This window comes from Lemur catta, chromosome 10, assembly GCF_020740605.2.
Source record: "Lemur catta isolate mLemCat1 chromosome 10, mLemCat1.pri, whole genome shotgun sequence".
In the NCBI taxonomy this organism is placed as follows: domain Eukaryota; kingdom Metazoa; phylum Chordata; class Mammalia; order Primates; family Lemuridae; genus Lemur; species Lemur catta.
The window spans coordinates 1,005,708-1,136,502 of NC_059137.1; the positions used below are offsets into that span (position 1 = coordinate 1,005,708).

The 130,795-nt window shown below is 60.6% G+C and overlaps 12 protein-coding genes, 1 long non-coding RNA gene and 1 pseudogene across 22 annotated transcripts in view; 10 read left to right on the top strand and 4 right to left on the bottom strand.

Moving 5' to 3' along the window:
• Nucleotides 1-1,591: 1,591 nt before the first annotated feature.
• On the top strand, nucleotides 1,592-3,662 carry TMEM210 (transmembrane protein 210). The gene is made up of 4 exons (XM_045561987.1): nucleotides 1,592-2,398; nucleotides 2,565-2,700; nucleotides 2,903-2,932; nucleotides 3,092-3,662. The coding sequence occupies exons 1-4, from the start codon at nucleotides 2,311-2,313 to the stop codon at nucleotides 3,267-3,269; spliced, it is 432 nt and encodes a 143-aa protein (XP_045417943.1). The 5' UTR covers nucleotides 1,592-2,310; the 3' UTR covers nucleotides 3,270-3,662.
• Nucleotides 3,663-3,673: 11 nt separating this feature from the next.
• Nucleotides 3,674-5,508, top strand: LRRC26 (leucine rich repeat containing 26). The gene is made up of 3 exons (XM_045561982.1): nucleotides 3,674-3,888; nucleotides 4,234-4,997; nucleotides 5,083-5,508. Exons 2-3 carry the CDS (start codon nucleotides 4,319-4,321, stop codon nucleotides 5,409-5,411), a joined length of 1,008 nt encoding a protein of 335 aa, XP_045417938.1. The 5' UTR covers nucleotides 3,674-3,888; nucleotides 4,234-4,318; the 3' UTR covers nucleotides 5,412-5,508.
• Nucleotides 5,509-5,518: 10 nt separating this feature from the next.
• Nucleotides 5,519-28,602, bottom strand: GRIN1 (glutamate ionotropic receptor NMDA type subunit 1). The gene is made up of 21 exons (XM_045561986.1): nucleotides 28,345-28,602; nucleotides 25,922-26,056; nucleotides 23,716-23,892; nucleotides 21,817-21,879; nucleotides 20,953-21,053; nucleotides 16,566-16,687; nucleotides 16,320-16,494; nucleotides 14,990-15,134; nucleotides 14,809-14,892; nucleotides 12,771-12,912; nucleotides 12,566-12,693; nucleotides 11,816-11,980; nucleotides 11,629-11,747; nucleotides 11,413-11,525; nucleotides 11,195-11,343; nucleotides 10,934-11,091; nucleotides 10,553-10,714; nucleotides 10,261-10,370; nucleotides 10,033-10,178; nucleotides 8,643-8,753; nucleotides 5,519-6,736 (listed from the first exon to the last, which is right to left on the bottom strand). Exons 1-21 carry the CDS (start codon nucleotides 28,600-28,602, stop codon nucleotides 6,620-6,622), a joined length of 2,880 nt encoding a protein of 959 aa, XP_045417942.1. The 3' UTR covers nucleotides 5,519-6,619.
• LOC123645580 (ATP synthase subunit ATP5MJ, mitochondrial-like) lies at nucleotides 23,755-31,935 on the top strand. Of its 2 annotated transcripts, XM_045561983.1 has the most exons (3): nucleotides 23,755-23,883; nucleotides 24,753-24,834; nucleotides 31,179-31,935. In XM_045561983.1, the coding sequence occupies exon 3, from the start codon at nucleotides 31,610-31,612 to the stop codon at nucleotides 31,886-31,888; it is 279 nt and encodes a 92-aa protein (XP_045417939.1). In that variant the 5' UTR covers nucleotides 23,755-23,883; nucleotides 24,753-24,834; nucleotides 31,179-31,609; the 3' UTR covers nucleotides 31,889-31,935. The 2 variants fall into 2 exon arrangements, with proteins under 2 accessions (XP_045417939.1, XP_045417941.1); XM_045561985.1 differs by lacking the exons at nucleotides 23,755-23,883; nucleotides 24,753-24,834 and adding an exon at nucleotides 29,311-29,482.
• A 4,752-nt stretch (nucleotides 31,936-36,687) lies between these two features.
• Nucleotides 36,688-59,159, top strand: MAN1B1 (mannosidase alpha class 1B member 1). Its single transcript, XM_045561990.1, is given in 14 exon segments — nucleotides 36,688-36,750; nucleotides 36,753-36,908; nucleotides 37,586-37,694; nucleotides 38,381-38,517; nucleotides 45,054-45,208; nucleotides 46,634-46,743; nucleotides 48,123-48,308; nucleotides 49,011-49,159; nucleotides 49,519-49,707; nucleotides 56,150-56,340; nucleotides 56,649-56,769; nucleotides 57,273-57,470; nucleotides 57,555-57,686; nucleotides 58,356-59,159. Coding segments are annotated over 14 exon segments (2,085 nt in total). The 5' UTR covers nucleotides 36,688-36,702; the 3' UTR covers nucleotides 58,560-59,159.
• Nucleotides 59,160-60,310: 1,151 nt separating this feature from the next.
• DPP7 (dipeptidyl peptidase 7) lies at nucleotides 60,311-66,247 on the bottom strand. Of its 2 annotated transcripts, XM_045561989.1 has the most exons (14): nucleotides 66,140-66,245; nucleotides 63,862-64,859; nucleotides 63,668-63,781; nucleotides 63,447-63,586; nucleotides 63,195-63,358; nucleotides 62,617-62,752; nucleotides 62,465-62,546; nucleotides 62,221-62,387; nucleotides 62,018-62,078; nucleotides 61,458-61,576; nucleotides 61,221-61,377; nucleotides 61,074-61,138; nucleotides 60,682-60,752; nucleotides 60,311-60,595 (listed from the first exon to the last, which is right to left on the bottom strand). In XM_045561989.1, the coding sequence occupies exons 2-14, from the start codon at nucleotides 64,136-64,138 to the stop codon at nucleotides 60,466-60,468; spliced, it is 1,683 nt and encodes a 560-aa protein (XP_045417945.1). In that variant the 5' UTR covers nucleotides 64,139-64,859; nucleotides 66,140-66,245; the 3' UTR covers nucleotides 60,311-60,465. The 2 variants fall into 2 exon arrangements, with proteins under 2 accessions (XP_045417945.1, XP_045417944.1); XM_045561988.1 differs by having other exon boundaries at nucleotides 61,458-62,078; nucleotides 66,140-66,247.
• Nucleotides 66,248-73,903: 7,656 nt separating this feature from the next.
• Nucleotides 73,904-80,350, bottom strand: UAP1L1 (UDP-N-acetylglucosamine pyrophosphorylase 1 like 1). Of its 3 annotated transcripts, none has more exons than XM_045561992.1 (9): nucleotides 80,055-80,343; nucleotides 79,670-79,874; nucleotides 79,304-79,479; nucleotides 78,865-79,037; nucleotides 78,423-78,616; nucleotides 77,768-77,908; nucleotides 77,029-77,214; nucleotides 76,373-76,439; nucleotides 73,904-75,313 (listed from the first exon to the last, which is right to left on the bottom strand). In XM_045561992.1, exons 1-9 carry the CDS (start codon nucleotides 80,341-80,343, stop codon nucleotides 75,119-75,121), a joined length of 1,626 nt encoding a protein of 541 aa, XP_045417948.1. In that variant the 3' UTR covers nucleotides 73,904-75,118. The 3 variants fall into 3 exon arrangements, with proteins under 3 accessions (XP_045417948.1, XP_045417949.1, XP_045417947.1); XM_045561993.1 differs by having other exon boundaries at nucleotides 75,220-75,842; nucleotides 80,055-80,350; XM_045561991.1 differs by lacking the exons at nucleotides 73,904-75,313; nucleotides 76,373-76,439 and having other exon boundaries at nucleotides 77,107-77,908.
• A 2,337-nt stretch (nucleotides 80,351-82,687) lies between these two features.
• On the bottom strand, nucleotides 82,688-100,880 carry LOC123645590. Its single transcript, XR_006737681.1, has 2 exons — nucleotides 100,606-100,880; nucleotides 82,688-83,550 (listed from the first exon to the last, which is right to left on the bottom strand). It is a non-coding gene; the product is annotated as an uncharacterized LOC123645590 (long non-coding RNA).
• SAPCD2 (suppressor APC domain containing 2) lies at nucleotides 84,000-90,886 on the top strand. The gene is made up of 6 exons (XM_045561997.1): nucleotides 84,000-84,647; nucleotides 86,738-86,850; nucleotides 87,432-87,578; nucleotides 87,850-87,957; nucleotides 88,056-88,178; nucleotides 88,246-90,886. Exons 1-6 carry the CDS (start codon nucleotides 84,077-84,079, stop codon nucleotides 88,372-88,374), a joined length of 1,191 nt encoding a protein of 396 aa, XP_045417953.1. The 5' UTR covers nucleotides 84,000-84,076; the 3' UTR covers nucleotides 88,375-90,886.
• LOC123645589 lies at nucleotides 99,000-99,482 on the top strand (annotated as a pseudogene).
• Nucleotides 100,881-103,797: 2,917 nt separating the features above from the next.
• ENTPD2 (ectonucleoside triphosphate diphosphohydrolase 2) lies at nucleotides 103,798-109,019 on the top strand. Of its 3 annotated transcripts, none has more exons than XM_045561994.1 (9): nucleotides 103,798-103,983; nucleotides 105,420-105,537; nucleotides 106,104-106,254; nucleotides 106,440-106,599; nucleotides 106,678-106,905; nucleotides 107,294-107,548; nucleotides 107,626-107,745; nucleotides 108,557-108,691; nucleotides 108,776-109,019. In XM_045561994.1, the coding sequence occupies exons 1-9, from the start codon at nucleotides 103,867-103,869 to the stop codon at nucleotides 108,977-108,979; spliced, it is 1,488 nt and encodes a 495-aa protein (XP_045417950.1). In that variant the 5' UTR covers nucleotides 103,798-103,866; the 3' UTR covers nucleotides 108,980-109,019. The 3 variants fall into 3 exon arrangements, with proteins under 3 accessions (XP_045417950.1, XP_045417951.1, XP_045417952.1); XM_045561995.1 differs by lacking the exon at nucleotides 103,798-103,983 and adding an exon at nucleotides 104,158-105,009; XM_045561996.1 differs by lacking the exon at nucleotides 103,798-103,983 and having other exon boundaries at nucleotides 105,456-105,537; nucleotides 106,175-106,254.
• Nucleotides 109,020-111,133: 2,114 nt separating this feature from the next.
• On the top strand, nucleotides 111,134-117,253 carry NPDC1 (neural proliferation, differentiation and control 1). Of its 3 annotated transcripts, none has more exons than XM_045562000.1 (9): nucleotides 111,134-111,457; nucleotides 114,292-114,438; nucleotides 115,624-115,758; nucleotides 115,831-116,004; nucleotides 116,078-116,144; nucleotides 116,253-116,343; nucleotides 116,419-116,498; nucleotides 116,658-116,751; nucleotides 116,874-117,253. In XM_045562000.1, exons 1-9 carry the CDS (start codon nucleotides 111,340-111,342, stop codon nucleotides 116,961-116,963), a joined length of 996 nt encoding a protein of 331 aa, XP_045417956.1. In that variant the 5' UTR covers nucleotides 111,134-111,339; the 3' UTR covers nucleotides 116,964-117,253. The 3 variants fall into 3 exon arrangements, with proteins under 3 accessions (XP_045417956.1, XP_045417957.1, XP_045417958.1); XM_045562001.1 differs by having other exon boundaries at nucleotides 115,834-116,004; XM_045562002.1 differs by lacking the exon at nucleotides 111,134-111,457 and adding an exon at nucleotides 111,658-112,410.
• A 4,498-nt stretch (nucleotides 117,254-121,751) lies between these two features.
• On the top strand, nucleotides 121,752-123,449 carry FUT7 (fucosyltransferase 7). 2 transcript variants are annotated; one of them, XM_045561998.1, is made up of 2 exons: nucleotides 121,752-121,893; nucleotides 121,993-123,449. In XM_045561998.1, the coding sequence occupies exons 1-2, from the start codon at nucleotides 121,881-121,883 to the stop codon at nucleotides 123,006-123,008; spliced, it is 1,029 nt and encodes a 342-aa protein (XP_045417954.1). In that variant the 5' UTR covers nucleotides 121,752-121,880; the 3' UTR covers nucleotides 123,009-123,449. The 2 variants fall into 2 exon arrangements, with proteins under 2 accessions (XP_045417954.1, XP_045417955.1); XM_045561999.1 differs by having other exon boundaries at nucleotides 122,157-123,449.
• A 1,601-nt stretch (nucleotides 123,450-125,050) lies between these two features.
• The window catches only part of ABCA2 (ATP binding cassette subfamily A member 2), an 18,833-nt gene continuing 13,088 nt past the window's right edge, over nucleotides 125,051-130,795 (top strand). The window contains exons 1-7 of the mRNA XM_045562003.1: nucleotides 125,051-125,211; nucleotides 128,453-128,546; nucleotides 128,884-128,886; nucleotides 129,641-129,752; nucleotides 129,832-129,995; nucleotides 130,171-130,298; nucleotides 130,491-130,601. Of these exons, the coding sequence (XP_045417959.1) occupies nucleotides 125,077-125,211; nucleotides 128,453-128,546; nucleotides 128,884-128,886; nucleotides 129,641-129,752; nucleotides 129,832-129,995; nucleotides 130,171-130,298; nucleotides 130,491-130,601 (747 nt within the window). The 5' untranslated portion in view covers nucleotides 125,051-125,076. The remainder of the gene's footprint in view (nucleotides 125,212-128,452; nucleotides 128,547-128,883; nucleotides 128,887-129,640; nucleotides 129,753-129,831; nucleotides 129,996-130,170; nucleotides 130,299-130,490; nucleotides 130,602-130,795) is intronic.

The window sequence follows — 130,795 nt, forward strand, 5'->3', positions numbered from 1 at the left end:
TTGAACCAGGGCCGGGTGCCTGGCGCATGCCTGTAGTCCTAGTGCTTTGGGAGCTGAGGCAGGAGGATGCTTGAGCTCAGGAGGTGGAGGCTGCAGTGAGCTGTGACGACGCCACTGCACTCCAGCCTGGGTGACAGAGTGAGACTGTCTTAGGAAAAAAAAAGAAGAACCAGGCGCTCCCAGGCTGGGCTCTGGGCTCGCAGTTGCTGAGCCCTGGGCCTCTGTCCTAAAAGTCCCACTTCCAGGCAGGACTTGATCCAGCCTGACTGCACTGTCCTCACTGGGGACAGAGGCTTCCAGTGTCCTGCTCCTGCCCGGGGTGCCTTCCCAGGCCGTGAGCCACACCCAGCCTCAGTGCCCCCACCGTCCCCAGATGCCCTTCCTGGTGTCCACTGTGCTGCCCTGGTCCCTGGGGCCACCGCCCAGGTCCCGTCCTGCTCCAGCTTTGGCCTGTTGGAGGGGTGGTCCTGTGGCAAGGACTTCACCCTCTTCTTGCTCTAGAAGATTGTTTACCTCAGGGTTTGAAGGAGGAAGTGGCAGGTATTAGCAGGTGTCAGGTGTGTACCTTTAGAATTCTCTGTGGTTTCTTTTTTTTTGGGCGGGGGGGAGACAGTCTCACTCTGTTGCCTGGGCTAGAGTGAGTGCCGTGGCGTCAGCCTAGCTCACAGCAACCTCAAACTCCTGGGCTCAAGTGATCCTCCTGCCTCAGCCTCCCGAGTAGCTGGGACTACAGGCATGTGCCACCATGCCCGGCTAATTTTTTCTATATATATTTTTAGTTGTCCATATAATTTCTTTCTATTTTTAGTAAAGACGGGGTCTCGCTCTTGCTCAGGCTGGTCTCGAACTCCTGACCTCGATCCACCCGCCACGGCCTCCCAGAGTGCTGGGATTACAGGTGTGACCACTGTGCCCAGCCTATCTGTTGTTTCTGACCAGGCAAGGAGGGTTTGTCTCACTCACCCAGGTCACTCTCCCCACCAGCTCTTCTTCACTCTAGGGCTGTCTTTGTGCTGTTGTCACAGAAGGAGGGACCTCCCTCTGCTCTGAGCTCTGTGTTAGCCCTGGCCAGGGCTCTGACTGCTCTGGCGCCCGCCAGGCCCTCCAGGCAGTGGCTTTGTCTGGATCTCGCTGTCCGTAGCCACCACCTGGTCCTGGCTGTGTGCACCATTGTCCTAATCAGGATGTAAACCTGCTGGGCTGGCCCGTCAGGGTGGTGGTGCCAGCCTTGGCCCTGGGCACACCCTTTGTTCTGTGTTCCTTCGGGTTCCATCTCCGGACATGTCCTAAAGCCCAGGGTACGTCTTGCATCACAGCATCACTCAGTAAGTAGAAAGGCTGTGCCCAGGGCTGTTGGTTGGTCCCAGAGGACCCCAGCAGGAGGGTACCAGTGTTGACGGGGTCCCTGGTGACCAGGGCTGGTGGGGCCCAAGCTGGCAGGAGGCCTGGCCCCGGTCAGCTATGGAGTGGGCGTTTCCTCCTGCTACCCTTGGAGGCGAGGACATTGCAGGGGCCCAGCCTGGAACAGCAGGTTCAGGGAGGAGGCTGAGGTTAACCCCCACCATGCCAGCCTGTGGTTGACCTCCGTGGGCAGTGCTTGCCTGGTCTGCAGAAGGAATAGACACTGGGGGAAGCGGGTTCTGACTTTAATGACAGGTTTAGGCTGCAGTTTTGGATGGTGCCTGCAGGTATTTCTTAGCCACCTGCTCCCTGAGGGGGCTGCCCCAGGGAAGCCATGGCCTGTGGTCCTGCTCAGGCAGGTGGCCAGTAGGCCCTGACTGTCCCTGGGTGGTCTGGGATCCCTTGGGGTGCCAGTTGGGGTGCCAACAGCCCTCCCGACCTGAGGCTTGCTGGGAGTGTGAGCCAGACCCTCCCCAAAGCACTCAGTGAGGGCAACTGGGCACAAGCCCACCGCTTGGCCCTCCTTGGTCCCTTCCTGCCCCAGCCCTGGGTGGGGCAGTGACCCGCAGTCAGCTGGAGCACAGACCCCACCCTGAGCCGCTGCACTCTTCGCTGAGAGAGGGAACACCAGGCCAGTCTCCGCCACACCAGGGGCTGGAACGTGGCCCCACCCCTCACAAGGCTGGGCCAGCCCCACCACTGCCCCCAGCTCAGATATGGGCAGGCACCTGCCCGCCTACCTGCCCCATACCCAGGGCTCCTCGAGTCCCAGCACCCAAGGGTGGGTGAAGCTCACGCTGGCCTCCGGCCCTCTGCAGCCCTGCCCCCCTCCCCACCTAACAGCCTACTGTGAGGTCAGTGCCTTCCCACAGTTCCGTCAGAGGCGTGTGGTGCGGCCAGGGGCTGGACATGGCCCCCTGTCCCCAGCCTGTCCCCTGCCTGCTTGGAAGCCCCCTGGGCCTCATATGTTTGTCCCTTTTGCTCACCCCCACTGCAGGTGCCTCCTCCTACCCCCATGCTCCTGTCCCCAGCCAGGGGCCCTCCCTTTCCTAGGCCAGGTGGGGGTGTCCATGGCCTTCTGGTGGCCAACAGGGCAGGGGTGGACCCGGGGTCCTCCACAGGCAGGTGATGCCCCTGGGGCCACATGGGCCCTGTCTCTGCAGCTGGAACCTACTGCGAGTGCAGCCTTGGCCTCAGCCGTGAGGCTCTGATTGCCCTGCTCGTGGTGCTGGCAGGGGTCAGTGCCAGCTGCTTCTGCGCCCTGGTCATCGTGGCAATTGGCATCTTGCGAGCCAAAGGGTGCGTGAGCCACAGGGCCAGGTGTGGTGGGAGTGAGACCATGCTGCCTGTTCTGGGCCCCTGGTCCTGCTATGAGGGGACTCTGCCCCTTAGGTGGGTTGTCACTTGGGACTGGGAAGGGCAGTTCCCAGGTGGTGTTGGGGAGAGGTACATGGGGACCCCAGCATTGTTCCAGGACTCATGCCTGCCTCTGTCCCTTCAGTGAAACCTGCCCCGGAAACATGGACAGCAGGTGAGTGTGGCAGAGGGCCCCAAGGGTGAGCCGGGTCCCCACTGCCCCCTCACTGGAAGTGCAATTCACAGTGGAGTGGAGAGTCCTGTCCCCACGGGCTGGCCTGCCCTGGTGGTCAAGGCCCCGCCAGCCGGTGCTGACCTGGCCCTTGTTGTGCAGGTTGGTGGGGCACTTTGGGGTCCAGGAGGATCACATGGACCTGCGTGAGGTGCACGTGGAGTCCCACCTCGTGGACTCCGACCTGGAGGCCTCCATGATGCTGCCCCTGGAGGACCACATCCCCACGGAGGCTTCTCTCGAGGAGCCACCGCCCCCACTGCCACCTGAGGAGGGATGAGGGTGGCTGGGGGGGAATTAAACAGTATTTGGTGGCTGTGGCTGTGTCCCTCGCTGGCTTCCCACAGTCTACCTGAGGCTGCATCATGGGAGGTGCGTGGCGCATAGGGCCTTGATCATCAGTGGAGGGAGGGGAGCCCAGGCCCCTGCTGTCCCCTAGCCCCGGGGCAGGGGAACACCCCCCTGGTGTCTCCCCTGCCTCTTGCCACAGCCACTCAGCCCAGCCTCTCCCTGCACTTTCCTGCCATTTTGTCCCATGAAGCCGTGAGTGATCCTGGGCCCCTGCACACCCACCCTCACCTTGGGAAAACCCCAGGACAGGACCTGAAATTGGCAGCTCCAAAGGGGGTGGCATCTGACAGGAGGACTGGGGCTGCTGCCCAGTCCTCACTGCACTCACACCCTCCCTTTTTTGGTTTCTGGAAAGCCTTTGGGGGGAGGGGAGGGCAGGCAGTGCCTTCCCTGCCTGTGTGTGCAGTGTCTCCTCCACCCCAATGCCTCCCTCTGGAGCTCGGGCCCCCACCAGTCATCCACCGTTGGAATGGGACCGTCCCTGCACAGGCGCCACTCCGTATGTGTGTGCCGGGGTCACTTTGCTGAGCCCGAGTCGGCCAGGCTGGGTGAGGAGCAGGGCGGACAGGGTGCGGGGTGTGTGTGTGTGTGTGTGTGTGTGTGTGTGTGTGTGTGTGTGTGTGTGTTGCATCCGCGAGTTCGGTGGGTGCGGGCAGGTGTGGCCCTGCTGCTCAGGCCTCAGCGGCGCCAGGTTGTGGACGAGGCGGGCTGGGGTTGGGGTGGTCTTGATTGATAGTCCCGCTGCTGGCGCTGAGCCGACAGGAGCCCAGAGCTCCGGGACAGGTGGAAGGCAGTGCCGGGCGTTGGCTGTGTGCCCGGCCCCCGCCCCAGGCGCGGGACCAGCTGTGGGACAGGAACTGCCTGCGCTCGGGCCAGAGTTAATATTTATGCAGGCGCCGCAGGAACGGGCTCGAGGACTCACGGGCTCCGCGGACGCACGGCAGCAGGCCTCCCGCCGCGGGTTCCAGAGCTGCCCCTATGCAGAGCCCCTTTTCCTCGAGGCCTCCGCCGTTACTGCTGCTGGTGCTGCTGGTGTTGCTGTCGCCTTGGCCTGTCTGGGCCCAAGCACCAGCCACAACCTTCCCCTCAGGGACCCGGGGCGACCCGGACTGCCCCGAGGCATGCGCGTGCGCGCCGGGCGGCCAGGCCAACTGCTCGGCCCTCGCGCTGCCCGCTGTGCCCGCCGGCCTGAGCCGGCGCGTGAGCGCGCTGCTGCTGGACCACAACTGCTTGAGCGCGCTGCCGCCCGGTGCCTTCGCGGGCGCGGACGCGCTACTGCGCCTGGACCTGCGCGAGAACGGGCTGCGCTCCGTGCACATGCGGGCCTTCTGGGGCCTGGGCGCGTTGCAGCAGCTTGACCTGAGCGCCAACCAGCTGGAAGTGCTGGCGCCCGGCACCTTTGCGCCGCTCCGCGCGCTGCGCACCCTTTCACTGGCTGGCAATCGGCTGGCGCGCCTAGAGCCCGCGGCGCTGAGCGCGCTCCCGCTGCTGCGCGCACTCAACCTGCAGGACAACGCGCTGACGGCGCTCACGCCTGGCCTGCTGGCCGGCCTGCCCGCCCTCGACTCGCTGCGCCTGCGCGGCAACCGCTGGGCCTGCAGCTGCGCGCTGCGCCCGCTGTGCACCTGGCTGCGCCGGCACCCGCCGCCAGCGGCAGGTGAGCGGTCGGGGACGCGGGCCGGGGCCTGCCGGGCGGGGCTGTCGTCGTCGCCGCCGCCTGACGCCGTGCCCGTGTCCCACAGAGGCCGAGACGCTGCTCTGCACGTCGCCGAGGCGCCTGAGGCTCAGCCGCCTGACTGCCTTCCCCGACGCCGCCTTCAGCCACTGCGCGCAGCCGCTCGCCCCGCGGGACCTGGCCGTGGTCTACGTGCTCGGGCCTGCGTCTTTCCTCGCCAGCCTGGCCGCCTGCCTGGTGCTGGGTTCGGTCATCACCGCCTGCCGTGCGCGCCGCCGCCGCCGCACCGCTGCCCGCCGGCCGCCAAGGAGACCGCCGGACCCCGACCCCGACCTCGACGGTTCTGCCTCTCCCGCGGACCCCGCGAGTCCTGCCGCCGCCGCTGCCCAAGCCTGAGCAGGTTGCGGCTGCCCGCGGCGCCCGAAACTTCCCCCATCCCTTGGGCTTCCCTTCCAACTCCCTGCCAGCGTCAACAGGCTACACAGACCCAAAATCTTGTGACATTCCTTTAGGCATCACCACTGCACACACCGGGTTGGGGGCGGGGGCGGAGCGCGGCCGCGCGCGGGCGGCACGGGGGAAGGCTGGTCCTGTACAAGGTGGGGGACGGCGGGCGGTGGCGCTCTCCCGTGCCCAAGATGCAAGGCAGGGTTGAAGACAGTCCCGAGCCAGGGTCTGGGGAAGCCCGTCCTGGGCTGCAGGCCGGACGGAGGAGAAGAGAAGGGCTTAGCCCTCTCGAGTCTGGGGGAGGAGGCCCGAGGCAGCTGGGAGCCCGAGCGCGCCTCTGGGCAGCGCTGCCAGCTGGGGAGTCAGGGACGGCCATGGGAGAAGGGCAGGGCCAGCCCCGGCGCGGGGTCCAGGGGGAGGTGGGGCGTGGGTGGGGTGCAGCAGGAAGAGGAGAGGGTGGAGCTCAGGCTGCCGAGGAGCGAGCAGGTGCTGGAAGAGGGCGACCCGGCCAGCTGGGGCCATGGCCTAGGCGGGGCTGCCGTCTCTGCTCCAAGCCCCTGCGCTGGGCCGGTCAGGCCCTCTCCCCACTGCTCAGAGACCCCAGGGCCCTGCCTCTGCCGGAGCGCCCTGCGGCCCTGCCCAGCCGGCTCAGCTCTGACCCGTCCTCAGCCGCTCCGGTCCGCACCTCGGTCCGGCAGGAGCTGCCCGCCAGGCAGTAGGGCGGGTGGGCGGACAGCCCGGAGGCCCGTGGTGGGCAGTCTCTGGGGCGGGTGGGCATCCCTCAGGCCTTCCCGAGCAGCAGGACCCATCAGTGTCCTTGGCCGGGCTAACTGGGCAGGTGGGCGCCTCCGGGGGCCTCACACCACGGTGCTGACCGAGGGATCTGAGAGGTTGAGCGGGCCCGAGATATCAGAGGGATGGTACTGCTGCAAAATAGAAATACACAGACAAGGCGCCCGTCAGCCCCGCGCCGGGGGCTCGCGCGGGCGGGACGGGGTGGGCCGGCCGGCGGCGGGTGGGCGGGCGCGGCCTGGGGGAGGCTGGGGGTGCTCCTCCCCCGACCCCGTGGTGCTCCGGGGCTCTGCGTGGGCCGGGCCGCTGTCCCGTCCGTCTGTCTGTCTGTCTGCGGGGGAGGGGCAGAGGGCGGGCGGGGCGTCTCAGCTCTCCCTATGACGGGAACACAGCTGCAGCTGGCCCTCCTCCCTCTCAATAGCGCGTCGCGGCAGCACTGTGTCTTTTTGGTTTTGCAAAGCGCCGCGTCCACCCCCGGTGCTCTATAAATAAGAACCAACAATCAATACCCGCCGGCCCCGCCGGCCGCCAGGGACCCCAGCCCTCAGCGCCCAGTGTGGCCCTGGCCCAAAAGGGCCACAGGACAGGGGCAGAGGATCTCAGCAGCCAGACCGACCCCACCCTGCCCGAAGGAGCCCCCCACCCAGGCCTCCCTCTGAGCAGGCGCCCGGCCCCTGAGACAGGGTGGGAGCTGGGCTGCCCTCCCCCGTCCAGTCCCCAGCTGCCAGTGCCCTGCAGTCAGCCCTACGGGGCGGTCGGCCCCAGATGCCGGGCGGTGCCCAGGGAAGCTCAGGCGGAGATTCTGCTGGGAATGCATCCCCGGAAGGGCGCCGCGAGGTGTCTGAGCTGCACCCGCACCAGCTGCAGCCTCTGAAAGTGGCCTATCACCTGCACACACTGGGCTGCCTGCTCCCCGGTGGCTCTCTCCTGTCTGCGGGGGACCAGCCTCTTCCCCGCCTGCCGATCCCACAGTCCTCTGGGGCTGAGCTATCCTCCCTCCCTCTTTCTTGGGACTGAGGGGCCCTGGGGACTGTGCTTCTGCCTGCTCCTTGAGCCTCCAGTTGCTCCCAGCCCCACAGACACTCACTCTCCACGGCCCTCCCTGTGCCATGTCCCTCCCCAGGAAGCAGAGCAGCCAGACCCTTGGGCTTCACTTTGGGCTTGGGTGGCTCTGTGCCAAGTCCTGTCTGTGCCCTGGAGTTCTGCCCCTCTTCCCAAGCACGGGGGGGCAGGACTGCAAATCCCTTCCTTCCTGGGCAGGAGCCCCTGTGGGCTGCAGGGGAGCTACTGGCTGAGGCCTGTGCTGGCTCTCTGGGCAGCCCCTCCCCACCATGCTAGCTGGGACCACGGTGCCTCTGGCAGGCTGGGTCCATTCTGGGGGCCTTTGGTCCAAATGTGCACATCTGGTGCCATGACAAGCTGCCCGAGGCAGGAGGTGGGGTGGGGAGGGATTCTAGGCTCAAAAGGGTAGTCGGCCTGGCTCTGATACCCCCTGGGGGCAGTGGGTCAGGAACCGAGGTGTGGTCTTCTCCTCGGAGGCCTCCCCTTCCTGGGCCTCTGTCTGGGGACCTCAGAGTTGCCTGGGCTCTGCAGGCCAGGGTTGGCAGGGCTGCCCCTGCCTGTCCTCAGACCCTCGGGGAACTGCCACCACACCTCCTGCGGGGCCCCTGCTCAGCCTGGAGTGGGAGCCACCCCTCTGGTCCCACCCTATTCCCTGGCTGACAGCCCCCTGTGGCCAGGGGCCAGTTCCAACTCCAGGCCCCAGCCATCCACCCAGATGGACCCAGGCCCAGCCCCCAGCCCCCGGCCCACACAGAGACCACATGGAAGATGCAACACGCATGGCTCTGGTGAGACAGGTGAGACAGGTGTCTGGGGGGCGGGGCCGGCGGCCAGACAGACGGACGGGATGGGACATCACAGCCACCCCCTCCAGGGCCATCGCAGGGAGGGAGTGAGGGCGGCGGGCCCCTCTGGGAGAGGCAAGAGAAACAGGGACGTAACAGAGAGGTGGTGTGGCCTCCCAGCAGGTAAGGAGCCGGGACAGGGCCGCTCTGGGCTCCCAGGGCCCCAGATGTGGCCCAGAGAGGCAGTGAGGCTGACTGACTGACCAACGACATGACAGGCTTCAAGATGGCGTGTGGGTCATGGCAGGGGGAGGCGGGGGAGGGCAGACTAACGGAGACACACGGGAAAGCTGAGGACCCAGTGGGGGTCGGGGAGGCTGGAGATTCGTGTGGCAGCAGCTGCCTGGGTGGAGATGCAGGGTGGGGCCTCGGGGGTCCGAGGTGGGTGAGGGTGGGATGGGGGGGAGTGGGAGACAGACACGGAGGGCGGGGGAGCGAGGGAGGAGTCGGAGACGTGGGACTGGGGTGCTCTCCCCCTTACCGTGTCTTTGGAGGACCTACGTCTCTTGAAGCTGGAAGCCAGGGTGGAGGTGATAGCCCTAAATGTGGCTTTCTTTTTAGGGTCAGGCTCTGCTCTACCACTCTTTCTATCCTAAAATGAATATGTATAAGTGATTAGACGGCTAAGGGTGGCGGCCACACCTGCCCTCGCCTGCTCCTCGGTGGGCTGCTGCCCGGCCTGGCCGGCCACTTAGGCCCTCGCTCCTGCCTGCCTCCCTGTGCTGGACAGATGGGCCGACAGCTGGACATTCGAGGGTGGCCTCTTCTGCCCAGGGCCTTGGGCCTGACTGTGCTTGTGCTGGGGCTGGGTGTGGGGGTCCCAGCCGGCTCTCTTCCTGGGAGGTCCGCCTGGCTCCCTGGCTCCGGGGTGGCCCTGGATTACAGACGTCCGAGGAGGAGGAGCCCTCCGAGGACTGGAGGAGTTTCCCCTCAGGCCACACCAGCCATTCTTCGAGGAGGCCACTGTCCCCCAAGGGGGCACACACCAAGATTCAGGAAGGGGCCGAGGGGCCGAAGGAAGGCAGGTGTCGAGATGGAGTTGGAGCGACAGACAGGCAGCTCCCAGGACTCTGGCCTCAGGTCTGCTGGCCAGGACAGCCTGGGCCCACCAGTGGCAGCAGCAGCCAGGTCCCCAGGGGACCTGTGGGGCCAAGAGCAAGAATGGGCAGATGAGAGGTGTGTGGGCTCCAGCAACCTGGCCCCCCCACCTCGCTGCAGTGCCAGCTTCCTCTCAGGACACAGGCTCCAGGAGCGCACCCAGAGAAAGAGAAGAGATGGAGTGAACCGGAGCTCAACCGTGGGCCACAAGCCCTCAGGCCTGTGCAGGCCCCACAACCCACCCTATCCCAGGTGGGCTGAGGCTGCCCCTGCTGGCGACAAATTCCCATGGACACAGCCTGGGGCACCAGGTAGGGCTGGGCCTGGCCCAATTCAGATTGGAATCACGGAGCACAAGGACATAGCAGGAAAGAGGTGTCCACCACAGGGTGTCCAGGGGGCTTGGGGCGGCGGAGGGCAAAAGGCATCTTGGACTCACGTGCTACACACAAGTGGCCTGTCTCACCCTGCCTGCTTGCCTTCCTATGGAATGGGTACCACTGGGCGACTCTGGAGACAGAGGGGCCGGGGGAGGCTTGGAGCAGGGTGCGTGGCCTCCCTCGGCCCGGCTTTGCAGTGGGCGGCCACCTGCAGGCAGCCCCCCGCCAACGCTGCCCCTGTGCCCTGGGAGCACTCACCACTGCCCCGGCCCTGGCTCCTAGCTCCAGTCCTGCCCATGGGAGCCAGAGCCAGTGCCACGGCCTTCAGGGATGGAGGAGGGCTGTGGCCAGGCCGGGCCCTGGGCACCAGGCCTCGGAGGTGGCCTGCCCTACCTGCAGGTTCTTCCTCCACACGTTCACCGCCGCGAAGGCCAGCTGCATCTGCTTCCGGCGGGCGTCCTTGTGCCGCTTGTAGGCAATCTCAATGAAAATCAGGAAGATCCCAGCCACAATGCCCCCAGCCACCAGCATGAAGACCCCTGTGTGTCAGGACCCAGAGCCTCAGCTACTGGCCAGAGGGGCTGCAGCCCACTGATAACCACCCATGTCAGTGGGCCGCACCTGCCATGTTCTCGAAAGTGAGGGTCGCAGGGGCGTTGCTGCGTGAGTCACATTCCTGGTACCGAACCCACGTCTTGTCCAGGTCTTCCATGAAGCCATTCTCATGGGACCTGTGGGTGCAGGAGCATGGGAGACTGAGGTGGGGCGGGGCCTGCAGGGGGTGCCTGGCCTGGGCTGGGGCATCCATGTGCTGCCTTGGTGGGGTCAGGCACGGGGGAGGGTGTCCACCTCCAGTGGAGAGGCTCTTGGAGATGGGTGGCCAAGGGAGATGAGGACGCAGGGGCATGCTCACTTGAGGATGGACAGGGAGACGTTCTGCTTCCAGGGGCTGTCCTTGCGCATGCCTATGCCGAAGCCCGAGCGAAAGAACAGCTCGCCTGTAGTCACCAGGTCACACTTCTGCGAGGCCTCGAACTCCAGCACCGCCGAGTCCCAGATGAAGGCATGCAGCTTGCTGCCGGCAGAGTTGGGGGTTGGGAAGCCTGCACAGTCGGGGGCTACCCTTGCTCCCCCAGCCTACATACTGTCCTCTGTCCTGCCAGTCTATTGCCTGCCCGTGGTCCCCAGCCTGGGTGCTCCCCACGCCTACTTTTCCTGTGTGGTGGAGGCCACCCTTTTCCCTACCCCCTCAATCGTCCTGCCCAGCCGAGATGGCCTCCTGCATGCCCCTCACTTGTCCCTCACGGCCTGGATGGCCTCCGCTGCGCTCTCATAGTTGTGTTTCTCCATGTGCCGGTACATGGTGCTCAGCTCCACCTGCCGCCGGAAGTAGATGTCCACAGAGCTCTGCTTCACAGTTGCGTAGATGAATTTGTCCGAGGGGTTCCTCAGCTGCAGGGGCAGAGGGCGGGCTCACAGCAGCTCTTCCAGCCCCTACCCAAGCAACATGTCAGCAAACCTCATGACCCCCTCCTCCAGCCCGGCCAGGCCTCACCCGCGGGTCGTTGATGCCCGTAATGCGCTCCTCTGGACGGTCCAGCACCAGGAAGGCTGCCAGGTTGGCAGTGTAGGAGGCCACGATGATCATGGCAAAGCCAGCCCACACCATGCCCAGGATGCGTGCTGAGAAGCTTCGGGGAGCACCTGTGGGCAGAGGCTCCGTCAGCTCCCCTACAGCAGGGCGGAACAGGACGGGACTGGGTGTGGCCTTACCTTCCCCAATGCCAGAGTTGAGCAGGACGCCCCAGGAGAACCACATGGCCGAAGAGAGGGTGAGTGCGTCCTCCTCCTCCTCCTCGCTGTTCACCTTGAACCGACCAAAGGGGCTGCGGGGCACAGAGGGCAGGTGGAAGAGAGGGCAGGAGAGGTGACTCTGCCTGGCCCCGCCCACCCTGCAGGTGAGGTGTCTGGACCCCAGGTCGCGCTCACCTGAAGCGGTCCAGCAGGTACAGCATCACGGCCACCACGTGCACTGACAGTCCCACCAGCAGCCACAGGGTGCTCTGGAAGGGCTGCATGAACGAGTCCAGAGTGCTCCGGGGGATCTCCTGCAGGGGACAGGCGGTCAGGGCCGCCTGGGCCTCCAGGACTCCACCCCACTCCGGGCCCTGCACACCTTCTTGACCAGAATGGTCAGGCCCTGGTACTTGAAGGGCTTGGAGAACTCGATGTACTGCGCCCGCTCGTTGTTAATCGTCAGCGGCGCCACGATCATGTCCGCCTGTCCGCTGAGCAGCTCGCCCATCATCCCGTTCCACTCCTTCTTGTTGCTGTTGTTCACCTGCGGGGCGACAGACCCGGTGCGCATGCGGAGAGCGTCCGCCCCCCCTGCAACAGGTCCCAGCCCAGCAAAACTAGCTCATCCCAGGGGTCTTCTGCTGCGGGCCCCCCGCCCGCCCGGGCCCCGCCCGCCCGGGCCCCCCGCCCGCCCGGGCCCCGCCCCAGCCCACAAACCCCGCCCCACGACCCCGCCCCAGCGCACAGGCCCCGCCCCACCATGGGCCCGCCCCAGGCCACAAACCCCACCTCAGCCCACAGACCCCGCCCACTCAGGGCCCCGCCCCAGCCCAAGCCCCCGCCCCAGCTGCAGGCCCCGCCCTCAGACCCCTCCCACCCTGGGCCTCACCCACCCCGGGCCCCGCCTCAGCCCGCAGGCCCCGCCCACTCAGGGCGCCGCCACAGCCCAAGGCCCCAGAGGCCCCGCCCACAGACTCCTCCCACTCTGGGCCCCACCCCCCCGGGCCAGGCACAGTCCGCAGGCCCCTCCCCACAGACCCCGCCCACCTCGGGCCCCGCCCTATCCTCAGGCCCCGCCCCGGGCCACCGCCCCACCCCCCACCCCGGCCGGCAGGTGTCCACCACGCACCCGCTCCTGCGTGCCGAACTTGCCATCGGCCACCAGGTGCACCTCGTAGGTGAAGTTCATGGTGCGCGCCAGCTTGATGAGCAGGTCGATGCAGAAGCCGTAGCAGCACTGCGGCACCGTGTGGCGCGCTGGGGAGGGGGCGGTGACAGCTGGGCTCCCGGGCGCCCCGCCCCGCGGCCCCGCCCCGCCCGCGCCCGGCACTCACGGCTGCCCGGCGACGTGTCGTTGGGCCCGGTGCAGATCACTTTCTTGACCGGGTCGCCGTTGACCGTGAACTCCTCCCTGCACGTCCCGTCGCTCAGCGTGGGCTTGACGTACACGAAGGGCTCCTGGTGGATCGTCACAATCTGCGGGGTGGGGGGGAGACCGGCCTGGACCCGGGACCCTCGGCTCCCCGGGGCCTGGCCTCTCGGCGCCCACGCTGGCGCAGCGCGACTGCGGAACCCTCTGGGCCACTCTCCCGGCGTGGCTTGCACGTGAGTTTCTCCGCAGGGCGTGAGCGGCACTTCTCTGCCCTCTCGGGGCGAGGAGCCCCCGTCCCTGCCCCCACTGTGCGGCGAGGACAGGGACATGTCCGTGGAAGCCCACGGACCGGCCTCTCCTGGCCCGCTGCCCCGCAGCCGCAGTCTTGTCTGTGGTCCTGTTCTTTCCCTGAGCCAAGCTGTCCCCCTCCTCCCCACGGCAGCCTGTCCCTCCTGTCTTTCAGGGGACCGCAGCCCGGGCAGGGGACAGATACAGGGCAAGGGCATGCTCAGGAGGGGTCCTGGGGGAGCTCCCTGATGGGGTGGCAGGAGCCGAGCGTCATTCAGCCAGGCAGGACTGTGGTGGGCGGTGGGCTCTTGGGAACAGGGCAGCATTTGGCTTTTATCCCTGGGGCAATCGGGAGTCCTTTTTTTTTGGAGACAGAGTCTCGCTCTGTTGCCCGGGCTAGAGTGCTGTGGTGTCAGCCTAGCTCACAGCAACCTCAAACTCCTGGGCTCAAGAGATCCTCCTGCCTCAGCCTCCTGAGTAGCTGGGACTACAGGAATGTGCCACCAGGCCCAGCTAATTTTTTCTATATATATTTTTAGTTGTTCAGCTAATTTCTTTCTATTTTTAGTACAGAGGTGGTCTTGCTCTTGCTCAGGCTGGTCTTGAACTCCTGACCTTGAGCTATCCTGCCTCCGCCTCCCAGAGTGCTAGGATTACAGGCATGAGCCACCGTGCCCAGCTGGATTGGGAGTCCTTAAAGGAGCTTATTTTCTTTTTAAAATGCTCCCTATGTTTTCTATTATTTCTGTTAGTACTTTTTAAAAAATCAGTGAGGCCAGAAACAAAGTTGTTAAAAGCCATCTACAACTCTCAACCTAGATGGGGCCTTCTGGCCACTGGCGTTTTGACTGTCACTTTCAAACTTTTCCATGAGAGGTGTCTGAGCTGCAGGGAGATGCCACACTGGTGCTGGCAAAGCCCACCCTGTCTGCAGGGAAGGGCAGGAGTGGACAAAGCAGTCTGGTGGGAGGGTACGCGGTGCCCTGCTGTAGGGTTCGGAGAAAGCAGACAGGGCTGAGAGACATGTGAGGACCAGGAGGGGGCTGGCTGGCACACTGCCTGTGAGGTCCTTGCCTTTGGTGGTGTGTGGTACTGGCCGGGCTGGTGTGGGTGTGGGGGGGTGTGCAGTGAGTGGTTCAGCAGGGGGGGGAGGGGCCCCTGAATGAGTGCAAAGGAACGCACGAGTCAGGCCGAGGAAAAGACATTGTGAGGAGGAAGCCAGCAGGGGACGGGCTCCTAGAGGCCCAGGGAGAGCCACGAAGGGGATGCTCCACCACAGGGGAATGCTGCAGGGAGGCCGGGGGTGGGGGGGGAGAGGACACTCTGACCTAGTCACACCAGGAGGCCGTGGGGCTGGCCATGGGGCTGCAGGCTGTGGAAGGCCAGGACTCAGAACACAAGTGCAAAGCTGAGGTCTGCACCAGGACACAGAATGACCATCCCTTTGTCCCACTGTCCCCCATCAGTTCTTCCCCAAGGGAGTCCTGTCCCAGACGACTTCCCCAGACTTAAGTAGGGTTGGGTCAGCAGGGGGCGAGAGAGAGCCGGTGGGGTGGAGGCAGGGGCTCCTCCCTGCTGCCTGTGCGTGGCAGGTGCAGCAGGCCCTGTCCCAGGTTCCTCCAGTTGCTTTCCTTGACCTCACTGCCCCCACCCTCAGGCCTGGCGGGCTGGGTGGGTGACTGGGCTGGGGATGGTGCTGGTCGGGCTCCCACCTTGAGTCTGGTGGACATCTGGTACCCCCGAGGCTTCTCCGTCTCACCACCTGGCCAGATGATCTTCCTGTCATTAGGGATGACCTGGGGGTGGGAGTATGAGATGGAGGGTGGCCACGCAGGGGTCTTGGCCCCAGGACCCTAAGGCCCCAGCCCCCACCCCCTCATGACCCCCACCTACGTGGGTGCCGTTGTAGATGCCCACTTGCACCAGCTTTCGGTTCTGCAGGTTCATGATGCTGTAGTTGGCAAACTTCCGGTCCCCATCCTCATTGAACTCCACGCGGCCGGTCACCCCGTCTGCATACTTGGAAGACATCAGCACTCTGTGGGGGAGCACCATGGTGTAGACGTGTCAGGGTGCTCGCTCTCCCTGGCCTCCCGAGCAACCCGGGCTTCCTTTCTCCCCGGTCCCAAGAATGGAAAGATCAGCAGACTCTCGCTGTGAGTCTGAGGGATGGCACCGGTGTGTGCCTGCACCAGGTGGGCACAGCACAGCCAGCGACAGCTGGAGCAGAGTGTGTCCCCACACCAGGTGGACAGCACAACTAGTGATGGCTGAGTGGCTTCTGGGTGCCAGACATTGTTTTGAGGGATCTCCAGGGGTAAGGATGTTTGGTCCTCACGGCCACCATCCTAGCTTTACAGAGAAGGAAGCAAAGCCCGGGAGGATGCCTGACCCACATGCCAGCGAGGGCGGGAGGCAGGCTGAGCCTGGCATCCGGCTGTAATCACCAGGCTGTCCTGTCTGGGTGCATGTGCAACTGTGTGCTGTGCCCACTGGGTGATATCAGTGAACCTGGGTGCACACGTGACCCTATGTGGGGTGCACTCCCACGCAGTCCTTGTGGCAGGTGTGTGTTCCGTGCCTCTAAGTCTGTGTGAACACATGGTTCTGTGCACGTGTGTACATATGTGTGCCCGTGTGCTGCCTACACCTGCACTTACATGTGTGCCCCTGTTTTGGGCGAGGTGGACAGTGGTTCTGCACGGGCTACTCAGTGGCTGGGGCCTCCCCCCCGACCCCGGGCGGTGTGGTGCCTCGGGGTGCTGAGAGTTAGCTCCTGCCCTGCTGCAGCTGTTCGCCTGGGTCTGCCGGACTCGGCCAGGCCTGGCTCTCTGCATGTTTGGCTGCCGCCCTCAGGCTGTCTGACCTCCTGGGTCCTTGGAAGCTCCCAGACCCCACCTGCATCAGGAGCCTCCTCCCAAGGCTGCCAGCCACTGTGGGGGCAGGTGCTGTCTCAGGGTGGGCTGCGGAGTGGAAAGGTCAGGCCGGAGCCCTGGAGGCAGTTATGACTTTACTGAGAGTGGAGGTACTGGTGTCAGTGTTGCAAATAGAGGTGGTGGCCCTGGGGAGGTGTGGGGAGAGGAGAGAAGTGGGGACAGTGTCCATAGGATGTCAGCAGCAGGCCCCACTGCACCATGCCAACCTCGCAGGCGGCCCCACCTGTGGCAGAGCAGTCCCCCTAACTCCTTGCAGGCCGCCCCCCACCCCTCGCAGGCGGCCCCACCTCTTGAAGAGCGGCCCGGTCTTCCAGATGTTGGTGTTGCCCACGCAGCCGCGCGGGGGGTCGGTGATGTTCTCCTTCTCCAGGAGCTCGTGCACCGCCTGCGCCACCACGCCCACGGCGTCGCTGATGTGCGCCGACTCGTTCTTGCCGTTGATGAGCTGCAGCCCGATGATGCCTGCGAGGGGAGGAGGGGGCGGCTCAGAGCGCGCGGGACCCTCCCCCCGCCCGCGGCGGCCCCGCACTCACCGTCCGGGGCGTAGCGCAGGGCGTTCCCCGAGATCTCGCGCTCCCCAACCAGCCACACGTACCCCGAGCCCGTCATGTTCAGCATCGCGGCTGCGCGGTACACGGTGGCAGCGTCGTCCTCGCTGTGGGGCAGACGGGGCTGAAGGGCCCGGACTCCCCCGCCCTCCCGCCGCCCGGTCCTCCGCCTCCGAGCGCAGGCCGCCCCCGGACCCTCCCGGAGCGAGGCCTGCAGACCCCAAAGCGGGGTCTGGCCCAGCCTGCGCCCCGCCTGCACCTGGGCCAGGAGACCCCAGGAGCCTCCCGGACCTCTGTGGCTGGCCCCCTGCCTTTGGGGGCAGGTTAGATACCTGGTTCACGGGACTGACTTCCTGCCTGTCCCCTCTGCCTGTGCTCCCGGGGCCCCTCCTTCTCCTCAGGAAGACCCCTGGCGGTGACCCAGGACCGTGATGGGTCATCACTTACTCATCACTTGCCAGATACCAGGCAGTGTTCTAAGTGCTTTATGTGGATTATCCGATTCAAACCTCACAGCATACCTAGGGGGCTGGAAGCAGTACTACCTCTGTGTCAGGAGGGGAAACTGAGGCACATGCGCTTGCAAGTGTTGGTAAGTGACAGAGTCAGTTCTGTGCCTAGACAGTCCACCCCAGCGCCCAAACTCCTGCAACCTCCTGGGCAAACTGCACCCCTCTGGTCCTCCGTGTCCAGATGTGTCTGGGCTAGTGAGATGCTGTGGAGGGACCCAGCGCCCCGGCAGCTGCCAGAGAGACCAGGGCTGCTCTCCCTCCTGGAGTCTGCACTGCAGCTGCTCCCCTGTGCCACCGGGCCAGGGTCACCAGGAGGACAGAGCTCAAGCAAGCCTCACCTTGTAGGCACCTTGAGGTCTTAGGGTGTCCTCCTGGCTGAGCCTGTGGACAATGAAGCAGGGGACGGGATCCCCTGGGGCCGGAGCTTCCCTGGTCATGACAGGGGCCTGGGGGCCGGTGGGGCTCTGGGGCCACTGGGGATCCTCCCCCTCCCCCTCAGGGCCTGACCTGGCTCTGGGTGGGCCTGGACCACCACTGGCGCTTTGCCTCTGCAGTGCATGGCCACCGTGGGTTGGGCGGATTGCCCGAGGGTTGGGTTGACTCTGGAAACCAAGGTGGCCCTCAGTTTCCTAAGGGGTCCGCTCCCAGTGTTCTCAAGGGTTAGCCCACGAAGAAATGCAAACCTTCAGTGTTTGCTCTTCATGGCAATGCTATTGGTGGACGTAAGCAACACAAAATAGAGGTGCGCCAGGCAGCACCAGCCCAGCCACCCAAGTGAGAGCCTCTGGCAGAGGCTCTGCACACGGAACACGGCAACGCTAGCCCGGTGAGACCCAGGCCGTGCAGGTCCAGGCACAGAGCACCCGCTGTCGGCTGTGCCCTCCAAGACCTGACAGAGAAGCGCATCTTCTTGACACAGTTGGGGTCTGTGACATAAACGTGGTGGAATGATTATGATCAACAAAACAGTTGTAAACAAAAGCCTGATCCATCCATCAAAACTTATCAGATTGTTCTATGGAAATGGCTGGTACCAACAAAGACAATTTCAGGAAAATAAAAATGAAAGTTTGGGAAACAAATTCTTCGCACTCTATAGAAAATTGGCTAAAATTAAGATTGGCTTAATGAAGTCTCTTGGCAAAACACCCTCAACAGCCTTCACTGAGGAGGAGCCCATGTGACAGGTGGAAGCTCTGGGGTTGGAGGCCTGTGTCTGCCGCTGCACCCTCTGCTCCCAGGGGTGGGCACGCTGGGGGGCTGCCTGCCCTCTGCTCCCAGGGGTGGGCATGCTGGGGGGCTGCCTGCCCTCTGCTCCCAGGGGTGGGCACGCTGGGGGCTGCCTGCCCTCTGCTCCCAGGGGCTCAGCGTTTGAGAGGATGGGGTTCTTTCCAGCCCTGACATATGTGCATGGAGTCCTGAGTGTGAGTGTGTGGTTGATATATATGCTGTATGCAGTGTATGCATATGCATGGCTGTGACATGTACATAGCATGTGGTGTGTACATGCTGTGTACACATGCACAAGTACATGTATATGTGCATGTGTGGTATATATATGTACATGCATGTAGGTGGGTGGCTGTGTCTTAGTGTGTATGTGGTGTATATGATGGTGTGCATGTGTGTGCCTGTGAGGTATGTGTGTCTGTGCAGTGTGTGTATATATACATGCATGTCTTGTGTGGATGTGTCTATGGTATGTACATGGTACATGTGTGTGTGTGTGGGTGTGTGAGTGGTGTGAATACAGTGTGTGCACACATTTGTGCACGTGTGGTGTGTGCATGTATGTGCACATGTGGTATTATGTGGTATGTGCTCGTGTGCATGGTGTATGGTGTTGCACATGGTGCATGTGCATGTTCGTGCATCTGCCTGCTGTGACCACATCCCCTTCCCTGGGTTGACATTTTACTTAGAGCCATGTCTGACAAACTTGTCTTTGATACTGAGGGCTGGCAATACAAGGTGGCCCCTCAGCCGGCGAGGGGAGTCCCTAAGGCTGCAGAGTGTGGCCTAAGGGCTCATTAGTCAGAGAGAAAACAGCGGGGAAGGGGCACTCGCCTCTCTGCGGGGACCTGGGCATGGTGAGGTCCCGTGGATTGGTTCTACATGTGGTATTCTGGCCTGTGTCCTGTTGGTCACTCTGATAGTAATGTACGGGACCGGCAGGTCTGGGTTGGTGAGACCTTGTCCATGGCAAAAGTGTGTCCACCCACCCATCCATCTTTTATCCCACCACAGCCTCTGAATCCACCCCCAGTCCTCTGATGAGTGAGGGAAGTGTAAACGCATCAGAAAACAAGAGCGTGATCCCAGCACTTTGGGAGGCTGAGGCTGGAGGATTGCTTGAGACCAGGAGTTCAAGACCGACCTGGGCAATACAGTGAGACTTCATCTTCACAAAAAAATTTAAAAATAAATAAATTAATTACTTAAAAAAAGAAAAATAAGACCCTGGGTGGGGCTTGTGCAGTCTCGACCTTGCCTGAGCACATCTTTAATCCTTTCTCTCAAAGCCTTGGGCCCCTCCCGTAGAGCCCGCCATTGGGTGGGCGAGTGGACCGGTGACCCGTGACTCTGCAGTGGGGCTCGCCACTGTCCAGTGGGGGAGGGTGTGGTGGGGAGGATCTGCGCTTTCTTGCGTGGCCCCAGCCCTGTCCAGCCATGGAGACGCCTGCCTTCCAGCCTGAGGGGCCGGCCCCACCCTGTACTGTGCCCCAGGGGGCGGGGAGGTGCACCTGGCTCTGTGCCCCAGGGTTTGTTGACTGGCTGTGCAAATGGCCCCTGCCCTGACAGAGTTGCCGGCTCTTTCCCGAGGGCAGCAGGGTTGGGTGAGATCCTCTGGGCAAGGTGACCCTGCAGCTCTCCTCCAGACCAGAGCTTCTGGGTCAGGGCAGCCAGAGGCCAGCATGACCCACGGGAAGGGCTCCCCACCCTGTCCTGCCCCCTGGCCTAGCCTCTCCCTTCCTGGGAGAACCTGGCCACTGGCCAATGGGGAGATTTTCACCTCGGGCTCTTCCCCAAGGTCGTGGTGTGGATCAGGCCCTGCCCAGGGCAGCCTGGTTTTCTTTTCTTTTCTTTTTTTTTTGAGAGAGAGTCTCACTTTGTTGCCTCGGTTAGAGTGAGTGCTGTGGCGTCAGCCTAGCTCACAGCAACCTCAAACTCCTGGGCTTAAGCGATCCTACTGCCTCAGCCTCCTGAGTAGCTGGGACTACAGGCATGTGCCACCATGCCAGGCTAATTTTTTTTTTCTATATATATTTTTAGTTGTCCAGATAATTTTTGTTTCTATTTTTAGTAGATATGGGGTCTCGCTCAGGCTGGTCTCGAACTCTTGACCTCGAGCGATCCACCCGCCTCAGCCTCCCAGAGGGCTAGGATTACAGGCGTGAGCCACCGTGCCTGGCCCAGCCTGGTTTTCTTGGGCCCCGCACTGGTTTCCCGTGTCCAGCTGCTCCTGTCCTCCCGTCTCAGTGGGGCTGCCCCCTCCCTGCCCGGGCCTTGCACCTGGCCCTCCCGCACACCTGCCTGTTACTCCCCTGGGCCATGTTTGCAGAGGTGCCTCCTTAAGTCCTGGGCTCCCCAAGGGCGGGCCTTGTCCATCTCCCACCCCAAAAGCCCAGCTCAGGGCAAGTGGTAGCAAGTTACTGGAAGGGAGGACAGCCCAGGGAAGGAGGGACAGATGGAGGGTGTCACATGGGCCAGTTCACCAGGTGTGAGAGGGTGTGCGGGGGGTGGAGTGGGGCTGTCCTTGGTGAGGGTGTTTTGGAATCTGAAGCTCGTTTGCCCCACGGTGCCCCAGCTCTGGCCCAGATGGTGGGCGCTGGGGAAGGGAGGGCGCAGCCCAGCCTCACCTGGCAGAGAGGATGATGACGCGGGCCTCCAGCTCTCGAGCCTCCATCAGCAGCGCCGTCACGTTCTTGGTCCCCGGGTCGAACTGCAGCACCTTCTCTGCCTGCGGTGTGAGCAGGGGTGTTAGCCAGCAGCGGGGGCAGGGGACATAGTGCCTCAGGGGCGAGAGTCGGGCCGCAGCCGCTAGGAACCCCGAGGCAGCTTAGCTAGGGCTGCCGAGGCCTGTGCCTGCCACCTGCGCCTGCCACCTGCCTCCTCGCTCCTCGCCTGGCCTGGCTTCGAAGCTCGTGTTCTGTCTTCAGCCTGCTGGCGCTCCTGCGCGCTGCCTCTGCTCTCTCTGGTCTCGCACCTCATCCTGTCCTCACTCTGCTCTGAGCATGCAAGCTGAATGGACCCAGACTCAGAACCAGGCGTGCAGCGGACAGGAAACCAAAGTTTTGGAACCGGGAGCAGAGACAGGGCCGACCTTTCCAAAACCACAGGAGATCCTCTCAGGTCTGATTCCACGGCCCGCAGAGGCGGCCTGGCCCGGCGAGCGGGTGGCCCAGTGGCGGGCGCCCTCCTGGGTTCCACGAGGAAACCCTGGGGGTCCCGGAGATTCGCATGCACTTCCCGGAGAGTAGCTCCTCCTGCAGCTGTGCCTGCCTCGAGGGTGCAGGCCGGGCTCACAGCGGTGGGCCTCAGGCACCCACGCTGCCCACGCCTGCCCTCGCCTGCCTGCCCTCTCCTGCCTGCTGCCTGCTGCCTCTCCTCACTGCTCGGGCCTGCGGCTCGGCGGCTGGGCCTGACAGCGGCCCTAGTGGCCGAGGCGCAGGAGGCCAGGGCTCCCTAGTCGGTGGGTGGCGTGCACGTCCATGCATATATACCTTGGGTCCGCGCTTGTTGTCATAGGACAGTTGGTCGAGGTTTTCATAGTTCCTTTTTTTACTCTGATGAATAATGTGCACAGAGAAAATATGCAGACACAGAAGAAGATTATAAACGGTTGAAAATGACGGCGCTAAAGCAATCACACCACCTCCTCGGCACGTCTGCAGATGGGCACGTACCTGGAGCTCGCAAACACCGAGGCCCGGGCGGGGCTGGGGGCTGGGGGCGGAGCTGGGGGCAGGGGGCGCGGGGGCGGGGCCACGGAGGCTCCCTGCCGCGAAGCTACGCTCTTGGGGATGGTTGCTCTTGGGAGAAAGGGAGGCCCTGTCCGCACCCACCCTTCGGGTCCCCCCTGCCACCCCCACCCTGCCATGCACCTACGTGTGGCCCCAGCAGTGCCCTCCCCCTCCCACCTCAGGCCGCCCCCCCTGTCCTCCCTCCTGCCCCTCTAGAAGCCGAGCTGTTCTCACTGACTGGTGTGCCCGCGCCCGTCGGCCCACGTGTAGGCCCAAGAGGATGTGTGTGCACATGTGGGCCTGCAGGTACGTGTCCGTGGCGTCTGCGTGGGCGGCCAGTCCACGGGAGCTACAGGGCAGGGCCAGTGCAGTCTGAGTGCTGTGGGGGCTGGGGGTGCAGTGCGGGTGAGCACTCAGGTGGGGAGGGCACCCGTGTGTCCGGCTGTGGAGGTGGGCGGTGGCGGGGTCTGAGTCCGGGGTGGGCGGTGGGGCCTGTGAGGAGGTGTCTGGGCTGACGGCCAGGGTGCGCCTGTGAGGGGGCAGGTGGCTGGGTGTGCAAGGGTGTGAGTGTGGCCGTGGGTGCCAACGCCAGGAGCTGAAGTGCCTCCTGGGTGCTGCGGCTGAGGGGGCGAGGTCTTGGGGGGCCCTCAGAGCTCGCAGGCAGCCCCCCACCCAGATTCAGCAGACACCCCATGGCAGGACCCCCCGGACCCTCTGGTCTGCCCTCTGGCTTCAACCCCCCAACCCGGGCCTTCTGCTCCCTCCAGGGGCCCGTGGCACATTGTGGGGGGGCAAGTTGGTGCTAAGTTTGATGAAGCCAGCGCTGACTTCACAGACAGAACATGCTTCCCCACCGCTCCCTGGGTCTGGCCTCCGGGCCCCTCTCAGCCTAGGCCTCCCTCGCTCTCCGCCTGGCCCGGGGGCCGTGGCCGGGGTGCTGAGCGTCCAGGGCCCTGGGGCTCCTGGGTCTCTTCTGCTGAGCGCCAGCTCCTCCTCAGGAAATGACGGGGCAAGGAAGGGGACAGGGGTCACTTGGACCCCCCAGAAACCCGGGCTCTGATCCCTCCGCAGCCGCACAGAGTGGACTCGGGCTGGGCTGGGCTGGGGGCCAGTGCGATCCAGGGGCCCTGGCGAGGGCCCGGAGCTGAGTCCTGTGGTGGGGGGCGGGGGAGCCTGGGGCGCCAGGCCGGGTGGGGTGGCGGGTGTCTGTGTCCGGGCTTGGTGAGCTGTGGGCTGCAGGCTTGGGGGAGGACACGGAAGGTGTCCCAGCAGGCAGGGCTGGGGCCTTCAGGGAGGGGGCTTGTGGCCGCCATCGCGGTGGACAGCAGCGCCCCAGGGAGGGGTGGGCTGGCGGAGGCCGCGCCCCGCTCACAGGCTGGCTGGCGCCACGGGCGGCAGCCGATGGCGGGCTGGGCTGGGGTGTTTGCAGAGCTCCAGGTGGTCCAGCCTCGCCCCGCAGGGACTGACACGAAGGAGATTTCGACTAATGGCAAAAGCAAGTGAAATGAGCGGAGGACAGGCTGGGGCGGGCGCTGCCAGACGTGGTGCTGCTGACCATGCACGATGGAGAGAAAGGTGTTCACACACGGAGCCACAGACACAGCGGGCGCCCGCTCCTCTCCTCCTGCTCCGCGAGGCCCGCCGCGGCCCGGCCCTCACCTTGGACTCGCGCTCCTCCAGCAGCGTCTCCAGGCGCTTCTGCGCCGCCCGGCCCTCGTGGTCATCGCTGACCAGCAGGATGACGTGATTCCAGCTGTAGACGCGCATCATCTCGAACCAGACGCTCGACTGGTGGGAGTAGGGCGGCACGGTGCGCAGGAAGCTCAGGTGGATGCTCTGTGGGCACAGGGGCTCTGAGGCAGGGCGGACGCCACCGGCCCGGGGACCCCACGTCCTCCCGCCCGGCCCCACCCTGCTGGGGACACCTGGCGGGCCCTGGAGACCCCACTTCCTCTACGCTGGGGATACTTGCCCGGCCCTGGGAACCCCACTTCCTCCCGCCAGGCGCCACCCTGTTGGCCTTTCCTCCCCCGCCTAATGTGAGTCTGGGCACTGCCACGGCGGCACCCTGACAGGGACACTGTCCCTGTGGAGTTGCTCCTCGGGTGAGCCCACCTCTTCCTTGGACAACTGGAGCTCAGAAAACTCTGGCTGACAGGCAACCTCTCAAGGATCCCCATGGGGCTGTGCGTGGAGTCCTTCCCAAGTGCAGTAACTCCTTATTAGGAAGTCCCCACTCTTGGGCCACGTGTCCCCTCTTCCCGAGTCCCAGTCCTTGCTCACCAGCCCTGCCCTACTTCCCGCACGCTAGCACGGCCAGGGCAGCCCTGCCTGCTCGGCCTGGGTCTCTGTGTCTGTGCAGGTGAGCATGGTCCCTGCGGCAGCCCTGTGGCACCACACTGATCTTGTGGTCTTCTGAGGCCACCTGTTCCCTCTTCAAGGCCTGGGGGCAGTGCCTCGAAGTGAAGAATGTGCCCTGACCCTGTCCCCATTGCCTGGCCATGGGGCTGCCAGGCTCCTGGGCTGGCCTTTTTGATCATGTGTTGGGCTCAAGAGTGGCTGGGTGTGGGCCGTGAGTGGGCCGGGCAGAGCTGCAGGCTTTGGCCCTGCCCTGGCCGCCTGTGGGCTGGCCCTGCCTGCGGTGCACCCCTCCGCCCTGACTGCTTTCCTAGCAGGCCATTTTCCCCCCCTTACAGATGAGCAAACTGGTGCCCAGCGGGTGAAGGAGGCCGTGTCCAGAGGGCACAGGAATGAGACCCCCACTCCTCAGGGCCAAAGGTGAAGTCACCTGGGAGGAACAGTCCGGGCACCTCGGGGCATGCCAGGGCTTTCAGAGCTGGGGGAGGGTCTGTTCTCACCTGAGGGCAAACCCACCCCATCCCCCCACGTGCTTGGGCGTGGCTGGGACCATCTCTGTCCCTAAGGCAGCTCTCTCTGGGACTGCGGCCCCAGGCAGGAGGAGTCTGGAGAAGATGGGGGACTCAGAAGGCCAGGCATCAAGCCCAATGACACCTGCCATGTGGCCCTTCCAGGTGTGTCTGCAGGTGGCCCTAGGCCTGCAGGGTGGCTGGGAGCAGGCTGTGGTGGCCCTTCCAGCCTCCCAGAGCCCAGTCAGCATCCCCAGCTGGTGGGTCCTCCCGGAACTGCGGGCTGACGGAGGGATGTGTGCGCTAAGGCAGGTGCCGTCCTCTCCCGGCTAGAGTTCCCTGCACAGCCGACTGGGTGGCCTCTCCGCTCTTCTAGCTGCGGTTCCAGGATTGGGCGGAGACTGCCTGCCCCAGCCCATGGGCCACAAGGGCTCTAGGAGGCTGAGCCGGGGTGCTGGCAGCTCTGGGGGCACGGAGCTCCAAGGCCACCACTTCTGCACAAGCTGCCTCCTCCACCCACTCTGTGCAAATGCGGTGTCACTTTCCACCCCTGCCTGGCTGTGGGAGAGGCCAGTAACCATGGCCCTCGCTGCCAGCGTGTGCACCCCCGTTCCTCCGAAGTTTTTCCTGCTCCTGGGGCCCTGCTCCCCAGCTCCCCAAATTCCCCCCTCCAAGCCCACCTGTCTAGGGAGCCTCCCTGTTTTCTCTTCCCCAGCCCTCGGGGACCTCCCCTGTGGAGGGGATGTACTTGGTACCTGTCACCTGCCTGTGCCGAGTGTGAGTGTGAGGGTGCCTGCCTACGGACGCGAACGTGTGAGTACGCGTGTGGGTGTGAACAGGTGAGCGACGGCGTGTGAGTTGGACAGTGGGAGTGCGTGAGTGTGCGTGAGTGAGTGCAAGTGTGCGTGAGACCACGAGTGTGTGGTGTGTGTGAGTTACGTGTGAGTGTCTCCCAAGGGCGGAGACCTGCCCGGCTTGACGCATGGCCCTGGGCTCACCTTGTCTGAGTAGATGGACATGCGGGTGGTCAGCCCCAGGACGGGGATGCGGTAGAAGCCGGCTGTGTAGGAGACGGGGGTGGGAGTGAAGTGGTCGTTGGGGGTAGGCGGGTGGCTAACTAGGATGGCGTAGACCTGTGGACACAGGACACAGGGTCAGCTCCAGTGGGGGTGGGCCGGGCACTGCACCAGAGTCCAAGATCCGGAAGCAGCAGGAGCTGAGCCCAGCAGGCCACAGGAGGGTCTGGGTGGCACCACTGGTGGGCACACAGCTCTGGACACACCCCCACATGCAGGGGAGGAGACCCCATGACCATCTGTAAACCGGTTGCAGAGGTGGGGCAGATGCCACACACAGAGGAGGACAGGCCCTGCCCGGTCCCCTTCACTCTTCACACTGCTGGCTGGAGGCCTTGGAGAGGCAGCCCTAGGCCAGACCGTGAGGCCTCCGAAGGGCAGGGTGACATATCATATGTCCCCTGGGGTCTGTGCCCCCCACCTGAGCATGGGATGCACCCCAGGGTGGGCTGGGGGGCACAGCTGGTCCTGAACCAGGAGGTGACACTCAGGCTGTGCCCTGTCCTGGGTCAGGTGGGTGGAGGCCACACCCCAGACAGGGCAGCGGCTCCCATGGTCTGCCTCAGGTTGAGGGGAGCTCCACAAGGAACCCCCAGAGAGGCCTGTTCCTTCTTGCTAGTGCCCCCGGGGCTGGGCCCGAGATGGGCTCTGTCTGAACAAGACCCAGCCCTGACCTGGGTGCTGGCCTCCTCCTCCAGGAAGGCAGGCAGCGCAGCCTCCTGCCATGACCAAGGCCCACGCTGGGGGCACCTGAGGCCAGTGGCTCCACTCCCTGGAGTGGACGCCTCCCTTCCTCTTGCAGCTCCTCCCAAGGCAGGGAGGAAGATGGCTGAGAGTCCTCTCATATTGGAAGGACCAGTGTCTGTCCCCAACTCTGCTTGTGCCTTTTAGAGCCACAGGTCCCACTTGCTTCTGCAAATGGCGGTAGGGGGTGCAGTGCATGGCCCCACATGTCAGGACAGTGCCTGGACCAGAAGGTGCATATACGAGTGACAGCTGTTATTGTCCTTGCTCTGGGGGCAATGCTCACAGACAGCAAGGCTGTAAGTTGGAGAAGGTATTGCCCGGAAAGGGCCCTGCCTGCATTCCTGGGCTCCACGCCTCGGTGTCCCTCCTCAGATGAAACAGGTGACTGAAGCCCCTGGCCACAGACACGTCACCCAGTCCTGTCCCTTGGTGCCCTCTGTGGGTGGGGCACGGGATGGCTTGTGAGGTGGGGAGGGGATTTCTGAGCAACACTGGCATGGACCCTGTGGTTGGGGCTACTTGGACTGGCTCTCCCGCCCTGGCTGTCCCCTCCAGTCTCACGCACGGGTGCCCGGTAAGGGCCATGGCCAGTGTTCGTATGGGCGTGTGTGTGCAAGTGTATGCATGTGACCATGCGGGTGTTCGTGAACGCGTGGTGGGATATGTATGTATGTATTGTATGCCAAACATATCTACGTTTATATACTTGTGTGTGCATGACTGAACCAGTAGTGTATGTAAGTGCACATGTGTGTGCGCCTGGGTGTGCATGCCAAGCAGTGTGTGGCACGTGATGTGTGCATGCTAAGCAGTGTGTGTGTCCATGGATGTGCCTGTGCGATTGACTGTGTAACACTGCGGTGCACAAACGTGCACTAGTGAATGCACATGTGTGTGCGCGTGAGCATGCCTGTCCGTGCGTGTGCTGTGTCCATCAGGTGAGCATGTGTGAGCAGCACTTGCCTGGTGTCTGTCCTGCCTCTTACATAAAAGGCTGCATTGCGGTGCTGCTCGCAGCTTCATTGGAATTCAGCAGGCAGCTCAGCCCAGGGCGGACAGCCCTGACAGCAAAATCTCAGGAGTCGGTCCGCCCCCGCAGCACAGCCGGGCGCCGACAGCTCCCATGCTGTGCCCTGACAGCCCCACTCCCATCCCACAAAGCAGCCTGCTCCACACCTGGGCCACTTCCCGTCTCAGGCAGACCCACGGACAGGGGAAGGGCCGGAGGAAGGGTAGGAGAATCTGGAAGCAGAAACAAAGATGGCCCCAGGCCCCGTTCTGTTTAAAGCTCTGCAGCTCAGGCCTGTGGCTGGGATGGGCACTTCTGCCCTGTGCCCAGAATGCCCACCCCCCATGCTGACACACACAGGCCAAGGGCCTGGAGCCCAGAGGCCTTCTGAGGACCAGCCAGGGTGGCAGGTGACCAGCCTGGGGCTGAGATGGGGGACCCAGCAGCCCCCCGTGTTGGTCTCTGGTGAGACCTCACCTCTCCAGAGGAGCCAGTTGACTCCAGGGTGGTCTCATAAGGGGAGGGAGGGCGCTGCAAAGAACGGAGTGAACTGGGATCGGGAGAGTGGGGGGAGGGGACGGGCGGGCACCTGGCTGGAGATGAGGTCCTCGCACACCGACAGGGCCATCTGGATGGCGTTGGGCTTGTGGGTGACGGAGGTGGCGTTGAGTTGGATCTTCCAGGAGCCGTGCCGCTTGTTGGCCTGGTTCACGGCCTCGCGGAACATCTGCTCGTGCTTCCGCGTGCTCAGCACCGCGCCGATGTTGACGATCTTGGGGTCGCACGCGGCGCGGGCGACCGAGCAGGAGAAGAGCAGGGCGAGTGTCAGCAGGCGCATGGCGCTCATGGGCTCCGGCCGCCGCGGGCCTGGCTCGGGGCAGCGCGAACGCGGCGCCCTCGGCGCGTCCCCCGCGGGCGCCCCGGCTGTCCTGCGCCCGCCCGACCGGGGGCTGAGGACGCCGCGTCTCGCCGGGGCTGAGGTGCGGGCGCGGGTCCCGGCAGGGGCGCGCGAGCGGGCGGGGGCGCTGTCCGCGGTGCTGACGCGGGTCCCGGCGCCGACCGAGCGCCCCGCGCGGAGGGGACACGGCGGCTCCGCGGCTGCGCTGCTCCTGGTCCCGACGCCGCGGCGACTGCGGCAGCCGCGGAGCTGCGAGCGGGGCCAGCGTCTCCCACCCTCCCGCCGCCCCCGCTTCCCAGCACGAGCCGAGGGGCGCCTCCCGCTCCGGCGCGCGCCTGCGTTCGCGGGAGCGTCTGTCGGAGCGCGCGTGAGCCGGGCAGCGCCCGTGCGTGTGCGCGCGTGCGTGTGTGCGCGTGCAGGGGGCCTGGGACAGTGACCCGCGCTGCAGGCGGCGGAGCTTGGGAACGTCAGAGGGGTCCTGGCCCCGCGTGCAGCCTGTGCCCTTGCATGTCTTTATATGACCGAACGTGTGGCTTCCGCGCGCGCGCGCGCACGAGTCCTCACCCGCAGCGCGGGTATTTCGGGGCCGGCTCTTGCGGGATGGACACCCCGAGGCGTGGGGAGGCTCTAAGCCGTGCGTGGCGGCGCGACGCTGGGACTCCTCTCCGCTCGGGCTCAGAGTGCGGGAGAGGCTCATCTGCTCGGCTGTGTGACTCGGAACCCCCTCCCCAGGGTGAAGAAGAGCAAGGGCGACAGTGGACGCCCCCGTGTGTGGACTGGATCTTCCAGGAGAGACTGGGAGTCTGGACCCGAACTGGCTGGGACTGAGGTTAGACACCAGGAGGCACAGTGTGCTCCATCCAGCATGGGTGCGGTTGGCACCGCATGTCTTCTGTCCCGCACGTCTCCCCTTCTCCAGCCCTCACGCAGTGCACTCCCAGACCCCCGGCCCTCCTGCCCCTTTCCAGAGCCTTCCTTGTCCCTCTGGTCCTCACGATCCTAATTCTTTGTTCCCCTCCATCCCTGGGGTGTGCTGTGCTTCCCCCTCCCTAACCCGAAAGAAGGCTGAAGCTCCACCCCCACCAGTGACATCACCATTTCCAATAGCAGCTCAGGATTCACAGCTCTAACAGCCAAAGCCCCCAGTGGGGGAGGCAGGAGGGTCCCCACACCCAGGTGCTGCCTTGAGCAGTGCAGTGGGGGAGCCATGCGTCCCCCTCAGGGTCACACTCCCTGCTCCCTTCCGCTGTCCTCTCCACCAGCCAAACTCCCTGGACCCCCCGAGCTGAGAGGAGGGGCAGGAGCTGTGTGTTTGCCAAGCCCCTCTCTGGGCCCTGCCCTCTGTGTGGCGAATCGTTGCTCGGGGTAAACTGCCGGCCTCCAAACTTCTGTGGCCTCTGGCAGGTCGGGGCCTGGGGGTGGACAGACCTGGGCCCAGACAGCTCCAGGGCAGCATGGGAAGAAAGGGATTCAGCAGGGGCGCAGCCACCACGCCCCAGTGGGGTGCTGGGCCTGGCTCCTCCTGGCCCTGCAGAGCTACGTATTCAGCAATCTGCCGGCTGCTCTACAGCTGGGAGTCCGAAATGGGCCATGATGGGATCGTTTATACTGTGGAAATCATCAAACCCTACAAATCAAGGATTTGTTTTTGCCTATTTGGAGAGAGAGTTTGCCAGCATGCCGCTGCCTCCCCCAGACCGCGGGTCCTCAGGAGCCCCTGTGGACACATTTTTTATCAAGAGGAAGCTAGTTTGAGAGGAAGAAACTGACAGGTGGGGAGGTGAGGTGGGCAGAAGCCACGTCCAGAAGTCCTGGCCCATGGCCACCAGTGGCAGAGGACAGACCTTCCTCCTGCTGCTGGAGGGCCTCCCTCCACACCGCAGCTGGGGACATGGGGCTGGCCACCCAGGGCTGGCCTCGGGTGGAGAGCTGGGCTGGAGCCCAAGTACCTTGCAGGGAAGGAGCCCCAGGCGCGGCGAGGCCTCTTGCCAGCCTGATGGCAGCCCCACCCCCTCCCTTTGTCCCATGTCCCTCCACAAGTCCCTCCTTGCTCTGGCCTTCTCCCCGCTGACTTCCCCAACCCCACGTGTCCCGGAAGCCCGACCTTCCGAACGCCACAAGGTGCCCACAGACGCTCCTGTGGGCAAGACTGCGTGTCCACACTTAGTTCACGCAGCATTTACCCAGAGTGCTTGATGCCCTTCGGACGCAGGGTGGGGAGGCCAGACTCCCCGCCTTCCTGGAGCCAAGGCACATGGCAGACGCACGAGCACCTGAGGCCCCTCCGCAGACGGGCACGCTCTGAAGAAAGGTGAAGCGGAACGAGGGGCCAGGGGGTGACCGGATGGGCAGCGGTTCAGCAAGTGTCCGCTGCTTCTCCAACACGCCAGCCCTCCCAAAGGCGGAGCCCAGTTTCCTCATTCGGACCTGGACGGGGCTCAGAGCCTCCTTTTTGAGAATGGTATGGAGCAGAATGTGACTTCGGGGTCCAGAAAGAACATTCCAACTGCTACTCTCCTTTTCAGGTCACTCGGGAGCCTCCCTGTCGAGAGGACACTCAGGCAGCCCTGGGCAAGGCCCAGGTGCCAGGGAACGCCAGCCACAGAGGGACCCATGTGGGAAACCTCAGAGCCTCCATCCACGGGGAGCCTTCAGAGGCGGCAGCCCTGGCTGATGTCTTCACTGCGTCCTCAGAGAGACCTAGGGTGGAACCACTCTGCCAAGCTGCACTGAGAGATAATAGGGGTTTATCATCGTTTTAAGCACCGAGTTTTGGGGTAAGCTGTTATGCAGCAGTGGAAAACTAACTCCAATGCAGGGTGCTGCTCTAGGGAATGCCTCCCTGAAAAGATGTGAGAAAATATCTGAATGGAATGAGTGAGGACACATGCTGTGACCTTTCCGGACGTTGGCCGTGGGTCTGTGCTGCAGCCTGAGCCATTGGCCTGGGGCCGAGATGCTTCAAAGCATTATTAAAAATGTGTGGGTCCCCATGAAACCCTGCTATACCCAAGTGTACCAGGAGATCTGGATCGGAATGGGCTTGATGGGCTTCATTGTTTATAAAATCAGGAGCGCAGATAAAAGAAGTAAAGCTCTGAAAGCTCCCGCACCTGCTCGTGGTCTCACTAACCAGCCTCACTTGGGTGCACACGGGAGGGGACGTCCGTCTGCCTGTAGATATCAGCAAGCTGTGTTAGACGGGAACATGGAACATCCCTGTACACTTGTGTAAGTGCCGTCTACTTTGGCATGAATAAATGTGTCGTGAGATGTACCACACCTGGGACTGCTTGCAGTGTGTCCCCGCTCAGCTCCCTCCTGTGTGCCAGGCTTACTCGAGTAGATCATTTGTAATGCAGGTGAATTTCAGATGAAATCAGAATCTTACTGAGCCGTTCATGGTTAGAAGCCCGAGGAACTGAAGGGTAAATATCTCAGTTGTCACCAGAGTTGGTGATCAGGATCTAGAAACTCTGCTGCTCAATAAATGTTTGTTAAGCATGATTAAAAAAAAGAAAGAAAGAAATGAGTGAGGAAACCATACAAATATCTGAGGAAAGAGCGTTCCCAAGGAGAGAGAAGGGCAAGTGCAAAGGCCCTGGGGAGGGTGAGAGAGTGTGTGGCCTGTAGCAGAAAGGGGGAGAGGAAGACAGGGAGACCACAGTGGCCATGGGCCAGGCTCTGGGGGACCTGTAGGCTACAATGAGGGCTTCAGCTTTATTCCAAGTGGGATGGGAGGCCAATGGAGGGTGTAGACCAGGAGAGTGATATGGTTCAGTTTAGTGTTTAGACAGGATCACCTGCTGCTGTGTGGTAAGAGTTCAAAGGAGCAAGGGGAAGTGGAATGAGCAACCAGGAAGCTACTGGGCTAATCCACATGCCAGGCGAGAGGAGCAGGGAGAGGCGTGGAGGTGACAAGGCATGGGGCACAGAGGGTGAGGAGCCAAGCGTAACCCCAAAGTTTGTGGCCTGCACAACTGAGAGAACAGACGTACTACTTACCCAGAATGGAAACGCTGTGTGGTTGAGTAGGCTTTTTTTTTTTAGACAAGCTCTGTCACCCAGGCTGGGGTGCAGTGGTGCAATCACAGCTCACCGCAGGGCTCCTGGGCTCAAGCGATCCTCCTGCCTCGACCTCCCCAGTAGCTGGGACTACAGGCATGCACTACCATGCCCGACTAATTTTTTCTGTATATATTTTTAGTTGTCCATATAATTTCTATTTTTAGTAGAGACGGGGTCTTGCTCTTGCTCAGGCTGGTCTCAAACTCCTGAGCTCAAACGATCCACCCGCCTCAGCCTTCCAGAGTGCTAGGATTACAGGCGTGAGCCACCGCGCCCAGCCGTGATGTGCCCTTTTATTCCTAATTTCCTTTTCTTTTCTGTGACCTTTGTAGGGGAGTATTAATTTTATTTTTTCTTGGCTAGTCTAGCTAAACGTTTGCCAATTTTGTTGATATTTTCAAAGGAACAACTTTCTGTTTCATTGATTTTCTCTGTTGTTTTTCTGCATCTGTTTCACGACTAATCTTTATTTTTTCCTTCCTTCTGCTTCCTGTGGCCCCTCCCAAATCACTGGGATGACAGGCACGAGCCCCCATGCTTGGCATTGCATTTCTTCCAATATAAATGTTTGTAGTTAAAATTTCCCTGAAAGCACTGTGTTAGCTGCATTCTATAAATGTTGATGTACATATTTTCCTTTTCATTCAGCTCAACATATTTTCTAATTTTTTTTGTAATTTCTTCTTTGACTCCTGGTTTATTTAGAAGTGTGTTGTTTTAATTTCCCAAATATTTATTAATTTCTCAAATATTTCTTCTTTTTATTTTTACTTTAATTCCATTGTGATTAAAAATACATTGTATGATTTCAATCCTTTAAAATTAACTTAGATCTGTTTTATGGCCTAGTGGGTGGTCTACGCTGGATAATATTCCATCTGCAAGTGGGAAGAAGGTGTGACCTGCTGTTGTTGGGAGTGTGTTGTGTAGACGTCAGTGGAGTCACAGTGGCTGCCAGCATTGTTCAGGTCTATCCTTGTTGCTGTTCTGCTTGCTCCACTGTCCTACCCATTATTGAGAGTGTGATGTTACATGTTGTTTTTGAGTTGTCTGTTCCTCTCTCTGATCTTGTAAGTCTTTGCTTCGTGTATATTACAGCTCTCTTGTTAGGTGTGTATATGTTTTAATTGTGTTTTGGAAAAAGATATACCATGCAGACAGCAACCGTAAGAGAGCTGGAGTAGCTATACCAGCTAATACCAGATGAAATAGACTTTAAGACAGATGTTAGCAGGAACACAGTTCCAGTCATTCCCGCTCAGTTTTGAAGGTGTTGCTTTGCTTTCTGGCATCAGGGTGACCAGTGAGAAGCCTGATGCCATCTCATCACTGCTGCTTGTGGCTGACTTATTTCTCCTCCCGGAATTCTTTTAACACCTTCCTTGACCACAGAACTCTGAGCCTTCACAAGGAAGTGTCTAGTGGTGAGTTCCGTTCATCCATCCCACCTGGCTTGGGATTGGAAGAATTTGAGCCACAAGAAATTTCTTCCATTAGGCTCTGACAATTCTATCTTTTCCGTCTTCTCTTTTCTCTCTTTCTCAGGGTCTCAGTCTTTGACCATGAAATCTCCTGCTATATCCTGCTGGTTCCCAGTTGCAGGCTGGTGGGTCAGGAGCACAGCAGTGCTGGGAGGGGCAGGAAATGCAGAGCCTCAGGCCTCCCCCAGCCCCCATCCCAATCAGAATCTGCCTTTAACAAGATCAACAGGTGGTTTCCCTGCACAGGGAGGAGTAAGAAGCACTGAAATAGAATCCTAATCTTTCCTCTCAGGTCACCTTTCTGCCCCTCTCTTTTTGATTTGTGGAAATCAAGCAGATTTCCTCCATTTCATCTACCAAATTAATTATTTTTTGTCAGCAATAATATTTTCATTTCCAAGAGTCTCCTGTTCTCTTTCTTTTATAACAGCAACCTCCTCTTGTCTGATAGATGCCCGATCTCCTTGATTCTCTCAGAGGATTTTAGTCTCACTGATCCTGGATTATCTGGGCAGGTGGCTGCTCCCTTTGCATCTCTGGATCTTTCTGTTCCACCTGCTGGTGTCCTTCATCCTCATCAGCCTTGGTGGTCTCCTACTAGTTCAGAAAAGGGGGTTGGAGTGGCTCTTGACTGCTGTGCAGTTTCTGTACCGTGTGGCCCACCAATCTCTCCTCCCCTCAATGTCAGGGCTACGGGACGCAAAAAGCAGGTGGGAGCCTCCTTACGCCAGGAAGTCCAACCACCCTTCACCACTTTCCCCCAGTGGATGCACCTTCATTGCATGATTATAGGGCGATATGAACCCCAGGAATGTGACACTGGCACAGTATTCAAAGTCGTCACACGTGTACATTAGCCCACCCACCACTACAACCCAGATGCACAACCATTCGGTCACCACAAAGACCTCCCTCATGATACCCCTTCCTAAGTCCACGCCCCAGCCCACCATCCCTAACCCCAGGCTACCACTAATGAGACAACTGAGTTTGGAAAGATGGCTGATATCTTGATGTCCTATGAAGGGGACATTTCCAATAAACAAGGTGCTTCCGGGAAATGCAAGTGCAGTTTCTGATCAGCACATGGGTGGTGGGAACAGGGACCAGGTGTTCACAGCTGTGTCCCAGGCCTGGAGCTCCCTGGGGGCCCCTCCGGAAGCAGGAGACCACACGAGGGCTGACTCCACTCTGGGGTGCCCAGGAATCCCGTGCTCCCGTCCGACTCTACACCACGGTCTCAGAAGGGCCTGAGAAGACCCAGGGGGTCAGAAAACTTGGGGCGCTCTGCAGGCTGGGCTCCTGCACTCCCAGCCCTGGCAGCCTGGTGACCCACCCTCCTGCACTTGCATCCTGGGCAGGGACGCAAGCTGAGGGCACTGCTGGCACTGACGGCAGAGCTGCACGGGGAGTCAACCTGGGAAGAAACTCAGAGACAGGCTCTCCATGATAAATGATTTTATTCGGGAATAACTGGGAACTGCAATTCAGGGCATGCAAACGACGGCAGGCCACGGGCATTGTGGGGCGAGGTGGTGGGGAAAAGGGGAATCTTAAGGCAAGGAGAAGTCCACGTCAGCTGTTTTGAAACCAAAGGTCACCAAGACCAAAGGTTACAGGGTTTTGTGACAGGAGCTGGCATTAGCTCATTGGCTGAGACATCCTTCGCTTGGCGAGCGTCCCCGTGCAAGCGGTGAATCCGGGACACTGACATCTTGAGGAAGTTCTTGTGATAAGTGCCGCTACTAGTGTACCCGTAGGCATGTCCTGTGACAAGGCTTCTTACAGGCGTGTATTCGGGAGGGCTTCCTCGTGGCCTCCTCCGACTTCATTTTGGTCCCGGCAACCCCCACTGCGGGAAGAGACCCGCGGAGACCCCAGGGAAGGGGCCGGGGCGGGGGCCTTCTGGAGCAGGGTCACACAGGCCGAGTGCCGGGCGGGAGGGGCGCTGACGGGGAGCCCTCCGACGCCCACCAATGCCACGGCCGGCACCGCGGGAAGCCGTGGGCGGCCCGGCCTGCAGAGAACCCAGGAGGGCCGGGCTTGAGGTTCGACGGGAGCTCCCTGCAAATATGGCGGCGCCTCCCGGCCACGTCCCCGGGCCGAGCTCGCGGGGTGTGCGCGTCGCCCCGCGAGGGCGAGGGGAAGGCGAGTCCCACGCGACGACAGGAGGCCGGAGGAGTCGCGTCCGGAGCCCGAAAGGGCGAAGGTTCGCGGAGCCCTAGGCACAGACCACGCGCCCGACCGCAAACCAGGGCCGCGCTGTTGCTATGGCTACGGCTACGGTCCGAAGAGTCGTGCGCAGGCGCGGTGGACATGAGGTCAGGGCGCAGGCGCGCACGTGTTTGACGCAGGCGCTATAAACTATAACCCGGCAAACTGGAACACGCGGGGGCGCGCGCAGGCGCAGTGGCGGGGGCGGGGACGGAAGAAACAGGAAGCACGCCGCGCACGCGCAGTGGCGCAGCAGCGCGACGGGCGGGGTATTGACAGCGCTGCAATGACTGCCCGCGAGGGTCGGAGAGGCGACGCGCTGGGCTCCTCTCAGAGTCGGACTTCCTGACGCCGCCAGTGGGCGGGGTCCCCCGGGCCGTCGCCGCCGTCATGTACCCGCCGCCGCCGCCACATCGGGACTTCATCTCGGTGACGCTGAGCCTGGGCGAGAGCTACCACGGCAAGAGCTGGCGGCCGCGCTCGTGCTGGAGGGTGAGGGTCCGCACGGCCCACCGCCCTCCGGGCCTGCCCCTCCCCACCCCGGTCCCGCAGGAAGGAGCAGGTGTCACTCGGGGCCTGGGAAGCTGCGGGGCGGCTTGCCTGCAGCCCTCTAAGGAGGCCGAGTTCTCCGGGATGGGGTCGGGGCAGGGGGCCCGAAGCCCCAGTTATCTGGGCTTCGTTCCAGTTTCTGCGAGGTCCTGCCCCAGGCGCGTCCGTCTTGGAGCGGAAACCGAGGTCCCCCCCTTGGACTCTCCCCTCGGTACAACGAGTAAGGGGCCTGCTTGGCTAACTAGCGGTGTGTTCGTGCTGGTCTCGGGCCGAAGGGCATGGACACCGACCACATCCGGGCAGATGCAGGGGCTGCACGGGGGTCCGAGCCAAACACGGGGAATCTCGGAGTCTTCCCCGCTGCTGATGAGCTAGGACGGGAATGTTTCTGCATTTGTTCTCATCCTCGTCCCACCTGAGCCCGTGTCTCATGACATCTGTAGATTGTCCCAGCAGGGTCATCCCTGCTGAGAAGGAACTTCTCCGTGTTCAAAACAAGTGGGTCTGAACGCTGGATCTTTCTGAATTACTCATTGTCCTCACTGAATGTGTGACAGTTGCAGAGACTTCCAGTTGTGGATATTTCCCGTAAGAAATGTCATTCTCTGTCCCTCCCTTAGAAATGGAAGCAACTGTCGCGATTACAGCGGAATGTGATTCTCTTCCTCTTGGCCTTTCTGATTCTCTGTGGACTCCTGTCCTACAGCAGCTTGACTGACCGGTGGAAAGGTATCAGAAACACGTGTGCCTGAACGTGATGCTTGTGTTGAGGGTTGAGTGGGCGGAAGCGACCTTGCATTCTACTTTAAAAAGTTCCGGGAGGCATATATGGCAGCGAATTGGCAAGAAATGAAGGGAAAGAAAGAGGCAGAGCTGTATTTAACCACCTGGCTAGAACACAGATGTTAATTTGACGCTGTCTGACTGCGCTCTAGGTCTCTAGTGTGAGTATTGGTATCCTCAGCTGCCTCTTCCACAGAGTAAATCAGGTCGTGAGCTCGAACGCTCGGTCTAAAAATTACCTGAGTGACCACACATTTCCTAGCGGTCACTACCGTGCTCTGGTGAGGACGTGGAGACTCTTCTGAATTTCGCTAAGATTGCTTTTAGGGGCAAAGCTAACGAGCCGCTGCAGGTTGCTCAGATAAGTTGCCTGTGTGCCGCCGAGCTGACTTTCTGGAATGGAAAGTGCCGAGGTGAAGCACTGCGTGTGTGCGGTAGGTGAGGACACAGCCTGCCAGGTGCTTTGAAACAGATTTCATTCCCTTGGCCTTTGTCGAATTCCTTTCAGTGACTTCCGGGTCTCATTATGCTGTTTCGTAATGAATGACACCTGCGAGGTGTTTTGATGAAGCAGTTTAAATCTCTTCCAGGCCTTGTGACATGTTTGAGATAAAGCAGATTCTCTTGTTCAGCTCTGAGCGTCCGGCCGGCAGAAGAGCAGAAGGGGAGGCCAGAAATGCCCGAGCTGAAGCCAGCAAAGCCACCCGTCTTACCGGCTCCCCAGAAGGCAGCTGCCGACCCAGAAGACTTCCCAGAGATTTTACCACAGGTACTTTTAATAAACCACGCGTGGAGTTATTCCGAGGCCCATTCCAGAAGCTTCTCAAACTAGTCAGTGAGGTTCCAAACAGACTGAGAGTGGTTTTCCTGCCATTTGTGCTACGCTTCCACCTCTCACTCACTCATTCTGGGCTGGCTGGACGACACCTGGGGAAAGAAAGGCACATTCTTTGCTTCGTTCTCTCTGAACAGCGACCGTGGGCCGGGTCCTGTGTTAGGTGCTGGCTTTCACAGTGATGAATAAAACAGACCCGTCCCTTCTGCTCAGTGGCCACAAGCTGGTGGCAGAGGCTGGTGAGAAGCCAGCACCAAACAGGAAGAGGCAGGTAGCACGTGGCGTGTGCCCTGTGTGGAGACAACAGGACGAGGGGACCAATAATGGGGGTGGGGGGTGTCCTGAGGGCCCGGGCAGCCTCTCCGAGGACGTGGCACCGAGGTCCAGAACGGAACTGAAGGCCGAGATGCCGCTGGCCCTGGGCAGGGTGGGGAGAGCGGGGCTTGAGCCTGAGGGAAACTGCCTGAGGCCAGGAGGGCCCGGGCATGTTCCAGGGAAATGAAATTCCCTGGGGGCGGGGGAGGGGTCTCGTGTCAGACCAGCTTGTCCCTCGGGTCCTCGAGGGGCGTGGACCGCCCTGGAGGTGTCAGTGGACGGGTGGTCTGAGATGTTCGCTGTGAAAGCTGCTCTGGCCGCTGGGCGGAGACGTGGAGGGCAGGAGGCGGGAAGACCAGAGTGGCCTGGCTGTGGGGTAGCCGTGTGGGTGGAGGAGGGCTGCACAGGGCTGGGCAGTGCGTGCGTGTGTGTGTGTGCGTGTTTGTGTGCGTGCATGTGTGTGCGTGTGCGTGTGTATGTGTGTGTGGTTGGGGGCAGGGTCCCCCGGGAGGAGTGTCCAGTGACGGCCGAGCGGGAACCAGTCTGGGGGACACTGAGGCACTGTGCTTTAGAGCTGCCCAGTTTGAAGTGCCTGGGAGGCGGTGTGGAGCCGTCAGTGGGCCGATGGCGTCGGGCCCAGACCCTTGGCCGGGCAGACAGGTTTGGGAGTCCCCGGGTCCAGGTGGCGTGTTGTCTGGAAAGGTGGAAGAAGGGGCCAGGCCTAGTCCTGGGGGGCCAGAGGCCGGGGGCAGTGGAGACTGGAGCCGGGTGTGGAGGCAGCAGGAGGACCCAGGAGGCACCTGTCAGAGCTGGCTCTGGAAGCAGAAGCTCTGTGACCCGGGTGCCACTGAGAACCCCAGGGGATTGCTAACTGTGGTATCGCTGTGCAGAACCCTGTGAAGGTCCTTTGGGTTTTAGTTACTGTTGTTGATGTGACAGAGACTGCATCTAGGAGATGTCGCAGCACCTCGGAACTCCCCCTGGGGTCAGAGTCCTGGGGCAGGTGCAGGTTTCACTTCCCTGTGGGGCTCTCTGGGGACACACCTCCTCCTGTTCCGATGCTGCACTTGTCCGGAAGACCTAACCAGGGATGAGGCTTTGCTTGGGCCAGACCCTTGTTTGTTAACAATTTACTTCTTTGGGCCCAGCTCGGTGGCTCACGCCTGTAATCCTAGCACTCTGGGAGGCTGAGGCGGGAAGATCACTCAAGGTTAGGAGTCTGAGGTTGCTGTGAGCTAGGCTGACGCCACCACACTCTAGCCCAGGCAACAGAGTGAGACTCTGTCTCAAAAAAAAAAAAAAACAACCAACATTTGATTTCAAATGTTATAGATGCTTAGAAGAGAAAATGGAACATTCAAAAATGTATAAAGGGGAAGAAAAAATCAGTTCTTATCACTTTACCAAGGGCAACCCTTGACCCATTGAATAACTTATATTTGGGGGCTGGGTGTGGTGGCTCATGCTTATAATTCCAGTACTTTGGGAGGCCAAGGTGGAAGGATCACTTGAGGCCAGGAGGCCAAAACCCACCTGTAGAAAAACAAATAATAATAATAATAACTAGCTGGGCGTAGGGGTGCGCAGCTTCAGCCCTGGTTACTCAGGAGGCCGAGGCAGGAGGATGCTTGAGCCCCGGCATTTGAGGCTGCAGTGAGCTGTGATTGAGCCTCTGTACTCCAGCCTGGGCAACAGAGTGAGACCCTGTCTCTAAAGAAAAATGATAATGTTATTTGGATATACATATGTGTACATAATTGAGAGTTAGTGTCTGGATTTGTGTCCCGTTTTTTTCATGTACATTGTGAGAACATTCCTTTTCATACAGATTTGTATAGCTTTGCTTTCTGTTGCATGGATATATCCTAATTTGTTAAATCCTTTATCTATTGAGAAGTCTTTCTTCGTTTATAAATAGTGCTCCAATTATGTCCTGTCTACGTGAACCATTATTCAGTTAAAATTTGTGAATATTTTGAAGCCATATAATCTGAATTGCCACTTGAATTGTTTGAGAATTTGCTTCCCCTCCTGCAGTGTCTGAGAGTAGCAGTCATTTGGCCTCCTGGCAGCGTTGGGTGTTCTCATGTTGGAAATGTTTCTGATGTGACAGAGAATGATGTCTGCTTTTCATGGACATTTACATTTCTCCCCTAGAAGTTGGCTATTTTCTTTTTTTTTGAGACAGAGTCTCGCTCTGTTGCCTGAGCTAGAGTGCCGTGGCGTCAGCCTAGCTCACAGCAACCTCAAACTCCTGGGTTCAAATGATCCTTCTGCCTCAGCCTCCCGAGAAGTTGGAACTACAGGCATGCGCTACCAGGCCCGGCTAATTTTTTCTATATATTATTAGTTTTCCAGCTAATTCCTTTCTATTTTTAGTAGAGATGGGGTCTTGCTCTTGGTCAGGCTGGTCTCGAACTCCTGACTTCGAGTGATCCTCCCACCTCGGCCTCCCAGAGTGCTAGGATTACAGGCGTGAGCCACCTCGCCTGGCCTAGAAGTTGACTATTTTCAAGGTGATGAATAAGCTATATGTACTTTCCCCTCTTGTATAGTGTCTGTGTCCTTTGATCAGTTATTCTTGGGAATTTAATGCTTTTTTTTTTTTTTTTTCTGAGACAGAGTCTTCCTCTGTCACTTTGCTTAGAGTGCTGTGGTGTCAGCCTAGCTCACAGCAACCTCAAACTCCTGGGCTCAACCGATCCTCCTGCCTCAGCCTCCCGAGTAGCTGGGACTCCAGGTGCCACCACCACACTTGGATAATTCTTTCCATATTTAGTAGAGATGGGATCTCACTCTTGCTCAGGCTGGTCTCAAAATTCTGACCTCAAGTGATCCTCCGGCCTTGGTCTCCCAGACTGCTGGGACTATAGGCGTGAGCCACCGCGCCCGGCCTTTAATGCTTTTCTTTGTTATTTGTGTGAGTGAGTCAGGACAGCTCATCCGTTTCCAAGTATGCTGGGTAGACTCCATCAGGGTTAGAAATTAGAGTTCTAGAAAACTTTGCTACATACCAGTAATAACCAGTTGGAAAATATTATTGGAAAGAGATCTCTGTCTCAATAATAAGAAAAGAATACCAAGTTCATAGGAATAATCTTGATATTAAATTGTGTAAGAGCAGTATGAGTAAACCTACAAAACTCAAAACCATTAGAAAAGACCTAAGTGGTCAGAAAGACGTGCTGTATTCTTCTCCTATAAAGATTTAAATTCTCCCGAAATTATTCTATAAATCCATTAAATCCTGGCCGGGCGCGGTGGCTCACGCCTGTAATCCTAGCCCTCTGGGAGGCCGAGGCGGGTGGATCGCTCGAGGTCAGGAGTTCGAGACCAGCCTGAGCGAGACCCCGTCTCTACTAAAAATAGAAATAAACTATCTGGACAACTAAAAATATATATAGAAAAAATTAGCCGGGCATGGTGGCGCATGCCTGTAGTCCCAGCTACTCGGGAGGCTGAGGCAGTAGGATCGCTTAAGCCCAGGAGTTTGAGGTTGCTGTGAGCTAGGCTGACGCCAGGGCACTCACTCTAGCCCGGGCAACACAGTGACACTCTGTCTCAAAAAAAAAAAAAAAAAAAAAATCCATTAAATCCTCATCAAAATTCCAATTTCTATCTTAAAATCAAATTTGAGAAGATGAGTCTAAAAACTCATATGGAAAAGAAAATTGAGGGGTAAGAGAAAACTCAGATGAACTTCCCCACTGGATTACAAAACAGAACACTGTGACCGTTAGGCGTGTGGTGACGGGTTCAGCCTAGACAAGGACGTTGTGGAACTGAACAGAGTCCAGAAAGAGATGAGGAATGTGTGAGGCCGCTCAGTGTGTGACGTCTCTAGTTATGGGCAAAGGATAGAGTCTTCAGTAAGAGGTGTTTGGATAGTTGGCCTTATATTTGGAAAAAAAAAATAAGGTAAATCTGTAGCATCCAGCAAGAACAAAAATAAATCCCGAGTAGCTGGGACTACAGGCACACACTACCATACCTGGCTAATTTTTAAAAATATTTTGTAGAGATGGTGTCTCACTGTGTTTCTCAGGCTGGTCTCGTACTCCTGGCTTCCAGCGATCCTCCCGCCTTGGCCTCCCAATTTGCTGGAATTACAGGTGTGAGCCACCACGCCTGGTCCTGTACTATACTTTTTATTGTTATTTTAGAATGTACTCCTATGTAGTAAGAGAAACAAAGTTAACTGTAGGGAGCTTCAGGCAGATCCTTCAGGAGGAATCCAGAAGGCATTTCTGTCACAGGAGCCCTTCCAGTGGGACAAGGTCTGAAGGTGGAGACAGTGACACTGATGCCCTGACCCTGTGTCGGCCCGGGCTAGTGTGTGTGTGTGTCTTAGTTTTTAACAAAGTTTAAAAAGTTAAAACAAAATTAAAAAAAAAAAAACAACAAAGCCTATAGAATAAGGATATAAAGGCTGGGTGTGGTGGCTCTCACCTGTAATCCCAGCACTTTGGGAGGCTGAGGCAGGAAAATCGCTTGAGCTCAGGAGTTCGACACCAGCCTGAGCAAGAATGAGACCTCGTCCGTCTCTACAAAAAATAGAAAAAAGAGCCAGTCATGGGGTGTGCGCCTGTAGTCCCAGCCACGCGGGAGGCTGAGGCAGGAGGATCACGTGAGCCCAGAGTTTGAGGCTGCAGTGAGCTACGGTGACACCACTGCATTCTACCTGGGGTGAGAGAACAAGATTCTCTCCAAAGGAAAAAAAAATTACATGTGGATTAGGATGCTGATGAATTGGCTTTCTCATAGTGTGTTGCTGGGAGAACAATTCGAGTCTGTGTTTGAGAGGACTTTAGCCCTATTAAAGTTTTAAACAAACGTGCATTTCAACAGAGCCTTTTCTCCTTCTTGGTATCTTTTATAAAGAATTACTTGTAAAAGAGCATAAAAGGTATATGAACAGTTATCATTGCTTTATTGTTTTGTTTTTATAGTTTTATTGGGGAGTTTTCGGTAATTACAAAATATGTACGTGCTCCAGTGGCATAGTAGGAGGCTGTCCAGTGAGGAAGGCCGGGTCCCCTCCGCGTCAGAATACAGAGCGTGAGGCGGTTCTGGTAACAGCTCGTGCTGAGCCCTTCCGCGCTGTCTGGAGAGCGGCAGAAATAGGGTGCTGCCGCCCCAATACCCTGCTGTTTGCTTTATTCTCTTACGACTCTTGTGAACAGCCTTTTAGGTCACTAGGTGTGAATCAGATTTTTTAAGAATAGCTGCATAATTTTTAGTATTCTTTCCTTTAAAAAAGACATTGGAGCTGGGCGTGGTGGCTCACATCTGTAATCCCAGCTCTTTGGGAGGCTGAGGTGGCAGGATCACTTGAGGCCAGGAGTTCAAGGCCAGTCTGGGCAGCACAGCAAGACCCTATCACTAAAAAAAAGAAAAAAATTAAAAAATTAAAAATTGGAAAAAGTCTAAGTATCCATCGGTAAAGAAGTGGTACAGAATTATGGTAACACTGGAGAACCGCAGCCGTGCCACAGGATGAGTTAGCCGCGAGTGTGGGAGGATCTCAGATGCCTTGTTAATGAACAGGTGCTCCACAGAGCTGTGCTTTCCCTGCGGTCCTGGTTACGCTGAGGGTGGGCGTCTGTGCCTGCACATGTGGGAGCACACAGACGGGACCGGAAGGCCCATGTCAGGTGTCGACAAAGCCTCCCCCCAGGTGTGGGCCCCTGCGAGCGGCAGCCAGTGCCGTGGCATCCGAATCTTTATGCTGTGTGACGAGGTCGTGGGCACCTTCCACTCCACACGTCCGTGAGGATGCAGAGGGGCAGGCCTGGGCAGTGGGCCTGGACTGCCACTTTTTCTGGCTCCCATCCCTGGGGTCTTGGTTCCAGCCCTTTCTTGTTGACCCCCTAGGATCTGGGGTGGTTTTGAAGTAATCCGCCTGGGGTTTTAACCCCTTGTCCGGGGCTGTGCTGGCAGTCGGTGGGTAGTGTCTGCACAGCTCCTGAGGAGCTCCTCTGCGGGCCTGCATGTCGTGCAGCATAGCGAAAGCAGTTCATCTGTGCTGGGGCCCTGCGCCGCCAGCCTGCACCGCCCCGCACGGCGAGGCTCCTCTGCGGGAGTCCGGGGTGTGAAGGGAAGAGCAGCTCGTAGACGCTGAGTGATGTCTGCATGCAACTCTGGTTTTTGTGTAGAAGCGTCGCAAGGATTTCCGACGGGGACCACCCCACCTGCAGATTAGAGCCCCCAACACGGACTCGAAGGCTGGGACGCAGGATGGCGCTGAGGAAAGGGCAGGAACCCCCAAGGCTGCTCACCAGGAGGGGGACCCGCAGAGGACAGCCATCAGGTAGGGTATCGGAGGGGCCTGGCCTGCGGGGCTATTGAGTTCCGAGAAACAGGCACCGAGAAGCAGCATCGTGCGGACAACACGCACTCTGTGTCTGCTTTCCTTAAGCTTTGATTATAAAACCGAGTCTTAAAAACCAGAGGTCAGAGCTAAATTGGGTTGACCCTATCATGATGTGCAGTAATGTTTTAGAACAAGGCCCTTCTTAGCGTGTGAGGGGCATGCGTGTGGTGGGCTGCAGCAGGGGCTGGGCCTCAGGTGGGGAGCAGGCAGTGTGGGGTGCACAGCGGCTGGCTGGGACCCCCTTTCCCGCGCTGCTTCACGTCGGGCAGGGAGCAGAGCGAGAGGACTCGACCCTGTGCCCAGGCCCCTGGGCTGCTGTCCCCTGCCAGCCTGCTCCAGTCCGGGTTGTAGGAGCCTGGCGAAGCCTTGAGGGGTTTTAACCTCGGCCCCTGTTTGATGTTGCGCCTTTAAGACCAAGTGGCTGTAGTCGGGGCGGACAGCGGGCGCTCCCCTCCCCTGGTGCAGTCACAGCGAGTCTGCCTTGGGGGCTGCAGGGCCAGGCCTGAGCTCTGCTCTGAGCAAACGGTGGACACAGGCAGAGGCCAGGAGAGGCGCTGCCCTGCAGGAGTGGCCTGAGCCGGGCACTCTCGGCCTTGAGCGAGGGGCTCCGGGGAAATGGGCACGCGTGGGTGGATTCGCTCGAGGGAAATAAGGTCCCTTGGCAGTTCTTGTTCATGTTTGCATGAACGAAAGAGGGTTTTACCTTCAGAGTGAAAGAACATTTTGACCTGAGCTCGCAAATGCACCGCATTAGTACTCGCAAGGTGTGAGCAGATCTAAGAGGCATTTCGCTAAACCTGGGACCAGGAGGTTGTGTGTCGAGCCCTTTCCTGATCTGCAGACTGTGGGACAGAGCCCTGGACAGGGAATGTGGAGTGGCCCTGTGTTCCGAGTGTAGAGACAGTCCCAGATTGTGTGGCCATCCCAGCACCTAGGCCCATGTCCCTTTACCGTGTCACCCACGCCCTGGTTTGGGTGATAAATTATGGCCTCAGCCTCCGGCCACCGCTTCCCTCTGCAGTGTAAGTTCTTATGATTCCACACGCTTCGGTCTCTGACCTCCGGCAGCCCCCTCCTAGGCCAGCCGCGCGCTGCGCTCCACATCCCCCCCCCCCCCCCCCCCCCCCCCCGCCCCGGCACCCTGACCTGCTCTCCCCGCAGCCCTGCCCCGGAGCGGAGCGTGACCCTGACGTGCAGCCCGGGTGTGTCCGCGCTGCACCGTGTGGCTTCCCTCCCGTGCAGCAGCCTCGGGCGGTGGGGAGACGGGGCCCTGCCTTGCCGCAGCTGTCGCGTGCAGGGTCGGGGTGGGAGCCCTTAGCATGTCGCTGCCGTGGCTCAGAGCTCTTCCTTCTCTCCCTGGAGCTGGCGGGGGGCCGTGATCGAGCCCGAGCAGGACACCCAACCCGCTTCAAGGACAGCAGAAGCGCCGACCAAGCCTCCCGTGCCGCCGGCCGTGCTGCAGAACAGACCAGGTGGGGCCCGCCTGCCCTCCTCACCTCGCCTGGGCGCTCTGAGGGGCTGGCAGTTGACGCACACACTGAGCCCGCATCCAGGCGTGGCACATGGCTCTCCCTCGTGACCTCCCGTGTGCACTTGTGCTTCCCTGTTCATGTGCTGTCCCAGGCCCTCACAACCTCAGTGACAACATGTGGCTTCATGACAGCCTGTCATCCATGTCTGAGTGCTGAGCTGTGGGTGGAGGTGCGTGTGTTTGGGGGTCTGGTGGTGCCGCTCTGCCTGGGCCAGCTGGCCATCAGTGTGTGACTGTCCTCCATGTGTCCCCCTGTCTCTGGGCCTGACGGACCCTCAGGCAGCTCGGGGGCCGCTCTGCTCCGGGCACCGTTTGTTGAGGGCGCCCCAGGTGCAGGCCTTTCTTTGGGCTCTGCGCATGTCTGGCCTCCTGCGGCCCCTCGAGGCGGTAGCGCCTGCACGCTCCCACTTTTACCTGGGAGAACCCAGGCTTAGGTCTGTCTCCACCAGGGTCGTTTGTGTCACGTGGCGGCCGTGCCAGGTGGCTGGGTCCAGAGCCCAGCGCGTGGCCCTGCTCCGATGCTACCGGTGCCTCCCGGCTGTGAGTGACACGTAGGACTCCCTGTGGCGTTAGGAACGGACAGGCAAAGTGTGGTGGCACGAGGAGCCTCAGACCTGACCTGAGAGGATGTGTGGTGCGATGCTGTTGCACACTTTCCGTCCGCACAGGTCTGCGTGCTCCGTGTGGCCCTGCCCAGCACAGGGGAGGAAAACGGCCCAAGTGTGAGAGGAGGTCGGCTCTGGGAAGGGCCGCAAAGGGGACGTCAGTGTGTCTGTACTGCACCGTGTCCTTGTTAAAGGCACAAAGCCAATATGGCAGAACGTGACTGTGTGAGTTTAGGGTGTTCCTGGCGCAGTCCCTGCGCCCGCCAGTGATTGATATTTCTCAGCCCCCACCACGAGCAGCAGCAGCAGGCCCCCGCGGCCCTCAGAGGGTTTGCTCTCCATGTTGTCCTCGCAGCCTGTGCAGGTGCAGCCCCCGGCCCCTTTGAGCAAATGCCACCGAGCCCCGGGAGGGGCTTCCCCGGCCCAGGGCCTGGGGGAGGTGGACGGGCCCCGGGCAGGCGGTTGGGAGCCCGGGGGTGCTGTGCAGCCTCCAGAGCCTCGCCCCCCGGCAGGCTGTGTCCTCCCTGAGGAGCCCTCTGTCCCCGCTCTGCTGCCCTTCCTGCCCCTTTCATTCTACGCGTGGTTCCGGCCAGGGCCCCACCCACCATCACCTTCACCGCCTTGGGGATCACAGAGGTGCTTTGCCCGGAGGGGCTGCGTCTGTGCCCCGACCCCAGGACGATGTCCCCCACAGCCCGCACTCTCTCCCTCCTAGCGCACCCAAACGACCGCCAGAAGGGAGTGGTCGACGTCTTCCTGCACGCATGGAAAGGGTACCGCAGGTTCGCCTGGGGCCACGACGAGCTGAAGCCCGTGTCCAGGTCCTTCAGCGAGTGGTTTGGCCTCGGCCTCACTCTGATCGACGCCCTGGACACCATGTGGATTTTGGGTCTGAGAAAAGGTATCGGGTCATTTCCGGAGAGGGGCCGAGTGCTGTGTGCGCGGCTCATAGCCAAAGTGTGTGCGGGTCACATGCAGGGTGTGAATGTTGCCATTTCTGTCCGGCCACGTGCGTTCCCCTCTCCTGGGCACAGGACTGGACGTGCTTGGTGCAGTCGGTTCCTGCCCTTCTAGCATCCAGCCACCCAGGGCACGCTCAGGACAGCCGTCCCTGGTCCTCCGCGAGAGCTGACAGTGGACTCTGGACGGACGTCCAGGGATCATTTCCAGCCTGTTTCTGTTGCAGCTGGGGGGCCGGGGGGGCGACGAGTGACTCGAGGTCTGGCGTGGGCCCATGCTGGCTTGGAATGTCCGTAATGTCCTCTTCAGGTCCCCTGTGAGTTGGGAGGATGTGTCTTCGTCTCTTAAGTGATATTTTAAGTGTTTGCCTAAGCTTCTGAATAGGCTGAAGACCACCAGTAATTACTCGTGTGGTCTTTTGTGTCATGGCCCTCGGTTGTGAACCGTTTGTGTCACGACGGCTGTGCTGCTGGCTGTTTTATCTGCGTATGTTGAAGAATTCAGGATCTGCCCCCTTGAAATGGGAGGTGGCACTGAAAGCCTGTAGGGGAGTGACACACCCAGAACACAGTTTGAAGATTGCTAGATCACAGGAGAATGACAGAACTATTAATTTATTTCCGTATCCTTTACTGTGTTACAGAATTTGAAGAAGCCAGGAAGTGGGTGTCAAAGAAGTTACGCTTTGAAAAGAACGTCGATGTCAACCTCTTTGAGAGCACGATCCGGGTCCTGGGGGGCCTTCTGAGTGCCTACCACCTGTCTGGGGACAGCCTCTTCCTGCGGAAAGCCGTGAGTGTCCCTGTGTGCCCTGGGGGGACGTGTGACAGGCACTCAGGCTTTCACTGGGGGGTCGTGGGAGTCGACTGGTGCCCCCTTTCGTCTCCGACACGTTGGTGTCTCTCGCTGTGCCCACTGTGCGTGAGCTGCGTGGCACAGGGGTGTCCCCACGGCTTGTGGCAGCCTGCAGAAGGGATTGCCCAGTGCTGGCTGCGTCCGGTTGCCTTGTGCTGCTGTGTGCGGGCACTGGGGAGCTGCCAGACCTGCCTCTCCGCTTAATTGACGAAAATGGTGACAGTTAGAGTCAGGAAATGTAGATGAGGCCCCTGCGGGACCCGAAACACTGATTCTGTGCTGTGCTCGTATACCAGGAAGACTTTGGCAATCGGCTCATGCCTGCCTTCAGAACGCCGTCCCAGGTTCCTTACTCCGATGTGAACATTGGCACTGGGGTTGCCCACCCGCCACGGTGGACCTCAGACAGCACAGTGGCCGAAGTGACAAGCATTCAGCTGGAGTTCCGAGAGCTCTCGCGTCTCACGGGCATTAAGAAGTTTCAGGTAGGGGCTGGGTTCCTGGCTGGGCAGTTTTCCACTGGAGCCAACCTTTGCTCATCACACACAGCAAGTGCAGTGTATGTGTGTGTGTGTGTGTGTGTGTGTGTGTGTGTGTGTGTGAATCTCTTGTGTTTCCATTTTTCTTGTGATAAAACACAAAATGTACCATCCTAGCCACAAGCGTACATTTCAGTGATGTCATGTCCACTCATAACATTGGGCAGCCATTACCACTGTCTCCCTCCATAGTTCTCCGTCGTGCAGGGCTGGGACTCAGCGCACATCAACCCATAACCCTCCCTTCCCCTCTCCCTGGCGCCTGCACCCACCGTTCTACTGTCTGTCTCCGTGCGTTTGTCTGCGCCAGGTACCTCGTGTAAGTAGAATCATACAGTGTTTGTCCTTTAGCGATTGGCTTATTTCACTTGGCAAAATGTCCTGGAGTTTTGTCCATGTCGTGGCATATTGCAAAATTTCCTTCCTTTTTAAAGCTCAGTAATAGTCCCTTGTACGTAGATACCGAATTTCGCTCGTCCGTTCATAAGTCAGTGGGTCAATGGATGCTTGGGTTGCTTGTGTGTGAGCTGTTGTCAGTACTGTCGCTGTGCACTTGGGTGTATAGACAGCTGTTTACATCCTGCTGCCAGTGCTTTAGGGTATATGCACAGAAATGAAATTGCTGGGCCATACGGTAATTACGTTTAATTGTTTCCACAGCAGCTTCATCACTTCACATTCCCACCAACGGTGTACAAGGGGTCCAGTTTCTCCACATTCTCACCAACACTCCTTACTTTCTGGTTTTTTGACAGTAGCCATCCTCATGGTTGTGAAGTGACGCTCATTGTGGTTTTGATTTGCATTTTCCTAATGTTAGTGATATGAGAGTGAAACAAATGTGCTCGTTGGCCGTTTGTCTGTCTTCTTTGGAGAAATGTCTGTTCAAGACATTGGCCCATTTTTGAATTGACTGGGTTTTTTTGTTGAGTTTTAGGATTTTCATATTTACTCTGGATATTAACCCTTTATCAGATCTATGACTTGCAAATATTTCTCTCATTCCGTTGGGCTGCCTTTTTACACTGTTGGTAGGGTCTTTTGTTGTTTAACGTTTAAAATTTTTCATGCAAGCTATTTTGTCTATTTTTTCTTTTGTGGCCTATGAATTTGGTGTCATATTGAAGAAATCATTGCCAAATTCAGTGTTGTGAAGCTTTTGCTCTACAGTTTCTTCTAAGAGTTGTATTGTTTTAGGTCTCACATTTAGGCCTTTTGAGCTAATTTGTGTGTATGGTGTGAGGTGTCCAGCTTCATTCTTCTGCAGGTGAATATTCAATTTTCCCAGCAGCATTTGTTGAAAAGATTTTCTTTTCCCTTTTGAATGTTTTGGCACTTTTGTCAAAAATATTTGACCATATATGCAAGAGCTTCTTTCTGGGCTATTTGTTCTGTTGGTCTATATCTCTATTTTTATACCAGTACCACACTGTTTTAATTACTGTAGCTTTATAGTAAGTTTTGAAATCAGAAAGTATGAGTACTCCAGCTTTGCTCATCCTCGTCAAGATTGTCTTGGCTGGTGGGTGTTCCCTGAAATTCCATAGGAATTTTAGGATGGGCTTTCCTATTCTGCAGAAAATGTCATCGGGATTGTGACAGTGGTTGCATTGATTCTGTAGATAGCTTAACAATATTAAGTCTTCCATTCTGTGAAATGAGATGTGTTTCCATTTAGTTATGTCTTTGATTTCTTTCTTTTTTTTTTTTTTTTGAGACAGATTCTCACTCTGTTGCCCGGGCTAGAGGTCCATGGCGTCAGCCTAGCTCACAGCAACCTCAAACTCCTGGGCTCAAGCAATCCTCCTGCCTCAGCCTCCCGAGTAGCTGAGACTACAGGCATGCGCCACCATGCCTGGCTAATTTTTTCTATATATACATTTTTTAGCTGTCCAAATCATTTTTTTCTATTTTTTGTAGTAGAGACGGGGTCTTGCTTTTGCTCAGGCTGGTCTCGAACTCCTGACCTCGAGTGATCCTCCCACTTCGGCCTCTCAGAGTGCTAGGATTATAGGCGTGAGCCACCGCACCCGGCCAGGACACAAGATTCTTTAGGAAAAGCAAGAAAACAAAACAGACGGGCCTTAGAGCACATGACCAAGTCCAAACAAAACTACACTTACTGTAATTACTAAAATTGGAAATGAAAGTGAGGACATTACCATGAATATTAATTCTACAGACACAAATAGGATTGGGAGGGAATCCTATGAACAACCCTGTGCCAACAAATTGGCTCATCTAGATAAAACAAAGTCACAAACCCTACCAAGATTAAATCATGAAGAAATAGAAAAAATAATAACAATCCTTCCCAAACTTTAAAAAAAAAATTGAAGAGGAGAAAACACCTCCCAACTCATTCTAAGAGGCTGGCATTACCCTGGTCCCAAAGCCAGACAAAGATACCACAAGAGTGAAAACTACAGACCAATATGCTTTACAGACACTGATGCAAAACTGTGCAACAAAACACTGGCAAACAGAATTCAGCAGCATTGACAGGACTATGCACCAAGACCAAGTGGGCTTGTTCTCAGAATGCAAGGATGTTCAGCACGTGAAAGTCAATCACTGTATGCACCACGCTAACGGAATGAAGGAAAAAACACATGATCATCTCAACTGATAAATAAAATCTGCCAGAAATCAACTCCCTTTCATGATAAAAGCACTCAAAAAGCTAGGAATTAAAGGGAACTACCTCAACATAATAAAAGCCATATATGAAGAAAACAGCAAATATCATAAAGAATAAAATACTTAGGAAGTGTGTAATTTGTACAGTGAACACTACAAAATGTTGCTTAAAGAAATTAAAGACATAACTTGGCCAGGCGTGGTGGCTCACACCTGTAATCCTAGCACTCTGGGAGGCCGAGGCAGGAGGATTGTTTGAGCTCAGGAGTTCAAGACCAGCCTGAGCAAGAGCGAGACCCCGTCTCTACTAAAAATAGAAAGAAATGATTTGGACAGCTAAAAATATATATAGAAAAATCAGCCGAGCATGGTGGTGCATGCCTGTAGTCCCAGCTACTCGGGAGGCTGAGGCAGGAGGATCGCTTGAGCCCAGGAGTTTGAGGTTGCTGTGAGCTAGGCTGATGCCACGGCACTCACTCTAGCCCGGGCAACAGAGCAAGACTCTGTCTCAAAAAAAAAAAAAAAAAAGAATCTTGTGTCTTGTTGATGAGTGGTGCCTCGTCGGGCAGAAAGACACTGACTGGAGAACTAGCCCCCCATCCCGTGCGTGCATCTGCTTCTACCTGTTGCTCACGTGTCCTCACCGCCCCCCCACGGGAGCCATCAGCGGCGGGTGCAGCTCACTCGGCTTCCGCTTAGCAGCTGGGCCAGAGCCCCCTCATGTCAGTGCCTGGCAGCCTTGCTCCGTAACGCTCTGCTCGGTGACTGACGTGTTGAGGCGCTAGGGTTGACGTGGACCCGTCCGTGCCAGTGAAATCTCCGCCGTCCACACTGTCCGTGTCATTTGCTGCTACCCCAACATCCTTTCCTGAGGGCGTCTGTCCCATATGAGTTGCCAGGAACAGCACTGTGCACACAGGTGCTGTGCATGCGTGAGGTGCATGGGCCCTGCCTCAGTCTTCCTGGAGCTGGTAACACGAGCACCGACATTCAAACCCGAGGTGGCACACGGGCTCTAACTGCCTAGGCATGTGTCAGAGTGCCCTGAGAGCTGCTGCCTGCCATCGTGCAGAGCCTCGGCAACGTAGCTTCCTGCTCAGGAAAGGCCACTTGGGCACCCAGATTCCACCCTACGTATGTACCTGGGACCCTTGACCACCTCCGAACCCACCTAGGGTGTGGACAGGACACTGCTCTGAGCAGGAATCGGCAGCTCAGCCTGATTCCCCGACTGGCGCTCATTTCATCCCAGCAACAATATGTCGCTAGTCCTATTTGACATTTGGGGAAACTGAGGCACCAAAAGGATTTGTGACTCAGGATCAAAGATTTGAGAGGCGGTTCGGGAATACAAACTCAGCCAGCCTGCCCCAGAGTTCCCATTTGTTTGTTTTTATTTTGTTTTCTTTTCAGTATCAATATTTCTTAATCAAATGAACATGAAGGGAATGGTCAAATCTGAAAGTCCCTTACCAATCATTGTTTTAGAAACTTTTCTTTTTTTTTTTTGAGACAGAGTCTTGCTCTGTTGCCTGGGCCAAAGTATAATGGCATCATCACAGCTCACTGCAGCCTCCAAGTCCTGGCCTCAAGCGATCCTCCTGCCTCAGCCTCTCAAAGCGCTGGGATTACAGGCATGAGCCTGTGTTAACTGGACACATTGGCTCACACCTGTCATCCCAGCACTTTGGGAGGCCAAGGATCGCTTGAGCCCAGGAGTTTGAGACCAGCCTAGGCAACATAGTGAGACCCTGTCTCTACAAAATTAGCTGGTCATGGTGGCATGCTCCTGTAGTCCCACCTACTTGGGAGGCTGAGGCAGGAGGAGTACTTGAGCCCAGGAGTTGAGGTTGCTGTGAGCTACGATGACGCACTGCACTCTAGCCTGGGTGCCAGAGTGAGACCCCCTCTCTAAAAAAGAAAAAAAAAAACTTGAAGTGCACAATTCAGTGGCATTTGGCACATTCACCTTGTTGTACACCCATCACCACCATCTGTCTCCAGAACTCTTCTCATCTGAAAATTGAAACTGCCCCCGTTAAATGGTAACTCCCCATCTCCCCTCCCTCCAGCCCCTGGCAAACACCATTCTGCTTTCTCTGAATTCCACCACGCCAAGAACCTCACGTAAATGGAATCACACGTTTGTCCTCTGGCTTATTTCACTGAGCACAGTGTCCTCGGGCTTCGTGTGTGTCAGGACTTCCTTCCTGAGGCTGACATCCCCCTGCACGGCCAGACCCCTCCTCCGTCTGTGGACAGTGGGCTGCTGTGAGTGGTGCTGCTGCGAGCACAGTGTGCAGACGTGAGACTCTGCTTTCGCTTCTCTCGTGTCTGTGCCAGAGCAGACCCGCTGGGCCGCGTGCGTGTGATGATGAGGCTCCACGCCGCGTCCGCAGTGGCCTCGCCATTGCACCTGCCCCCGGCGGTGCGTGGGGCTGCAGTTTCTCACCCTCACCACACTTGTTCTTTTCTGTCTTTTGGACGGTAGCCCGTGAGATACACGGTGACATCCCATTGTGGTTTTGATTTGTGTTTCCTAACGATTCGTGGTGCTCAGTGTTTCACGTGCTCACCGGTCGCTGTTTGTGTATCTTGGGAGAAATGTCTAAGCAGGATCTCTGCCTTTTTCTTGTTTTGTTTTTTTTTTTTTTTTTGAGACAGGGCGACAGGGCCTTGCTCTGTCACCCAGCCTGGACTGCAGTGGCGTCATCACAGCTCATTGCAGCCTCCAACTCCTGGGCTGAAGCCATCCCCCGGCCTCAGCCTCCCAGAGTGCTGGGTGAGCCACCATGCCAGACTTTGCTTGCTTTTTAATTGAGTTGTTTGTCTTCTTGTTGAGCTGTGGGAGTTCCGTATTCTGTGTATTAATTCTTTATCAGATGTGTAACTTGCCAATATTTTCTCCCATTCTGGGTTGTCTTTTTACTTTGTTAATAGTGTATTGTGATGCAGAGAATGTTGTCGTTCTCATGAAGTGTAACTGGTCTGTCTGTTGTCACCATGCCCTTGGTCTCGTGTTAGAGTCTCTGTTCTGGCTGTGAACTGGACGTGCCCCTCCAGAGAGATCGGGGGCACCTGTGGGAAGTGAAGCACACCCAGTCCACGTGAGGTGCACACATGTTTCGAGGGTGTTTCCACCGTATGCGTGTAGAACGTCCACTGGTCCCAGGGCCTCTGGTTGCTGCACACACAAAGAGGGACTTGCCGTTGGTTTGGGCGTGTTGGGCAGAGACCGGAAAGCCCTGGCCACGAGAGGTCCTGAGCAGCCCATCTGGTACCGTGTTGGAGCCGTGGGCGCCTGGGACACAGGCGGCCCAGCCCGACAGGTGGGCTGGGGAGCTGAGGTTGTGACTTGCAGGGTGCTTGGCAGCTCTCCAGGAGGGCGCAGGGTCAGGAGCAGCGTGGGACTCAGAAGGCAGAGGTGCCTGCTGTCTCCCCCAGGAGCGGTAGCTGATGGCCAGGCTGGCAGGTTGCCATGGAGACAATGGCTGTCGTTCAGATGCCATCCCCATCAAATGACAGACAGCTCAGCTCTGTTGTCAGGGCCTGTTGGCACAGCCAGCCCATCATGGCCAGCGATGTCCTGGTGTCTGGTGGCTGCACAGCGGGGGCTGCTGGGTGCGGTTTGGGCCAGGAACCGAGTCCTGTCCTCTGCCGGGAACCGACGGTGACGGGGAGGGAGAGGCCGCACCCACAGACCCCTCTGCAGCGCCACAGCCAACACATCGTCCCCTTTCTGCTGCAGGAGGCTGTGGAGAAGGTGACGAGGCACATCCACTCGCTGTCTGGGAAGAAGGATGGGCTGGTGCCCATGTTCATCAACACCCACAGCGGCCTCTTCACCCACCTGGGGGTGTTCACCTTGGGCGCCAGGGCCGACAGCTACTACGAGTACCTGTTGAAGCAGTGGATCCAGGGCGGGAAGAAGGAGACACAGTGAGGCCCGTTTCTGCTGCCTTTGGTGTGGCCTTCCCGAAGCTCTGCCTGGCCCAGGTCTTTGTCGGGAAACGGCAGCCGTGCCAGGCGTGGTCCGGGCTTTTCCTGCCGGACGGATCTACTTCTCGGGGCCTCCGTGGAGGTCTAGGGCCAGTGCCCGGCCGAAGGCCTGAGTTGTCGTTGCTGGGCTGTGTGGTGGCATCTTCCGTGCGAAGGGTCCAGGCCTGCTGTGATCGTGTGCAGATCCCAGCGCAGAACACGCCTGCTCCCGCCGGGCCCGGGGCAAGCTGACCTGCCGGTTTTCACAGGTTGCTGGAAGACTACGTGGAGGCCATCGAGGGGGTAAAAACACACCTGCTGCAGCGCTCTGAACCCAGTAAGCTCATCTTCGTGGGGGAACTTGCCCACGGCCGCTTTAGCACCAAGATGGTGAGTGTGTGCGTGGGCTACACGGGGCCTCGGGAGGCCGCCCCTTTTTCCGTGGCTTCTAAGGTTCCCGAGTCTGGATGTTGGAAGGAACAGTGAGATGCTGGCCGAGGCGTGTGAGCTGAGACCACAGGTGACCTTGGCTGCCTGGCCCGGCCCCGTGACGGCTCAGCCAGTTGAGGCCTGGGGTGGCAGCTCCCTGCGCAGCCCCGTCCCGTGGTGCCTGACGTGCAGCAGGTGCTCCGAAGTGTGCAGTGTGGCTTCCGCGGAGAAGCCCGCCCCCCCCAGCCTCTCCCCTGCCCCCCGAGGAGCAGGAAGTGCTTGGCTGTAGTCGAGCTGCCTCGCGTGCTCCTGCTGGTGTGGCCGCAATGGTGTCACCCAGGCAGGCATCCCTCCTAGGGACACCGGGAGGCCACAATGGCACCGGGCCCAGCACTGGCCACCTGTGTGGCTGCAGGCCGAGGGTGTGGGCCTGGGATCAGGCTGAGGGGACCCTCTGATTCCAGGACCACCTGGTGTGCTTCCTGCCAGGGACGCTGGCCCTGGGCGTCCACCACGGCCTCCCCGCCGACCACATGCAGCTGGCACAGGAGCTCATGGAGACGTGTTACCAGATGAACCATCAGATGGAGACGGGGCTAAGTCCCGAGATCGTGCACTTCAACCTTTACCACCAGCCGGGCCATCGGGACATTGAGGTCAAGGTGGGCCTGGGACCGGGCTGAGGGCAGGCCATGGGGAGGGCACCAGCCGGCCTGGCCCGGCCCTGAGCTCTCCTGTGCCCCCAGCCAGCCGACAGGCACAACCTGCTGCGGCCCGAGACGGTGGAGAGCCTGTTCTACCTGTACCGCCTCACGGGGGACCGCAAGTACCAGGACTGGGGCTGGGAGATCCTGCAGAGCTTCAACAGGTTCACTCGGGTGAGCACTGGGGTCTGCGTTCCCGTGGTCACCGGCCACCTGGTGGGGCAGGGCCAGGTTGCTGCAAGGCTCTGGCTGGCTGTCGTGCAGGTGGGGGAGGGGCGGGCCTGCTGCGGCCTCAAGGTGGCCACACTCCAGCTCTAGGGCCCTGGCCAACACCTCCTGTGGCGTGTGGGACCCCGAGTGCTCAGAGCAGCTGGCCTCTCTGGGGAGGGCCCCTGCCCCGTTTACAAGGCACGGGCACCTGTGAGGGGGTGCTGCCTGCCACCGTCTCCAGTCGCACCCCCCAGGCCCTGTGCGGTGGAGCCAGCCTCTCTGTGTTGCGGTCACTGTGGCTGAGACCTTTGCTGCCTCAGCCCCTGTCATCTGCGTCTGCCTTGTGCCCTGTGCTGCGCGGTACTGGGCCTGGGGTCCCCACTGCCAAGGTTCGGGGGAAGGCAGTTTCTGTCCTGGGCGCTCCGGGGTTGTTGGCGTCTCCAGGGGGGCCTCTGGGGGAACCTCGGCTGACCTCGTGCGCCCTCTGCCCTGAGCCTCCCTGGGGCCACGCGTGTGGTGCTGTAGGCAGGGATTCTGGGGCTGGCACCTCTGCTGTCGGCTCTTCCCAAGCGCTGATGCTGGGTGCGGGAGCAGGTGCACCTGGCCCGTGTGACGCGGCTGTGGCCTCGGCAGGTGCACTCGGGTGGCTATTCCTCCATCAACAACGTTCGGGATCCCCAAAAGCCGGAGCCCAGGGACAAGATGGAGAGCTTCTTCCTGGGGGAGACACTCAAGTACCTGTACCTGCTCTTCTCCGACGACCCAGACCTCCTCAGCCTGGACACGTACGTGTTCAACACTGAGGCCCATCCCCTGCCCATCTGGACCCCCGCCTAGTGGGGCTGGCTCCTGGTGTGGGGACTGCTGGGTGGGCAGAGGTGCCTTCTTGGGTCTGAGATGTCTTCAAAGGGCCCACGTGGTATCGGGCAGCTGCTGAACGTCACGTGCTCGCACCCTGGCTCTGGGCTCTTTGACTCTGCTTCTAATCAGGACACGTAAGAATAACAGTGGGCGTGTGACTCGGTGGGCCAGTCCACCAGGAGCCTTCTGCCGCCTTCTTTGAGAAAACTACAATCATGGCTCACGATTCCTGAAACCTGAACGTCTTTCTACCAGCCAACTTCACAGTGGTCCTGGGGCTTCTGGTCCCCTGCGGGGGCTGCTCAAGACCCCCGAGCTTGAGTCGTGTTCAGAGAGAGGAGCCCAGTGTGCAGCCGGGATCTGCTCTGCTTGGGTTCATGGAGCCTTGAATGTCCCACACACGGGTCTCCAGGGGCCCCGGTGCCAGGCCTGGCTCTCATGTTTACACGTTGGACTCAGGGATCCCCCAGGCACCCTGCAGGGGGCTCGGAGGTGCGAGGGGGCAAGTTCCTCCTGCTCCCAGCCCACTTGGACAGAAGGGGTCTTTTCAGTGAATATAAAGTCGATTTGCGCTAACCGTGACGTCTCTGTGTGTGTGAGGAGCTCTGACTGCAAAGTCGGCGGGGACACTGGGAGAAGCAGTTTTTGGGTCACACCTCAAAACAGCTCCCCGAGATCAGAACTGCTGTGTCCCCTCCTGGTGGCTACAGAGAGAAACTACAGAGAGAAGCCAGTGTTGTCAGCCCCTGTGGGTGACACAGCGGGCCCTTGAGTCGCGTCGTGGCAGTGTCTGGTGGCCTGGCAGGGTCAGTGCCCACTCTCCTTGGTGGGAGGTGCCTGAGCCCTGGACCTGGACAGCAGAGCCATCCTCGCCATCTTTCCCCATTGGTGTCAGCTGCAGCGTCCCTGTCATGGGGCTGACCCTCGGCCTTGTCTGGGGTACCCCCTCCTACCCCCAACCAGGTGACCTCTTAACCTTCTGTGTTAAGCATGAGGAGTCCATTTCTGGAATATTCTCCTTCCCTGCAAAGCCAGAGCTGGTGGCACACGGGGCAGGGCCACCTGCACGCTGGGGCCCAGGGGAGCTGCCTCTGCCACCCCCTCCACCCCCACGGAGGCCCCAGCTCCCCAGTGTGGGTGGGGCCTCGGTTTGTTCCCTGCCCCTCTCACACTCAGAACACCCCACGGGAGCCACCCTGTGCCCCGATGGGGACAGCAGGCACCCTGGGGGACTTACCCTTCTGAGGTATGACCCCAAGCCGGCCGGCTTCGGCTGGCACATCCGTGCCTGGGAGGGGCCGCCGATCACCTTCCGCAGATGAAGGGCTGTGCTCCCTCCCGCCAGCCCCTTGCCCTGGCTCAGCGCTGCCCTCCCGCGGCTGCAGTGGGGCCCAACGGCTGTGCAGGCTGTTTCTCCAGCTCACTCCTGGGCCCCAATGTGCCCCGCTTGGGGCCTCCCCCGGACGGGACGCTGGGCAGAGGCTGCAGCTCTGAAAAGGACAGCTGAGAAGTGAGCCACCACGGGCTGTGTGGCCACAGCCTGGCGGATCAGGGCGCTGCCAGCAGTGACAAGGCTTCCTGGGAAGAGAGGCTGGTCCTCGGGAAGAGCCGCCTTCCCTCCCGTCCCTGCGGCCGATCGAGAGCCGCGGAACGTGGGGCTCGTCCTGGGGCAGCGCGTGCCCTTGCCTCGGCCGGGGCCCCACAGGCGGACTGGACAGGACACGCCGAACCGGCCAGCGGTCTTTATTCGGCCCCTTCCCTTTGCGCCAGCCCCTCCGGCAAGCAAAGTCCCCGCGCTGGGCGGCCACCATGGGCCCGGCCTCGGGATCCAGCGGGCGCCTCACTCCACGGGGAACTCGCGGCGCTCCCGGGTCCTGCGGTCTCAGCCCCTGCGCCCCGCGCGCGGGACCGGCCGCTGCTCACGCCGCGCAGCCCTCACCCACTGGCCGATGAGGGCGGCCTCCAGCTGTCGCGCCTCCAGCACGGAGGGCGGGTCTTCCGGGTGGGACGCTCTGGGGGGCAGGTGGGGGCGTCAGCCGGCGGGAAGCCCCAGCCCCGCCCCGACCCCGCCTCGCCCCCGCCCCGCCGCCGCACGTACCTGAGGTCCAGGTGATGCGCCCCCCCGCGGATGCCGACGGCGACGACAGAGGCGCTCACGTTCCGCCGAATCTGGGGTCGGCGGAGGGACCTCCGGTCAGGCGCGTACTCGGGCGGGCGCGCGGCCTCGAAGGGCCCCCCCGAAAGGAGACGCGACGCGGAGTGCGCCAGGTGCGGGTCCACACCGAACAGGCGCGAAAGAACCAAAAGCGGAAGCGCCGGGAGTCATGAGGCCCGAGCAAAGCCGGGCAGGAGCACGCGTGTGCGTCTCGGCGGAGATCCCTGCGCAGGGTCACGTGGAAGCACTAAGGGGCCACAGCTGCAGACACAGCCGGGGGCTGGGCCCAGAGCGCCGGGACCCCGTGGGGTCAGAGGCCACCGGCCAGGACTCACCCCGCCCCCTGCCCAGGGGTCCAGGTCACCGTTGGAAAAGATGATGTTGCTGGCAGCTCTGAGGTCTGCAAGGGACACAGCGGGGGTGGTGGGCCGGGGCCGGGGCTGCGAGGGCAGGGCGCCGCCCCCACCCCACGCCGGCCTCACCGGCCCCCCAGAAGCTGGTCCGCAGCCAGTCCCGCCGTGGCCACACGCCCCAAGTGTCCAGGCAGTACTGCTGGCGGAGTTCCTCGGTGAACGGGAGGGCGGGGAACATGTCGGTCACGTTGTTGCTGGCAAAGGTCAGGCTGATCTCGGTGCAGGCCTGTGGATGCCCCAGCCGCTGTCAAGCAAGCCCACCTGCCCACACCCCACCGCAGGTGCCCGGCCGCCCACACCCCACACCTGGTAGTCCCAGGCCTTGGCGTTGGGGCCGGTGCCGCAGCCTGTGGGGTCGGCACAGCTGCGGTACAGCCGGTAGATGTCGAAACAGCGCTCCGTGCCCGAGGCGTTGTAGACCAGTCCTGGGGAGGAGGGGTGCTGGGGCCAGGAAGCCAGACACAGGCACCGCATGCTCGGGCCACCAGCCTGTCCCCCGGGGAAGGGTCTTGCAGGTGGGCAGGGGCTCTGGGTCCCAGTGAGGAAAGCCCCTGGGCCACCTGCTGGGGGTCTGGGGTGAGCGCAGCCCCGAGGGCGGGCAGGGCTGGGCCCCTCCGCACCAGAGGCCCTGCCGAGCAGCACACCCTCGCGGGCCGGCCCCAGGCAAGGCTGGGAGGGGTCCTCAGCGTGGCCACTGCCTCCCCTGGACTGCTGGGTGGTCACGCCCCCAGCCCACACGGCCCACGGCCCCACTAGGACAGGAGGCAGAGCCCCCAGGCCAGGGCTGCAGACGTGGCCCCACCAGGCCCTGCGCCAGCGCTGGGGTCTCCATGCTCGCCCAGTCTGGGGCCGAGGGGAACACGTACCTGCCAGAGCCCGCAGCCCCGAAATCCTCTGAGCCTTACTCAGCAGCCGGTCACAGCCCACCTGCGTGGAGGGGCACAGGCGCCTCAGTAGGGCCCCCTCGCCTGGCTCCACCTTCCCAGGACCCTCATCCTGGGGCCGGAGCTGGGCCCTTCCCTGCCCTCGGGACACAGCCTCTCCCCGTGCCCGGGAGGAGGTGCCGCACCCCGACAGGGTTGGCGGGGAGAGGCCCCATGAAGTCGGTGGGGTATGGGTAGTCCATCATGGCCAGCACGGTGAAGGCATTCCGGGCAAACACAAAGAGCTGGGTCAGGTCCTTGGGGCCCGAGAGTGGCTGGCAGGTGCCAAACTCCCGGCTGACCGTGTCGTAGGCTGCAGGGAAGGGCAGAGACGAGGCTCCAGAGGCTGCGGGCGTGTGGGGCAGGGGCAGCTCGGCTGGGGGTGCTCACCTCCCCGTAGGAATAAGTCCTTGATCTGCCGGAAGGCGTCCCGCACACCCTGGGCACATTTGGGACTCTGGCTGGCAAAGTCCTGGAGAAGAGACTGTGCTCGTGCAGCTGCTGCCCCCGGGTCGGCGGGGAGAACCCAGACCCTCACTCACCGCCGTGACGTCCCGGAAGAATTGGGCGGAGTCTCCGAGACCTGCAACAGCTACAACAGGTGCGCTGGCCGCCAGCGCCCCGGCCACCAGGTGGGGGTACTTCATCCTCATGTAGGCGCTGAGCATGCCTCCGTAGCTGGGCGCAGGGCACAGGCTTAGGGATGGGCCCCCATACCTACCTCCTCTCTCCCTTCTCAGAGGCCCACAGGTGTGAGAAGGACCTAAAATTCTACGAGCCCCAGATTCCACCCTGGGCCCTGCCAGGTGCAGCCGTCACTGGGAGGGGCACCTGGTGGGCCCCCTGGCCTGGGGACACAGCTGAGGCAGAGGCGGGCGGGGCCTCCCCACCAGTGAGGTCAGCACTTCCCAGCCAGTGGGGTCGGCTCTGAGGGAGGGCAGGGTGGGCTTCCCAGGGGAAGAAGCCTTAGGAAAAGGCAGGGAGGTGGGGGTCAAAGGGCACCGCAGCCAGTGGGGCGGAGGGGCGCTGGGCCATGGGGAAGGGAGGAGTGGGGGGGGCGGGCTCGGCCTAAAACCCCCTGGCCTGGAGGACAGCATAGGCCCTGCGGCCAGGGACCCACCTGCCCCCGAAGGCGATGGCAGGGCTGTCCTGGGCCCCGAGGTCCTGGCGCAGCGCCTGGAGCAGCACCGCAAAGTCGGCCAGGGCCTGCTCCACCGTCAGCAGCTCCGTGAACCCGCGCCTTGTGGACCACGCACCGAACGGGAGCGACTTCCCGTAGTACCGCTGTGGGCAGACAGGCAGGGACCACTGACCCGCCGCCCCCAGCCCCCGCCCGCCTGCCCGGGGTGACCGTCCGGGAACCGCTACCCACGTGCTCTGCAAAGACCAGCAGGGCCCCCTGCTGGGCCGCCAGCTCCGAGATGAAGCCCGAGTTGTTGGCGAAGGACCACACATCCCCCTCGTTCCCGGTGTAGAAGAAGATGGGCCCCTTGGTCCTGTCCCAGAACTCGTCTGTGGGGCGGAAGCAGGTGGGGGCTGGTGAGGCCGGGGCTGGGCGAGCCGGGGCTGCCGGCAGGGCAGGCGTGACCTCACCTGACACCAGGAACCGCTGGGGGAAGGTCTTATTGCCGAATCTCTCGAAGTTGAAATGGTCCAGAAGCTGCTCAAAATACCTCTCCTGGAAGTTGGGGTCTGTGGCTCTGCGGGCTGGGAGGGCAGGGTGAGGGTGACGGTGCCACAGGGCCTCGGAGGGGGCAGGGAGGGGGGGCCGCCGCACCCACACTCACCCCCGGCCTGGAGGCTGTGCAGCCCGAGCACCAGCAGCAGGACTGGGGCCCAGGAAGGGGCCGGCCGGGCCGCGGGTGCCTGGTGCGACGGGCTCATGCCTGGGTTTGCCGGGCGGGCACAGGTGGTCACATGATCGGGGGTCACATGACAGTTGGGGGCTGCCTCACGTGGCAGCCTGGGCGGGGCTGTCCGCTCCGCAGGACAGTGGCTGGAGTCCCAGGCAGCGTAAGCAAAGGTTCCTGGGCACCCACTGTGTCCCGCGGAGACGGTTGCCATGGGGACACATGAGCAGGCTGAGGTTGAGGCCTGGTGCTAGGGGGGCACCTGTCCTCCAGAGAGGCAGCAGGGTCCCTGGAGGGGTGTCTGTGAGGGGGGGAGGTCCCCTGGGGCTGCGGATCCTGGGTGGTCTCCATGGCCTCAGCACCAGCTTGTCCTCCAACCGGCGGCTGCAGCCCCCATGGGGCTGGCGCTGGGCCAGGGCGCGTCACCTGCCCTACTGCCCAGCCCCTCCCAGCCCTGGTCCGTGGCCCGCTGTGCTGCCAGCCCCACGAGGACAAGGCCCCAGGCTCCCAGGCAGGGTCAGGAGTAGGGAGCTAGGGTGGCAGGGGTCCCATGTGGAGTGACAGCACTCAGAGAAAGGACACTGGGCTTATCCAGGTGACAGCAGGGTCTGGGCAGGTGGATGACCGAGGGCCTCGGAGCAGGCAGGAGTGTGGGCGGCCCCTGCAGGTTTGGGCGGGGTGGGGGGTGTGGCTGTTGACTCCTAAGAGCCAGGGAGTCCTCACCCACTCTCCTGACGGGGTCTACTGTGCCCACGTGGCCTTCAGGGTGAAGGGATGGGGAACCGCGGGCCTCTGCCCTCCAGGGAGCACCCAGAGGGTGGATGGTGCCTGGTGAGGGGCCAGCTCGGCCACGTGTGCGGCTACATCCGTCCAGTGTGGCCAGACCTGCTGGGGCCGCGGGCCAGGACGGTGGGGGTGGGCGGCCCAGCCTCAGCCTGCAGAAGGAGAGGGAGTCACCCCGTCCCCACTCCCAAGACTGTCTCTGACCAGTCTGACCCCTGACCCCTGGCCCAGCCGTCCCTTGTGGGGCTGAGCGCGGAGGACTGGCCACACAGTCAACCCTTCCGCTGCCCAAGACTGCCTGTGGCTTCCGGCATAGTGACAGAGATGTGCCCATGTCACAGTAGCACAGTAGTCACCTTGTGGTCACCCAGGGCCACACCACGGCCCCCACCGCAGGGCTGGGCTGCAGGCTCCAGCCGGGCCAGTGTCCCGCAGAGGGGCTGTGCTCGAGGACCTGCCCCCGCTTCAGGGCGCCTCGGCCCAGAGCCTGGCCGGCCGGCTCCCAGCACACCAGGCTTCCGGACGCTGCGGTGAAAGCCCCACCGGGCCGTGCACGCCTGGCTGTGCCCACAGGAGGGGCCTGCAGGGCAGCTGCTTCCTCTCTTGCCCATGGCCAGGCCGCCACGGCCCTGCCAGACAGCAGTCAGGGGTTCCTGGGCTGGGAAGGTGCCCTGCACGAGCCCAGTGGGGCTGTCGGGCCAGGAGCTGCCTGGGGGCTGAGGGTGGCTGTGGCCACGCTGCCCACATCCCTCAAGGGGGGCTGGAGTTTGTCACTCCACCCCCACCACACAGAGCCAGGCCAGGCACCTTTGGGAAGGTGGCCCCTGACCTTGGACAGCACGAGGAACTGGCAGGAGGGCTGGCGCCAGGGAGGCAGGCAGACCTTCCATGACCACCAGACACACTGAGGGGTGCGGCGCCTGCAGGAGGCCCCACCCAGGGTCCAGGTCTCCCCAACTGCTGCCCACCGTCACCTGTGCCCAGTGGCATAGCCCAGTCCCACACCTGCAGCTGACACGGAGCTCTTTGGGGACCTCTCTCCGCCCACTCCCCAGGCAGGACTTGAGCGCAGGGCAGATGGCACACCTGCGGCACACCTGTGGTCCCAGCGAGGCCAATGCTGGGGGTCTGGACTGCAGGAGGTCAGGAGAACCTGAAACCAAATCCCTCCCTTGCAGACCATCTAGCCACACCTGGTGGCCCTGAGCCACCTCTGTGGGTCCAGAGCCCTCCCCTACCCTCCACAGCTCAGACTTGGGGGCCACGCTTGGCCCCTCACTACCATCTACTCTCCCTCCACAGACCGGGGCAGGTGTGAGCCGCTGCCCTTGCAGACACTGTTCCCAAGCAGGTCCGACCCCTGCAGTGTCTGTAGTTAGGGCTCGTTGGTCTGTGTGGTGCATTAAATACTAATACATAACATAAAATTTACCATGGAACCACTTTCAAGCGTTGAATACAGTGGAATTAAGTACATTCACAGGCTGGGCGCAGTAGCTCATGCCTGTAATCCTAGCACTTTGGGAGGCCAAGGCAGGAGGATCACTTGAGGCTGGGAATTTGAGACCAGCCTGGGCAACATAGTGAGACCCCGTCTCTAAAAAAAATAGAAAAATTAGCTGGGCGTGGTAGTACCCTGTAGTCCCATCTACCTGGGAGACTGAGGCAGGAGGGTCCTCCACCCTGGGTGACAAAGCTAGACCCTATCTCTTAAAAAAAAATAAAGTGCAATCACAATATTGTGCACTCTCACCACTATTTTCCAAACTATTTCATCACCCCAAAGAGAAACTCTGTAGCCAGTAAACAATAACCCCCCTAGCTGCCCTTCCCCAGCCCTGGCTTCTCCGTTCCGCTTTGTGTCTCTACGAATTTGCCTACGCCAGATGTGTCATGTAAGCAGAATTGTACAGCATCCGTGCTTTTGTCTCCGGCTTGGGTTCACCCATGTTGTAGCATGTCAGGATCTGACTCACCGTCACGGCTGCTCCATGGAGTCTGCACACATGTTCCTCATCCACTCACCCATCGGCAGACACACAGGTGTACTGTATCTGTTTGAGTCTCTGCTTTCAGTTCTGTGTCTATCCCAGAAATGGATTCGCCGGATCACGTGGTAATGGCAGGTACATAGAAACATAGCTGATCTTGTGGAAGTTGTGCCCTGCAACTTCGCTGAATTTACTAACTCTAGCAGCTTTCTTGTGGTTCTTTGTGATGTTCTATGTGTAGGATCAAGTTATCTGTGAGTAGAGGTCGTTTCACTTCTTTCTTTCAAATTTGGACGCCTCTCATTTTGTTGTCTAATTGCTCTGGCTCAGCCTTCCTGGACAGCCTGGCCGGCAGGGGTGGAAGCGGACCTCCTTGCCACACCCCCGTCTCAGAGAAAAGCTCACGGGCTGCTACCACCGAGTGTGAGGCTGGGTTTCTCCTCAAGGCCCTTTTTCATGTAGAGGAAGTCCCCTCCCATTCCTAATTTCCTGAGTGTGCCTACCATGACAGGATGCTGGGTTTTGTACAACACCTCTTGTCGATTGAGATGCTCATGTGTTCTCCCCCTTTATTCAATTTCTAGTTACCACGCTGGCTGGTGCTGGCCTCAGAATGAATTACGAAGCTTTCCCCTGTAATTTTTGGGCAGAGTTTGAGAGGCATTGGTGTTAATTCTTCCTTAATGTTTGGTAGAAATCACCAATGAAGCCATCGGGAACTGGCCTTTACTTTGTTGGAGGGTTTTTAAAAAAATTATTGTGTCAACTTCTTCTGACAGGTCTGTTGAGATTTTTGTATCTTCTTGAGTTAGTTCAGGTAATTCATGTGTTTCTGGGACTTTGTCCATTGCATTTAGATTACCCAATCTGTTAGCTCACATTTGTTCGTACTATTCTATTGTCACCCTTTTTAGCTCTGTAAGGTCAGCAGTAATGCCCACTTTCACTTCTGATTTTAGTTATTTGTGTCTTTTCTTTTTTGTCAGTTTACCCAAGGGTTTGTCTATTTTGTTAATCCTTTCAAACAATCAGCTTTTTGTTCTAAAATGCTATTGTCTTTTTTTTTTTTTTGAGACAGTCTCGCCCTGTCACTGCCCAGTTAGAGTGCAGTGCCGTCAGCCTAGCTCACAGCAACCTCCAACTCCTGGGCTCAAGCGATCCTCCTGCCTCAGCCTCCCAAGTAGCTGGGACTGCAGGCGCCACCACCACACCCAGCTAACTTTTCTATTTTTAGTTGTCTGGCTAATTTCTTTCCATTTTTAGTAGAGACAATGTCTTGCTCTTGCTGAGGCAGGTCTCAAATTCCTGGCATCAAGCGATCCTCTCACCTCGGCCTCCCGGAGTGCTGGGATTACAGGCGTGAGTCACCACGCCCGGCCGATGATAATTGTCTTTCTCTTCTGTTTTACTCTTCTCCACTCCACTCTCTACTGTGTCCTTCCTTCTCCTTTGGGTTTAGTTTGCTCTTCTTTGTCTAGTTCCTCAGTATGTAAAGTTAGGTCATTGATTTGAGATCTTTTATCTTTTTCAATGTAGGTTGTTTTTTTCACCCCCGTCAAACCTGCCACTGGAGCTGCTCCAGAAAGGAGTGGCCGAGGACTTCCCACAAGGGCCCACCCCAAACCATCCCACCGGGGCCGCCTGGGATTGCAAAGAAAGCAGCACTAGATGCCAGGGTGCTCAGTGCACACGGGGGACTCACACACAGGCTGCGGCGCATCCTCACGGTGAAGAGCAGAAAAAGGGACGTCCTACCCAGGTGTAGCCTTGAGGGGGGCTCAGAGCAAGGATTTGGCCCAGGGCCAGGGCTGGTTTCTTTCAGTGTTTGGACAACAAACGGAACACCTTTATCAGTCCCTGGAATGTTCGAGGGCCCAGGGAAAAACGTGCAGCCGGCCCGGTCACTGAGTGGTCAAGGCACCTGTTTCTTGGTCCCACAAGAGAAGAGGCAAGGGGAACCGGGGCTGACCCTGTTTATGGGGACCCATTCCTGCCTGAGCACTGCCTGTGCTGGGTCCCGTAGGTTCCGGTATGTTCTCTTTTCATTTCCATTCTTCTCCAAGTCTTTTCTAATTTCCCCTGTGATTTCTTCTTTGACCCATTGCTTAAGAGTATATTGTTTAATTTCCACGTATTTGTAAATGTTCTACTTCTCCGTGTTACCGAACTCTAGCTTCATTGCATTCTGGCTAAAATATACTTTGTATTATTTCAGGCTCTGAAAATATATTAAAACTGTGTTTTGTAACCAACATGTGACCTAACATACCTCTATCACAGAGAATGTTGCACGTGCACTTGACAAGAACACGTAGTCTGCTGTTGGGTGGAATATTCTATACACGTCTGTGAGGTCCAGTTAAATTACAGTGTTCAAGCCCTCATTTCCTTATTAATTCTCTGTCTACATATTCTATCCATTATTGAAATCGGTTGACTGAAATCTCCAAATATTATTATAGAACCTTCTAGTTCTCTTTTTAATTCTGCCAATGTTTGCTTCATATATTTTTGGGGCTCTGTTGTTTGTGCATGTATGTTTATAATCCTTAAATCTTCCTCATGAATTAATGCTTTAATTAATACATAGTACCCTTATCTCTTGTAACAGTTTTTGAGTTAAAGTATATTTTGCCTAATATTGGTATAGCCACCCCAACTCTCTTTCAGTTACTATTTCCATGGAATATCTTTTTCCATCCTTTTACTTTCAATCTCTTTGTATCTAGTTCTCAGTGGCACCCAGGTCACAGAGCTTCTGCTTCCAGAGCCAGCTCTGACAGGTGCCTCCTGGGTCCTCCCGCTGCCTCCACACCCGGCTCCAGTCTCCACTGCCCCCGGCCTCTGGCCCCCCAGGACTAGGCCTGGCCCCTTCTTCCACCTTTCCAGACAACACGCCACCTGGACCCGGGGACTCCCAAACCTGTCTGCCCGGCCAAGGGTCTGGGCCCGACGCCATCGGCCCACTGACGGCTCCACACCGCCTCCCAGGCACTTCAAACTGGGCAGCTCTAAAGCACAGTGCCTCAGTGTCCCCAGACTGGTTCCCGCTCGGCCGTCACTGGACACTCCTCCCAGGGGACCCTGCCCCCAACCACACACACATACACACGCACACGCACGCATGCACACAAACACGCGCACACACACACACACACACACACACACGCACGCACGCACTGCCCAGCCCTGTGCAGCCCTCCTCCACCCACACGGCTACCCCACAGCCAGGCCACTCTGGTCTTCCCGCCTCCTGCCCTCCACGTCTCCGCCCAGCGGCCAGAGCAGCTTTCACAGCAAACATCTCAGACCACTCTTCCACTGACACCTCCAGGGCAGTCCACGCCCCTCGAGGACCCAAGGGACAAGCTGGTCTGACACGAGACCCCTCCCCCGCCCCCAGGGAATTTCATTTCCCTGGAACATGCCCGGGCCCTCCTGGCCTCAGGCAGTTTCCCTCAGGCTCAAGCCCGGCTCTCCCCACCCTGCCCAGGGCCAGCGGCATCTCAGCCTTCAGTTCCGATCTGGACCTCGGTCCCACGTCCTCGGAGAGGCTGCCCGGGCCCTCAGGACACCCCCCGCCCCCCGCCCCCATTATTCGTCCCCTTGTCCTGTTGTCTCCACACAGGGCACACGCCACGTGCTACCTGCCTCTTCCTGTTTGGTGCTGGCTTCTCACCAGCCTCTCCCACCAGCTTGTGGCCACTGAGCAGAAGGGACGGGTCTGTTTTATTCATCACTGTGAAGCCAGCACCTAACACAGGACCCGGCCCACGGTCGCTGTTCAGAGAGAACGAAGGAAAGAATGTGCCTTTCTTTCCCCAGGTGTCGTCCAGCCAGCCCAGAATGAGTGAGTGAGAGGTGGAAGTGTAGCACAAATGGCAGGAAAACCACTCTCAGTCTGTTTGGAACCTCACTGACTAGTTTGAGAAGCTTCTGGAATGGGCCTCGGAATAACTCCACGCGTGGTTTATTAAAAGTACCTGTGGTAAAATCTCTTCTGGGTCGGCAGCTGCCTTCTGGGGAGCCGGTAAGACGGGTGGCTTTGCTGGCTTCAGCTCGGGCATTTCTGGCCTCCCCTTCTGCTCTTCTGCCGGCCGGACGCTCAGAGCTGAACAAGAGAATCTGCTTTATCTCAAACATGTCACAAGGCCTGGAAGAGATTTAAACTGATCATCAAAACACCTCGCAGGTGTCATTCATTACGAAACAGCATAATGAGACCCGGAAGTCACTGAAAGGAATTCGACAAAGGCCAAGGGAATGAAATCTGTTTCAAAGCACCTGGCAGGCTGTGTCCTCACCTACCGCACACACCCAGTGCTTGACCTCGGCACTTTCCATTCCAGAAAGTCAGCTCGGCGGCACACAGGCAACTTATCTGAGCAACCTGCAGCGGCTCGTTAGCTTTGCCCCTAAAAGCAATCTTAGCGAAATTCAGAAGAGTCTCCACGTCCTCACCAGAGCACGGTAGCGACCGCTAGGAAATGTGTGGTCACTCAGGTAATTTTTAGACCGAGCGTTCGAGCTCACGACCTGATTTACTCTGTGGAAGAGGCAGCTGAGGATACCAGTACTCACACTAGAGACCTAGAGCGCAGTCAGACAGCGTCAAATTAACATCTGTGTTCTAGCCAGGTGGTTAAATACAGCTCTGCCTCTTTCTTTCCCTTCATTTCTTGCCAATTCGCTGCCATATATGCCTCCTGGAACTGTTTAAAGTAGAATGCAAGGTCGCTTCCGCCCACTCAACCCTCAACACAAGCATCACGTTCAGGCACACGTGTTTCTGATACCTTTCCACCGGTCAGTCAAGCTGCTGTAGGACAGGAGTCCACAGAGAATCAGAAAGGCCAAGAGGAAGAGAATCACATTCCGCTGTAATCGCGACAGTTGCTTCCATTTCTAAGGGAGGGACAGAGAATGACATTTCTTACGGGAAATAGCCACAACTGGAAGTCTCTGCAACTGTCACACATTCAGTGAGGACAATGAGTAATTCACAAAGATCCAGCGTTCAGACCCACTTGTTTTGAACGCGGAGAAGTTCCTTCTCAGCAGGGATGACCCTGCTGGGACAATCTACAGATGTCATGAGACACGGGCTCAGGTGGGACGAGGATGAGAACAAATGCAGAAACATTCCCGTCCTAGCTCATCAGCAGCGGGGAAGACTCCCGGGATTCCCCGTGTTTGGCTCGGACCCCCGTGCAGCCCCTGCATCTGCCCGGATGTGGTCGGTGTCCATGCCCTTCGGCCCGAGACCAGCACGAACACACCGCTAGTTAGCCAAGCACGGCCCCTTACTCGTTGTACCGAGGGCAGAGTCCAAGGGGGGGACCTCGGTTTCCGCTCCAAGACGGACGCGCCTGGGGCAGGACCTCGCAGAAACAGGAACGAAGCCCAGATAACTGGGGCTTCGGGCCCCCTGCCCCGACCGCATCCCGCAGAACTCGGCCTCCTTAGAGGGCTGCAGGCAAGCCGCCCCGCAGCTTCCCAGGCCCCGAGTGACACCTGCTCCTTCCTGCGGGACCGGGGTGGGGAGGGGCAGGCCCGGAGGGCGGTGGGCCGTGCGGACCCTCACCCTCCAGCACGAGCGCGGCCGCCAGCTCTTGCCGTGGTAGCTCTCGCCCAGGCTCAGCGTCACCGAGATGAAGTCCCGATGTGGCGACGGCCCGGGGGACCCCGCCCACTGGCGGCGTCAGGAAGTCCGACTCTGAGAGGGGCCCAGCGCGTCGCCTCTCCGACTCTCGCGGGCAGTCATTGCAGTGCTGTCAATACTCAGCCCGTCGCGCTGCTGCGCCACTGCGCGTGCGCGGCGTGATTCCTGTTCCTTCCGACCCCCGCCCCCGCCACTGCGCCTGCGCGCGCCCCCGCGTGTTCCAGTTTGCCGGGTTATAGTTTATGGCGCCTGCGTCAAACACCTACGCGCCTGCGCTCTGACCTGTCGTCACCGCGCCTGCGCACATCTCTCCGGACGGTAGCCGTAGCCATAGCAACCGCGCGGCCCTGGTTTGCGGTCGGGCGCGTGGTCTGTGCCTAGGGCTCCGCGAACCTTCGCCCTTTCGGGCTCCGGACGCGACTCCTCCGGCCTCGTGTCGTCGCGTGGGACTCGCCTTGCCCTCGCCCTCGCGGGGCGACGCGCACACCCCGCGAGCTCGGCCCGGGGACGCGGCCGGGAGGCGCCGCCATATTTGCAGGGAGCTCCCGTCGAACCTCAAGCCCGGCCCTCCTGGGTTCTCTGCAGGCCGGGCCGCCCACGGCTTCCCGCGGTGCCGGCCGTGGCATTGGTGGGCGTCGGAGGGCTCCCCGTCAGCGCCCCTCCCGCCCGGCACTCGGCCTGTGTGACCCTGCTCCAGAAGGCCCCCGCCCCGGCCCCTTCCCTGGGGTCTCCGCGGGTCTCTTCCCGCAGTGGGGGTTGCCGGGACCAAAATGAAGTCGGAGGAGGCCACGAGGAAGCCCTCCCGAATACACGCCTGTAAGAAGACTTGTCACAGGACATGCCTACGGGTACGCTAGTAGCGGCACTTATCACAAGAACTTCCTCAAGATGTCAGTGTCCCGGATTCACCGCTTGCACGGGGACGCTCGCCAAGCGAAGGATGTCTCAGCCAATGAGCTAATGCCAGCTCCTGTCACAAAACCCTGTAACCTTTGGTCTTGGTGACCTTTGGTTTCAAAACAGCTGACGTGGACTTCTCCTTGCCTTAAGATTCCCCTTTTCCCCACCACCTCGCCCCACAATGCCCGTGGCCTGCCGTCGTTTGCATGCCCTGAATTGCAGTTCCCAGTTATTCCCGAATAAAATCATTTATCATGGAGAGCCTGTCTCTGAGTTTCTTCCCAGGTTGACTCCCCGTGCAGCTCTGCCGTCAGTGCCAGCAGTGCCCTCAGCTTGCGTCCCTGCCCAGGATGCAAGTGCAGGAGGGTGAGTCACCAGGCTGCCAGGGCTGGGAGTGCAGGAGCCCAGCCTGCAGAGCGCCCCAAGTTTTCTGACCCCCTGGGTCTTCTCAGGCCCTTCTGAGACCGTGGTGTAGAGCCGGACGGGAGCACAGGGGATTCCTGGGCACCCCAGAGTGGTGTCAGCCCTCGTGTGGTCTCCTGCTTCCGGAGGGGCCCCCAGGGAGCTCCAGGCCTGGGACACAGCTGTGAACACCTGGTCCCTGTTCCCACCACCCATGTGCTGATCAGAAACTGCACTTGCATTTCCCGGAAGCACCTTGTTTATTGGAAATGTCCCCTTCATAGGACATCAAGATATCAGCCATCTTTCCAAACTCAGTTGTCTCATTAGTGGTAGCCTGGGGTTAGGGATGGTGGGCTGGGGCGTGGACTTAGGTATCATGAGGGAGGTCTTTGTGGTGACCGAATGGTTGTGCATCTGGGTTGTAGTGGTGGGTGGGCTAATCTACACGTGTGATGACTTTGAGCACTGTGCCAGTGTCACATTCCTGGGGTTCATATCGCCCTATAATCATGCAATGAAGGTACATCTGCTGGGGAAAGCAGATGAAGCGTAGTTGGGACCTCTGTGAAATTTTTTGCAATCCTATATGATGGCATAATTATTTGAAAATGTTTTTTTAAAATAAGTTGTTTCAAAAATTTCCCTACTAACTGTACTTTTGTAGAAAGGAGGCTGCATAAGTCTTCCAGCCCTGGCCATGAAGGGCAGCTGTGCCCTGTCTCACACACGGCTGACCCGCTTCTGCCCCAGGACGTCTGCTTGTCTGGGTAGCAGCTCACAAAAGAGTCCTAAGGTAAGTGGTTTGCTTCTGAGGTTTGCAACAAGGTGACTGGCAGTGCCTGGCTGGAGGCAGAAGTCTTGTGAATTTTGGTTCTAAGAATGGCAAGGCGTGGACCTGTCCCTGCTGTGAGGATGAAGTGAGACACAGCCCTTGTCCACTCTATGCCACTGGACAAATCAGTTGCACCTGAATCCATCCTGCCAGATAACATCCCTCCTCCAGGGGAAACAACAGGGATGAGTGTAGGGTCCCCATTTGTGGCTGTGGGCTGCAGGGGTCGGGGCAGGTGAGAATTCAGCAGCAGGCTCTCTTCACATGCTTGGGGAGAGGCAGGTGCTGCTGTCCTTTCCCGGATGAGAACGCAGGTGCAAATCAACAAAGGCACTGTACCCTGGAGCAGCAGCACCAGGGGAAGGGACCCAGGCCAGCTGGTTTCCCCCAGCCTCGTCTGCAGTGCAGGGCTGCGAGAAAGGGGCCAGGGCACCAAATACGGAGGCTGCCTCCCCATCCCAGGAACTTGGGAGGAGCCCGAGCACCAAGATCTGTAAGACACTTAGGCAGGCAGGGTGAGGGGTGGTGCTCCTGACTCAGTTAAGTCCCAGATTAAGCAGCAGCCATCATAGGAGACCACCGGTACAGGTCCCACTGGTCTTGGGAGAAGCAGGTATAACTCTACGGCCTGAAGCCCACGTGGGTGTGGCTGAGAGGCTGAGGCTTGGGGAAGAAACAGGAGGCATGGGGTGCTGGCTTCCGTTTCAGTGTCCCAGCCGAGTTTCTCCCAGAGCCACTTCTATCGTGGACAGTTGAGCCCCTTCTGTGGGGGGACCAGGCTGTGACATCCCCGCCTCGCCCCGCGTACTGGTTCAGCTGCCAGGGAAAGGGTAGCCCATTTGAACATGCCCCGTGAGGGAATGGAACCTGTCCACCTCGTTCCACTTTCTCCTCTGTAGCGAGCAGAAGGGCATCTTGGCCGTGGCTAGTGCCTTCTCTCCCTTGGCGGGGAATATGGTGGCCAGGGCTGGCTTCCCAAGGGACAGCCTGTCCTGCTCTCCCCAGCTGACACCACACCTCCAGGGCCCCACCAGAAGCCTCCTTTCACCCCATTCTCCAAGGTCCCGAGTCCCTCTGCCTGTTGGCTGGACCCCACAGCAGGCTGCAGTCACTAATGTCCAGGGGTGACAGGACAGGCCCCACCCTTGGGGAGTAAACCAGCACGTTTCTGTGTCCTGCAGACTGGAAGTGCACGGCAGCCTGCTTTCTCGTGCCTGGAGCCCCAGGCCAGGGCTGGCCGTGTGGGAGTGCGTCAGGACTCTGGCGGCTGAAGCACCCTGGCCTGGTCCTCATCCAGGACGAGCGGGGACTGGAACTCCTGGCCTTGCAGGTACACTTCCAGACCCTAGAGACAGGCAGACCACAACAGCCAAGTGGCCACAGCCCCCAGGCAGGATTCCAGGTCTGCCAGGAGTCAGGGAGGTTTCTAGAGGCCGGGACCAGATGCCCACTCCAGGGCCACCTAAGACCCCACCAAGACCCCAGGCCAGCATGAGACCCTTCTGACAAGCTCAGGCCTGCAGGCCTGACCTAACCAGGGGGAGCAGGGGACAGGGCCACCCCCAGTCAGATGGCAGCAAAGGGCTACGTCTCTCTCAGCAAGGCTCCCAGAAAAGCCTGACTGGCCCACCAATGGGCTTGGGCCTGGGTTGTCCCACACCCGCCCCTCCCAGGACTCGCAAAGGCCTCAGGACACCCCACCCCACCCCATACCTACAAAGTTTTCTGAAACTTAAGGACCCATCTGCCCTGTGGACAAACTGAGGCAGAGCTGTGCCTTCTCCATTCAAGCACTAGCCTCTCCCCAGACAGTACTCCTCGGATTCACACAAGCCCGACTCCAGAAAGCCCCGGATGGGGATGGGGGACTCTCACCTCTCCAGAGTAAGTCAGTAAGGGCGATATCTCACAGACGGCCGGAGGGTCTCCCTGCAGGGGCGGGCTGAGGGAAGTCGGGTGTCAGCATCCACCTCCCAGGCGCCGGCCCCGGTCCTCCCCAGCACCACCCCAAACAGAAGGGGGCTCAGCAGGCTGAGCTCCCTGTAGCCCATTCTCAGAGAGCTGCTCTGTCTCTGTTCACCGCAGACGTCCTCCTGCGACAGGCCCCGATGTGGACTAGAAAGCACCCCTCCCCGGCACCCCACACAGAGCCCAGGCAGGTGTTGTTGGTGGTGGCAGCAGACACTCAGGGAGAAGGAAACCAAACATCCTTTTCTTTCCCGGCCCTGAGAGCCAATGCGCCCTGCTGTCTTCTGAAAGCCATGCCTGGGTTTTGGTTCCAAAGCTCATGAATAAGTTGGGGAGGGCTCAGCCCCTTGGCGACCCCTGGATCCCTGAGCAGAACTTGAGGGGTCACCATGCAACCTGGAGCTGGCTGGGCACATGGCCACTTGGACCTGGTGTAGTGCCAGGACAGAAGCCCCCTCCTCAGCTTGTACAGCAGCAGAGCCAGGAGGGGCCTGGGGCTGAGGATTGGGCCCCTGACAACTGACAGCACTTCCCTCTGGCTGCACCTCAGGGCCCACGCTCACCTGGGCAGCTCGGGGAGCCGCGCCCCGTGTGCGTCCAGGAAGCGGGCCCCCGCCTGCAGAGCCCACCGGTAGTGCTGGGCGAGCAGGGCCCGCCGGGCGGTGCAGGGGCTGTCCCTGTCAGCCGGGTCAGCATTCTTCAGCGGGGAAAACTCCTCTTCCCGTAGCACTTCAAAGGCAACAAAGTTTCTGGCAGGGAAAAGGGCTAGTCACCGAGTGTCCCAGCTCAGAGGCCCTGATCTGGGCAGGTGAGGGCCGGGTGGGTTTACAGTGACTAAGTGAGGGTCTGTTCCCATGAGCAGCAGGCCTAGGGAGGAGCCCCGCAAGCACCGAGTGGCTCTCTGTGCCTGAGATCGTGGGGATGGCCCAAGTCCACTCTTCCATTCTCAGCAGCCAAATGCCCAGACCCTGGGGCCACAGAATCAGAACCACATGGCCCAGGAGCCGCCCCAGCAACTCAGCCTGGAAACACCCCCTCACCCTGGGTGAGGGGCAATGGAGGGCCCAGGAGGTGGGACCAGTGTCCCCCCACAAGGACTTCCACTGCCCCTGATGTTCCTTGTGCTCCCACCCCTGGGGCCACTTCCCCTCAGGGGCAAGAGCACCCTGGCCTTCTGCCCAGACCTGCCTGCTGTGCTCCAGACTCCTCTCTGAGCCTCCACTGCCCTGCCTGGCTGGGCCTCGGAACCCACCACCAACACGGAGAGAGGAGAGGAAAAAGTAAAAGGTGGCCGACACTAACTTAGCAAACTGGAACACATCGAACACAAATTTCTCCATCTTTATCCCGTTCGGTTTTAGCGGCTTTACCAGATTTCCCTCCTCATCCACGTACGGAACTTTCTTCACAGCCACATGTGGCTTCAGCAAGGGCTCACACTCCCTGGGGGCAGGAGGGCACAGGGAAGGAAAGGTACAGTTCAGACAGCACATCTCTGGGAGCCTTGTCCCCATCTCTGGGCACACCTGTCTGGGGGGACAGGCTGGCAGACGGACACACAGGGAACAGAAGCAGCGGAAGCCGAGCGGGACCTCCAGGGAGGGGACAGGTCTCTCCCTGCACCCCAATGCAGAGGGCCAGGCACCATCAGCCACGTCCTGCCCAGGCGGACAGAAGCTGGCAAGCCATGGGGCAACGGGGCAGTTGCGCAGGAGGAGAAGGGAGACTTGACCACAGAGCCTCACAGCAGTTGCCGGGAGAGCACCGCTCATGTCAGATCTCCAGCGCCTCTGTTTGTTTAAATGCAAGAACCGTTCCACGTCCCAACCCGTCAGCTGCTCCTGACCACGGCCCAGCCAGCTCAGGCCAGATTCCTGTCGCTGTAGTGGCCCAGGGCCCTCAGCCCACTCTGGCCCTGCGGGTCGCTGGCTGGCGCAGGCCACTTGATGCCCCACACCTGGTGACCATCTGGAGGAAGCCTCGGGTGAAGAAGTGGTTGCAGATGTTGCCTGCGTTGTAGAGCAGGCCCCCATCGGAGGCTCGCAGCCGCGCGGTCTCCGGGCTGATCTCGCTGTACTCCACCACCTGGGGAACGCCGTCCACCTGGCACACCACGCCCACAGGTTCCTCGGGGTATGCCTTTTCCACCACCTGCAGCAGCGACCAGGGATGGGCTCAGGGAGCTGGGCGTGACCAGGCTGGGTGGAGGCGGGGCCAAGGCCGGCGGGGGCGGGACCAGGCTGGGTGGAGGGGCAGGCCAAGGCCGGCGGGGGCGGGACCAGGCTGGGTGGAGGGGCGGGGCCAAGGCCGGCAGGGGCGGGACCAGGCTGGGTGGAGGGGCGGGCCAAGGCCAGCGGGGGCGGGACCAGGCTGGGTGGAGGGGCGGGGCTGCCCCTCACCTTGGCGCCACAGTCCGCCCCGCGTAGCACACAGAAGCCTATGAAGGCTGGGTCCGCCAGCCGCACCAGGATGTTGTCCACGCAGTACACGTGCACGAACTCCACGCCCCGGCGCTCCATGTCCTCCAGGATGTGGTGGTCCGCCAGCGCGCAGTACAGGCCGCCGTTACCGTCTACGGGGAAAAGAACCGGCCCTGCCGAGGGCTCCACCCAGGCCTCCCCAGCTGGTCCAAGCCATGATGGAGGCGGGCTCTGGGTCACTATCTAAATAGCCCTGCGGGTGTACCACCCCACACGTGGGAATCAGGGCCCAGAGAGAGGCGGCAACTGGCCCAGGACCACACAGCCTCCTGGCAGCCTGGAACCCAGACATCTGGACCCCCAGGTGCACTCCAGCTGTAGGTTGGGCTGTCCGTCCCCTGGCAGGGGTGGGCCATACCTGGGGCCATGGCAACTTTGTCTTTCCGCTCCAGGATGGCCTTGCCATCAAAGGTCACGGCAGGCAGCATTCGCTGCTCAAACATGATCACGTTGGCAGGGTCCAGGTGGAAGAAGTCGTGCTCCTTGAAGAACTCAGCAGTGGGCCCCAGCGTAAACTCACTGGTCATGATGTACCTGCAGAGGAGGCAGGGTGAGCCCGGCCCTCCCGGCAAAGGGGCTACGACTGGGGATGGGGGCGGGGTCAGGCCTCAGGCTGGACGGTCCAGGGCTGTGCTGGGGTTGGGACTCAAGTCCTGGTCGGACATAGGGCTGGGGCTATGGGAGGGGGCCACTCTGGGGCCGAGGCAGGACGGGGAGGACACACCAGGGCACGGTGCAGCGGGTCCCGCGGCGCTCACCAGCCAGCTGCTCCACCCGCCGAATCCGTTCCGCCTGCAGCTGGTACAGCGTCTTCCCGCTGGGCAGCCCCACACGATACATGCCCTTGGGGTAGGCCACACCCAGGCGAGTACCCTGCCCGCCGGCCAGCAGCAGGACGGCCACCTTGTTCAGGGCAATCTGGCGGAAGCCTGAGGGTGAGGGGCGCCGTGAGGGGACGCCTGGGACCTGCCATACAGCCACCCTTTCACTCTGGGGCCAGCCAGACCTGGGCCTGGGCTCAGACTTCGCACGCATAAGGCGGGAGAAGACTTCTCAAAGTGGCCAGGCAAACCAGCTCCTCCGAGCGCCCGGCTCCCCGCCGCGCCTACCTTCCTCCTCCCAGCGCCGTCGCGTCTCTGGGTCGCTGCGGCTCACGCTACCCACGCGCTCGGGGGGCAGAGGCCGCAGGCTCGCCGCCAGGTCGGACGGCCGCCCGGCGGGGAGCGCGCAGGCCGCCGCCGCTTGCCGGCAGTGCTCTCGCAGCGCCTCGGGCTCCAGCGGCGCCAGCTCGGCCAGAAGCGCTGCGCGCGCCCCGGGCGCCAGCTCGGCCCAGAAGCGCAGGAGGTGCTCCTGGCCGGCGCGCCGCAGCCCGGCGCGCACTTCCCGCTCCGAGGCCATGCCGCCGCTACCGCTGCGGGCCGCCGAGCTGGCACTCGTGACTCCCGCGCTCCGACCAGTGTCACGGGACCGCCGGGCGGTGCCGACCCCGGAGGGGCGGGCCCAGGACGTCCCGCCTCCACCGTGCCCCGGGCCTGGCCCATACCCTTGCTCCGGGACCCCGACTCCGCCCCGGTGCTCTCGCCCCGCCCCATCCCGCAGCCCAGCAGGCTTGGTCCTGTCCCAGAGCTGGGCCCCAACCCCGCCCCCTCTCTCAGCCTGTGCCTGCCCCTCTGCGTCCGCCGAGCCCACTCTGAGCCTCTGCCCCTGGCCGGGTCCTTCCGGCTCGCGTCCTCATCCCTGCCCTGCTCTGGGCCCCGTCTCCGCCCCAGGCCCGAAAGCCCTGTCCAGTCATGGAGCCCAGCCCTGGCCGGGTCCCATCCCCGCGAGTACGCTCCCATCCCGGGTCCACTCCGTGTCCCGCCCGGAGGGATCCTGGGAACCTCCGAAGTCGCGACCTCCGGAGAGGACAGGGGAGCTGGACCGTTGCGCTAGGGGAGGAAAGGCCACCGATGGGGTCCCCGCGCCCGGGGCTCCCCGCAGGGGTTCTCCGATCGACCTGGCTGACTTCAGTCCTAACCTGCCCTTCTGCCTGCCCGCAGCCCTGGGCAGCGGGGGCGTCCGAGGGGAGGCCAGGTGCTGTCCATGCAGCCGTGTTTGCACTTGCCCAGGGCGCAGTGAGGAGGCCAGACCAGGTCCGTGGGTGCGGGGAGAGCTGCCGGCGGGACCGGTGCCTGAGCAGGAGCCAGGAGCGGCGCACCCCTGGGGTTCCCTCCTTCACACCCCCCACCTTCCCATTGGCCCTCACCTACATTCTTATTTTAACTATCAAGTTTTAAAATATCTTGCTTGTGAAAAATCTGAAAGGGTAGCTTCTGCCACTTTGAGACAAAACTTTCTTTTAGAAACCAATTTTATTAAGTCTAAAAGTAATACATGCACGTGTTTTTTAAAATGCAAATGATGCTCTAGGACCAAAAATGAAAATTAACATCTCCCTCAGGTCTGCCCCAGGCTGACTGCTGTCAAGGCAGGTTCTGCACACAGGCCCCTCTACACTCTCACTGAGTCAGAAAGGGGAGCCTCACCGGGTGAGGCCCACAATCAACTCTCCTGGACCTGAAAGTTGTTTCTCCAAGAATGGCCTTAAGCACACCGCAGGGCCTGTGCCCTTGCTGCTCCTCCGGCCTGCAATGCTCTTCCCCGGAAAGAAGTGTGACTCTCTCCCCCACCTTGTGGGGTCAGCTCCTGGGGAAGCACGCCCAGGCCACCTGAGCTCAGAGGCACCCGACCACGCCCGCCCTAATTTCTGAGTCCTGCTGCCCCATGAGATGTGAACGCCACAAAGGCAGGATGCTGTTTGCTGCACTGCTCTGCCCCCGTCGCCTTAGACCAATGCCCAGCACACAGCCGACACTCAGTGAATGTCTGCTGATTGAACAAAGAGTGCTGGATAGAAAGCCTAGCGCCATGACTGGGTGACAAGTGTTCCAGGCGTATGTGCTGAATGAATGGTCTCTGCTGCAACAGTTTGTGGTGACTGAAGGACAGTTTGGGCAATGGCTGGAGGTGGAGAGTAGGGACAGGAGGTAGAGATTCAGGTGAGCACAGCAGACTGCATGCCCAGGCCAGAGTCCACAGGAATACTTAGCGTGCTGCAGGGCTGGGCAGCAGAGATGGCACATGTCCCTTCAAGGCAGGTGTCAGGACATGAACTCTGGGCCCTCTAGGTCAGGGTGACTCCAAATCCCACCTCAAGGTGTGGATTGGGCTATGATCAGAGGGTTTGTAAAATCAATATTTGTGCAGCTAGAGGCACTTGCAGGGCCAGGAGAGGAGCAAACCTACCTGGGCAGATGAGAGTGCGGACAGATGGGGTGCCAGCAAAGCTGAGCTGGGCAAAAACCTCCTGGACCCCTTGCCAGAGGCAGGATTGTGGCCAAAGAGTCACCATCTCTTCGCCTTAGGTCCTTGTCAAGGGGTGCAGGTGAGCAAAGCCCTAAGGTCCAGAGGCCAACAGCGAGGACCAGAGCCCTGGGAAAGGCTCAGGGGCCAGGCAGCAGTGCCGGTCCCTCACTCCGTGCCCAGTGCTGGGGGTACATGGGCGGAAAGAGTCTTCCAGCCACCGTGCCCAGGAGCTCCAGGCTGGCACAGCGAGCACATAATTACAACTGGGATGGTGCCTCGGAAAGTACAGAGGCTGCATGGGCCCAGAGACCTGGTCCAGGCTCCAGAAGCTCCCCTAGGAACAGAGTAGCTCGCTGAAAGCTACAGGGTTGAAAAAGTGTCAGGTCAGGCTGGAAAGCAGAGTGGAAAGAGGACGTGATCAGACCTCAGCACAGGAAAGACACAGGGCCCCCATCAAAGTTCCTTACTATGAATGAGCCCCAACTTCAGGTGGATGATCCCAGAGGAGAAGTGGACCCAGGACACTCCCTGGCCAGGGAAGCTGCCCCTACAGCCTGAGACACAGACACCAGTGCCTCAGGTCTAAGGACACAGAGGCGCAGATAGGCAGGTCAGCTGAGGCCTCCCCAAGAAGGGATCAAGGAAGGCCGGCCGGGGGACCAAGGCAGCCCCTGTGTCATTGGCCAGGTGTCCGTGGCATTAGTGAGTCTGGGAAGATGGTGGGGTGAGGGGCCTGGAGCAGGGCTTGGAGAAGGGCAAAGGTGGAGGCGGGGTCCAGGCATCCTGAGCACCACCCTGGCTTCTAGAGGGTCCTACTGGTCAGCCCTGGGCTGGGCTCCCAGAAGGAGAACACAGCCTCACCCCGTCTGGACTGACCAGACAGAGACAGAGTGACCCGATCCCAGCTGGAAACACAGCAGAGGCCCTGGGGCAGGGGAATGGGACGAAGGACAGGGTTATTCGAGCCAGGAGAGCAGCTGGAGGTGTCCAGCCAGGGGAAGGGGCTGGGGCAGAGGACGACCAGAGCCAAGGGGAGCTGGTCACCAGGTGGGGATCTGGGACACAGGAAAAAGTGGCTTTGTCTTGCAGCGGGCAGGCCAGGCCAGGCTGTCCCCAGGGCCCAGAGGAGGAGCTAGCAGCGGTGAGGACAGAGAGGCCTCTGTGCAGGAAGGTGTCCGGCTGGCTGGAGACTATGGCCCTCCTGTGGCTCCTGGCAGAAGGCCCCAGCGTCGGCCCGTGGGTGGCTGTGGCCCGGAGACCCTAGGGGAAGAGAACCCAGAGAGTTAGAGGGGGAGGGTGGGATGCCCAGAGGGGGTTCGCCCCCATCCTTACCCCACGGTTACCTGGGGACAGTTTTTCTATAGGGTGTTGCCGGGCGCAGGCGGAGCGGAGAGCGCGCCAAGCCGGGGCGGGAGGGCTGGTGAGGGCAGGCGGCGAGGCCGAGGGGAGGTCGGCGGAGCTGGGGGAGCCGGTCCCCGCCCGCCCGCCCGGCTCATCCGCGCGCCTGGAGGGCCCTCACTGGCGCGGCGCCGGCCCGGGCAGGAAAAATCAAACCCGGGCTGGCGGCCTCTCAGCCAATCGGGGAGCGGCCGGGCCTCGCTCGGCCAATGGGCGCCGCAAATGTTAATGAGCGCCACCGCCGCGGGCGGGCCCCGTTCAAAAGTCGCCGCCATTGTCGCGGCGGGCAGCGCGCCGGCCGGCCCCGTGGGGCCGCGCGGGGCGGACTCGGGGCAGACGCGGGGTGCGGGACGGACACGGGGACGGACGCGGGACAGAACCCGGCGCCATGGCCGGGGTCGCGATGGCCGAGCGGGGCCGCGCACCGCCACCCGTGCCACCTGCACCCGGCACGGAGGGGCTGCCGCGCGCCTTCCTGCAGAGCCTGCGAACCCTCTTCGACATCCTGGACGACCGGCGGCGCGGCTGCGTGCACCTGCGCGAGATCGAGTCCCGCTGGCAGGGCGCCGACGCCCGCGAGCTGCCCCGCGGCGTGCTCGAGGGCCTGCGCCGGGCGGCCCCGGCCAGCGGCTACCTGACCTTCGAGCGCTTCGTGGCCGGCCTGCGCACCTCGCTGCCGAGCCCCGACGGCGGCCCGCGGGGCCCCGCGCACGCTCCGGCCCGGCCCGGGGACCCGCCGCCGCCACCGCAGCGCCTGGTGTTCGCGCCGGCAGACGAGCCACGGACTGTGCTGGAGAGGAAGCCCCTGCCCCTGGGCGCGCGCCCCCCGCCGACCGGCCCCCGCGGCGCGGCCCGGAGCCCAGAGAAGCTGTGCGGCCCGGCCGAGGCGGCGCCCTGCCCCGCGGAGCCCGAGCGGCCGCACAGCGCGGCACTGGAGCGGAGCCCGAGCGCGGACGCTGGTGAGTTCGAGGCAGCCCCCAGCCCCGCCTCGTATTCCCCTCCCCACCCCTCCGGCCTGTGCCCCTCCCACGAGGGCCGGGGATAGTGGACACCCCAGCCTGGAGCGCGCCTCCTAGGTTCTGGGGGAAAAGGGGCTTCGTGCTTGTCCCCGTGTGCTTATGGGCCCAAGCGGGTAGGCCAGCCCATTCCCTGCCACCGCATGAGGCCACCAGAGGCTGTTGCGCGACTTGGAAAACCTGCTGGGAATCCAGTGTGTACCAAGCCTGAGCTTGGGCTGTCCACCTCCAGTACCCGCCCCCTGCCAGGGGCTGCCTGGGCCCTCAGCCTCCTGTCTGTGCGTGCTTAGGCAGAGGTGCTTCCCTCCAGAAGAGTGGGTCCCCCAGGCTGTGGCCAAGTGGCCCCAGGGTCCTTCTCAGTATGACAGCTCTGCGGAGAGGGCTGGGCCTAATGCTGTCCACTAAGGCCAGGGAACACCAGCACCTGCTGCAGGTGGCCCAGGAGGACCTGACCCTGTTGCCAGGAAGAGCAAAGGGGTGTGTGGGTCTCCTGTACAGCCCAGGGGCTGCTCCATGGTGGATGCCACAGAGGGACACAGATCACAGTCTCTGGGGAAGGCTGGCAGGCTGCTCAATTGGCTTCCGGTCCAGTTGGCAGCAACAGGAGGCTGCTGAATGGCCCCCTGTCTACCCCCCCAGCACCTGCCTTGGGAACAGGACCTGCATTATGGCTCGGGGCGGGGAGTGGGGGGCAGGCTCCCCGAGGAGCCCAAGGCTCCCCCAGGCCCCAGCCCATTGAGCCTGGGCACGTGTCCGCCAGGTGCAGGCCTGTCTGCCGGTGGCAGCTGCCGGCCCCTGTTGTGCTGCCCATAGCTCTGCCAGCCTTGCAGGACCTCTCCCCCACTCCCGCCACATTCTCCAGCCCTATAGCTGGTGCTTGGAGCCCCAGTGTCCCCCGGTGTCCCTGCTGAGCTGATCCAGCAGCCCCAAGCCAGGCTGGGGGCTCCCCGGTGCCTCACCACCCAGCCTCCCTGTCCCTGTTGTGTGGGAGGCTTCTGGGTGTAGCTGGCTCCAAACGCAGGGTCAGTGTCATCATGTGGCTGCGAGGTTTGAAATCAGCCGTGGATTTCGTGCAATGGACAGGCTTGGGGTTTGGAGGCCACAGGCCCATGGTCCGGCCCTCCTCCACCCTGACACCCCATGTGGCACTAGGGCAGTGACCTCACCCCTCTGAAGGCCACATGGCCAGTGTGCACTGCAAGGCAGTGCTCACACTGGTCACCACCGTGGCCACAGGGCAGGGTTCCAGCTATCATCCTCCGACAGGGAAACCAAGGCCCAGGCAAGGGGCGTGGCATGCTGACTGACAGAACTGGCTTTTGGGGTACCAAATCTGGAGCTCCAAGTTCAACCCACCTCCCCAGTAAAGCCCCCCAACATACACAGTCTCCTAAGTCCCCAGCCCGGAGGTTCAGGGCCTCCTTCCTTGTCCTCATGTAGGGCTGAGTGTGTGCCCCAGGCTGGCTCAGGGCCCTGGCTGGGGAAGGGCGTCCTCCATCTGCTGGTTGACCAGCTGGACACACCGCGTGCGTCATCTTAGGGTTGGGAGCTGCCCTACGGACTCGGACTCGGCTGTGAGAGCAGGCCCAGGCATCCTGTCTGTACCTTCTGTGCCCGGGCCTCCTGGAGGCAGGAGCATGGCTGTGCGCCCTCCTGCTGCCCTGCCTGGAGCCGCGCTGCACAGCAGGCTGCAACTTGAACTCTGCTCCTTACCAGACACACCTGGGCCCATTCTTGCACCTCCCACTACTCCTCTGGCCTGGGCACCAGGGGCATGGCCTCCAAGGATGAGCCTGGTGCTGGGGACAGGCTGAGAGCCAAGGGAGGGTACCCTCCTCCACACCTGCACCCCACTTCTGTAGATGGGGAGTTGGGTGTGAGGGGAGCCGAGGCAGTCGAGTGGGGACCATACCCCAGCCAGGCCAGGCCAGTGCCTGGGACCTCGGAGGATGGATTAAGTTGACGGGGCCACTGCACCTGTAGTGGAACCAGGAGGCCCAGAGGTGAGCCGGGCCTGTGCCTCTCTGCGACAGGTGCAGTGGCCTGCAGGGCCGCGGAGGTAGGCTTGGGGGATGCACGGCGGGCGCCCCGCCCCCGAGGGGAACGTCGAAGGCACACCATCACCAACGGCGTGGACTGTGGCCTGGTGAGTGTGGGCCAGAGGCTGGGGAGGAGGAGCCTGTAGGGGGAGCATTGGTTGGTTCTAAACTACTCCCTCCCTGGGCTTGAATCCGCCAGAGGGATGGTCCGCCCAGGTCAGGCAGAGAAAGGTCAAGAGGTCCTTTAGGCACGTGTGGTGACAGTGGCATGGGCCCTGCCCAGCTGCTTCACGAGGTCACCCTTGCAGGCCAGCCCAGCTCAGCAGCTGTGCGCTCGCCGCAGGTGAACCCCTAGAGTGCTGTTAAGCTCAGGGGTCAGTCACCCCACCCCCCTGGGGAAGCCTGAGTAGAGGGGCTGAGAGAGCCAGGACCCAGGAGGAGGAATGGAACTCTGCTCCCAGCATGCAGGCATGCAGGGTCATGTGTGTGCAGTGTCTCAGGAGCAGGCTGCCGTGCACTGGTGCATGTGTTTGCAAACCTACACACGTGCCGAGGTACCTGTGCCTGTGTGCGTGCCTCAGCTTGCACACCTGTGGCTCCGGGTGCACACGTAGGCGCGTGCAGGCACGCACAGATGCATGCGGGCTCACAGGCATGTGGCATTCCCACGTTCGTGCGCGTGTCACAGCTGAAGCAGCTGAAGGAGCTGGAGCAGGAGAGGGAGGTGCTCCTACAGGGCCTGGAGATGATGGCTCGGGGCCGCGACTGGTACCAGCAGCAGCTGCAGCGAGTGCAGGAGCGCCAGCGCCGCCTGGGCCAGAGCAGAGCCAGCGCGGTGAGTACTGCTGCCCTGGGGCTCTGGGCTCCCTGTCCCCAGGCAGGGTGGCTGTCCCTTCCCCCAGGACACAGGTACACCCCTCCTCCCACAGTGGCTGCCCCACTCCGAGGACCTCCCCCACCCTCGGTAGACCTCCCCCACCAGCAGCAGCCCCTGTGCCCTCGAGGCTCTGAGCAGCAACTTGAGGGGGCAGGAGTGCAACTTGTGGGGACCGCTGTGCTGGCCCCAGCCCTTCTCTCTGACCACCCGTCCTCTGCTTTCCTCCCAGGATTTTGGAGCTGTGGGAAGCCCTCGCCCACTGGGACAGCTGCTGCCCAAGGTACAGGAGGTGGCCCAGTGCCTGGGGGAGCTGCTGGCTGCGGCCTGTGCCGGCCGGGTGAGTGCCCCCCACCCCCAGCGCCCCACACTGGAGCCCAGGCCCAGCTCAGTGCCCCTCGCCCTCGTCCAGGCCTGCCTGACCGTGCCTTCCCGCAGGCTCTGCCCACATCGTCCCTGGGGCTCCCGTGCCCTGCCCTGGGCCCCGCCTCGCCCCCGGCCCCCGGCTGGCAGCAGCAGACCATCCTCATGCTGAAGGAGCAGAACCGGCTCCTCACCCAGGTGAGGTGCGGGGAAGGGTGGGGGAGGCCGAGGCCCGGCGGGCCTGACTGACTGCCCGTCTGCCCAGGAGGTGACCGACAAGAGTGAGCGCATCACCCAGCTGGAGCAGGAGAAGTCCGCCCTCATCAAGCAGCTGTTTGAGGCGCGTGCCCTGAGCCAGCAGGGCGCTGGGCCTCTGGACTCCACCTTCATCTAGCCACTGTGAGCAGACCCCGGCCCCTCGGGGCCCGGCGTGGCCTGAGCCCAGCGGGCAGCCCCTTGGCTCCAGCCTCTCTGGCTGAAGACCACTCTGCCAGCCTGGACACAGCCCTCGAATGGGCGTCCTCCCTCCGCCCTTGCCATCTGGGCTACCTGAGGCCTGTCCCAGGCGGAGCCCCCAGACTGGCCTGCGTGCCCAGACTGACTTGGTTCTGGCCTCGGGCTCTGAGCTGGGTGGTGCTCTGTTGTCCTGGCACAGCCTGAAGCTGCTACTACCACTGTCAGTGGACAGTGGGTGACCCCTCCTGGTGTTTACCAGATCTCAGGCAGTCCTGGGCAGGGCGGAGCTGTGGTAGCCCTGCGCCCACGTGTACAGCCGTCCCGTCCCGTCCTGTCCCATCCTGTCCTGTCCCATCCTGTTCTGTCCTGTCCTGTCGCGGCAGGGCCTGGTCTTAGTGAAGGGTACCTGCCACACCAGGCTGCACTTCCGTCGGCGGCCAGCAGAGGGCGTCAGGCGAGCACAGTCCACCTGCCCCAGGGCACCGCCCCCCCCCAGGCATGGGGTGGGTGCGGCCGCGGGCCCTGGGCGTGGTGGGGGACCTGTGGCTGTGGCACCCAGGCAGGCAAGGGGCCCAAGGGCAGCTTCCTTCCCTCAACCAAGGGCACCAAGACAGGTTGGCTGTTGCTCAGATGGAGCAGATGGTGGGGGCCGGGGCACTGCCTCTCAGAGGAGGGCTCTGCCTGTGCCCGCTGGGTGGGGGGAGCGACAGGGCTGCCAGTCAGGGTTCCTGTGTGGCCACAGCCAGAACAGACCAGGCATGCTCCTGGAGTGGGGCCCAGAGCTTAGCCTGCTTTCACCCTCCCTACAGACCCCAGACCCTAAAGTGACCCGTCTTCATCCCTCCCATGCAGGACTCTGCCCAGCTGAGCCCCACAGAGCAAACTGTGACCCAGCCTCTGGGCCTTGGACCTGCCGGGCAGCTTGGCCTGGGTGGGCTGGTGGTCACCAGGGTGGCTGGGGTGTGCCCCTGCCAGGGAGGACCCTGCCCCCAGAAGGTGTGTCAGCCGGGGCCCACCCCAAAGCATTCAAAGTTACCAGGGTCTAGGGACCTCATACCTCCATCCCGCCACACCCAGCTTGGCCCCAGGTTTGGGCGCCAGGTTCCCTTCAGCCACAGAAAAGCAGGACCACAGGGCACAGGGAGAGGCTGGGGGGGCCTCTGTCACTCCCTGCCCTGGCCCTTCCCTCTGGGGGGCCCTGCTCAGCCTGGCCTAGAGGGGCCGTGCCAAGAGCCAAGGGCACAGCAGCATCACAGGTGGGTGTGCGGCCCAGGGTCCCCAGCGCAGGGCGTCGGTGTATGTGAGTGCAGGGACCCCGAGTGCCCAGCGCAGTTGGGCATGCAGCCCCAGGGGCAGCCCGTCTCACATGAGGGCCCGGCAGGTGCAGCAGCAGCTCCCTCTGGGCCCAGCGGTGCACCATTCTGCAGGTAGCAGCCTGCAGCGTCACTTCCCTGCTGTGCTGGTCCTGCTGGTGTGTCCCAGGGGGGGCCCAAGTCAGCCCAGGGGCAGCCACCTTCCTCTGAGGATAGGAGTGGGTTGTCCTGGGGACCTAAGCTAGCCCAGGCCTACACCTCCGGGCAGGAAAGGGTGGGCTTGTGGTGCAGTGGTTAGGCCAGCACCAGCCAGGGAGAAACCCTCCTTGCCCATGTCCCTCAAGTCCACGGAGTCTGCCCCTGAGGGTGTCAGCCGTGCCCTGGGGATTCTGCACCCCAACATCTTCACAGAACTGCAGGCCGGGGACAGAGCACAGCGTCTGCCCCAGGGTGATGTCCACTGGACCCCCCCCCAGGAAGCTGGGCCGTGCAGCGGAAGGGTGAACGGGAAACAATCCAGTGCCTCTCCTGGCTTTGGTGTCCATGTGGGGTGAAAACAGTAGATTCCCCAAGTTTGCAGCCTGAAATCAGACTGCTGCGTGTGTAGCCCCAGAGACCTCGAGGGCAGAATTTAAAGTGGTCCCAGACCAGCCGAGCCCAGGCCACCTGCAGAAGCCAATGCAGGTCCTCTGGAGCCCAGCCCTGGTGAAGTCTGGGACAGGAAGGTCTCCGTGGAGGAGGCTGTTGGTCATTTCAGCAGGGGGGCGGCATCCCTGGCCTCTGTCCACGAGATGCCAGTAGGGTGCGCGCACCAGCACACAAACACACTCAGTCGTGACCATAAGAAATGTCGCCAGACGTTGCTATGTGTCCTTGAGGGGGCAAAAATCACCCCTGGCCGAGAATCTGCTCTGAGGGAACAGGTTCGTCAGGCCTGAGCGTTTCCTGATGATAAATAAGTCCCAGAGAAAATGAGCATCAGTTAAAAAAAACTTGCAAACACATGGAAATGATACACCGCGAGAGCCAGCAGGGACAGCAGGTGGAATCTGTGGACACTCAGATGCCGGATTATCAGAGAGGATATAAACAATATTTTCTGTATCTAAAGAAATAAAAGATTCTTGGAAATATGAACAAGGAATAGTCTTTATAGTCTCATTCCTGACAAACTATAATCTTTCACACTATAAAGAAGACCAACCACATATGAAAAAGAATCAAATAGAACTTCTAGAAGTAAAAAATACCCATCTAATTGAAACGAAAAACTCAATTAAATTGACTAAATATTGATAAAAATTTTCAGCACAGCTGAAAGATACAGTGAACTGAAAGTTCAGAAAATTATCCAGAGAGAGGAAACATGGTAGCGGGGAGGGCCCCGGGTGACGGGTGGTCCTGGTCTGGTTGGGTTTCCTGGAGGATGCAATAGGGAAGGAGGAGCCGTTTGTGGTGAGAAACTGGCTTAGAAGTTTCCAGAATTGACAGAAATCCCAATAAATGCCAGTTAGGATGAATAAAAAGCAATGTAGACTTTGTCTTATGAGATCATAAAAGAATCTAGAGACATATATATATTTTTAAAGGCAAGTATGAAACGAAGTTTTTTTAACGAAGGGCAAGATAGATTTACAGAGCAAGAGCAAGATACATTTGCCATAGACAACGAATGGACCCTTCTCTTGTAACAAAAAGGATTTTTTTTTTTCCTTTGAGACAGGGTAGCCCTGGGTAGAGTGCAGTGGCATCATCACAGCTCACTTCAGCCTCCAACTCCTTAGCTGAAGAGGTCCTGCAGCCTCAACCTCCTGAGTAGCTGGGACTACCATGCCCAGCTAATTTTTCTATTTTTTATGAGACAGGGTCTCACTCTTGCTCTGGCTGGTCTCAAACTCCTGGCCTCCCAGAGTGCTGGGGCTACAGGTGTGAGCCACTGAACTCAGCCTATTTTCATTTTTTCAGAGACAGGGTCTTGTTCTTGCCCAGGCTGGAGAGCAGTGGTGCAATCACAGCTCACTGCAGCCTCGAAGCCCTGGGCTCAAGCGATCCTCCCACCCAGCCTCCCAAAGTTCTGGGACTACCAATGTGTGCCACCCTGCCCAGTCAAGAGATGGAAAATAACTCACCTACAAAGGAAGTGCCAGGACAGCATCGGGGCCATAGTGAAGTGATGTCTTCGATGGCGAGGACAATATACTGACTAATCTACAAGTCCATACTTAGAGAAACTGTCTCTTAAGGATGAGGGCAAAATAAAATATTTTCAAACAAAATCGAGAGTTTAGCATGAACAGAACATTACTAAAGGAAATTCCAGAGGAAGTGCTTCAGGAGAAGGTAAAATTCAAGAAAGAATCATAAATAAAGACAAGTTAGTTATTTTTGCTACGTAACAAATTATCCTAAAACTTCCTGGCCTAAAGCAACAATTATTTTCTTGCAGTTTCTGTGGGTGAGGACTTTGGGAGCAGCTGTGCTGGGGGTTCTGATTTGAGGTCTCAGGAGGCTGCGGTGACGACACTGGCAGGGCTGCTGTGATCGGAAGCTCGGCAGGGACCACAGACCCACGTCCCGGATGCGCACACGCACAGCTTGTTGGCAGGATGCCTCGGTTTCTTGTCTCTAGGGGCTGCTTGGACATTCCCACAGCAGAGCAGCTGGCTCCCCTAGAGTAAGCATCCAAAAGCAACAGCCAGAAGGAAGCCACCTGCCTTGTACGGCCTAGTCTCAGAAGTCACTTGTGAAATATTGTTCATTAGAAGCGAGTCACTAGGTCCAGCCCTTACTCAAGGTGGGCAGGGAGGATTAGGCTCCACCTTTTCAAGAGAAGGGTGTCAAATAATCTCCGGAACATATTTTAAAACCAACACACAAATTAAACATGTAGGAAAATCTAAGCAAATATTGTGTCTGATAATAATAGTACCTACTTTGTGGGGGAAAACAAGATAGAACTAAAATGATGTCCATGCAGCTGGGTGTGGTGGTGGCGCCTGTAGTCCCAGCTACTTGGGAGGCTGAGGCGGGAGGATCGCTTGAGCCCAGGGGTTCGAGGCTGTAATGAGCTGTGATGATGTCACGCCACTCCAGCCTGAGTGACAGAGTGAGACTCTGTCTCTAAAACAAATAAACAAACAAATACATAAAAACATAAAATAATGTCCTTACGGCATATACATAAGGAGAAGTGATGGGAGCTAAGGTGTTCTGAGGTGCTTTAATGTTCATAAGGAGGAAGAATGTATTGATTAACTTTAGATTTTATTAAGTATGTGTGTTACAAGAACTAGGAGAACTGGGTAGAATAATAGCTGTACTGTTAGTACCTTCTAAACAGGGGGAGGGGGATGGGATGAGAAAAAGAAATTCAACCTGAAGAAGAAAAAAAAAAATTCAGAAAACACATCATAAAATGGTAGAAATACATTAGTAATCACAATTCACATAAATGAATTAAACTCACTAGTTAAAAGACAAAGTCGTCAGATTGAATTTTTAGAAATTCAGATTAAGCTGTTTTAAGAGACACACCTAAAATATAAAAACACCAAAAAACAAGAAAAGTTTGAGTAGTTTTATAAATATAAAACAAAATAGATTTCAAGGGAAGAGATTTTACTAATCGTAAAGAGGGAGAGTCACTGCCTAAAAATAAAAACCTCAATTCCCCAGGAAGATATAACAATCTTAAACTTGTAATCACCCAATAACATAACCTCAAAATATATAATTCACAAAAGATATGCAGATATTTCACCAAAGATGATATATAACGGTAAATAAGCACATGCAAAGATGTTCAACATCATTAGCCATTAGAAAAATGCAAATTAAGGCTGGGCGTGGTGGCTCACGCCTGTAATCCTAATACTCTGGGAGGACAAGGCGGGAGGATTATTTGAGCTCAGGAGTTCGAGACCAGCCTGAGCAAGAGTGAGACCCAGTCTCTACTAAAAATAGAAAGAAATTAGCCAAAACAACTACAAATATATAGAAAAAATTAGCCGGGCATGGTGGCGCATGCCTGCAGTCCCAGCTACTCAGGAGGCTGAGGTAGGAGGATTGCTTGAGCCCAGGAGTTAGAGGCTGCTGTGAAGCAGGCTGACCCCACGGCACTCTAGCCTGGGCAGTAGAGTGAGACTCTGTCTCAAAAAAAAAAAAAAAAAAAAAAGAAAGGAAGAAAAGTGATGCAAATTAAGACTACCACGAGAGATTGCACCCCCACCAGAATGGGTAAAATGAAATATAGTGGCAACACCTACGTTGGCAAAGGCTTGGGGAAATCAGAGTGTTCACCTGTGCTGGGGGTGTAAGGTGACACAGACATGGGAAAACAATTTGGCGATTGCTTTCAACAGTAAAACCGACTTGCAGCGCGCGGTGGTTAACTGTGTGTGTGAGCCTGCGCGTGCCTTGGCGCTCAGCCGCTTGAGCAAATGCTAGTTTAGATGTTGCCGTGAAGGTATTTTTTAGATGTGATTAATATTTAAATCAGTAGATTTTGAGTAAAGCAGAGTCCCTTCCATAATGTGGGTGGGCCTCATCCAACCAGCTGAAGGCTTTAAGAGAAGAGTGCAGCCCCCCAAATGGGAAGGAATTTGGCCTCCAGACGCCTGTGGACTCGAGACCGCAACATCAACTCTTGCCCGGGTCTCCAACCTGCCGGCCTGCTCTGCGGACTTCAGACTCGTCCGCCCCCACAGCTGTGCAAGCCAGTTCTTTAAAATAACCACCTGTCCACCCCCCACCCCTCCGCCCCCGGTTCTATTTCTCCGGAGAACTCTGACTAGTCCACATATAATCGCACTCTTGGGCATCTGTCCCAGACGCACGAACTCACTTTCATGCAGGAACATGCACCTGAATGTTCATAGCAGTTCGATTTGTTTTACAGCCTAAAACCGGAAACTACCCAGACGTCTCTCCGCAGGCGAGTGGTTAAGCAAACCACGGCACACCGCCACCACGGAATACTATTCAGCAACGAAAAGGAACCAGCCAGTGACACGCGCAGCAACTTGGAAGAACCTCAAGGAAATGACCCTGAGTGATAAAAGCCAGCCTCGAAAGGCTGTATTCTCGGGGTTCACTCACACTCAGCCGTGCGACAGCTCAGGGCAGGGGTGCAGACGCTCGGTGGCTGCGGGGTGAGGACGGGGAGGGACAGCAGGCGTGGCTGCTCTCTACACAGGCTGCCCAGGTGACGGAGCCACACGGAGCTGCGCAGCCGCACACGCGGGCACGGAGACGACCCTGCGGGCTGCATCGGGCCAGCTTCTCCGTCTGCTGCGGAAGACGTGCCCGTTGGGGGAGGCTGGGGGGTGCAGGGAGCGTCTGCGTACATTTCTTTGCAGACTCCTGTGAATCTATAATCATTTTACAATAAAAAGGTGAGATAAAACGTAAGTATTTTAAAAAACAAATATATATATTTATTTATACGAAGACGTGTCAGCACTATAAGGAGAAATTGACAAATCCACCATTACAGTGGGAAATTTTAATATAGATATCTTAATAATTGATAGGATACCGTATCTGAACATTATTGATTATATTGATCTAATGGACAGATATAGACCAATGAATGCATTCGTTAATTGGAGAATAGACCTTTTTTCCCAGCACACGTGGAACATTTGTAACTATTTTTGACAACGTGCTAGGCCAACAGCCAGTCCCCCAGCTGTCAAGGCTGAGCTCCCACAGACTCCGCCAGCGAACCGCAGGGCCGGTAAGCCAGAGGGCAACATAAAAGAGAGAATTTTAAAAAGCTCAGACTTTTGCATATGAAAACGCACACCTCTAAACAACCTATGTGTCAAAGAAGAAATCATAATGGAAATGAAAAAAACCACGTAAGTGCCTCACACACAGGGACTGGCCGGAGCTACGCAGACACTTGCGGGCTCACAATAGGAAGGAGAAGAGCTCAAAAGTGATGAATTAAGCATTAAACTTTAGAATTTGGAGAAACAAATGGAAGAATGAATACAAAGAATAGGGAAGGAAGAAATTCTCTTAAATTATATTAAGATGTATTTTTGAGTATATACTGTGTAGTGGACACGTTTCTTAATACAGGGAAACTACCAGACAGAACAGGGACAAATACTTTTGCTCGCTGAGCTCAGTGGCCCATCTGTGGTCCCAGCTACCCAGGGGATGAGGCAGGAGAACCCCTGAGCCCAGGAGTGGAAGGCTACAGTGAGCTGTCATTGCGCCGCTGCATTCCAGCCTGGGCGGCAGAGCAAGACCCCAGCTCAAAAAAAAAAAAAAAAAAAAACTAACCACAGAGAAAACAAGCTTAGGTATTTTTACAGGCAAGTTCTACCATAAATTCCAAGGAACAGATAATCCAAATACTGTGCAAATTTTTCTGGAGAAAAATTTTATGAGACTAGCACAATTTTGATATCGAAACTGGACAGGGACAAAGCTGTGTGTGGTGGCACTCCTGTTGTCCCAGCTCCTCGGGAGGCTGGGATGGGAACACCTTTGGAGCCCAGGAGTTCAAGGCCAGCCTGGTCAATACAGCAAGATCCCTGTCTCTTTAAAAAAACCAAAAACCAAAAACCAAAACCAAACAGGGACATTACAAGAAAGGAAAAATACAACCTAACCCCATTCTGCAGCTATAAGACAATACAGTATGCTCAGTTTGGATTAATCTCAAGGAATGCAAGGTTAGTTTAATATTTTTAAATGCACTAATTCATTACATTAACAGATTAAAGGAGAAAAATCACATGCCTACCTCAAGAAATGCAGAAAAAACATTCAATAAAACTCAATGTCTGGAATATTACTCGGTGCTAAGAAGAAATGAGCTATCAAACCGTAAGGGGGCACGGAGGAACCTTAAATGCATATCACTAAATCAAAGAAGCCAGTGTGAAGAGCCGTGTACTGTATGATTCCCGAGACATGATACTCTGGAAAAGGCAAGATCATGGAGACAGCAAAAGGATCCGTGGTTCTCAGGGGTGAGCACGAGGGAGGGACAAACAGGCAGAGCACAGATTTTCAGGGAGTGAAGCTACTGTGTGTGACATGCAGGGTGGATTCATGTCGTGACACTTGTTCAGACCCATGAATGCACAACACGGAGAGTGGGCCCTGCGTGCACTGCAGGCTGGGCAGCTGTGATGTGTCGGTCTAGGTTCCTCAGCTGTAACACGTGGACCACTCCGAGGGGATGCTGATAATGGGGGCAGCTGTCCCTGCGTGGGGGCAGGGAGTACACGGGGAACCTCTGTACCTTCTTTTTATAATTTCAGAATATTACGGGGGTACAAACACTTTGGTTACATAAATTGCCTTTACATCACCCAAATCAGACCTACAAGCATGCCCAACCCCAGAGAGCACGCACTGTTCCCACTAGGTGTGAATTTACCCATCCCCTCCCCCGGACACCCAACGGATGTTACTACCATATGTGCACGTGTTGATCGATTAGTACCAATTTAATGGTGAGTACAGGCATATCACTAAATGAAAGAAGCCAGCGTGAAAAGTGCTTGTTTTTCCATTGTTGTCACACTTCACTTAGTAGAATGGGCTCCAGCTCTATCCAGGATGGTACAAGAGGTGCTACATCACCATTGTTTTTTGTGGCTGAGTAGAACTCCATGGTATACATACACCACATTTTATTAATTCACTTATGTGTTGATGGGCACTTGGGTTGATTCCACATCTTTGCAATTGTGAATTGTGTTGCTATAAACATTCTAGTGCACATGTCTTTTATTGTATTTTATTTATTTTTTTTGAGACAGAGTCTCGCTCTGTTGCCCGGGCTAGAGTCCCATGGCATCAACCTAGCTCACAGCAACCTCAAACTCCTGGGCTCAAGCAATCCTCCTGCCTCAGCCTCCCGAGGAGCTGGGACTATAGGCATGCATCACCATGCCTGGCTAATATTTTCTATGTATTTTTAGTTGGCCCGATAATTTTTTTCTATTTTTTTTTAGTAGAGACGGGGTCTTGCTTTTGCTCAGGCTGATATCGAACTCCTGAGCTCAAGCAATCCTCCCGCCTCGGCCTCCCAGAGTGCTAGGATTATAGGTGTGAGCCACCGCGCCTGGCCTCAGATGTCTTTTTTATAGAATATCTTTTGTTCCTTTGGGTAAATACCCAGTAATGGGATTGCTCGATCAAATGGTAGTTCTACCTGTACCTCTTTGAGGTATCTCCATACTGCTTTCCACAGAGGTTGCACTAGTTTGCAGTCCCACCGGCAGTATAGGAGTGTTCCTATCTCTCTGCATCCACGCCAACATTTGTTGTTTTGGAACTTTTTGATAAAAGCCATTCTCACTGGAGTTAAGTGATATCTCATTGTGGTTTTGATTTGCATTTCCCTGATGATTATAGATGCTGAGCAATTTTTCATATGTTTGTTGGCCATTAGTCTGTCTCCTTTTGAAAAGTTTCTGTTCATGTCCTTTGCCCACATTTTAATGGGGTTGTTTGATTTTTTGTTAATTTTCCCAAGTTCTGTGTAGATTCTAGTTATCAGCCCTTTATCGAATATGTAGCATGTGAATATTTTCTCCCACTCTGCAGGTTGTCTGTTCACTCTAGTGATAATTTCCTTGGCTGTGCAGAAGTTTTTAAATTTGATCAGGTCCCATTTATTTATTTTTGTTGTTGCTGTGGAAATCTCTGTACCTTCTTGTTAATTTTGCTGTGAATCTAAAACTGCTCTAAAAAAATATTTTTTAAAATGCCCTGAAAGTCAATTCATGTAGGTTTTTAAAAGAATTTTTGGAAACTGCCAGGTGTAGTGGCTCACATCTGTAATCCCAGCATTTTGGGAGGCTGAGGGGGAGGATCACTTGAGCCCAGGAGTTTGAGGCTGCAGTGAGCTGTGATTATACCACTGCACTCCAGCCTGGGTGGAAAAAAAAAAAAAAAAAGAATTCTTAGAAACTGAGAATTTACAGAAAAATAAGCTTTCAACAAACACGATTAATGGTGAAATGCTGAAGGCATTCTCTTTTATGATCAGGAATAAGAAAGTAATGCTGTTATGGTAAATTCTATTCAAAAACTTACTGATGAAGTATTAGAATTACAAAGAGTCTAACAAGGTGGTGATCACAAAATTACTATTAAAACATCCATTGAATTTCTATAAAACAGCAAAACAATTCTTGGAAAATTCAATTTAAAACAAAATATAATATATCAAATACTAAATTAAGAAAAATATGGGGGGTCAGTGAAGGATCCCAAGATGCCTGGGTGAAAACTTGCTCTAAAAGCCATTGACCGGGTGGCTTTTTGAGAGATCATACCCCGAAACCAAAAGGCTATTGCTAATTTCCTGAAATCTTGGAATGAGACCCTCACCTCCAGGTTGGCTGTTCTACCTGAGAATCCACCAACTATTGACTGGGCTTCCCACAAGGCCAATGTGGCCAAGGCAGGCTTGGTGAATGACTTTGAGAAGAAGTTTAATGCCCTAAAGGTTCCTGTACCAGAGGATAAATACACTGCCCAAGTGGACGCTGAAGAAAAGGAGGATGTGAAAACTTGTGCTGAGTTTGTGTCTCTGTCAAAGGCCAGGATTGAGGAATATGAGAAACAGCTGGAGAAGATGAGCAACATAATTCCATTTGATCAGATGACCATTGAGGACTTGAATGAAGCCTTCCCGGAAACCAAATTAGACAAGAAGTATCCCTACTGGCCCCAGCAGCCAATCGAGAATTTATGAATTTACAAAATTGAGTCTGAGAGGAAGTTCTGGCCCTTATATTACACACTCTGGACATTAGAAATGAAAATAATTATGCAGTTTTTAAAAAAAGAAAAATATGCAGGACTTTTAAAGGAGAAAATTATTTTAAAAATCTGTTGAAAGATCTAAAAGAAAGCTTAAGTAAATGGATAAATAAACCACGTTTTTGGAAAAGATTTAATATTTTAAAGATATTAATTTTCTGCAGTTGGTGGGTAGATCCAGATTGGCGTATAGTTCTAAATGGAATCTCAATCAGGGTTTTCAAGGAATTTGGTAAGCTGGTCTAAAAATTTCCGTGGCATCGCAAAGGGCATAGACTAGCCCAGAGGAGGAAAAGAACTTAGGATAGCGTGTCTCTCCCTAGAGGTCAAGATGTGCCCTAAGGCTGTGGGGGGTGTGCTGGGACATGGAGTGCCAGGCTGCTGAACAGAGACTCCCAGACAGCCCTGCATCTAGAGATGGCACCGGACGGGGTGGGGGGCACGTGATAAACAGTGCTGGGACAACCAGTCCTTCACATGGTAAAATGTGAACTGGAACCCTGTCCTTGAATCCTACACACAAAAACCAGTTCCAGGTGGGTCAAAGGCTGGCAATCAGCAAAATCATAAAGCCTTTAGAAAACTCCAGAGGAGAATATCTTTATGACCTCATCGTAGATTACTCGTACGTGACCCAAAAGAGCAAAGATAGAGTGGGAGACGGTACATCTAGACCAATGAAGAACTTACAAGATATACTTGCAGAAGGACCGACATCCAAACATACGTAAAGAGCATTTGCAAGTCAATAAGAACAAGACAAACAATCCCTAGAAAATGGAAGAAAAACCTGAAAGGTGCTTCAAATAGGTGCTTCACAGAGGATATGAAGAGAAGCCCCATCTCTTTACTAACAGGAAATGCAAATTAAAGTCTCAGAGAGACACCATCTCGCCCCACCCCCAGCAGCATCTCCGACATCTACAAGTTGCACAACACCAATTCGGGGGAAGGCGTGGAGCCCCAGACTGTCACGAATGCTCATGCGTGCCAGCTGGAACCATCATTTGGGAAAACAATTTGGCATTTGTTAGTGAAGCTGGAAACACACTTACCCATGCCCAGCAATTCTGCTCCTGGGACGTCCCCGGAGAAATGCTGGCAAGTGTGCGGACGCGCAGAGCAGCAATCTGAGAAGCCGAAAGGCAGATGCTGACATGCTCATCCGTGCAGAGGGACTTGTCCTTCCTGGTGTCCCTAGGGCAAGGAGAATGAAAGAACCACACCTTTAAATGCCAGTGGGGTAGGCCGGACTCGGTGGCTCACACCTGTAAAATCCTAGCACTCTGGGAGGGCGAGGCAGGCGGATCATTTGAGCTCAGGAGTTCGAGACCAGCCTGAGCAAGAGTGAGACCCCGTCTCTACTAAAAATAGAAAGAAATTATATGGACAGCTAAAAATATACATAGAAAAAATTAGCTGGGCACGGTGGTGCATGCCTGTAGTCCCAGCTACTTGGGAGGCTGAGGCAGGAGGATCGCTTGAGCCCAGGAGTTTGAGGTTGCTATGAGCTAGGCTGACGCCACGGGACTCTAGCCCGGGCAACAGAGCGAGACTCTGTCTCAAAAAAAAGAAAAAAAAAATTTTTTTTAAAAATAAGAAAAAAAAATAAGGTGAGTGAAAGAAGTGAGTTGCAGGACAACGTGTCCAGTATATACAGTTGCAAACCAGGAACAACATAAGGTAATTTGGAGACGTGTTGGTAGGTGCTAAGACTATAAAGAAAAGCAAGCGAGTGACAAACACCAAATTCAGGGGACTGGATGCCTCTGGTGGGAGGAGGGGCCCTGGGTGGGGCCACCAAGGGGTCTCTGACATACGGTGCTGACGTGCTTGTTCCCAGTGGTGTGACTCTGACTCCTACATGTGCTCCACCCACTCTGCTGTGCATCTCCCATGTCCCCTGTGGCAGCACGGGCTTCGCCTCTTGCCAGGAGCCTGTCTAGGACAGGTGGGTGCCCTCCCCTGTGCCTGCCCCTCGAGTTCACAGGTGTCCCTTGCTCACTGCATATGCACGGAGCCCGGCATGCTTCTGGCCTGCAGGATGTGCTCAGCGAGTGTTTGTTGAATGACTGATTGAGTACATGAAGAAAGAGAGCAGCGAGTGAAGGGCCTTTCCCATTTCAGCCACAGGAGATTGAGGTAGGGCAGCCAGGCCCCATGGAAGTCCCCTCCCCAGGAGGTCTGGATCCTGTGGGGGGAGGCAGGGAGGCTCCGAGGCCCCTCTCCCAGGGCCCCTCCCTGCACCTCTTGCAGCCTCATTGCTCCGCTCAGCCAAGCCAGGCCAAGCACGTGCAGCACATCTGGAGCCCCCACGCCTGCCCCCTGAGGTTCCCACCCAGAGCCCCTCCACCCCTTCAGCTCCAGCCAGCTTCCCTCTGACACGCCCTCCAATCCGCCTTCCAGGGGCCCCAAATCCATGCCAGGAGGGGCGTTGCCTGCCCTCGTGGTCTCAGACAGAACTCGCCTCTCAGCCTTTGTGGACTGTTCCTGCTCCTGCCTCCCTCCCCTCACAGGCTGCTCTGGGCACCGGGCCAGGAGCAGGGCCGTCCTCTCAGGCCTGGCAGGCTCCTGCTGCTCCAGGCCTGGGTTTGTTGTCCGGCAAGGACAGTCCAGAACACCAGGAAGCCCCGCTGGGCCTGGCAGGAGGACAACGGGGGCACTGGAGGACCGGCAGGGTCGGGGTAGGTGCTAGGCTCCCTCTGGGCTGCCTGTGCGCCTGAAAAGAAGGCGTGGTGTGCAGTATGCATGACTGTCCTGCCTCTGGGCTTCCAGGGCCTTCCTTTCTGGAAGGAAGGGCCTGGGGCATGGGGAGATGCTGGTGGGAAACTGGGGCCCGGAGCCCAGCACTGACCACACCCAGAGACTCTCTTCTGGGGCCCTGCCAGGCCTGGCTCCAGGCTGGGCTTTGAGGAGGCTGAATGACCTCTGGAGCTCCCATCCGTCCCTTGGGGTCCTGAGCTAGAAGAAAGACGCCTTTGCTGGGCCTCCAGACCCTCCAGTCAGGCACAATCCCAGCCCAATTGTCCCTGCCCATTCCAGATGGCCAGGGCGTTGCCCAGACCCTGGCCCCATCAAAGGCCACCCTTTGGCCGTGCACCCTGGGTGGTCTCGCCACACGGCTCCCTGCACTGTAAGGCTGGCATTCTTCGTACTGGAATTCCCATTCTGCCAAGGGCATGAAGGAGAGTGGCCGCCAGCCAGGCTGGCATGTAGGGTGTGTGAGGGTCACAGCAGAGGGGCCAGACACTCCGTGGTGGAGGGGCAGGGGGCGGGTCTGGGGCCAGCTGAGCACTTGCCCTCCCTGGCCAGCTTCCAGGAACCAGTTGCTGACCAGCACCCTGAGCCTGGCCTGGGGGCCTCTTCTCCCTTCTACCTGCTCCCCTCCTGGGAAAGTCTCCTCTGGCCTCCACAGTCTAGGCCTCTGTGTCCCCCAGGCAAAGGGGGCAGCAGGGATGGCCAAGGCCCTGGGCCAGGGGGCTGGCACTGGGCCCCATCTGAGCTCAGTTTCTTTCCTGTTTCTGGGCTTGGCGTGACAGTGGTCACCCCTGCCCTTCTCTACCTCTGTGTCCTCACCTGTCACCTAAGTCCAAGGCTGTGTGAGCTAGATCTGACTTAGCCCTTCATGCTGCTTGGCTTCGAGCGCCTAGGACAAGGGCAAGCCCAAGCCGGTCAGCTCTGTGACCTTGGAGCTGACCGGTACCGCCCCCAGCCACGCAGCCCAGGCCTGGCCCAGCGCCGCAGGCTGGCTGGTCCCTTCTGGCAGGGAGGGTATCTCACAGGCCAGCCTGGTCCTCACCAGCTCTGGGGTCGGCGCTGCAGGCTTCATTCCACGAGCAGACGCAGACCCTTCTTCCCTCCTGAGCCCGCGGTCTGGAACCCACGTGGCTCCTGGAGCCAGCCAGGGACGTGTGGAGCTCTCCGGCCGCAGCACTCTCGGAGCAAGACTTCTTCGAGCCAGCCCCGCTCCCCCATGCCAGGTCCCCGCCTCCGCGACTCCCCGGACAGCGTGGGATCCTTGTGCTGCGGGGGCAGGAAGGAGGGCTGGGCAACAGCCGCGGGGCACCGGGCAGGACCCAGGTGCGAGCGCTGATGACTCAGCCGCGCAGACGTCTCTCACCTGCGCTCACGGCCCAGCCCCGGAGAGCGGTGGGCGGGGCCGGTAGCGCCCGCGGGCGGGGCCACAGTGGGCGTGTCCAGCCCGCCCCGCGCCCCGCCCAGGGCCCCTACTCTTCAGTCCCGCGGACCCGGCCGCCTCTGCCCGCCGGCTTCCCGCCGTCTCTGCGTCCACGCCTGGACCTCCCGCGCGCCCGCCCATGGCCGGGAAGATGCTGTCACTGCTGCCGCCGCTGCTGCTGGCCGCCGCGGGCTTCGCCGGCCTCCTGCTGCTGTGTGTCCCCACGCGCGACGTCCGGGAGCCGCCCGCCCTCAAGGTGCGCGCCCGGGCCGCCGGCACAGTCCCGGGCGCCGTGGGCTCTGGCCCGGGAGCAGGGCGCGGGCGGCTCGGAGCCCAAGCAGACCCAGGCTGCTCTCGTGTGTCCGCCCGAGCCCCCCACCGCGCTCTGTTCCCACCCGGGCTGGGTGGGGTCCCGGGTTCGGGGGCGGCGGCGGCGCTTCCGGGGCGACGCGGTCGGTGCTGGAGGCCGAGGTCCTGGGAATCCCGCGCCCGCCGCGGAGCCTGTCAGCGCGGCCCGGAGGCTGTGTCCCCGATCGCGCCCCGGGGCGCCCCCGGCTTCGGCCAGACTCGAGCTCCCCAGCCCAGCGCGGCCCCCAGGGGCACCCTGTGCCGCCTCTGCCCTGCACCACCGCCCGGAGTGCGCCGTTAGACGCGCAGCGGCTCAGAGTTTGGCCCAGATGAGGAGCAACAGGGACCAGGGCCCCCTCGCCGCCACTCCGGTGGCCCCGACAGTGCGGGAGCTGCCCGTGAAGAGGGTTTGGCTGGGACAGGCCCTGCTGGTCCTAAAGGGGTTAGAGCCGGCTAGCCTGGATCTCCCCCTCCCCCGGCTGCCTGGAGGGGCGGCTCCTTTAACCCTTTACTAGGCTTGTGGGGGGTGGGGCAGAGAGCTGAGCCCGCTGTGCCCAGGACGGGGGTCCGAAGGGCGGAGCTCGGGTGCAGGACCACCGAGTGGAGCTGGCGGAGGTGGACTGGCTGGCACGTTCGTGCTCCCTGGGCTCTGGGGGAGTTCCTTGGTGGGGGGAGGCACTGGCACAGCCCTCTCACAGGCTGGCGTTGGCATCCAGGGCCTCGGAGGCGTGGTCTCCAGCCGGGCTTTCCCAGTTGGATCCAGGCCTTTGAAGTGGGGTGCAGAGCTGTCCCTACTGCTAAGGCCTATGCAGCGACGCCCTGCAGCGTCTTCAAGGGAGGGGGTGTCTTCAAGCAGGGTCAGCATGGATCTGAGACCCACGTCCAGCCTCAGCTCAGCCTTCCTCCCTGGGGGCCACTATTTCAGCACCCTCAGGTGGGGCTGAGGTCAGAGCAGAGGGAGGCAGAGGGAAGGGAAGGGCAGCCCAGAGTCCTGCCACAGCTAGGCTTCCCTTCCTGAGCTTGGGCACCTCATGTTCCCAGGGAAAAGTTCCAAACGTGGTGCCGGGACCCTCAGTCCCAGGCACAGCCCCACAGCTGGCCCTGGCCAGTCCTGGTGTGCTGGCTTCACGCAGGCAGAGGAGACCAGATCTCCACTGGGGCTCCTGGCCATGTTCTCGCCATTCTCTGTCCAGTCAAGCTGCATCACTGTGGTTGTCCTTGGCCTTCTCTGAGCATCAGCATGAAGCTTGCCACGTGATAGGGTGGGGGTGGGGGACCCAAAGGGCGTGGCTTCCAGGGCCCCTGGACCCCCCAGGCTGACTCCCTACTCGCCAACCCCCCCAGTATGGCATCGTGCTGGATGCTGGCTCTTCACACACATCCATGTTTGTCTACAAGTGGCCGGCGGACAAGGAGAATGACACAGGCATAGTGGGCCAACACAGCTCCTGTGATGTTCGAGGTGAGACCCCTCAGCCCTGAACACTCCCCAGCCTGGACATCCATTCACTGTAGGGCCTCAGGGACCCTCTCCAGCCTTAGCTGATGCAGGTCCTCGTAGTTAGGCCCCTTTGCTTGGTGCTGCGTGGGGCTCACCCCAGGCAGAAGCCCCAGAAAGAGGCTGGGCCCTCTGAGGCTGGGAGGGGTTGAGGGCATCATGCATTCTAGAAAGGAAGCCCAGGTGGCAGGTGGAGTGTTTGGGCCTCATCCAGCCCACGACTGGCCTCTACACCCTAGATGGAGCAGGAGGGCCTCAGAGGACCTGGTGGGCACATCCAGGCAGGCCCCCACTAGGCTAGGCCATGTGGACTACACCCAGTGCTTTGTCCTAGCACCTGTGCCCACACCCACTCAGCAGGCGGCAGCCTCAGAGACTCTGGGTGGCACCTGGGTTCCTTTGTCTCCAAACTGAGTGTCGTTGGGGACTCAAACGGGTAAGGTGTGCCCTCTGGTCTTGGAGCCCTAGACCCTCAGCCCCGCTGGCCTATGGGCCACCAGGCAGGGGCCTACCTCGAACCTTCCCTCTAGGTGGGGGCATCTCCAGCTATGCAGACAACCCATCTGGGGCTGGCCAGAGTCTCGTTGAATGCCTTGAACAGGCGCTTCGCGATGTGCCCAAAGAGAGACACGCAGGCACGCCCCTCTACCTGGGAGCCACAGCGGGCATGCGCCTGCTCAAGTGAGTGTGCCTGTCCTCTGACTTTGCTCCTGGGCCCCCACGACAGCCCCAGCACAGGGCAGGCCCAACACACCCTCAGCAGCAGCCCTGGGCCAGGCCCTCTTCCTGGGCAGACCCCAAGCACCCCTGCAGCAGGATCATGGCCACCGGGGAGCAGGCTGCTTAAAGTCCACCCTGTTTCACAGCCTGACCAGTCCAGAGGCCTCAGCCAATGTGCTGGCAGCAGTGACACAGACGCTGACCCAGTACCCCTTTGACTTCCGCGGTGCACGCATCCTCTCAGGCCAGGACGAGGGGGTGTTTGGCTGGGTGACTGCCAACTACCTGCTGGAGAACTTCATCAAGGTGGGCCCAGCAGCCAGCCAAGTGAGCCGGGGGCGTGGATGCCCACCCACCTGCTGACCCAAACTCCACTCTCCACAGTACGGCTGGGTGGGCCGGTGGTTCCGGCCAAGGAAGGGGACGCTGGGGGCCATGGACCTGGGGGGTGCCTCCACACAGATCACCTTCGAGACAGCCAGTCCAGCTGAGGACCCAGCCAGTGAGGTCCAGCTGCGGCTCTATGGCCAGCATTACCGCGTGTACACCCACAGCTTTCTCTGCTATGGCCGCGACCAGATCCTCCGGAGACTGCTGGCCAGTGCCCTCCAGGTGCCCCTCCACCCTGCTCTCCCACACTGTGCTGTCCCCTCCTGGCGGGCTGAGCAGAGGTGGGTGTGTAGAACAGGGGCTGGACAGTGGCCATACTGAGGAGGGCTTCTCCAGGCTGGGATTTCATCGGCTAGAGGGACAGGTGGGGCGGGCCCTGGTGTGTGCAAGAGCCAATAGCTGGGGAAGGGCCTGGAGAAAGGAGCGCCAGGCACAGCTCTCAGAGGGCCCTGAATGCCTGGCCAAGGGATTTGGTTTTTGTCCAGCAGGCAACGGGGAGCCACAGATTGCTCCTGCGCACAGCAGTGATGTTGCCATAGTTGTGGGAGACTGATCAGGCAGGTCCCCTGGGGTGGGTGTGGTGCACCCAGTCACCCTGATGGTCCCCCAGACCCACGGCTTCCACCCCTGCTGGCCGAGGGGCTACTCTACCCAAGTGCTGCTCCAGGATGTGTACCAGTCCCCGTGCACCGTGGCCCAGCAGCCCCAGGCCTTCAACAGCAGCGCCAGGGTCAGCCTAGCGGGGAGCAGCGACCCCGCCCTCTGCCGCGACCTTGTCTCCAGGCTCTTCAGCTTCTCCTCCTGCCGCTTCTCCCGATGCTCCTTCAATGGGGTCTTCCAGCCCCCCGTGGCTGGGAACTTTATCGTGAGTCTGGGCAGACAGGGGTCTTGGCAGGTGCCCTGAGCACTGGGGGCCTGGCCACAGTATGACTGTGCCCACAGGCCTTCTCTGCCTTCTTCTACACCGTGGACTTCCTGAGGACTGTGATGGGGCTGCCTGTGGTCACCCTGCAGCAGCTGGAGGCGGCCACAGTGACCGTGTGCAACCAAACCTGGGCTGAGGTGAAGCCTGCTCCTCTCCTCCTCCAGGGCTGCACAGCAGGGCTCAGCCGGCCACCTCCCCAGTCAGGGTGGAGGGGCGGTGGCAAGTGCTACAGACGGCAGCAGTGGCCAGGCTGCAGCCAGGAGTTGGGAGCCAGGAGAGCCAGGGTTTCAGGTCTCCCTCACACCTGACCCTACATCCAAGACCTGGAGGGTGGAGGGGGAAGCTGGAGCCAAGGCATTGTGGCAGCAGGAAGCCTGGAGCAGACAGAGTGGAGAGGAGTGTGGCTGGACGGGAGGCGGTCGGGAGTGGCCAACCATGGAGAAGTTGGTTGGTTGATTCAGGAGAGACTCAGCAGGTAGAACTGGCAGGGATCGCGGTCAGGGAGTGAGGGGTTGAAGACAACACCCAGGTTTCTGGCTTCTGCCACTGGTCAGACGCTGGTGCCTTGCAAGGAAAGATGGAGAAGTTTGGGCATATGGAGTGTGAGGTGACCACAGGACGCTCTGGGAGAAACGTGGGAGCATCTGCGGGACTTGGGTGGTGACAGACGCCCCCTCCTGTCCTCTCTGTGCCTCGTCTCATGCAGACTAGGGGTAGGGGGTTTAGGGGGCAGGAGGCAAGCCCCGCGCTGGCCTTCCAGGCGCAGGTGCTGGCTGGGGAGAGACGGGAGAGGTGCCGCTGCGGGGGCTGCCCCCTTGGACTCGGTCTTGCTGCGCCGTTTCTGGGGCCGTGTGCGTGGGGAGGGCGCAGCACGCCGCCAGCCACCTCTCCCGGGAGGCCAAGACCTCTCGGTGGTCGCCGACCGACGGCCTCCCGCTCGCGTCCCAGCTGCAGGCTCGGGCGCCAGGGCAGCGGGCTCGCCTGGCCGACTACTGCGCGGGGTCCATGTTCGTGCAGCAGCTGCTGAGCCGGGGCTACGGCTTCGACGCGCGCACCTTCGGCGGCGTGGCCTTCCAGAAGAAGGTGGGGCCGGCGGGGCGCGGAGGGGGGGGCGGCCCCGGGGCGGAGGCCACGCCCCGGAGCTGAGGCCACGCCCCTCGCCCGCAGGCCGCGGACACGGCTGTCGGCTGGGCGCTCGGCTACATGCTCAACCTGACCAACCTGATCCCCGCCGACCCGCCGGCGCTGCGCAAGGGCACGGACTTCAGCTCCTGGGTCGTCCTGCTGCTGCTCTTCGCGGCTGTGCTCCTGACCGCGCTCTGTCTGCTGCTGCGCCAGCTGCGCGCCGCCAAGTCGCCGGGCCGCATCTAGGGTCGGGCGCGTGCCGCTGCCCCACCGCTGCGCCCCCTCCCCCGCCCCGCCCCACCCCACCCTGCGTCCCCCTCCCCCGGCTCTCCCCACCCCACCCTGCGTCCCCCTCTCCCGGCTCTCCCCCACCCCGCCCCACTCCTGAGCCCCCCCACCCCTGCGTCCCCCTCTCCCAGCCCTCCCCCACCCCACCCTTGCATCCCCCACCCCTCTACCCCAACCCTGCATCTCCTACCCTTTGCCCACCCCTCCACCCCACCCCCGGTGTCCTCCCACCCCTCCTCTCCACCCCCCTGGGTCCCCCCACCCCCTGTGTCCCCACGACCCTCCACCCCACCCTCAGCGTCTCTGCCACTAAGGCAGCCAGGGGAACCAAGACTGAGGCTCTGGCGCCCACACCCACAGGGGGCCGTGATGGGGAAAGGAGTCCCCTCCAGCCTGGGCTTTGCCTCAGGCTTTGTGCTTCTCTCCTCTTCCTGGGGGGTGGGGAATCCCTGGGCTTGTGAGTCAGGGCTGGATCTCTAGGGAATGGGGCCTCTGTTCTGATAATCAGGCTCCTGGGAGCGCCCCCCTCTGGAGAATCTGGGTCTGTACTGGAGGGAGGGTCAGAGCCCACAGGCTGGGAGCCAGCCCAGCGCATACTTGTAAAAATTTTGTAATAAAAAGTTTTTCCCTGAGCAGTGAAAGTGCATCTTTCTTGTCGCCTGTCCCCCTCCTTCCAGCTGTGCTGGCCACGCAGGCCTGGCCCTGTCCCCAGGGTGGACGTCAGCTCCTCCCGCTTCCTTTCTGGGCGCAGACCCGGGGCCCTGGCTGCTCCCCTGCCCTGTCGCGGTGTCCCAGAGTAGCTGCAGGCTGACTAGCTTAAAGGAGCGTCCCTGAGACTTTTCCGGCTGGCAGAGCCCCACAACCCCCCAACCGCACCTGTGACCTAGGTGGGCCTGGATGCTGGGCCCTGACCTACAGTAGGGGGAAAGGGGGGGTTAGGGTAGGAGCCGGGGAGGCGGTGGAGGGGGAGGCAGTGCCGAGGCAGCTGCCTAGGGTGCAGTCAGCACCGGTGGGGACTGTGGAGGCAGGGCAAGCCCGGCAGGAGGTGGTGTGGGGCGGGAGATGAGGTCAGGGCCCCATCCTAGGGAGGGATGAGCCTCACAAAGAGCCTGGATCTAGAGCCAAGCCACGCGGTGGCACTGCGACACCTTGCCCCTCTCACCTGGGTACTGAGTTTTCTGCGCCCGCAGGAGGCATCCGGGGCTCCCGCAGCCCCGCCCCCAAGCGCTGTTTTCTCCAGGATGGGAAGGCGCGTTCTTGGCGACTTGGCTACTTCTCCCACCACCCACCTTTCTGGGAAGTGAGCTCAGACACTATTTCTGTCTGACCGGTGCCCATGGGGGGGGGCGGTGGTTCTTATTCTGCGCACCTCCTCCCCCCACTCTGCTGCGATTTCTTGAGCTATTTCACGAAGCTGACGGGTTCTGAGACGCCAAGAAGAGGCGGCACCGGGTTGCGGGGGCTCATCCTGTTCTCTCAATGACTGAGCAAGAGGGAGGTTTCCGGGGGGCGGTTGCTCTCCGGAGGCCACGGGTGAGGAGTACGGAGCGCATCCCGGCTGCTCGTTGTGCCGGGCCCCAAGGCGCTAAAGGCGGTCACCTGGGGACGGTGAACACCTTGGACAGCTCCCAGCCGGCTGTCAGCAGCAGCCCCAGGTCACTTTGCCCCCTGGTGGCCTCACTGAGAGCGGCAGTCAGGACCCGGCTGGCTCCGCGCCTGGGTGTGTTTCGGAGTGCCTCAGTGCCTCTCGGGCACACCTGTGCATCCCGGTGCACCTGAGTGTCTGCGCCTGGTGTTCCTGCGTTCCCGTGCGCTCCCGCCTCTAGGCTGGGGCAAATCCTCCGCTCCATAGGGGTGCGGGTGCGGGCTGGCAGACAGGGAAGAGGCCAGGAGGGAGCGCGTCCCGGGAAAGCCCCCTGGCCAATGCCAGCCCGATTTCTGGGGAACGAGGAAGAACCCGGCGCAGAGCCCGCAGGTGCCGAGGCAGCCCGAAGCCTGGAGAGGCTGGGAGAGAGGAGACCAGAGCTGGAGGGAGGGGAGGGGGAGGGGACGCAGCCTGGAGGCGCCGTCCCGCCCCCGCAGGTGGGGCGCGCAGGCGCACTCCCCGCGCGAGCCTCCCTCCGCGCCACCATCCCGGATCCTTTGCCGCAGCGTCAGCGCCGCCGCCTTCTTTTCCTCTTCCTTCTCCTCTTCGGCCTCCGCCTCTTCTTCCTCCTCCGCCCCCTCCCTCTCCCCGGCTTCTCCCGAAGCGGCACCGGGAGCCCGCGCCGAGCCCCGGACCGTGCGGTGCCATGCTGCCCCGGCGGTGGCGCTGAAGGATGGCGACGCCCGTCCCTCCGCCCGTGCCGCGGCACCTGCGGCTGCTGAGGCTGCTGCTCTCGGGCCTTGTCCTCGGCTCGGCCCTGCGCGGGGCCGCCGCCGCCGCCAGCCGCCCGGGTGAGCGAGAGCGCTCGGCGCAGGCCGCGGGGCGCCTGGGGTCCGGGATCGCCAGGCGGGAGCCGGGCTGACCAGTGCCTCCGTCACCCTCGCCGCGGCCGCCCTCGCTCGCTCAGGCCGCAGGCCCCGCAGGCCCGGTGCGCGCCGGCCCCGCCTTGCCGGGATGGGATACATAGGCGCGGCCGGGAGGGCGCGGCGCCAGGACCGCCGGGGGCTCCGGGGATGGGGCCTCTCCGCGTTCCTGGAGGCGAACCTCAAGTTCCTGCGCTTCTAGTTCCTGCGCTGCTTGTTGTTGTCTCTGGGTCCGTGACCCTGTCTGTGTCTCAGGTTTTTCTCCTCGCCGGTGGCGATCTGGCTTTGGGGCCGGCCGCGGGGTCTGTCCAGTGAGCGTCTTCTCGTGTGTGTTTCCATGTGTCGCTGCGGCCCCTGCGGGTGCGGGGCCGAGCATGGGTGCCTGCCGGCCCAGGCCGCGTCTGACCTGGAGTGGGAGTTGCAGCTGGTCCTCATCCCTCTTTGCTGTCGGGCACGCGCCTTGCTTTGCCTGCGGTGGATCGATCTGAAGGTTCCTGGACACGGGACAGTCTGTCCCAGGCTCGGGGTCTCATTCTAGCTTCAACAGGGGGAGGCTATTCTAGCCTCAGAGCTTCCTCCTCCACCCCCTGCCCTCGAGGGCACTGGCCACTCTGTCTTCTGGACTAAGGGCTGCAGGTGGACTCTGGAGGAAAGTGACCAGCCCAGGGTCCTGGAGGCCCTCCCTGCTTCACAAACGGGCACAGAGGTCCAGGCAGTGCAGGTTTGCAGGAACCCAGGATCCAAAGCTCACCTTTTCCTGAGGGGGCTGAACTGGGAGACTTTGTGCCGGTACAGTCACTCAATTCTCTTGGCAGCCCTGTAGGAGAGGTGCTGTTCGCCCATGTTACAGATGAGGAAACTGAGGCACAGAGAAGTGACTGGTATGTGGCACAACTGGGATGCTAACCTGGGCAGTCTGGTTCTGTGTGTGCAACCTTAAGAGGCCAGAGCAAGGCAGGCTTCCTCCTGGGCACAGTGTCCCGGGACGGGACGTTGGCATGACCAGGAGGGGCTTCTGCGGAGGCCTGGGGCAGGAGCATGCCTGGCTGGCATGGCAGAGCTGCCTCTTCAGGAAATGGTAGTGCAGCGGCTGTGCTGAGCCCGGGGTAGCCAGGTGCCGTCCCTCAGCTGTGCCCTTCGCAGCTTTAAGTCATCTGATTGGGAGACCTGGCAGGGCCCCTCCCGAGGCACCCCCCCCTAGTGCCCAGTGCCTGGGAGGGCCCTCAGGCAGCCCAAATGTGCCAGCCACTCTCCAGCTGTCATTGTTCCTGGGACCTGCTCCCCAACCCAAGGTTGGAGGGGAGGCTTCCTCTCCAAGACAAAACGGACAGCAGCCACATCCTCCTGGGCTGGGGGCTGGGGGGCTCAGGAGGCCCCTGGAATCCACACGCCAAGGCTGCCTTGTACCCTGTGGCCTGGTGGACTCTGGGTTATCAGCATGGGGGAGGGACCATCTGACTCCCCAGGTGCCCAGCTGGTGGGTGGGTCCAGGCGGACCTGCTGGCCCAGGCTTAATGTTTAACCAGCCCAAGCCCCAGGCCCAGCCCACGGATACTGGAGGCTGCTGATCCAGGCTCTGGGGGTGGGGGATGCCTGGCATTGGAGCCTGTGCCAGCCTGCCGCTGGGGTTGCTGGGACTTCCTCGAAGGGATGCCTACAGCCTGGAGGCTCTGAGTGTCAGGTTACCAAGGAAACCAAGCCAGGCCAGCTAAGGTCCCCCATGTCCACCTGGGCCCCAGTGACCCTGCCTGCAGAGTGGGACAGGGGGCTGGGCAGGGAGCAAAGATCCTGGTTGGCCAGAGACACCCCTACCCCAGGCCCCCCAAGCAGGGTTGGAGGTCCTGTGGGTATCCCCCTGGCTCTACTGGCTCACTGGGACTAGGGCCAGGGTCCCAGGCCTTGGGACATTCCTTAGCTTGAAGGCAACTCAACTTCTGCATCCCAGAGGGGAAACTGAGGCAGCGAGGGCCACTGCCCCCCATCTGCCAGCATCAGGATGGGACGAGTTTGCCATGTGCGTAAGCACGGGACCATGGTCTGGGCTCTTAAGCAGGGAGATGAAAGTGTGGTTAGGACCTACAGAACTAGGGCCTGGCCTGGAGTCCCCAGCACTGCTCAGCTCAGGCCTCCTGAGGACCTGGGGTGCCACCTGGCCCCCTGACTGTGGACCCTGGCTATAGGAGTGACCCAGCCTGGGTTCTGTGTCTGAAGCAAGTGAGGGCAGCAGACTCTATCCTAGGTCTCCTCTGTGCCCTGGGGACAAGCCAGAGGCTAGACAGGGACCGTGACCATCTTTTGGGCTGGGTACTTGTTCTGTGATGGGCTTTTGGGGACAGCCCTGACATGTGGGAGAGGTGGCTGGCCAGCCCTTTGCTGCTCCTGAGAGACCTGGGCTCCACCCTCTGGGGCTCCCAATCTGGACCGAGGGTCCAGGATCACTTGGGACACGGTGAGGCCAGAGGCTGGACTTGGAGGGCTGGGCATGCCTGCCCGGGAGAGCTCAGTGCTGCTGGGACAGTGAGGGTCAGTTTTCCTGCCGAGGGCTGGATCAGGCCTGGAAGGTGGACCCTGGGGAGTGGGTGGGGCAGAACAGTTCTGAAAAGCTTTGGGCCTGTTTCCTTCCTGGTTCTGAGCCCTGGCAGGAGGGAGGGAGGAAGGTCCTGCCCAGAACAATGGCTGCAGCCAGGCCTGGCCAGCGCTGGGGGGAGGGGCAGGGGTGGCCGTGCAGGCCCTGATCCCGCCCTGCACTGCTTCCTTCCCAGATGTGGCTGTCTGTCCTGGGAGCCTGGACTGTGCCCTGAAGAGGCGGGCGAGATGTCCCCCAGGAGCACACGCCTGTGGGCCCTGCCTGCAGGCCTTCCAGGAGGACCAGCAAGGGCTCTGCGTGCCCAGGGTGCGACGGCCGCTGGGTACGGGACAGCACAGATGCAGGGAAGTCGATGGGCGAGAGATGTCCTTCCTCCCTCCCTTCCCCACCCTGACACGTTTGCATCTATCCCTAAGAAGTCCCTGGCCTCAGCTCCCAGCTCTGTGACAGTGGTCACCAGGTCCCTGCACTCAGTGGGCGCTTGGGTCGACAGCTTGGAGGACTCTCATGTCACTCTCCAAGTAGCCTCCCAGTCCTTTCCAGACGGTGCCGGCACAGAGCCTGGAGCTGGACTGAGGCCGGGGGCAGTTAGCGCCCCAAGGGCAAGGGGTGTTGGGGAGAAATGCTGGGGTGGCCTTGAGGGAGAGGAGGGGTCAGAGTTCCCCAGGCCTGGGCCCCACAGGGTCTGCCCCAAACACCTCCAGGCTTCCACATCCCCACTCCCTGGGCACCTGTGCATCGATTACCAATCTATCCACGGGGTGACAAAGGTTTGAGAGCGCTGGCCCCGTGTGAGCGCTGGGGCACCCGCCCGCTGCAGTGTTAGGATGGCCGAGAAGTGCTGGTTGTGTGGCCAGCGGGGGCTTCCTGCGAGGGGTGTGGGAGAGGGCACGGAGAAGCGGTGAGCAGGGTCCCCTGTAGAAGGGCTGTCCTTGTTTGGTGTTGTGTGTGGGCTGCCTGGGAGCTTCTGTCCGGATTGTGGGGGCCAGTGAGGGCCCAGCCAACAGCCCCACCTGTGACAACTACCCTTCCTGTCTCCTGGTGACTGGGGAGGGGCCTGGATGCAGGGGCTTACTTTGGCCTCTCCCCACTCCTTGGGGAGTCACTGCCCCCTCTCAGCCAGAGAAGGTGCTTGGAGGTGGGGAGGGGGTTGCTGCCCAGTGCTCTGCCGATCTCTTTATGGACAACTCTGGGGTTACAGACCCCGTGCCCTTCTCCTGCCTGGTCTTCATGCATTTCCCTAGCACCTTCTCCCCCGGCCCACCCCCACTGTCCTGAGCTGCTGGTCTTGTGAAGGCTCTCCCTTGTCACCATGGCAACCCAGGATGGAGAGGGGGTCCACAGGCTGGTACCCTGTCCTCAGGCCACCAGTGCCTGAGTGGAGCATGGAGGGAGAAGGGAGGGTCTGGCTCCTGGGTGGGCCTCTTGGTCCTGGGAGGCCACCTGCGGCTGTGCTGTCATGAGGGGCTGGGGGCCTCTCCACCTGATAGCCCCTCACTCTCCCCAGGGGAGGACCGACCCCAGCCCAGACTGGAAGATGAGATCGACTTCCTGGCCCAGGAGCTAGCCCGGAAGGAGGCCGGGCACTCAAGTCTCACGGCCCCGCCCCTGCCCCAGGCGGGGCAGCAGCTCCCAGAGGCTGGTGAGAGCCCCCTCCCCGCGCCCACACCCTTGACCTGGGCCTGCCCCTGTGCTAACCAGCCCTCTCTCTCAGCAGCCACTGTGGGATTCTCAGAGCGGGGTCAAGGACCCAAGCCCGGCCTCCCCTCAGCGCCGGGAGCCCCGGCACCCACGCCCCGCACCTCCTGGGGTCCCCCTGTGTCCTCTGGGCCAGTGCACATGTCCCCCCTGAGGCCCCGGGGCGGGCGCGGTGACGGCCTCGCCCTCGGTAGGTCATGGCCAGGGCGGGCGTGGGAGGGGGCCCCACGGAGAAGGCCGCCCTCACCGCGCCCCTCCCGCAGTGCTGATCGTGGCGTTCTGCGTGGCCGGCGCGGCCGCCCTCGCCGTGGCCGCCGTCTGCTGGTGCAGGTGAGCGCGGCGGCCGGCGGGGCGGGCGAGCGGGACCGAGCGGGGCGGCCGGCGGGGCGGGGCGGGGCGCCCGCGTGCGCGTGCGAGGTCTCGGCCCCCTCCCCGCAGGCTGCAGCACGAGATCCGCCTGACCCAGAAGGCAGACTACGCGGCCGCGAAGGCCCCCGGCTCGCCCGCGGAGCCCCGGATTTCGATTTCGGTGCGTGGCCGCCCCCCAGCCGCGCGGCTCCCGCCCCCTCCTGCGGTGGCCTGACCCTTACCCTCTGCCCCACAGCCCGGGGACCAGCGGCTGGCGCACAGCGCCGAGATGTACCACTACCAGCACCAGAGGCAGCAGATGCTGTGCCTGGAGCGGTGAGCGCCCCCACCCCAGCCCTGCACCCCGCCGCCCCCTTGCCAGTCCCGCCGCCCCGTCCTAGCCCCGGCCACCGTGGGCTGAGCACCCACTTCCCCTTTGGGCCACTGGCACCTGGAGGGTGTAGGGAGGACCCAGCCATCTCGCCTCCCACTCAGGCATAAAGAGCCCAAGGAGCTGGACTCCGCCTCCTCAGAGGAGGAGAATGAAGACGGCGACTTCACGGTGTACGAGTGCCCGGGCCTGGCCCCGGTGAGTGTGGCATGGGGGAGGGGTGTGCCAGCTCATGGGTGGGGGTGGGGGTGGGGGCGGGTCCCTCCCCAGCAGCGTGTCCCCCACTCCCACGGCTACCCGCTTAATGCCCGCCTTCGCAGACCGGGGAGATGGAGGTCCGCAACCCCCTGTTCGACCACGCCTCGCTGTCCGTGCCCCCGCCGGGCCCAGGCTCACCGTCGCCGCAGTGACTGGAGGCCGGTGGTGCCCACGTGCTCCCACCACGGGGGAAGGGGCAGGCGGCATTTCCCACTGAGAAGAACATGTTCTGATGCTGTCTGCTTGTGGCTGGGCCATGGGGTGCTGGGCCTGGAACCCCTTGCCAGGGAGACCCCTCCTTCGTGCGGGGAGACTTCTGTCCCCCTGTGTCTCTCCTGTTTGGTTGGGACCCCAAACTGGAGGGGAAAGGGATAACTCTGGAGCCCAGGCATGGACGGGGAATTTGGGAGACAAAAGCCAATTAAAGTACATTTCAAACCTGTGCCTTCTGAGTGTGTTGGAGTCATGGGTTAATAATCCTCAGCCCTGGTGGATAGACCTTTGAGGGGGGTCTAGGGCCTTCTGCACTCCCAGAGAGAGGGGGCTCTCTGTCCCCTACTTAGGAAGACCCTGCCGTGAAGGCTGGGGGAGAGAGGCAGAGAGAGGATGGTCCCTATCCCCCTGCTCAGCTGAGCAGAAGGTGAGAGGAACAGGACCACAGGCAGTGACTGTGGGTTTCATACGGGGACCACGCAGAGCCCTGGGCCCCCGCAGCATATGTGGGAAGGGGGCACGCCAGGCAGGCAGACCCAGGTGGGCCCAGTGCGGGAGTAAGATGCCAGGGCCCCTTGCATGCCCGGGGCTGGATTGGCCACCACTCCCGCAAACTGAGGAGGCAGGAGGCCAGAGTCAGGGAGACGACTGTGTCGTCAAAGGCCCCAGGCCAGGCGCAGATCGGGCTCTGTGTCCTCCTGAGGCCAGGGAGTGGGGAGGTTGGGGCCAGAAGTCCAGATTCCTCGCCAGTCCCGATGTGGGAAAGGTAAGGCCGGTGTGGGACAGCCAGGTCCCTGAGGAAAGAGTGGGCCAGGGAGGTTGCTGGAAATCGGGTCACCTGTGCTCGGAGCTGCTGGTTTGTTCACAGCAGCATGTGGTGGGGGCCAGAGCCCACCCAGGCCAGGAAACTCCCTTTCCCCCACCTCCCTCCCATCTGTGACCTTGGGCCGGCCCGTGGCTGGGAGCCTGTTTCCCGTGGGCTCTGGTGTGAGGGGGGGTCTGTGCGGGTGGGCGGGGTGGATGCTGAGCACCCAGCCTGGCACCTCCGTGCTCACTGGCCCAGTCTGAGCCATTAGGGGAGACAGCCCCAGAGAGCAGGTGCAGAGAGACCGAAGCCTCACTTGAGGGCGAGGGCACCCTGGCACTGTTTCTCTGCTGGGCCCTGCATGGCATCCGCCTGTCCTACCCCTGCTGGCCCGACCCAGGGCTGAGAGCAGCCACTGGGTGTGTCCCATCTTCTCTGCCTTTTTAGGGTCCCCAATCTGTCCCCAGGGTCTATGCTGCCCACTCTGAGGTCTGGCAGGAGGGTCTCCCTCCCAGCAGCAGCTGCAATGAGATGGGAGTGGTGGGCCTGGGCTGAGGTCCTCTGGGCAGGGGGTGCCCTCAGCCCATGTACCTGGCACAGACCCCCCACCTTCCAGTTCAAAGACAGCCCCGTGGTTTGTCCAAACTCCTACCCCCCAGCCCTCACGAGCCACCCTTGCTCCCATCAGCCCCAGGATGGGTGGGCTCCCCTGGGGCCTGCCCCGCCTTGCCCACAGGCCCACCACCCTCTTCCTCTCCACCTTCCTGTGCCTGCCCCGGGGCTTCTGCTGAGGGGCATCTTCCCTGGCAGCAGCGCAGGCAGGTCTCGCCTTGGTCCCCTGGCCAGACCTGACCCTGAGCCCCTGAGCCGTCTACAGGACTGGCCTTGGCAGCTCAGCCCCCCTCACTGGTTCCCAGGAAAGGAAGCTCAGCATGGTACTTCCAGCCTTAGCAACCTTCCCAGCACAGGAGCCTGGGGGTGCCAGCCCCACACCCCAGCAAAGACCCTAGTGTGACACATCCACGTGGAGACTCTGGGCAAGGCCACACTTGGCACAGAATGTGGGGTGTGTAATCCCCTAGCCACAACCCTAGGAAGTGGGAGCCTCCCCAGTTTTGGGCCCTGGGAGGTGATGTCCTTCCACGGCAGTTCAGACCCACCCCCTGCCAGCCTGGGTGGATCCTGGATCCCCGGCCCCCAGCTGCAGCCCTCGGCACCGCCGGCAGCTCGGAGGAGCAGGTCTTGGCGCAGAGCAGAGAGGATGTGCAGCACCAGGGGGTGCAGTGCAGTCCCTGGGGGGCCAGCACCCTGCAGACCCTGCAGCTGGCCCAGGCAGTCCACCTGGACAAGGACAAGGATCTGGACACGCCACCTCACCCTCAGCTTGGTGGGCACAGACTGGGAGGGGAGGGTGGGGACAGCCAGCTGCAGGAACCTGGGCCTGCAGCCACTGGCCCTGGCACGGCCCTTGTGCAGCCCCTCCGCCAGGCCCCCACCTGCGGGCCTGCTTGGCCACCTGCCAGCCCCCAAGGCCCCCCTCCCTGTGTGCACCCACCTTTCTCTGGAAAGGTGAGCGCAGAGGGGTTCCCTGGTCCCCAGCCTCCCTGCATTGAGAATGAAGTGGGCGGGCTCCTTCCTTCAGGAGCCAGGTGGCTTTGTGGTTCACCACCAGGGGGCCCTCGAGACACGCGTCCAGACTGCCCGCTCAGCCCAACCCTCGGGCAGGCGGGTAGGCAGGCGGGTGGGCAGGTGCAGCCCGCTCCCTGAGGCACCCCTCGGGCTGGGGCTGGGTGTCCCCCTTTTGCTGCCCATGGAGGGAGGCCTCTTCCCGTGGCACCCACCGCGAGGCCGGCCCACCGGGAAGGGTCGCGGGGAAAGCGCGCGGTTCCTGATGCGTGGGTGCCCGCCTGTGTCCCAGCAGACCCAGCGGGTTGGGGGTGGGTGGGGTGAGGGGCAGGATGACGCCACCCCGACTTTCCCTTTGACTCAGCCCCTTTCTTTCCTCTGAGAGCCTTTCATTCTGACCCATTTCTGGGCAAACCTCTGAGCCCCACTTGCCAGATTGCAGGTTCCCACGACTGGGCCCCCCGCAGCCAACCGGAGTGGGAGCGGCCCGGGGTGGAGGCTGGGGGAGGCTCTCGAAGATCCGCGGGCAGGGCAGCAGCTGTGGTGTGGGTGAGGCCCGTGGCAGGCCCCTGCCAGCCTGCCGTGCAAACAGGAAGGACAGCAGCTCCGGCAGCTGGCAGCCAGGTCGCCTCCTTCCTGCACACCAGCACCCGCTAGGTGCCCGCCACAGGGGGAAGGGAGGGTGAAGCAAGGCCTGGTGTGGCTGCCTGGCGTTCCCCTACTAGGAGGGAGATGCTGGACCGGGGTCAAAGGCCCCCAGGGTCATCACCTAAACACGAGGTGACTGGAAGTGCAGGGCGTGGCGCTGCTGCCCGCCCTGGTGCCAGCCGCTGAGCACAGCCCTCAGGTGGCTGGAGGGTTTCCGTTGGCTCCCGCGGCCCTCCCTTCCCTCTTGGGACGTTGCACAAGTTCCTGCCGCAGCTGAGAGGTTGCCCTGTGGGCAGGGGGTGGGAAGCCTCCGAGGGGCCAAACTGCCATTCTCTCCTGGGCCTGCCTCTGTTGCCACCATGGGGCTGCTACCAGCTGCCGGGTTCCCCTCCCAGTGGCAGCCGTGTCCTCACTGTGGGGTCTGGGCTTGGGGAGCAGGACAGGGAGGAGAGGGGTGGTGGGAGGCGGCCCCCGGGCATGGTGCTGGGCCAGCAGACCTGGCCAGCTGTTCCTCCCAGGACACCCCGTCTGAGGCCTGAAAGAACCTGAGCAGGCCTGAGACCGTTGGGACACGGGGCATGAGAGCCAGGCCTTGCCATGCCATGTCTGGGACCGCGCGGGCCCTGCACAGCAGAGTGTGCCATCTGGTTTGGGTAAAAGAAACTAAGAGTGGGGTGTAGGCTGGAGTTTGGGGGGACCCTGCAGGGCCATCCCAGTCTGCCCCACATTGGCTTGCTGCCTCCCCAGCTCGGAAGAGCCAGAGTGAAAGGAAAAGGAACTCGGAACTCGGCCTCCAGGCTCCAGGCCCTGGCTGGAGGGGATGGGGGGGAGCCTGGACTTCAGGCTGGGTCCAGCCTCCTTCCTGGAGCAGGCGCCAGCCCCTTGCCCGCTTGCGTCAGGGACATGAGGACGGCTTCCCTTTCCAGCCTGGAAAGCCCCCTCCTGCTGCAGTCCCGGGGGAGTGAGCTGCAGCTCGTCCAGCATCCAGGACCCTGGGCTCAGCCTGGGGTTTCCTCAGGCATGGCCTTGGGCAGGAAGAACTACACAGCAGCCCCCACAGTTTGCCCTGGGGCCAGACCCAGCATGGCGTCCGCACCCTGTGACATCCACTGACGCCCCCTGTGGACAGACACTCCTAGCACCCCAGGACGGACCCCCTCTCTGGGCATCTGGGCTGCAGGAGGTGGGAGGGGTGGGGTGACCCAGTCAGAAACCTCGGTCTCCCGCAAAGGGCTGAGCACACACATCTGTGATGTGCCAGGGTCTCCGGGGAGGACAGGCCCCCGCTGGCGGTGAGCTGGGGGAAGTGGGTGATGCCAGGCTGGGAGGGGCTGTGCGGCCTCTGGGGGAAGCACACTTGCCGGGGGCACCTCTGCCTGGGTGCCCGTACCTGGCCCTTCCCGGACCCCTGTCCTCCTCTGTGTGCCCAGCTGGTCACCTCCAGGCCTCTCTGGAGACAGTGGGTGTGGGCCGGGCGGAGATGTCATACTGGGCCCCGGTTTGTCGCCCCTCTTGTAGCCACCCCACTCCCCGCAGCCCAAGGACTAGAGAGGGAGGCGGGGGTGGGGATGGTGGTTGATGCCAAAGGTCGTGGGGGCAGAGGCGGGGCGGTGGTGGGAAGGTCCCCTTGCTTCCCTCACCTTGAGCAGATAAAAGGGGTGTAGCTCCAGGCGGGGCTGAGTCAGGCGCAGCCGTGATTTCAGGGCATCTCCATTTGGTGGCTGCTGTGATTTGAAAGCCTCAGACGTCTCAGGTGACTGACGCTGGGAGCCCCTGAATGAGCAATGCTGGTGAGTGGCTGCCCTGGGGAGGCCCAGCCTGGGGAGGCACAGGCCTGGCGAGGGGAGGGGGCCTGTGGGTGTCTTCTTTGCTCGTTTGTTCTGCTACAGGGTGCAGCCCCACCCGGAGGCTACGGAGCTGGGGGTGCCTGGCCGGGGGGGCCCTGCTTGCAGTCTTCTGGCTCCTGTGGCTGCTGGGGTCGGCCCTCAAGGGTGCCCCAGCCCCCCAGCCCACAATCACCATCCTTGTCTGGCACTGGCCCTTCACTGACCAGCCCCCAGAGCTGCCCGGCGACACCTGCGCCCGCTACGGCATGACCCACTGCCGTCTGAGCGCCAACCGGAGCCTGCTGGCCAGCGCGGATGCCGTGGTCTTCCACCATCGTGAGCTGGAGACGCGGCGGTCCCGCCTGCCCCTGGCCCAGCGGCCGCGTGGGCAGCCGTGGGTGTGGGCCTCCATGGAGTCCCCCAGCCACACGCATGGCCTCGGCCGCCTCCGCGGCGTCTTCAACTGGGTGCTGAGCTACCGGCGCGACTCAGACATCTTCGTGCCCTATGGCTGCCTGGAGGCCCACTCGGGGCCCTCGCCGCCACTGCCCGCTAAGAGTGGGGTGGCCGCCTGGGTGATCAGCAATTTCCAGGAGCGGCAGCAGCGAGCGCGGCTGTACCGGCAGCTGGCGCCCCACCTTCGGGTGGACGTGTTCGGCCGTGCCAGTGGGCGGCCACTGTGCGCCAACTGCCTGCTGCCCACCGTGGCCCGGTACCGCTTCTACCTGTCCTTCGAGAACTCGCAGCACCGCGACTACATCACCGAGAAGTTCTGGCGCAACGCGCTGGCGGCCGGCGCTGTGCCTGTGGTGCTGGGGCCCCCGAGGGCCACCTACGAGGCCTTCGTGCCTCCTGACGCCTTCGTGCACGTAGACGACTTTGGTTCGGCCCGCGAGCTGGCCGCTTTCCTCACTGGCATGAACGAGAGCCGCTATCGACACTTCTTCACCTGGCGTGACAGGCTCCGCGTACGGCAGCTGGCCGACTGGCGGGAGCGCTTCTGTGCCATCTGTGCCCGCTACCCCCACCTGCCCCGAGGCCAGGTCTATGAGGACCTGGAGGGCTGGTTCCAGGCCTGAGCTCCCGCTGGCCAGGGGAGGTGGGTGTGGGTAGAAGGGCTGAGTGTCGCAATCAAACCACCAAGCATCCGGCCCCCAGCAGCAGCCATCAGGAGGCTGGGGTCAGAGGCCAGGAAGTGAGGGTGAGGGAGGAGCAGGCTGAGCTGGGGAGGCTGCCTGGAGGAGGAGGCTGGTGGGCCCTGATGGGGTGTCTGGGTGCACCAAAGAGGACAGGCTGCTGGGGAACCTCCTCATCTTGGACAAGTCTTGGGTGGGTCAAGATGCCCCAGGCTGCAGTGTGTGGGGCCCAAGTGTGGGCCCCTGAGCCTCCTCCATAACTGAGGCGCCCTGGTCCCTGCGATGTAGGCACAGGGCGCTGCTGCTCCCGCTGGGCCAGGAGACCCTGGGGGAGGGACCGGCTGCTCCGGGCAGGAGGGCACACAATAAAGAACCCAACCAGGATCTCACGGTCCCGTCTGTGCCAGGCAACAGCGGCCCTGTCGGCCCTCCCATTCTTGACCTCACCCCTGCCTGCCCAGCCCAGGGCCCTTGTCCTCCCCCTGCCCACCCCCGCCGGCTCCCCCCACTCAGTGCAGCCTCGGCTAAGTGGCAGCCTCGTCCAACAGAGTGCTCTCCGTGAACCCCAAAGGCCAAGGCGGGGCCCCATTCATGAGCCCTCAGGCCGGGGGTCATCCGGGCTGTGATAGAGTATGACTAATGACTTGGAGTTCCTTCTGGTGGCTACATGGGCGAGGGGGGTAGGCTGCGAGGGGAGCATTGAGGCTGCTGCAGCCAGGGGGCTGGGGGAGGGAGGCAGGTGGGGAGCCCACCGGGGGAGCTGACCAGGGCCCTGATGGGCCAGCCCTGGGACAGGGACGGGGGCCTCCTCCCCCATGGCAGAGGCTTGTGGGAAAGGCCTGCTGGTGGTTCCCGCCCTGACCTAGCCCCTTAGGCTGGCCGGGGAGGAGGAAGTGTCCTGAGGCTGCAGGTTGGGGAGGGTGCTCGTGCCCTCACCGTCCTGCCTGGGTGGTCCCCTGTGGCACAAAGGGAGCTGCAGCCCTGAAAGTCTTACATTCATTTTAGGGTGTGCTCTCTATGTGTGTCCCTTATACCGGCCACCACCCAGCCCACAGCCCCACCCCCTCCTGTTTGCAGGTGGGGTAACTGAGGTTGGGGAGGAGCCATGAGAGCCATCCAGGGGCCTCCCACCCCGCAGGCAAGGCCACATCTGGGATCCACTGGACCCCACACTCCCTGTGCAGAGGCCGGGCTCTCCCACAGGGGAGGAGAGCGAACCATAGGCAGAAGGGTGGCCTCAGGCTCCCAAGCAGCCTGCCTGCCCAGCAGGAAGCAGCCCCTGAGGCTCCGGTCCCTTTCTTGCTCTGGCACTCAGAGCCAGCCCAGTGGAGCCAGCCTGGCCGTCCTGCTCGCCCACAGTGGATGTCACTAGGTCTCCAGTGGCTCAGGACACTCTCAGGGGGTGGGCCGGCCAGCGCACAGCTGGGCTCCAGTCCCTGCTAAGGGGCTCGGGAAGCTGACTCTTGGGGCCTGGGGGTAGTGCCCGCCCTGCACAGGGCTCTCTGGGCAGGACAGGGCTTCCCCGGCCCTGGGGGTGGCACCTGGCCCCCCTCTCCCGACAGTGCCACTGGGGCTGGGACCGGCTCTCACATCCAAAGGAGATTTTGGCCACTTGGGAGTGTCGGCAGGGCAGGGAGACCTGGTGGGGGCCGCGTCTCCCCCAGCTTGCCCTCAGGGCACCGGGGCACCGAGCCCACCAGAGCCCTGCGGGAGTCTTCCGGCCCGGCGGCCCTGGGGAGGGAGTGACGTCCCGTGCGGGACGGCAGCGGGATGGGGCGCGGGACGGGGAGGGGACGGAGCGGGACGGCGGGCGGGACGGGGCGCGGGATGAGGAGCAGGAGGGCGGCGGGCGGGACGGGGCGCGGGAGCGGGCGCCTCCTGGCGGGCGCGGGGGGCGCGGGGCGCGCGCGGCGCCTTTAAGCGGGGGCGTGGCGGGGCCGAGTGGCTGTCGCCGGCCGCCGGGGCGGAGCCAGCGCGGCCGGTCCGGACGCCGAGACCCGCCCCCGCGGCGATGCCGAGCGGGCCCGGCGGGGCGCAGAGCAGCGGGCCGCGGCGCTGGGCGGCCGGAGCGCGGCCCGCCATGGGCTTCCTGCACCAGCTGCAGCTGCTGCTCTGGAAGAACGTGACGCTCAAGCGCCGGAGCCCGGTGAGCTCAGCCGCGCGCCCGGGGCCGGCGGCGCGCTCCTGCGTGCACGGGGGGCGGCCGGGCCGAAGCCCCCTGCCGGCCCGGCCTCGGCCTCCGGGCAGGGCGCGCGTGCCCACGGCCGGCGGCCGCGGCGCTCGGCTGAGTCACGGCGGGCGCCCTCCGCAGCGCTCGGGCCTCTGCGGGGCGCCCAGGCCTCTGGCTGGCGGAGGCCCGCTCCCGGGACCAAGGGCAGGCCTGGGGGACGCCTTCCGGCCGGGGGCTCCGTGCTCCTGGGCCCAGCTCCGCCGGGGCCCCTTGGGGCCCCTGCCCCTCCGCTCCCTCCACCTGTCCCTGCCCTTGGGCGGCCGCCCGGTGAGGAGGTTGGTCCCAGGCACCTCCCCCGTCCCTCCTGGCCGGTGCACCAGCGCTTGCTCCAGCTTTCTCAGCCCCGGGAATGTCCTTGTGCTAGGCTCAGCCAGCCTGCGTCTCAGCACCCCTTTTTCCTTTGGGGCCAGTTCTCCTGGAGGCTGACCCACCCTCTGATTCCTTCCTGGTCCCCAGCCTCCTCTGGGGGCTGGGTCCCACTGTTTGGAGCTCTGACTGCCAGGTTCCCCAGCACTGCCTGGGCAGCCAGGAGGCCTGAGGGTGCAGGACACAGCAGCTGTCAGACACAGGAGTCCTGGTGGGGAGGAGGCCGTGCTGACCCCACAAGGGAAGGGGAGTGCACAGGGTCTTTGAAAGGGCTGTCGGGATTTTCCAGGGCAGGGCCCGGAGTGGGTGAGGGCCTGAAATGGGGTATCCTCTTGCTCAGCGTGGGCCCTGGGACCCCATTGGGCCACACTGGCTCCTGCCCGTGCTCCTCTTGCGGAGGGCTTCAGATACACCACAGGGAACTGGGCTTGCAAGCATGGTGGGCTAGCCATCACCATCACAGCCTGGCGGGGTTCCCCTGGGCACCTGGCCCTGGCAGGGAGCCAGGGTGAGGTACACTCCTGGCCCAGGGCGCCCGGGGCTGGCTGGTGTGGGGTCCTGTGGATTGGGCCTGCAGCCCTGCAGCCCTGGGTGTTGGCTCACCGGGGACAACAGAGCAGGGCAGGGGCAGGGGCAGGGTTGGAATGTGGGCATGTGTTAGTATTGGCCCCAGGGCCTGGGAGCAGAGGCTGGAATGGTGGATCCTACGGCCAGGGGGGACACCAAGGCTCAGAGGAGGGAGCAGGGGCTTGCAAGAACACCTGGCAAGCAAGTGGGAGGTGCCCACTGTCCCACCTGGAGGAGCGGCCCCACCCAACAGGGCTCCCAGCGGCTGGTGGGCCACGGTGGAGGTCCTTAGCCTGCAGCCCCCGCAGTAGAAAATTCTCCCTCTAGGGAGGCTGAGTCCTTGCCAGGCTCATAACCTGGGGCTGGGGCAGGGGCTGGTTAGATGCTGGGCACACTCCTGTGGACCCCACTTTCCCGGGGAGGACTGTGGGCTTCAGAACTGGACTCCTGTGGCCAGGCTTGGATGTGTGGAGGTTTCACCCTGCCTGCTGGGTGCCTTGCTGGGGCAGGGTGCAGCCGCGCCCAGCTCGGGCTTGGGGAGTAGGAGCCACGGACTTTGCCCTGCTTGTTTCCTGCTCAGAAATTCCTCACCTGTTTCCTTGTCAGGGATCCTGGCCTGTCCCCTCTTAGTTAGCTGGAGCTGGGTCTACCCTGGACCACAGGCTGCTCTTGGTGGAGGAACAGGATCATTGTCACTGAGCCACTGGGGTGAGAGGTGGCAGTGCCACCCTTTGGTCTCATGTGTTCTCCTCCTTGACCCAGCAGGAGGGGAGGGGGTGGGATGTCTGGCCCACAGTGCTCATCCAGGTCCCGGGACAACATGAAGGCTGTGTGCTGGTCTTAAGGGACAAAGGTATGGCCACCTGCGGGCACCCATGTGGGGCATCCCGCTGGTGCTGGACTTATGCTGCTGCCTGTTACCAGATGCCCCCGTAGCCTCCTGCTGCCTGCCCGCCAGGACTCTCCTCCTCCTCCCAGCAGCTCGAGCAGGGCCGTTGCTATAGCGATGGGGGAGGCAGCCGTGGCCTGTTGCTGCAGAGACAGTGGCAGAGGTGCTTGGTGGTGGGTGGGTGTGGGCAGGGCTGGTGCCTAGAGGGCGACCCTGCCTCCAGCCCTGCTGCTCTGGTGTGCGGCCACCCTCGCCCCTCACCCTGTCGGCACATGGCACGCGCCTGTCCTGCCGCCCTGTAGGTGCCTACATGCCTCCTCAGCTAGCCCTGGGCTCCATCCCAGCTTGGGGAGGGGTGGAGGCTGGCACGGGCTGGGCGGGCGTGGGGTGCGCACACACAGCATCGTGTTCCAGACCACAGAGCGCTATTGTCAGAGCGCAGTAAACACAGTAGCAGCCACCCCCCACGGGGCTCAGGCCCTGGGCCACCCAGAGCACGCTGGGTTTTGGGGTGGGGGGTGAGGATGAAGGAGACCTGGTGCCCCCAAGAAGGTCCACATGGTCCGAGCTGGGCGAGGGGAGAGCTGCCCTGGGGGAGAGGGCTGGGCTGCAGGGGGTCTACCAGAGAGCAGCTGGCCCAAGCCGCTTGTCCCTCCTCCCTGAGCCAGGGCGTGTGGAGCGGGAATTGGTGAGGTCCTTCGTTTTCCAGGTGACAATGAGAGGAAAGCCTGGACCCCAGAGGCCTCTGGCATTTATCTCCCATTCTGAGCAGGTCCCAGCAGGGCTGCCTTGGGGCCTACCCTGGGTAGCAGAAGCTGTCCCGGGAAAACCAAGCCCCGAGACCCAGGACAGGCTGGGCTGCCCGGGGTCAGGGAGAGGGGACAGGACAGAAAGAGGTGCTTTCACCTTGGGGACTGGGGGCTGTTAGTTCCCTGATCATGTCTTCCCAGAGACTCAGGGCCATGGGCTAAGTCTGGGCCTCTCTGACGCCAGGCCTCATCTCCTCAGGCCCTTGCATGGGGGTGCAAGGGTGCTGCAGCAGTGGGAATGAGGGTGACCCTGGGGGAGTGTGGGAGTTGCAACCAGAGGCAGAGGCTCAGATGGCCTCCAAGATCCTGCCCAGGCAGCCCTGGAGGTAGGGAGGGAGAAGATGAGCTGGGAGATACCTGGGTCAGAGTGGACCACAAGCTGGCTGATTTGCCCCCATTGACCCTGAGGCTCCTCAGAGAGCAGGTAGCCCCCAGTGTGGCCGGCAGAGCCTCGGCTGGGGCTGGGACGGGCTCGGGCTGGCATGTCTGCCCCGTTGGCCTGTGCCTCACGGGCTGCCGTTTCCAGTGGGTCTTGGCCTTCGAGATCTTCATCCCGCTGGTGCTCTTCTTCATCCTACTGGGGCTGCGGCAGAAGAAGCCCACCATCTCTGTGAAGGAAGGTGAGGGGCAGGCGCGGCCCAGGCGGGGGCCGGGGCGGGGTCGGCAGCCCTCGCGGCATCACGCATGTCTGCTCCGTGTGTGCGTCTGCACGCATGTCCCCGTCTGCAAGCGTGTGTCCCCGTCTGCATGCGTGCGCCCCTGTTCCCACAACTCCCGGAGGAACGGTCCTGGGCCGCGTCTGCTGGCCGGGCTGTGGAGGTTGTGGCTGGCCACGTGGCCGCGAGTGACAATGGTGCCGGTTCCGGGGGGCTCAGGCACTCACTGGTCTCCTCTGTTCTGTTTTGACCTACCCCTACCCCGCATGGTCTCTTGTCCTCGGCCGCGGCCCGCATGCAGTCTGTAAGTGAGCGGCCACCTCCTTGCTGGCCCGGGCGCGGCCACGGGACGGCCCAAGGGTCCTCCCGGTGCAGCTTAGCGTCCTCCCCGCTTGCATTGAACACCCCCCAGCCCTCAGTCCTGCAGACCCTGCTGCTGTCAGGAACAGCTGCCCACAGCTGGGGGTTGGGCAGTGCAGTGGGTGGTGGTAGGTAGTGCGGGGCCGGGCCACCTGGGCCACCGTTGGTGGGCAGGTCAAGCGGCTGAGTCATCTCCCGGCCTGGCTATGCCTTCTGGGGGCGGGGTGGCCGGGCTGGCCGGGCTGGGGCTGGGGCTGGGTCAGCGTCAGCCCCGCTACTCTCCCTCCATGCTCCTGTGGGCTCCTGCACTGACTCTGCTAACCAGCTGGCCAGAGGTCAGAGGTCACTGCCCAGTGGGGCCCCTCCGAGTCCTGCCGGGCTCTGTGGGCAGTGTCACGCCTGAATTTTCTGGGGGGATGCCCTGGCATTTTGGCACCACAGTGGCTGAGGGGAAAGGGAGTTATGGGGGAGGGGGTGGCAAGTGGCCCTTTGACCTCTGACCTGCTGGAGTCATTTGCACCAGACCCTTGGCCTGCAGCACAGCTGAGGGCCCAAGCTCTGTCCCCGTCCTCTCCCTAACGTTGCTCCTCCTTCCTAGCTTTCTCTAAGTGTCTCCTCTCGGCCTCTGCCCCCTCCTCCTTCTCAATTCCTCGCCCCCTTGTGTCCCCCACCCGCCCTGTCACCTGCCCGTCCCCCAGCCTTCTACACGGCAGCGCCCTTGACGTCCGCCGGCATCCTGCCAGTCATGCAGTCCCTGTGCCCGGATGGCCAGCGGGACGAGTTCGGCTTCCTGCAGTATGCCAACTCCACGTGAGTGCCTGCCCGCCCACCCCTCGGAGCCGCCACCCCAGCCCCGCCCATCCCAGCGGTGACATCCGGTGTGGTGCAGGGTCACTCAGCTGCTGGAGCGCCTGGACCGCGTGGTGGAGGAGGGCAACCTGTTCGACCCAGGGCGGCCCAGCCTGGGCTCGGAGCTCGAGGCCCTGCGCCAGCACCTGGAGGCTCTCAGCGCAGGCCCGCACACCTGGGGGAGCCACTCGGACAGACCTGCAGGTGCGCCCTGGTGGGGAGGGCCGGGCTGCCTCTGCCCCTTCTGGCTTGGTCCCCTCCCCCTGCACTGGTGTCAGTCCCGCACGCAGAGCGTGGTGCTGGGGCTCAGCGCTGAGCCTGTTGGGTGCCGTGGCCCGCGTGGAGCTGGCCCCTCATCCTCGCCCTCCTGCCCATCCAGTGTCCTCCTTCTCCCTGGACTCGGTGGCCAGGGACCCGCAGGAGCTCCGGCGCTTCCTGATGCAAAACCTGTCGCTGCCCAACAGCACCGCCCAGGCCCTCCTGGCTGCCCGTGTGGACCCACCCGAGGTGAGGCAGGGCTGTGTCCCAGACGGTGCGTCTGCTCGCCGGTGGGGCCCCCCCACCCTGGCTGCCCCGCCCCCTCCCTGCCTCCCTGCCAGCCCTCCCCACACCCCCTGGTTGCAGGAGGGTGTTTGGGGCAGCTGAGGTGTCCTCAGGGCTCTCAGGCCCCTGCCTGAGCCCCGTCCCTCACACCCCCAGGTCTACAGCCTGCTCTTTGGGCCTTCTCAAACCCTGGATTCTGAGAGCAGCCTCCCCAGGGGCCGGGAGCCCTGGGGCCGCCTGGGCGGCCATCCCCTATTCCGGATGGAGGTGAGGGCCTGTCGGTGGGGTGGGAGGTGTGCTGCCTGCTTCTGGGGGGGCTTCTCCCCAGTGTGTGAGGAAAGGGCCTCCTTGATAATACAGAACTGCTCCTGGGAGCAAGGGAGGGTCCCGGGGAGTTCAGCGGTGGTGTGGGGAGGGCGCAGGCAGGGTGACAGTGTGAATGCCCCCGTTGTAGAGCCCAG

Coding starts and splice junctions, on each gene's coding strand:
- TMEM210 (XM_045561987.1), top strand. CDS start 2,311: ATGGCCCCCTGTCCCCAGCCTGTCCCCTGCCTGCTTGGAAGCCCCCTG. Junction 2,399..2,564: donor TTTGCTCACCCCCACTGCAG/GTGCCTCCTCCT, acceptor CTGTCTCTGCAG/CTGGAACCTACTGCGAGTGC. Junction 2,701..2,902: donor GGCATCTTGCGAGCCAAAGG/GTGCGTGAGCCA, acceptor CTGTCCCTTCAG/TGAAACCTGCCCCGGAAACA.
- LRRC26 (XM_045561982.1), top strand. CDS start 4,319: ATGCAGAGCCCCTTTTCCTCGAGGCCTCCGCCGTTACTGCTGCTGGTG. Junction 4,998..5,082: donor GCACCCGCCGCCAGCGGCAG/GTGAGCGGTCGG, acceptor CGTGTCCCACAG/AGGCCGAGACGCTGCTCTGC.
- GRIN1 (XM_045561986.1), bottom strand. CDS start 28,602: ATGAGCGCCATGCGCCTGCTGACACTCGCCCTGCTCTTCTCCTGCTCG. Junction 23,893..25,921: donor TGTCCATCTACTCAGACAAG/GTGAGCCCAGGG, acceptor CTGTGCCCACAG/AGCATCCACCTGAGCTTCCT. Junction 11,344..11,412: donor CAACTCTGGCATTGGGGAAG/GTAAGGCCACAC, acceptor CTCTGCCCACAG/GTGCTCCCCGAAGCTTCTCA.
- LOC123645580 (XM_045561983.1), top strand. CDS start 31,610: ATGCTTCAAAGCATTATTAAAAATGTGTGGGTCCCCATGAAACCCTGC.
- DPP7 (XM_045561988.1), bottom strand. CDS start 64,138: ATGGCAACCGTCTCCGCGGGACACAGTGGGTGCCCAGGAACCTTTGCT. Junction 63,359..63,446: donor TGCTGGTCTTTGCAGAGCAC/GTGGGTAGCGGT, acceptor GTCTGCCCACAG/CGGTACTACGGGAAGTCGCT. Junction 62,547..62,616: donor TCTTCCGGGACGTCACGGCG/GTGAGTGAGGGT, acceptor TCTCTTCTCCAG/GACTTTGCCAGCCAGAGTCC.
- UAP1L1 (XM_045561991.1), bottom strand. CDS start 80,343: ATGGCCTCGGAGCGGGAAGTGCGCGCCGGGCTGCGGCGCGCCGGCCAG. Junction 79,875..80,054: donor ACGGCGCTGGGAGGAGGAAG/GTAGGCGCGGCG, acceptor CCTCACCCTCAG/GCTTCCGCCAGATTGCCCTG. Junction 78,617..78,864: donor GGGCGGACTGTGGCGCCAAG/GTGAGGGGCAGC, acceptor TCGCTGCTGCAG/GTGGTGGAAAAGGCATACCC.
- SAPCD2 (XM_045561997.1), top strand. CDS start 84,077: ATGGCCGGGGTCGCGATGGCCGAGCGGGGCCGCGCACCGCCACCCGTG. Junction 84,648..86,737: donor GAGCCCGAGCGCGGACGCTG/GTGAGTTCGAGG, acceptor TCTCTGCGACAG/GTGCAGTGGCCTGCAGGGCC. Junction 86,851..87,431: donor ACGGCGTGGACTGTGGCCTG/GTGAGTGTGGGC, acceptor CGCGTGTCACAG/CTGAAGCAGCTGAAGGAGCT.
- ENTPD2 (XM_045561994.1), top strand. CDS start 103,867: ATGGCCGGGAAGATGCTGTCACTGCTGCCGCCGCTGCTGCTGGCCGCC. Junction 105,538..106,103: donor CAGCTCCTGTGATGTTCGAG/GTGAGACCCCTC, acceptor CCTTCCCTCTAG/GTGGGGGCATCTCCAGCTAT. Junction 106,906..107,293: donor TGCTGGCCAGTGCCCTCCAG/GTGCCCCTCCAC, acceptor ATGGTCCCCCAG/ACCCACGGCTTCCACCCCTG.
- NPDC1 (XM_045562000.1), top strand. CDS start 111,340: ATGGCGACGCCCGTCCCTCCGCCCGTGCCGCGGCACCTGCGGCTGCTG. Junction 116,145..116,252: donor GCCGCCGTCTGCTGGTGCAG/GTGAGCGCGGCG, acceptor CCCTCCCCGCAG/GCTGCAGCACGAGATCCGCC. Junction 116,752..116,873: donor AGTGCCCGGGCCTGGCCCCG/GTGAGTGTGGCA, acceptor CCGCCTTCGCAG/ACCGGGGAGATGGAGGTCCG.